At 53.7% G+C, this 138,929-nt stretch overlaps 3 protein-coding genes, 1 long non-coding RNA gene and 15 other non-coding genes across 19 annotated transcripts; 12 read left to right on the forward strand and 7 right to left on the reverse strand.

Moving 5' to 3' along the window:
• The first annotated feature begins 5,596 nt into the window (after positions 1-5,596).
• TRNAA-CGC (transfer RNA alanine (anticodon CGC)) lies at positions 5,597-5,668 on the forward strand. The gene has a single exon. It is a non-coding gene; the product is annotated as a tRNA-Ala (tRNA).
• Positions 5,669-8,598: 2,930 nt separating this feature from the next.
• TRNAF-GAA (transfer RNA phenylalanine (anticodon GAA)) lies at positions 8,599-8,671 on the forward strand. Its single transcript has one exon. It is a non-coding gene; the product is annotated as a tRNA-Phe (tRNA).
• Positions 8,672-9,063: 392 nt separating this feature from the next.
• On the forward strand, positions 9,064-14,774 carry LOC135330509 (uncharacterized). Its single transcript, XR_010392530.1, has 2 exons — positions 9,064-9,443; positions 13,442-14,774. It is a non-coding gene; the product is annotated as an uncharacterized LOC135330509 (long non-coding RNA).
• Positions 14,775-18,202: 3,428 nt separating this feature from the next.
• Positions 18,203-18,274, forward strand: TRNAA-CGC (transfer RNA alanine (anticodon CGC)). The gene has a single exon. It is a non-coding gene; the product is annotated as a tRNA-Ala (tRNA).
• Positions 18,275-21,196: 2,922 nt separating this feature from the next.
• On the forward strand, positions 21,197-21,269 carry TRNAF-GAA (transfer RNA phenylalanine (anticodon GAA)). The gene has a single exon. It is a non-coding gene; the product is annotated as a tRNA-Phe (tRNA).
• A 4,100-nt stretch (positions 21,270-25,369) lies between these two features.
• TRNAF-GAA (transfer RNA phenylalanine (anticodon GAA)) lies at positions 25,370-25,442 on the reverse strand. The gene has a single exon. It is a non-coding gene; the product is annotated as a tRNA-Phe (tRNA).
• Positions 25,443-27,120: 1,678 nt separating this feature from the next.
• On the forward strand, positions 27,121-27,192 carry TRNAA-CGC (transfer RNA alanine (anticodon CGC)). Its single transcript has one exon. It is a non-coding gene; the product is annotated as a tRNA-Ala (tRNA).
• Positions 27,193-30,112: 2,920 nt separating this feature from the next.
• On the forward strand, positions 30,113-30,185 carry TRNAF-GAA (transfer RNA phenylalanine (anticodon GAA)). Its single transcript has one exon. It is a non-coding gene; the product is annotated as a tRNA-Phe (tRNA).
• Positions 30,186-34,285: 4,100 nt separating this feature from the next.
• TRNAF-GAA (transfer RNA phenylalanine (anticodon GAA)) lies at positions 34,286-34,358 on the reverse strand. Its single transcript has one exon. It is a non-coding gene; the product is annotated as a tRNA-Phe (tRNA).
• Positions 34,359-36,044: 1,686 nt separating this feature from the next.
• TRNAA-CGC (transfer RNA alanine (anticodon CGC)) lies at positions 36,045-36,116 on the forward strand. The gene has a single exon. It is a non-coding gene; the product is annotated as a tRNA-Ala (tRNA).
• Positions 36,117-39,036: 2,920 nt separating this feature from the next.
• On the forward strand, positions 39,037-39,109 carry TRNAF-GAA (transfer RNA phenylalanine (anticodon GAA)). The gene has a single exon. It is a non-coding gene; the product is annotated as a tRNA-Phe (tRNA).
• Positions 39,110-43,185: 4,076 nt separating this feature from the next.
• On the reverse strand, positions 43,186-43,258 carry TRNAF-GAA (transfer RNA phenylalanine (anticodon GAA)). The gene has a single exon. It is a non-coding gene; the product is annotated as a tRNA-Phe (tRNA).
• Positions 43,259-45,053: 1,795 nt separating this feature from the next.
• Positions 45,054-45,125, forward strand: TRNAA-UGC (transfer RNA alanine (anticodon UGC)). The gene has a single exon. It is a non-coding gene; the product is annotated as a tRNA-Ala (tRNA).
• Positions 45,126-59,333: 14,208 nt separating this feature from the next.
• Positions 59,334-59,405, reverse strand: TRNAA-CGC (transfer RNA alanine (anticodon CGC)). Its single transcript has one exon. It is a non-coding gene; the product is annotated as a tRNA-Ala (tRNA).
• A 3,529-nt stretch (positions 59,406-62,934) lies between these two features.
• Positions 62,935-63,006, reverse strand: TRNAV-CAC (transfer RNA valine (anticodon CAC)). Its single transcript has one exon. It is a non-coding gene; the product is annotated as a tRNA-Val (tRNA).
• Positions 63,007-73,144: 10,138 nt separating this feature from the next.
• LOC112996206 (olfactory receptor 14A16-like) lies at positions 73,145-74,448 on the forward strand. Its single transcript, XM_064524084.1, has 2 exons — positions 73,145-73,388; positions 73,490-74,448. Exons 1-2 carry the CDS (start codon positions 73,145-73,147, stop codon positions 74,446-74,448), a joined length of 1,203 nt encoding a protein of 400 aa, XP_064380154.1.
• Positions 74,449-89,540: 15,092 nt separating this feature from the next.
• TRNAA-UGC (transfer RNA alanine (anticodon UGC)) lies at positions 89,541-89,612 on the forward strand. Its single transcript has one exon. It is a non-coding gene; the product is annotated as a tRNA-Ala (tRNA).
• A 4,335-nt stretch (positions 89,613-93,947) lies between these two features.
• LOC135330439 (olfactory receptor 14C36-like) lies at positions 93,948-107,803 on the reverse strand (the record flags this gene model as incomplete). Its single annotated transcript, XM_064524085.1, has 2 exons — positions 93,948-94,019; positions 107,162-107,803. Coding segments are annotated over 2 exons (714 nt in total), but the record flags the coding sequence as incomplete, so codon positions are not given.
• Positions 107,804-122,366: 14,563 nt separating this feature from the next.
• LOC135330440 (olfactory receptor 14A16-like) lies at positions 122,367-123,152 on the reverse strand (the record flags this gene model as incomplete). Its single annotated transcript, XM_064524086.1, has 2 exons — positions 122,367-122,460; positions 122,503-123,152. Coding segments are annotated over 2 exons (744 nt in total), but the record flags the coding sequence as incomplete, so codon positions are not given.
• Positions 123,153-138,929: the final 15,777 nt, after the last annotated feature.

Genomic DNA, 138,929 nt, shown 5'->3' on the forward strand with positions numbered 1-138,929 from the left:
TAAAGAGAGGAGGTTTAGAGGCCGGCCTTTTGGAAAATCCTAGGCACATGTGATTCAACCTGCAGACGCCAACAGCTGGAAGGCCTGGCAGCAGCTGCCTCAGGGCATGGTCTTAGTGTTGTCAGCCACAGGAGCCACTGTGTAAGCTTCCAGAGGTTGTGCTTCTGCTGAAGCTGTGTTGAGAAGAGAGAGCCCTTCTTTGCTGGACCTGCTGCTGTTCTGTGCCTGAAGAAGTCCGGCTAGGGCCCTGGCACCGATGCTGTGCGGCAGGGCGGAAGATGGGCCTGCACCCGTGGCCCGGGGCCACGCTCTGGTGCCCAGAACAACTGAGCTCGCCCTCCCCTCCAACACCCCCACCTCCAGCTGCCAGCAGGTCACTGCTGCCCAGCTGCTGGCACTGTGCCCAGCTCTGCCAAGCTCCCCGGCTGCTGGTGGAGCTGCGAGAGAAGCCACTTGCCAATGCCAGCATGTGACTGGACTCCTGCCCTTTCTGCGGTGACAGGGACACCCTGGTGCACAGGGACACAGAGCAAGGAGCCCAGCAGGCTTTGCCGGCCACGCCCAGTGTGCAGCCAGGCAAGGAGAGGACCAGCTGCCCTGGCGTCCTGGGCACAGGGACTGCGCGAGGGCTGGCACCCCAGGGACCTTGTGCCATGCGCTGATGCTGGGCCAGCAGGCAGCTGGCAGGGGAGGCTGCGGCGGGGCCCCGGGGCCCCGATGTCACAGTGCTGTCCCCCGGCAACGCAGTCACAATGCCCCGGGGCAGCAGAAGAGGCGCAGCCTCCCGGGCCCCCTGCCAGAGCACAGAGCTGCCTGCAGCCAAGGGCTCTCGGCAGGCTCTCGGCAGGCTGTCCTTGGGCACGAACACACTCCTGCGAGGCCAGCAGGGCTATCGATGGCTACCGAGCAGGGCATTATCGCAGCACATGCAGGGGCACCAGTGCCTGCACCTCAGCACACTGAACCATGGAAGCACCCAGCAGCTGCACCTCTACTTGGTACGGAGACCTCCTCCTGGCCTTCCTCTGACCATCCTTCCAGCCCTTGCTTTGCACCTTATCTGCCCGGCTTTGGTGCAGAGACCACTCACTGCTCTGCTTCGCGGGCTCGTCGAGTGCCTGTGTCTGCCGCTCCGCTCCCTAACACTGCCTCAACAGGGCCTGAAGAAACCCAAGATGGAGAAGACAGGCATGGTGAGACCCTAGGATGCCTCTTGGCCAAGGAGCGTGAGAGAAGGGGCCTAGCAAAGAGAGGGGCACCACTCTGCAGCCTGCTCAGGCCACGAGGGAGACAGGAGAGCCCCAAAGCACTAGTGATCTCTCTGGCCGCACTGGCCTGCACGTCCCACTGGCAAGAGACTGCAGGCAACCGAGTAGCCTGGTGCTGGCCCAACCACTTTCCCATGCAGTGCAACAAAGCTCTGCCTTCCTCTTGCTCCGCCCCTGCTGCCCTTGCTTCTCCCTTTGTGGTGGCCATTGGTGTTGCATCGGGAGCTTTCTGAGGAGGCTGCATGAGCTTCAGCAGTGCTGAGACAAAGCCCAAGCTGTCCTGTGCTTTTGGGGTGGAGAAAACCCTGCCTTTGTGGAGCTCCCAGGTTGGCTGTGTTCTGCCTTGTGCTGACTCCGGGTGTGCTGCTAGGTGTTTGGAGGTGTCCTCTGAAAGCTTGCCGTGACCTCAGGCATCTGGTGCTTGTCAGGCCCTCAAGGGGCATGGTGGAAATTGTCTTGGGGCTGCTCCATCTTGGGAGCCAGTAATCTGCTGGCTCATTGAAGGACTCAGTGTGGTGGCAGGAGTCAGCAATGGGTATTAGGATGTGTGTTGTGAGGCAGTGTTGTGTGTGTGCTTTCAGTCAAATGACGTAGAGCAGCTCTTGATGCTCGTGGCATGTGGCCACGACCTGGCCTGTGGCAACTGCCCTATGTGCAGCACCTTTGCTGGACTGCTGAGCGCAGTGGCCCTCAGTGCCTGAGCTGTGACAGGAGAGAGGGCTCTTTGAAAGAGCCTCAGGAAATGGCTGCCTGGGATGAGGACTGCTGAGAGCCTGATGTAGAGGGGTAGTCCGAGCTCCCTGGCAAAGCCTCGCAGAGCTGCTGGAAGTGGGAAGCAGGCGGCCCTTCCCCATCACGGCACCAATGTTCCCCCTGAGGACAAGGGACTCTCGGAGGTGCCAGTTCTCCTTGCCTGTGCTTGGCGTCTCGCGTCTGCCTGCACCGGTGGCAGGTTGCAGCAGCACGGGCAGAGAAGAGGTTGCCTGCTGCTTGTGGACCAATAGCCTTCTTTCTTCAGAGGAAGTGCTTGCAGCCTGCTGGGAGAGGGGCCTGTGCCAGGAGGGGCTTTTGTTGGGCAGCAGCTACCTGTTGGGAGAGAGTGCTGCTGCAGTGGCCAGCACCTGCTCTCAGATTGGGCCTTTGGCTTGTCTGAGCCTCAGCAAGACTGCTGATGCTGTTCCTCTTCTGCTGGGACGCCTCCAAAGACGGAGAGAGCAATCCCAAGGCACAGCAATGTTTTCACAGTGTTTTCCCTCTCCGGAAAGCGGAGGGAGGTCAGCATCTGCCAGCTGCAGGTCTCTTGGAAGCCCCGTCAGCTGAGCGGACCCAAGGAGGTCAAGGCAAGCAGGCTTGAAGGCTTTCTTCCTGTCCTCGTGGTGTGCTGCTGGGCACTGCTGGCCTCTGCAGGCCTGCTGTGGGCAATGGAAGGGACACCTCCCACCACTGTCAGCAGCCATTCCTCTGGGAGTGGAGACTGTGCCCAGGCATTTCCTGATGGGAAGGCAACAGGCTGAATCTCACAGCTGATTCAGCCCTTGTGTAGCCATTGGATCGTGGAAGCATTTCCGTCGCAAGAGTTCTCTGCAGGTGCTCTGATCCAAGGCATGCTCCGAGCAGGCTCGGATTCAAAGCTGGATGTAGCTGTTGTCCTGCAGAGACTGGACCAAGCCCTTGCTGGCACGAGAAGACCCCCACACACCTGGAGATGCCCAAGGGCACCAGGCCTTTCCAGCTGCAGATCAGTGGGAAAAGTGAACTCGAGGGCCTGCAAAGAACAAGGACATGCCTTCTCGGCAGCCAAAGACCCCTCCAAAGCTCCCCATGCAGATCTGCTTTGACGCCAGATGCAGCAGCCAGGAAATGCAGGCGATGGGATGTGAGGATGTTCCAGGTGATTCTCCTCAGTGTCATACCTCTCCGCCAACCCTCTGGAGTAGCTGGCGGTTTCCTGCAGGGTGCGGGAAAGATTTCTTTCCCCCCAGCTCTGCCAGGTCTGTGTTTGGTTTTATTTGTTTTAGTTTTTGGGGTTTTTTTTGGCCACTCTCTGGAGCCCCTAAGGTGGCTGCAGGTTGAGAGAGGAAAGGGGTTGGGCAGCGCTGGTGCCTGATGCCCAGGTGGGCGTGAGAAGCCTCGCAGGGCTGGCCGGGAGGCAGGCCTTGCTCACATGCCCAGGGAAGAGCCGATCGCCAGCTTTGGGGTCAGGAAGGAATTTTCCCCCTGGACACATTGGCAGCAGTGCCTGGGGGTTTTTCGCCTTCCTCTGCAGCATTGAGCAGGGCCCATTGCCAAGGCTCCTCTGGGCCCTTGCAGGCCAGTGGCTGCCTGCTCTTGCAGCACCAAGACACCAGCTGCGCCCTGCAGCTCTCAGTCTCTGCCTGCCCTGGGGCAAGTTTGTCGCAGGAGCTCAGGGCCTGCCCTTGCTTCCACGTTCTTGGGGTGTTCTGGCTTGTGCAAGGCAGCATAGTGTGTTTGGAAAGGCTGCAGGCTGGAGGATCCATGAGGAGCTGCCCCTTGCCATCTGTGCCTGCATGCACACAATAAAAGCAAAGTGCTGTTGTCCTCTCCTAGGTGTGCTGGTTGTGTTGCGCGTGTCCTGGCTGTGGCCTGAGAGCTTGCTGCTGCAGCTGCGCTGTCAGGTACCCTGCTGCCCACGGGGCTTGTCCTGCCGCGTGCCCTGGGGAGTTTGGAGGGTTGGCCTTTGCCCCAGCCCTTGCTGGGGGGGCGGTGGGTGTGTCTCAGCAGCCTGTGTCCAAGGCGTCTTCAGTGCCTGCCTCCTGGCTTGGGGTTAGAGTGGGCCAGAGATGAGAGTGGCCGGAGCTCTCCTGTGGCAGGGCTTTCTTGGCCCTCACAGCAGAGGTGGCCCTCACCTCCTGAAACAGATGGTGGTAGATGTGGCCACTGGCCCTGGAACAGACACTCTGTGCCTCACTGTCATCCCCTTCCTTTCCTTGTTAGCCTTTTCTCCAAGTGGCCACCACCTTGAAGCCTCAGCACGGCCACTGCCTCCTTGCCCTCTCCTGCCCATCTCTTCTCGACCTCTACTGCCACCTCCTCCTCTTTCCCACTCCTAATGCCTGCACCTGCCTCCTCAGCCTGCCACAAACACACCTTCCGCTCCGTTGCTGCATCCTCCTCTGGTCTCCACATCTGCCAGACTTCTTACATAACCTCCTCCCCTTTCCTTGGGCATCAGGCACAGGCTGAGGGCCTTGCTGAGAATGGCCTGTGTGCTGGCTGACATCAAAAGAGCAACTCTGAACATGTGTGTCAGGAAAGGGCCCCAGGTGCTGAGAGGCAGCAGAAGAGCCCCTTTGCACCATTCTGTGGGCTCAGCAGAGCTGAGCTGCTGGCCTGCACACAGAGCTGGCCACCCCTGCTTTCTCCTGAGGCGAGTACAAGTCCCACTGTAGGAGCACTAGTCTTTAGTGCCCAAGAGCACTAAAAAGGGCAAGAGCTACAGTTCTCGCATGGCCTGGATGCCTGGCTCTGCAAAAAGGTAAAGGCCACCCCAGTGCCGAAGCCCAGGCTTGAAGCAGGGACCCTTAGATCCTCAGCCTAATGCTCTCCCAGATGAGCTACTTTGGCCCTGCCCTGGGAACCCTTGTCCCCATGACAGCTGTGCAGGAGCAGAGGCCAAGGAGCAGGAGGTCCCTCGGGTCAAGCTATGTCTTGCCTGAGCATTGCTGGACTGCAGCTGAGCCTGGTGACCATCCCCAAACCTGCCCTGCTCCTCTTCTCCAGGCATGGTGGCATGGCACCTCTTGGTGGGCCAGATGCCTCCACCGGTCCCTTTTCTGCCCAGCGTACGACTAAAGCAACTACAACTTTTGCCTCATCCACAAAAATCCATCCCTCCTCCATAACTGGCTTGAAATAGCTCCAGCCACTGGGAATGCCCAAGGACAGCCAACAGAGGCGTCTCCAAAGAGCAGCTTTCTCCCGTAGCTTTGCTGGGGAAGAAATGCCACAAATAGGGGTGTTTCTCCCCTGACGTGAAGAGCTCTGCAAGGACACGGTGATCCCAGCACCCCTCTGAGACACAACATGGGTGTCGTGGTACAAAGTGGGGAGGAATCAGGCAGGAACGGCCTCCCAGGCTTGGCTGGTTGTTGCTGTTCAGAGGGAACTTGAGGGGCTGGAGATGGGCAGAGAGGAATCTCCTGAAGTTCAGCCAAGCAAGAACTTCCCCCACCGCAACCCGCAGCCCAGCAGGAGGGTTCCAGTGCTGTTTTGTGCTGCAGCTCTCGGCACCAGGGCACAGCAGGCCTGTGCTGGGCAAAGGGCACATCAGGGGATGAGAGGACATGCCAGGCCTCAGCAGGCTGCAAGGGGATGTAGCTCAGTGGAAGAGCGCCTGCTTCGCATGCAGGAGGCCCTGGCTTCAATCCCCAGCATCTCCAGGGCTGCTTTTGGCCTGCATCTCCCTCCCCAGAACGGTGTCAGGGCTGGCAACTAGCTGCATTGCTCCTCTACAGAAATGGGGGTCCTGTCCTCTGAGAGGATGGCCTGTGTGGAGGGGAGCTCCCAGGGTGGGAGGTGACCATCCGAAATGACCTCCCTGGGCAAGGGGAGAGGGAGTTAAAACTGACACTGAGGGGACATGGGCTTTTGTGTCACTACCATTGCAACAACCTCACTGGCCAGCAACAGGCAAACAGGCAGGCAGGAGCTGGGAGGTCATCGAGTGCCTCAAAATGTCCTCTTAGGGGAGGTGGGCCAGCCCCCAACCTCCCGCATGGCGGGGAGACATATGCATGTTTTGCTTCGTACTTGGTACAAAAGAGGCTGCAAAACCTCTCTTCTGCATCAAGATTATGCAGCAGGCTGGAAGAAGGATGAACTTTTAATGTTTTCTCCCTAGCAAACGCGCATCTCCAAATTCACTTGAACTTTTCACTTTCTGTCTTGCGGGGAGACTCCCAAATGGGGGTTTTGACCAAGATGGGACCAACCCCTTTTGGCTATTCCCCTAAAAATACATCTAGCAATGCCAAAGGAGCAACTTTCCCAAAGTTCCTTTGCTTCTCTGAAGAGCTTCAAGCAACCCAGGAACTAGCAACTCCCATTTATCGATACTTATATACTCATTTAATCTCTATCCCTTTATAAATGTGAATATATGTATTTATAAGTAAATATCTGAGTACATATTATGCATAGAGTGTCATAAATAGAGGCATTACATCTAATGCTGCATTTTCACATAAATAAATGCAGTATATATTTGTACATATTTCTCCATTCCTCTCTCTCTCTCTCTTTCTATATGTGCATATACTGTCTATATTGTATATAACTTTATATATTTTGATGCTTGAGGACTTCCTGAGGCAAAAAGGCAGAGCAGCCAAGCAAAGGGGATCTGAGAGCACGTGGGAAAAACAGTCTGGGGAAAAAAAAAGCGACCGATCACAGAGCAGTGTGGAAAGACGAGGGGGTTGTGGCATTAAACAAGATGGCAGCCCCCAGGAATAAAATGGTGGCAGGAACAAAATGGCGGCGCATCTAGGGGGAAGACTTCCTGTCTGGAGGTACTTCCAGGGACACCGGAAGGAGGGAGCAGGGGCAGCCGGCCAATCACAGAGCATCTTGTGATCAGGTGATTGGGGGGGCAATGTTACACAAAATGAGGCCATGTTGGGGGGGCACAATGTGACCAGAAAAGAGGCGGGACTTCCTGGTAAGGTAGGACACATGGCTGCCTGCAGGGGGCAGGGCCTCAGCCAGACGTTGGGGGCGGAGCTAATGTCGCCTCTTCTCCTGGGGTCGGGGGGGATGTCCTTTATTCCCCCCTTCCCTTACAAACCCCTCCGCTGTGAACAGGGGACCCAGGTGTCCGGGGGGACCCAGGCACCCCAGTGTCGCTCCACAGCTGAGCCCCCTCCCACTCGTGTAGGAGCGACCCAAGTGTCCAAGGCTCCCGGGTGGCTGGGGGCCCCGATTCTCCAAGGGACCCAGGCGCCCGAGTGCAGCCCCAATAGCTGTCCCCTCTTGCCCCATGCACAGGGGACCCAGGGGTCCAGGCACCCCCCAAGAGCTGATCCACTGCCCTGCCATGTGAGGGATCCAGACGTTCAACCTCCCCCTTGAATCGCACCCACACACACAGAAGGCCCAGGTGTCCGGGCAGGGGAGGGGGCAGCTCTTTAGTGCATGCATGCGATGCGACGTGTGTTACAAGTATGACATGTGTCCACAGCATCGCAAGCCCATCACACACGTCCTAAGCAGGTCCCAAATACCCCCTGGACCCCAAATACCCTCCAGGGTCCCCAGAGTCCACCCATGTCCCAAACTGTTCCCCAGTGGCCCCCCATGTCACCCACACTGGTCCTGAGCATCCCCCACATCCTCACCCTGGTCCCCGCTGTCCCTACATGTCCCCAGTGTCCCCTTCTCCATTCCCAGAGTCCCCATGTGTCCCCTGCACCCCCATGTCCCCTGAGCCCCCCTTTATTCCCCATTGGTCCCCAGTGTCACCCTGTGTCCCCCACATCCCCAGCCTGGTCCCCACGTGTCCCCACAAACTCATTCTGTTCCCAGAGTCCTCACATGTCCCCACTCTGGTCCCAAACGTCCCTCCGTGTCCCCCATATCCTCACCCTGGTCCCCCAATGTGTCTCCCATGTGTCCCCTATGTGTCCCCAATGCCCCCTGATGTCTCCCTCGTCCTTCCCCCAGTCCCCACATGTCCCCAGCGTCCCCACATCCTCATCCCAGTCCTTTGCCACACAAAGCCTTTCCCACCTGCCTCCCTCCCTGGCCATGGCCTCTTTGTATCTCAGCCCCTCATTCTTTGCCTGCCTGGAGCCTCCCTCCATCTTCTCCCCATCACTGGACATGCTGGTGGCTGCTCTGGCTCTTTGGTGCCTCTAGCCATGTATCCCCTCATCCACGGCATGAGGAAGGAGGAGCTCCAGGACGCCCTGAGGAGACTCAGTGGCTGCGACGTCAGAGCAATGGGCTGCCCTGCTGCCCTCACTAAAGACTCCAAATTTCTCTCGTTTCATCCCTGTGTTGAGTTTGTGTCACCTGTGGTGATCACGGTCTTGGACAACTGTTCCAGTTCTTCCCACTGCTCCAGAGATGTGAGCCCCATCGGCCCAACCTTTGGGCCTTCTGCAAATGTGTCACCACTGCGCTAGAGCTGGCCTCCAGAGTAGCACATCCTTAATGAAGGGTGATCTCCTGATTGCAACATCCGAAGATTTGGCATGCCTTGTGCTCAGGACCAGCTCCCTAGGTTGGCACAACTTGTCCTGAGGGACCTCCTGCTCCTTGGCCTCTGCTCCTGCATGGCAGTCATGGGGACAAAAGCTCCCAGGGAGGGGCTGAAGTAGCTCAGCTGGGAGAGCGTTAGACTGAAGATCTAAAGGTCCCTGGTTCAAGCCCGGGCTTCGGCAACGGGATCCTTGTTGGTTCCTCTTGGCTCTTTTGCAGAGCTGCTCTGTCTTCTCCCAGCCTCCACCAACCCTGGCTGCATCCCACCCCACAGCTGGGGGGAGCAGCCAGGACCCAGCTGGCTGGGGCTCACCCTTGCTCTGCCCCTTCCTGTGGAGGACTGGCTTGAGGGCAGAGGTCATGTGAAGATTGAACAACTAAAGGAAGCAGAACTAAGTGCATATCGCACACAGTTGATGTGAGCCAAGTCCCGTACGAGAGTAAAAACAGCTAGAGCCAAGGACACGTTGTCCTTGGCTCCAAGGTGTTATCAATGATTAGTCCTGGGAACTTGCGGGTGATGTAATGCAGAAGGCGTTGGGGTATAGAAAATTGCTGTTACCAATAAGGAGCTCAGCTTTTGCAATATGTATGAGCCTGATTAGTCCTATACTATATAAAGAAAGACCACGCCTAATAAAGTTGAAGTACACTGATCACTCATATTGAGCGTCTGGGTCTTCCCTCCGTCGGCTCCTCCCGTGCAAGTTTCCAACAAATGGCGCCCGAACAGGGACCCTGCCGGTCAGGGACTCGGTGATTAAAAACTCAGGAGTCGACGGAGTACTAGAGACAGCTGGTCCTGCTGTGCTAAAGGCGACGAGACACAAAAGGGGGTCTACGTGCCAGAGTTACAGAGGAGGTGGAGAGGACACAAACAAAGGGGGTCCGTGCCCAGGACGAGACGGGGTCCTGCCAGAAAGTCTCGCCGCAGGTCTTGCAAAGGTTGCAACGGTAAGTGAGTAACCACGGAGCGACAAGCGGCTTATTATTTATTAAGATGCTTTTTAGAAAAGCGAGGTACTCAAGGAATAGAATGTCATAAGGAACTCCCAGGGCTATTAGCTTACGGAGTGGCTAAGGGGTGTTTTGTTAGCCCCGATACCGTGTTCGAACAAACTGAATGGAAAAAATTTGGGGACAAGTTGTTTGATGAAGTAATAAGTGACAACAAGACAGCAAAAAAGCTGATGAAGCCGTGGAGGGCAGTTACTAATGCTCTCGCACCTTAAAAAAAAAAAAAAAAAAAAAAAAAAAAAAAAAAGCTGCCGCCGCCGCGGAGCATTTGGGAAGCCCCGATGGGTTTAAGGAACCCCCGCATGTGGAGGTGTCCCCATACCCATCACCCCCCTCGATCCGAACCTTTACTATTGCCCAAGGAGGGTCTGGGAACACAGGCCTGCCAAAAGGAGCAACATTGACCATGCGGCAGATCCCCCCTCCTCCCTCAGCGCCTCCCCCCCCCCCTCCCCCCCCCTCCCCCCCCCTCTCTCCCCCCCTCTCTCTCTCCCCCCCTCTCTCTCTCCCCTCCTCTCTTTCTCCCCCCCCCTTTTTTCTCCTCTCCTCCTCCTCCTCTTCCTTTGGCCACAGTTATCTGAGGACACCCATCTCAGGCTATCAATGTGAAATAAGTTTTTCTCTATGATATTAATGGTCAGAAACCACTAATAAAAGCAGTTTGAAAAAAAAAAAAATCGGGAATAAAGGGGGAACCAACCCGACAGATGTTGGATTATATTTGGGGGACAAATATATTGTTGCCGGGGGACATACGCAGCATAATGAAGTTAATACTAACACAGCATCAGCAGCTGCTGTTTAACACGCACTGGCACGCAGTATGCCAGGAAGCGGTAGCTGTTATAAGGGCTCCAGGGGACCCGTTGTATGGAGTAACGTTAGATGAGTTGATGGGGATGGGCGCGTATTTCCGCTTAGAAGCGCAGGCCCTGCTGGGACCAGATAAAGCTAAAGAATCAATGAAACTAGCAAGGCGGGCGCTTGATCAATTAAAGGAGCCAGGGGGTATCCCATCTTATATGGGAATAAAGCAGGGCCGGGAAGAGCCTTTCGGCTTATTTATTGACAGAGTAGCCAATGCTATACAAGCAGCAGGGGTACCAGATTATCTGAAAGGGACTATCTTGAAACAATGTGCAATACAGAATAGTAGCCCTTCAACGCGTAGTATTTTAGCCACACTCCCGGGAACATGGACTATTTAGGAGGGGCTAGAAAGAATGGCGCAGGTACCTGTAGGACCGCAAGCTATGCTAGTAGAGGCGGTGAGACAATTAGGAGAGAGCATGAGGGAGCAAGCACAGGCGTTGCGGGATAATATGCAACAGAATCAAAGACAGGTATTCGCTGCCCTTGCTCCTTTGCAAAATCCCGGCGGAAATACCCGCCCTGATCGACGATCGGCACGCTGCTACCGATGCGGCGTTGCGGCACGCTGCTACCGATGCGGCGTTGTTGGTCATCTTCGCAGAGAATGCCAAGCTAGTAGAGTATGGTGTCCCAACTGCAAAAGCAGCAAACATGATGGAGCGGCTTGTTGGAAGGCTGGCTCGGGAAACGCCCGGAGAAGCGGGACGAGCCGCCCCGCGACGACACAAAAGGCGGCCTTCACCACAACAACCCAGCAACCCCCGCAGTTAACACAACCACCTCAGCCGGCGCCCAGCTCCACTCCGAACACCATGAACCCCTTTGTCTTCGACCAGCCACCAGAGGGAGTCTCGGACTGGACTTGGCAACAGCAGTAGACGCTACCTTATTGGATACAAAGCCAACAAAAATCCGGACGAATGTCTACGGACCAGTAATTATTAATCATGAGCCAGTAGGTGCTTTACTGATTGGAAGATCGTCCGCTACAATGAAAGGATTACAAGTTTTGACAGGATTGATCGACAAGGACTATTTCGGGGAAGTACAAATTGTGGTTTCAGCAATGTTTCCACCTATGCACATACCACAAGGATCGAGAATAGCCCAGCTTATTCCGCTTCCCCACCTGACTGTAGGGGTGGCACCAGCGAAAGAGCAACCACGAGGCTATGGTGCTTTTGGTTCCACTGGAAGTGTAGTATTACTGACTGTCGGAATGCATCAAAGGCCCCGACAAACCGTGACTGTAAAGTATAAAGAAGAATCTATACGCACTAATGCCTTATTGGACACTGGAGCGGATGTATCAATAATTAGCACTAAGATCTGGCCCCAGCATTGGCCAACCCGAGAGACCAGCTCTACGGTAGCTGGAGTAGGCGGGGTCACCCTCGCCCGAAAATCATCGACACTACAATGGACTATAGAGAACAAGGTGGTTAATTGCTCCGTTTCCATTTTACCCCTACCTGAAGGAGTGCAAGCATTAATAGGGCGCGATATCCTTGCCCAGATGGGTATGGTGCTTACCTCGGAACACCCTTTATAGCACCGGCCATTGCCTGGACTTTCCCAATCCCACTCAGCTGGAGGACTGATCAGCCTGTGTGGGTACAGCAATGGCCGCTTAAACGGGAAAGTCTCATTCAAGCACATGAACTAGTAAAGGAACAGTACAAACAAGGTCATCTAAGACTATCTACCAGCCCTTGGAATACCCCAATATTTGTGATCAAGAAAAAATCCGGCAAATACAGACTTTTACACGATCTACGTGCTGTAAACAGACAGATGCATGACATGGGTGCTTTACAACCGGGGTTACCCAACCCAGCAATGATCCCAGAAGGCTGGCACCTGCTAATCGTAGATTTAAAGGACTGTTTCTTTACTATAGCCCTCCATGAAGATGATAAACAGCGATTTGCATTTACACTCCCTGCTATCAATAGAGAGGGGCCAGACCAAAGATTTGAATGGACAGTACTACCGCAGGGTATGCGAAACTCACCAACCCTCTGTCAACTCTATGTCGATGCGGCACTTCAACCGTTACGTCAACAGTGGCCAGAGACCATGATATATCACTACATGGACGACATATTGTTGGCACAAAAAACCCCTTTTTCTCCTGAACAAAAATTTGATCTAATCACACAATTAAAGAAAAAGGAACTTGTGGTGGCCCCGGAAAAGGTACAGGAATCCAGCCCCTGGCAGTATCTAGGTTGGCATATTTCGAATGCCACCATCAGACCACAGAAATTGACAATCAGGACTGACATAAGAACACTCAATGATGCTCAAAAACTATTAGGAGACCTCCAATGGATCCGTCCGGTTGTCGGCATTCCTAATGAACTTTTAAATCTGCTACGCCCCTTGCTGAAGGGAACAGACCCAGCGGCTGCCGTCACGCTCACAGAGGAACAGCAACGGGTACTCCAGGAAATTGCATCGCTAATTACTACGCGTGCTACGCACCGACGCCTGGAAAATCAGCCACTTGATCTTACTATTTTATGTGGCCCACAATACCTAATGGGAGCCATTACACAACACAAAATAAAAACGGGGGAAAAAAGGGGGTTGGCGGAACCCATTATACTAGAATGGATAGCACCACTGTTACAACCAAAACGAACTATTCAAGAAAAAGTTTCAATGCTGGCCGAACTCATTAGGAAAGGAAGAAACCGAATATTGCAAATTGAGGGAGCACCACCGAATACCATTTGGCTGCCATTGAAACCCAACGACCTAGAATGGTCAGGCGGTTGTTGAACGAGCAAACAGCACTGTCAAACAATACATAGAAAAGTTTAAGGACATCCTAGACATCAAGGAAAAAATTGATAAGACCCTATTTGTACTAAACTATTTGTGTGTATTCGGGGACGACAAAGAACCACCAGCAATCAAACATCATATAGAAGAAGAAAAGGCTGGTAGCCGGACCTTTAGAGTAAAATACCGGGACATGAAAACGGGAGTATGGATAGGTCCAGCAGAGGTAATATATGTAGGGCGCGGTTATGTGTGTATATCTTCTCCCACAGGACCGGTTTGGGTTCCCAGCAGATTTACGAAACCTGTGATAGACGAAGGAGCGACTGTGGACAAAGACCATGCTCGGAATCGGACAGACAACTCTGCGCAAAATTGTCCTATTGATTATGATAATTGCTGAAGGGTCTACGATGTTGTCTCAGATTGATACTCAACAGAATATGTGGGTTACATGGGCTAACGAAACTAACCAGCGTACCTTTTGTTTGTCTCTAGCCTCAGGAAGCGATCCCTTCCGGACGTGTCTATTTGGGGTGCCTATAGGAGCTCCAAAGGAATTGGTCAAGCTGTTAGGCCCATACTCAACTTCACTCACTCTCTTAAATGGGTCCTTCTCGAGCAACCTCTCAGACGGAGTGGTTGCTGCACTGCAACATCTTAATATATCGTTGCCATGGGATCCACAAGAATTAGATTTGTTAGGGTCAGTAGCAGTAGGAAACACTAGTGATAATTGGACACAAACCTGTTTTATACTAAATAAAGGTAAACAAAATAAGACTCATTGGACGAACATAACGTCTAGAACTTTAGGGTTTAACGCCAATGGTAATTATTGTGGGTGGAATAACTCCAATAATAGTGAGCCACTTGGGGCCTATGGAGTAAATGATCACAACTCAATGTGGCCTATGAGTGCCCCTAAGGCACTGCCTCCTGGTATTTTTCTAATTTGTGGTGACAGAGCATGGCAAGGTGTGCCAGGAAACGCTTACGGGGGACCTTGTTATATAGGACGCCTGACACTCTTTGCCCCTGACTTACATGATCAGCGTTGGTCAAATCCGACTGCAGCAATCAAACATAGAAGAAGTGAAAATCGTCGAGGCAAATGTGAATTGAAAAAACTAGGTTCAGATTGTGCTGATGATGTAGAATTATGGGGGCCTGCGGAAAGGTTTTTCGCCGCAGCTTTAGCTCCTAACGTTGCAGTTGCGCATGCCATGTCTAATCTAAATAAACTTGCTTGTTGGGCTGTTAGGCAATCAAATGTTACTACACAAATTCTCTCTGAAATGTCACAGGATATGGATAGCCTGAGACATGCAGTGTTGCAAAATAGAGCAGCTATAGACTTTCTGCTTTTGGCACAGGGACGCGGGTGTGAGGATTTTGAAGGAATGTGTTGTTTTAATCTTTCTGATCATGGACAGTCAATCCATGAGCAATTGAAATGGCTAAAGGACCACACCCAGAGAATCACCGTACAGTATAATTGGTTTGATGATCTGTTTAGAAAGATGTTTGGTAATGTGAGTACCTGGATTTTGGGCTTGATCAAAGAAGGGCTACGTATTCTATTCATAATTGTATTAATTTTAATTGCTGTAAGAGTGATTTTTGGCTGCTTAACACAAAAGCTTGAACAATTAACTAAAAAGGTCTTTCTCGCACAAAATAAAAACGGGGGAATTGTGGAGGACTGGCTTGAGGGCAGAGGTCATGTGAAGATTGAACAAATAAAGGAAGCAGAACTAAGTGCATATCGCACACAGTTGATGTGAGCCAAGTCCCGTATGAGAGTAAAAACAGCTAGAGCCAAGGACACATTGTCCTTGGCTCCAAGGTGTTATCAATGATTAGTCCTGGGAACTTGCGGGTGATGTAATGCAGAAGGCGTTGGGGTATACAAAATTGCTGTTACCAATAAGGAGCTCAGCTTTTGCAATATGTATGAGCCTGATTAGTCCTATACTATATAAAGAAAGACCACGCCTAATAAAGTTGAAGTACACTGATCACTCATATTGAGCGTCTGGGTCTTCCCTCCGTCGGCTCCTCCCGTGCAAGTTTCCAACACCTTCCCATCCTGCCCTGCTTGATGTGTCTGTGGCCAAGGGAGGAGTTTGGTGTTACCATGGAGGATCTCGAGTAGTGTGAGAGGCATTTGGGTGCTGCACTGGCTCCAGATGGTGGTGGAGATGGTCTGGGGGGTAGTTGCACTCTGCCCTTCTAAGTGCTCCTGGGTATCTCCCTGGCTGCCCTCCTGGGCAATGGCCTCATCCTTACAGATGAAGCCTGCAGCCACTGCCTCCACAACCCCATGCATATCTTCCTCCTCCACCTTGGCTCCATCTCCACCACTGTCCCCAAATCCATGGCCAGGTCCCTGAGGGACACCAGGGCTGTTCCCTGCTTGGGAGCAGCTGCCCAGTGCTTCCTGGGTATCTTCTTGATTACACAAAGCCTTTCCCACCTGCCTTTCTCCCCTGCTTATGGCCTCTTCCTGCCTCAGCACCTTCCTCTTTGCCCACCTGGAGCCCCCCTGCATGGCTTCCCTATCACTGGATATGCTGGTGGCTGCTCTGGCTCTTTGGTGCCTCTAGCTGTGAAGCCTCTCACCCATGGCATGGGGAAGGAGGAGCTCAAGCATGCCCCAAGGAGACTCTTGGAGACCTCAGTTATCCACCATCCGTAAAGCATGCGTCACCCTCTTATGGTCTCCAACTTCTCTACTGGGACTTGCCCCAGGCAGCAGGGCTGACGGTGCACATCCATCCTGGAGGGGACCATGAAGCTTCCAGGACAGCTCAGGAGACCTCCAGGGACCACATGTGGGTCTGGGTGGGCGAGGAGTGGGGCCTCACCAGACCAGAGCCCATCCTGGGTGGAGTCATTCCAAGGCAGGAGGCTGAACCAAGGAGCTCAGAGGCACCGTGGGCTCTGCAGGGTCAGGAGAGGCCAGAAGGCCCCATCTGGCAAAGGGGGATCCCCCAGAGAGGGACTCAGGACCAGCTCCATCACCATCTGGAAGCAGTGCAGCACCCAAATGCCTCTCCCACCATTTGAGGTCCCCCATGGTACCACCAAGCCCCTCCCTTGGGCACAGGGACATGAGGGCAGGCAGGATGGGAGGGGTCAGAGCAAGGGTGAGCCCCATCCAGGTAGGTCCTGGCTGCCTGCTCCCCCCAGCTGTGGGGTGGGATGCAGCCAGGGTTGGTGGAGGCTGGGAGAAGACAGAGCAGCTGTGCAAAAGGCCAAGGGGAACCAACAAGGATCCCATTGACAAGGGCCCCATTGCCGAAGCCCGGCCTTGAAGCAGGGACCTTTAGATCTTCAGTCTAACGCTCTCCCAGCTGAGCTACTTCGGCCCTCCCCTTTGAGCTCTCTTCCCTGCGCCAGCTGTGCCCATACCCAGGCAGATGTGCAGGAGGTTGCTCCTGAAGGTGTTCCCTCTGGGTGGGAGGGGAGCACTGTGCCAGGGGGCAGAAGGCACACACACCCTCTCCTCTTGCAAGAGACGTTGGCCTCCTGTGGGACAACCTTGGCTTGCTAGCTCAGTGACCAGTCCCCATCTCCACAGCTGCTGGGCAGCAGGCCACCACACCTGAAACAACCCTTGTTCCTAACAGCACGCCATGACTTGTCCACACAAACCCATGGAGAAGCCAAGCTAAGCAGCAGACACTTTTTGTGGTGCAGATGCTGCAGCATTTTCTTTACCTGGATTGTAGATTGAGAGTCCAGTCTTTGGATGTTGCAACGAGGAGATCACCTGTCATTAAGGACATGCTGTTCTGGAGGCTAATGTCCCTGAGCTGAGCAGCAGAGCCTGAGGAGCAGAGGGACTGCACAGGAGAGCTGCTCCACACTGTGGCCTTGGCATGGTGATATTGGGAAGGTATCAGCCGTGGGCAGCACTGCGTGGACAAAGCACCACCCCAGGACCCAAGCTCTGGAGGTTGTCATAGGACCCAAACACCAGGAGGGTGCCATAGTGCAGGGGTCTGCAGCTGGCCATGTGGCAGCTGTAGGCCATGACAGTGAGAAGACAAAACTCTGGTGCCATCAAGAAGAGAACCAGGAAGCCCTGGGCAGCACATCCCAAATATGGAACAGCCCTGGTGTCCCTCTGGGAACTGACCTCACTGGATTTGGGGACAGTGGTGGAGATGAAGCCAAGGTGGAGGAGGAAGATGTCCATGGAGGTGTGGAGGCAGTGGTTGCAGGCTTCAGCTGTAAGGATGAGGCCATTGCTCAGGACAGCCAGAGTCATGCCCAGGAGCACTAAAAAGGGCAAGAGCTACAGTTCTCGCATGGCCTGGATGCCTGGCTCTGCAAAAAGGTAAAGGCCACCCCAGTGCCGAAGCCCAGGCTTGAAGCAGGGACCCTTAGATCCTCAGCCTAATGCTCTCCCAGATGAGCTACGTTGGCCCTGCCCTGGGAACCCTTGTCCCCATGACAGCTGTGCAGGAGCAGAGGCCAAGGAGCAGGAGGTCCCTCGGGTCAAGCTATGTCTTGCCTGAGCATTGCTGGACTGCAGCTGAGCCTGGTGACCATCCCCAAACCTGCTCTGCTCCTCTTCTCCAGGCATGGTGGCATGGCACCTCTTGGTGGGCCAGATGCCTCCACCGGTCCCTGTTCTGCCCAGCGTACGACTAAAGCAACTACAACTATTGCCTCATCCACAAAAATCCATCCCTCCTCCATAACTGGCTTGAAATAGCTCCAGCCACTGGGAATGCCCAAGGACAGCTAACAGAGGCGTCTCCAAAGAGCAGCTTTCTCCCGTAGCTTTGCTGGGGAAGAAATGCCACAAATAGGGGTGTTTCTCCCCTGACATGAAGAGCTCTGCAAGGACAAGGTCATTGCAGCACCCCTCTGAGACACAACATGGGTGTCGAGGTACAAACTGGGGAGGAATCAGGCAGTAACGGTCTCCCAGGCTTGGCTGGTTGTTGCTTTTCAGAGGGACCTTGAGGGTCTGGAGATGGGCAGAGAGGAATCTCCTGAAGTTCAGCAGGCTGCAAGGGGATGTAGCTCAGTGGAAGAGCGCCTGCTTCGCATGCAGGAGGCCCTGGGTTCAATCCCCAGCATCTCCAGGGCTGCTTTTGGCTTACATCTCCCTCCCCAGACTGGCGTCAGGGCTGGCAACTAGATGCATTGCTCTTCTGCAAATTTGGGGTCTTGCCCTCTGACAGGATGCCCTGTGGGGAGGGGAGCTCCCAGGGTGGGAGGTGACCATCTGAAATGACATCTCTGGCCAAGGGGAGAGGGAGTTAAAACTGACACTGAGGGGACATGGGCTTTTGTGTCACTACCATTGCAACAACCTCACTGGCCAGCAACAGGCAAACAGGCAGGAGCTGGGAGGTCATCGAGTGCATCAAAATGTCCTCTTAGGGGAGGTGGGCTAGCCCCCAACCTCCCGCATGGCGGGGAGACATATGCATATTTTGCTTCATACTTGGTACAAAACAGGCTGCAAAACCTCTCTTCTGCATCAAGATTATGCAGCAGGCTGGAAGAAGGATGAACTTTTAATGTTTTCTCCCTAGTGAATGCACATCTCCAAATTCACTTGAACTTTTCACTTTCTGTCTTGCGGGGAGACTCCCAAATGGGGGTTTTGACCAAGATGAGACCAACCCCTTTTGGCTATTCCCCTAAAAATACATCTAGCAATGCCAAAGGAGCAACTTTCCCAAAGTTCCTTTGCTTCTCTGAAGAGCTTCAAGCAAACCCAGGAACTAGCAACTCCCATTTATCGATATTTATATACTCATTTAATCTCTCTCCCTTTATAAATGTGAATATATGTATATATAAGTAAATATCTGAATACATATTATGCATATAGTGTCATAAATAGAGGCATTACATCTAATGCTGCATTTTCACATAAATAAATGCAGTATATATTTGTACATATTTCTCCATTCCTCTCTCTCTCTTTCTATATGTGCATATACTGTCTATATTGTATATAAATATATATATTTTGATGCTTGAGGACTTCCTGAGGCAAAAATGCAGAGCAGCCAAGCAAAGGGGATCTGAGAGCATGTGGGAAAAACAGTCTGGGGAAAAAAAAAGCGACCGATCACAGAGCAGTGTGGAAAGACGAGGGGGTTGTGGCATTAAACAAGATGGCAGCCCCCAGGAATAAAATGGTGGCAGGAACAAAATGGTGGCGCCTCTAGGGGGAAGACTTCCTGTCTGGAGGTACTTCCGGGGACACTGGAAGGAGGGAGCAGGAGCAGCCGGCCAATCACAGAGCATCTTGTGATCAGGTGATTGGGGGGGGCAATGTTACACAAAATGAGGCCATGTTGGGGGGGTACAATGTGACCAGAAAAGAGGCGGGACTTCCTGGGAAGGTGGGACACATGGCTGCCTGCAGGGGGTGGGGCTTCAGCCAGATGTTGGGGGCGGAGCTAATGTCAGCGCTTATCCAGAGGTCAGGGGGGATGTCCTTTATTCCCCCGTCCCCATACAAACCCCTCCCCTGTGAACAAGGGACCCAGGTGTCCGGGGGGACCCAGGCACCCCAGTGTCGCTCCACAGCTGAGCCCCCTCCCACTCGTGTAGGAGGGACCCAAGTGTCCAAGGCTCCCGGGTGGCTGGGGGCCCCAATTCTCCAAGGGACCCAGGCGCCCGAGTGCAGCCCCAATAGCTGTCCCCTCTCGCCCCATGCACAGGGGACCCAGGGGTCCAGGCACCCCCCAAGAGCTGATCCACTGCCCTCCTGTATGGGGGATCCAGACGTTCAACTCCCCCCTTGAATCGCACCCACACACACAGAAGGCCCAGGTGTCTGGGCAGGGGAGGGGGCAGCTCTTTAGTGCATGCATGCGATGTCACATGTGTTACAAGTATGACATGTGTCCACAGCATCGCAAGCCCATCACACACGTCCTAAGCAGGTCCTAAATACCCCCTGGACCCCAAATACCCTCCAGGGTCCCCAGAGTCCACCCATGTCCCAAACTGTTCTCCAGTGGCCCCCCATGTCACCCGCACTGGTCCTGAGCATCCCCCACATCCTCACCCTGGTCCCTGCTGTCCCTACATGTCCCCAGTGTCCCTGTCTGCATTCCCAGAGTCCCCATGTGTCCCCTGCACCCCATGTCCCCTGAACCCCCCTTTATTCCCCATTGGTCCCCAGTGTCACCCCGTGTCCCCCACATCCCCAGCCTGGTCCCCACGTGTCCCCACAAACTCATTCTGTTCCCAAAGTCCTCACATGTCCCCACTCTGGTCCCAAACGTCCCTCCGTGTCCCCCATATCCTCACCCTGGTCCCCCAATGTGTCTCCCATGTGTCCCCTATGTGTCCCCAATGTCCCCTCATGTCTCCCTCGTCCTTCCCCCAGTCCCCACATGTCCCCAACATCCCCACATCCTCATCCCAGTCCTTTCCCACACAAAGCCTTTCCCACCTGCCTCCCTCCCTGGCCATGGCCTCTTTGTATCTCAGCCCCTCATTCTTTGCCTGCCTGGAGCCTCCCTCCATCTTCTCCCCATCACTGGACATGCTGGTGGCTGCTCTGGCTCTTTGGTGCCTCTAGCCATGTATCCCCTCATCCACGGCATGAGGAAGGAGGAGCTCCAGGACGCCCTGAGGAGACTCAGTGGCTGCGACGTCAGAGCAATGGGCTGCCCTGCTGCCCTCACTAAAGACTCCAGATTTCTCTCATTTCATCCCTGTGTTGAGTTTGTGTCACCTGTGGTGATCACGGTCTTGGACAACTGTTCCAGTTCTTCCCACTGCTCCAGAGAGGTGAGCCCCATCGGCCCAACCTTTGGGCCTTCTGCAAATGTGTCACCACTGCGCTAGAGCTGGCCTCCAGAATAGCACATCCTTAATGAAGGGTGATCTCCTTACTGCAACATCCGAAGATTTGGCATGCCTTGTGCTCAGGACCAGCTCCCTGGGTTGGCACAACTTGGCGTCAGGGACCTCCTGCTCCTTGGTCTCTGCTCCTGCACGGCTGTTATGGGGACAGAAGCTCCCAGGGCGGGGCCGAAGTAGCTCAGCTTGGAGAGCGTTAGACTGAAGATCTAAAGGTCCCTGGTTCAAGCCCGGGCTTCGGCAACGGGATCCTTGTTGGTTCTTCTTGGCTCTTTTGCAGAGCTGCTCTGTCTTCTCCCAGCCTCCACCAGCCCTGGCTGCATCCCACCCCACAGCTGGGGGGAGCAGCCAGGACCCAGCTGGCTGGGGCTCACCCTTGCTCTGCCCCTTCCCATCCTGCCCTGCTTGATGTGTCTGTGGTCAAGGGAGGAGTTTGGTGTTACCATGGAGGATCTCGAATAGCGTGAGAGGCATTTGGGTGCTGCACTGGCTCCAGATGGTGGTGGAGATGGTCACTGAGCCACTCTTCCGTGGGACCCCCCTTTCGCCTCCTGGGTTCTCCTGGTGCAGGAGAGCCTGCGGTACCACTGAGCTGCTCAGTTCAGCCTCCTCCCTTGAGATGACTCCTCTGCCTGGGATGGGCTCTGCTCTGGTGAGGTGCTGCTCAGTGCCAGTGCCAGCCGCAGAGACTGGAAGGCTCCGAGCAGAGCCCTGCTTGACATGGGAGATTGGACCTGAGACCTCCAGAGCTCCTTCCCCAGTGACATTGAGCAGGGAGGCTGGACTAGAAGATCTTCAGAGTTCCCTACCAATCTCAAAGGTTCTGTGATTTCATCAACAGGAAGATACCAGTTGCAGAGATGGGCTCTACCCCTCCCCCTCATGCCTTTTTGCAGAGCTGCTCTGTCTTCTCTCACCCTGCACCAACCCTGGCTGCATCCTACCCCACAGCTCGGGGGTGGGAGGGGAGCAGCCAGGGCCTAGCTGGATGAGGCTCACCCTTGCTCTGCCCCTTCCCATCCTGCCGTCCCTCATGTGTCTGTGGCCAAGGGAGGGGCTTGGTGGTACCATGGGGGACCTCAAATGGTGGGAGAGGCATTTGGGTGCTGTGCTGGATCCAGCCAAGTGGGGTTTCCAAAAGGATGTCATCAATCACTCTCCAGTCTCACCGCCTTATCATACTGGGTCCTCACGGCCTCTCCTGTTGAACAGGTTGATGAGAGATGTTGGGTTGTGGTGTCTCCATCCATGGAGACCTGCCAACCATCCATGGAGATGTGCCAGACATGACTGGACAAAGCCCTGAGAGACCTGCCCTAGGTGGCCCTGCTCTGAGCAGGGCAGGCTGTGCAGGACAATCCCAAGGTGCCTTCCAACATCAGGGTTTGGGTGAGTGTGCGAAGATGCCATTGGGATCACCTCAGCCAAGTGGACATGGACACACACCCATGGACCTTCCCCAGCAAGGCTACAGGAGGAAGCTGCTCTTTGGAGATGCCTCTGTTGGCTGTCCTTGGGCATTCCCAATGGCTGGAGGTATTTCAAGCCAGTTATGGGGGAGGGATTGGTTGTTGTGGACAAGGGAGGAGCTGTAGATGTTTTAGTCATACGCCGGGCAGAACAGGGCCTGGTGGAGGCATCTGGCCCACCAAGAGGTGCCATCCCACCTGTGCCTGGAGAAGAGGAGCAGAGCAAGTTTGGGAATGGTCAGCAGGGACATGCACAACCCAGCACCGTTCAGGCAAGACACAGTTTGGCCCAAGGGACCTCCTGCTCCTTGGCCTCTGCTCCTGCACAGCTGTCATGGGGACAAAAGCTCCCAGGGTGGGGCCAAAGTAGCTCAGCTGGGAGAGCTGTTAGACTGAAGATCTAAAGGTGCCTGGTTCAAGCCTTGGCTTTGGCAATGGGGGTGCTCTGTGGCCTTTTGCAGAGCCTGGTGTGCAGGCCTTGTTGGAGATGCAGCTCTTGCCCTTTTGGTAATCTTAAGTAAAGAAAAAGCTCCAGCATATGCACTCCTAAAGGTGTCTGCTGCTTTGCTCAGCTTTTCCATGGGCTTGGGGGGATGAGTCACGGTGTGGTGTGTTAGAGAGGAAGAGGTTTGCAGGTTCAGCAGGCTGTTGCCCAGCAGCTGTGGAGATGGTGAATGGTCACTGAGTTACCAACCCAAGGCTGTCCCACACGAGGCAGGGCTGGTGGAGGGCACCCCTCCTTCTGGAGGGGAACATGGAGCCACCAGAGAGCTTAGGCAATCTGCAGGGACACTGAGTGCCTGGGGGTGAGCCAGCAGTGGAGTCTCAGGACGTGGGAGAGCATCTAACGTGGAGTCACCCAACAGGTATAGCACCATGTCCAGGCGGTGAAGCACCAAATAGAGGAGGGTGGCAGCAAGGCAGGAGGGCAGTGATCCACCGACATGAGGAGCCACCCCACTATGCCTGAAGGAGAAGAGCAGAGCAGGTTTGGGGATGGTGACCAGGGCTAGCCACAGCCCAGGGATGGCCAGATGAAACATGTTTGGCCTGAGGGACCTGCTGTCTCTCTGCCTCTGCTCCAGCACAGCTGTCCTAAGGAGAGGGCTTCACAGGACAGGATTGAAGTAGTTCAGCTGGGAGAGTGTTAGACTGAAGATCTAAAGGTCCCTGCTTCAAGCCTGGGCTTTGGCAGCAGCATGGCCCTCACCCTTTTGCAGAGTTGGGCATCCAGGCTACGTGGGAGCTGCAGCTCTTGCCCTTCTGAATCGTCATGGGGCAGGGAGGGTATTAACTCTGGGTTTATTGCAAACAAGTTTATTGAAGAGAGCAATACAGTGGAGTCATAGCAAGCGAATCTTGCTGCACAGTTGTTATTGCCCAAGTCTTGGTTTCTTACCTCTCCAACCGTTTCTTGTGAGAGGTTCTCTTAACTCCTGGAGAGCAACCTTGAGAGGCATCCCTGCTCAAGGGGAGATTCACCGCCCTGCAGCCCACTGCTGGAGCAGGAGAGTTCAATGGGCTTTAGGCTGCAGCGCTATGTATGGGCACGGAGTTTGACTCATGGTCCTACGATATTTGGTGTGGAGATATACCTTGTTGCAGACCTCATGCTGTGTTGGGGAAAATATACCCTTCTTGCTGATCTCATGCCTATTTCTGGCCTCACCAGTTGCAACCAGTATTTCTTTGTTCCCCCTGGTCAGCACTGGGTGCTGTCAGTTAGTTGTGGTCAGCTGGGGCCTAAGATAAGGGGTGGGGGGTAGTTGCGCTCTGCCCTTCTAAGTGCTCCTGGGTATCTGCCTGGCTGCCCTCCTGGGCAGTGGCCTCATCCTTACAGATGAAGCCTGCAGCCACTGCCTCCACAACCCAATGCCCATCCTCCTCCTCCACCTTGGCTCCATCTCCACCACTGTCCCCAAATCCATGGCCAGGTCCCTGAGGGACACCAGGGCTGTTCCCTGCTTGGGAGCAGCTGCCCAGGGCTTCCTGGGTATCTTCTTGATTACACAAAGCCTTTCCCACCTGCCTTTCTCCCCTGCTTATGGCCTCTTCCTGCCTCAGCACCTTCCTCTTTGCCCACCTGGAGCCCCCCTGCATGGCTTCCCTATCACTGGATATGCTGGTGGCTGCTCTGGCTCTTTGGCTCCTCTAGCTGTGAAGCCTCTCACCCACGGCATGAGGAAGGAGGAGCTCAAGGATGCCCCAAGGAGACTCTTGGAGACCCCAGTTATCCACCATCCGTAAAGCATGCGTCACCCTCTTATGGTCTCCAACTTCTCTACTGGGACTTGCCCCAGGCAGCAGGGCTGACGGTGCACACCCATCCTGGAGGGGACCATGAAGCTTCCAGGACAGCTCAGGAGACCTCCAGGGACCACATGCGGGTCTGGGTGGGCGAGGAGTGGGGCCTCACCAGACCAGAGCCCATCCCAGGTGGAGTCATTCCAAGGCAGGAGGCTGAACCAAGGAGCTCAGAGGCACCGTGGGCTCTGCAGGGCCAGGAGAGGCCAGAAGGCCCCATCTGGCAAAGGGGGATCCCCCAGAGAGGGACTCAGGACCAGCTCCACCAGCATCTGGAACCAGTGCAGCACCCAAATGCCTCTCCCACCATTTGAGGTCCCCCATGGTATGAGCAAGCCCCTCCCTTGGGCACAGAGACATGAGGGAAGGCAGGATGGGAAGGGTCAGAGCAAGGGTGAGCCCCATCCAGCTGGGTCCTGGCTGCCTGCTCCCCCCAGCTGTGGGGTGGGACATGGCCATCTGCATCCTGTGTGGGATGCAGCCAGGGTTGGTGGAGGCTGGGAGAAGACAGAGCAGCTGTGCAAAAGAGCCAAGAGGAACCAACAAGGATGCCATTGACAAGGGCCCCATTGCCGAAGCCCGGGCTTGAAGCAGGGACCTTTAGATCTTCAGTCTAATGCTCTGCCAGCTGAGCTACTTCGGCCCTCCCCTTTGAGCCCTCCTCCCTGCGCCAGCTGTGGCCATACCCAGGCAGATGTGCAGGAGGTTGCTCCTGAAGGTGTTCCCTGTGCGTGGGAGGGGAGCACTGTGCCAGGGGGCAGAAGGCACACACACCCTCTCCTCTTGCAAGGGAGCTTGGCCTCATGTGCGACAACCTTGGCTTGCTAGCTCAGTGACCAGTCCCCATCTCCACAGCTGCTGGGCAGCAGGCCACCACACCTGAAACAACCCTTGTCCCTAACAGCACACCATGACTTGTCACCCCAAGCCCATGGAGAAGCCAAGCTAAGCAGCAGACACGCTTTGTGGTGCAGATGCTGCAGCATTTTCTTTACCTAGACTGTAGATTAAGAGTCCAGCCTTTGGATGTTGCAATGAGGAGATCACCTGTCATTAAGGACATGCTATTCTGGAGGCCAGTGTCGCTGAGCTGAGCAGCAGAGCCTGAGGAGCTGGGGGACTGCACAGGAGAGCTACTCCACACTGTGGCCTTGACATGGTGACATTGGGAAGGTATCAGCCGTGGGCAGCACTGTGTGGACAAAGCACCACCCCAGGCCCCAAGCTCTGGAGGTTGCCATAGGACCCAAACACCAGGAGGGTGCCATAGTGCAGGGGTCTGCAGCTGGCCATGTGGCAGCTGTAGGCCATGACAGTGAGAAGACAAAACTCTGGTGCCATCAAGAAGAGAACCAGGAAGCCCTGGGCAGCACATCCCATGGAGGCAAAAGCCCTGGTGTCCCTCCGGGAACTGGCCTCACTGGATTTGGGGACAGTGGTGGAGATGAAGCCAAGGTGGAGGAGGAAGATGTCCATGGAGGTGTGGAGGCAGTGGTTGCAGGCTTCAGCTGTAAGGATGAGGCCATTGCCCAGGAGGACAGCCAGGGAGATGCTCAGGAGCATTGAAAAGGGCAAGAGCTACAGTTCCTGTGTGGCCTGGATGCCTGGCTCTGCAAAAAGGTAAAGGCCACTCCAGTGCTCAGGTCCGGCACTTGATTCAGCCCGGGCTTGAATCAGGGACCCTTAGACCTTCAGCCTAATGCTCTCCCAGATGAGCTACGTTGGCCCTGCCCTGGGAACCCTTGTGCCCATGACAGCTGTGCAGGAGCAGAGGCCAAGGAGCAGGAGATCCCTCGGGTCAAGCTATGTCTTGCCTGAGCATTGCTGGACTGCAGCTGAGCCTGGTGACCATCCCCAAACCTGCTCTGCTCCTCTTCTCCAGGCATGGTGGCATGGCACCTCTTGTTGGGCCAGATCCCTCCACCAGGCCCTGTTCTGCCCAGCGTACGACTAAAGCAACTACAACACCTGCCTCGTCCACAAAAATCCATCCCTCCTCCATAAGTGGCTTGAAATAGCTCCAGCCGCTGGGAATGCCCAAGGACAGCCAACAGAGGCGTCTCCAAAGAGCAGCTTCCTCCCGTAGCTTTGCTGGGGAAGAAATGCTACAAATAGGGGGTTTCTCCCCTGACGTGAAGAGCTCTGCAAGGACAAGGTCATCTCAGCACCCCTCTGAGACACAACATGGGGGTTGTGGTACAAAGTGGGGAGGAATCAGGCAGGAACGGTCTCCCAGGCTTGGCTGGTTGTTGCTGTTCAGAGGGACCTTGAGGGGCTGGAGATGGGCAGAGAGGAATCTCCTGAAGTTCAGCAGGCTGCAAGGGGATGTAGCTCAGTGGAAGAGCGCCTGCTTCGCATGCAGGAGGCCCTGGCTTCAATCCCCAGCATCTCCAGGGCTGCTTTTGGCTTACATCTCCCTCCCCAAACTGGCGTCAGGGCTGGCAACTAGATGCATTGCTCTTCTGCAAATTTGGTGTCTTGCCCTCTGAGAGGATGGCCTGTGGGGAGGGGAGCTCCCAGGGTGGGAGGTGACCATCTGAAATGACATCTCTGGCCAAGGGGAGAGGGAGTTAAAACTGACACTGAGGGGACATGGGCTTTTGTGTCACTACCATTGCAACAACCTCACTGGCCAGCAACAGGCAAACAGGCAGGAGCTGGGAGGTCATCGAGTGCATCAAAATGTCCTCTTAGGGGAGGTGGGCCAGCCCCCAACCTCCCGCATGGCGGGGAGACATATGCATGTTTTGCTTCGTACTTGGTACAAAAGAGGCTGCAAAAACTCTCTTCTGCATCAAGATTATGCAGCAGGCTGGAAGAAGGATGAACTTTTAATGTTTTCTCCCTAGCAAACGCGCATCTCCAAATTCACTTGAACTTTTCACTTTCTGTCTTGCAGGGAAACTCCCAAATGGGGGTTTTGACCAAGATGGGACCAACCCCTTTTGGCTATTCCCCTAAAAATACATCTAGCAATGCCAAAGGAGCAACTTTCCCAAAGTTCCTTTGCTTTTCTGAAGAGCTTCAAGCAAACCCAGGAACCGGCAACTCCCATTTATCGATATTTATATACACAATTAATCTCTCTCCCTTTATAAATGTGAATATATGTATATATAAGTAAATATCTGAACACATATTATGCATAGAGTGTCATAAATAGAGGCATTACAAATAATGCTGCATTTTCACATAAAGAAATGCAGTATATATTTGTACATATTTCTCCATTCCTCTCTCTCTCTCTATTTCTATATGTGCATAAACTGTCTATATTGTATATAACTTTATATATTTTGATGCTTGAGGACTTCCTGAGGCAAAAAGGCAGAGTAGCCAAGCAAAGGGGATCTGAGAGCATGGGGAAAAAAAAGCGACCGATCACAGAGCAGTGTGGAAAGACGAGGGGGTTGTGGCATTAAACAAGATGGCAGCCCCCAGGAATAAAATGGTGGCAGGAACAAAATGGCGGCGCCTCTAGGGGGAAAACTTCCTGTCTGGAGGTACTTCCAGGGACACCGGAAGGAGGGAGCAAGGGCAGCTGGCCAATCACAGAGCATCTTGTGATCAGGTTTTGGGGGTGGGGGGAGGGGAATGTTACACAAAATGAGGCCATGTTGGGGGGGGGGCACAATGTGACCAGAAAAGAGGCGGGACTTCCTGGGAAGGTGGGACACATGGCTGCCTGCAGGGGGTGGGGCTTCAGCCAGATGTTGGGGGCAGAGCTAATGTCAGCGCTTATCCAGAGGTCAGGGGGGATGTCCTTTATTCCCCCCTCCCCATGCAAACCCCTCCCCTGTGAACAGGGGACCCAGGTGTTCGGGGGGGACCCAGGCACCCCAGTGTCGCTCCACAGCTGAGCCCCCTCCCACTCGTGTAGGAGGGACCCAAGTGTCCAAGGCTCCCGGGTGGCTGGGGGCCCCGATTCTCCAAGGGACCCAGGCGCCCGAGTGAGGCCCCAATACCTGTCCCCTGTCACCCCATGCACAGGGGACCCAGGGGTCCAGGCAACCCCCAAGAGCTGATCCACTGCCCTCCTGTATGGGGGATCCAGACGTTCAACCTCCCCCTTGAATCGCACCCACACACACAGAAGGCCCAGGTGTCCGGGCAGGGGAGGGGGCAGCTCTTTAGTGCATGCATGCGATGCGACGTGTGTTACAAGTATTACATGTGTCCACAGCATCGCAAGCCCATCACACACGTCCTAAGCAGGTCCCAAATACCCCCTGGACCCCAAATACCCTCCAGGGTCCCCAGAGTCCGCCCATGTCCCAAACTGTTCCCCAGTGCCCCCCATGTCACCCACACTGGTCCTGAGCATCCCCCACATCCTCACCCTGGTCCCTGCTGTCCCTACATGTCCCCAGTGTCCCCTTCTCCATTCCCAGAGTCCCCATGTGTCCCCTGCACCCCCATGTCCCCTGAGCCCCTCTTTATTCCCCATTGGTCCCCAGTGTCACCCCGTGTCCCCCACATCCCCAGCCTGGTCCCCACGTGTCCCCACAAACTCATTCTGTTCCCAAAGTCCTCACATGTCCCCACTCTGGTCCCAAACGTCCCTCCGTGTCCCCCATATCCTCACCCTAGTCCCCCAATGTGTCTCCCATGTGTCCCCTATGTGTCCCCAATGTCCCCTCATGTCTCCCTCGTCCTTCCCCCAGTCCCCACATGTCCCCAACATCCCCACATCCTCATCCCAGTCCTTTCCCACACAAAGCCTTTCCCACCTGCCTCCCTCCCTGGCCATGGCCTCTTTGTATCTCAGCCCCTCATTCTTTGCCTGCCTGGAGCCTCCCTCCATCTTCTCCCCATCACTGGACATGCTGGTGGCTGCTCTGGCTCTTTGGTGCCTCTAGCCATGTATCCCCTCATCCACGGCATGAGGAAGGAGGAGCTCCAGGACGCCCTGAGGAGACTCAGTGGCTGCGACGTCAGAGCAATGGGCTGCCCTGCTGCCCTCACTAAAGACTCCAGATTTCTCTCATTTCATCCCTGTGTTGAGTTTGTGTCACCTGTGGTGATCACGGTCTTGGACAACTGTTCCAGTTCTTCCCACTGCTCCAGAGAGGTGAGCCCCATCGGCCCAACCTTTGGGCCTTCTGCAAATGTGTCATCACTGCGTTAGAGCTGGCCTCCAGAATAGCACATCCTTAATGAAGGGTGATCTCCTTACTGCAACATCCGAAGATTTGGCATGCCTTGTGCTCAGGACCAGCTCCCTGGGTTGGCACAACTTGGCGTCAGGGACCTCCTGCTCCTTGGCCTCTGCTCCTGCACGGCTGTTATGGGGACAGAAGCTCCCAGGGCGGGGCCGAAGTAGCTCAGCTGGGAGAGCGTTAGACTGAAGATCTAAAGGTCCCTGGTTCAAGCCCGGGCTTCGGCAACGGGATCCTTGTTGGTTCTTCTTGGCTCTTTTGCAGAGCTGCTCTGTCTTCTCCCAGCCTCCACCAGCCCTGGCTGCATCCCACCCCACAGCTGGGGGGAGCAGCCAGGACCCAGCTGGCTGGGGCTCACCCTTGCTCTGCCCCTTCCCATCCTGCCCTGCTTGATGTGTCTGTGGTCAAGGGAGGAGTTTGGTGTTACCATGGAGGATCTCGAATAGCGTGAGAGGCATTTGGGTGCTGCACTGGCTCCAGATGGTGGTGGAGATGGTCACTGAGCCACTCTTCCGTGGGACCCCCCTTTCGCCTCCTGGGTTCTCCTGGTGCAGGAGAGCCTGCGGTACCACTGAGCTGCTCAGTTCAGCCTCCTCCCTTGAGATGACTCCTCTGCCTGGGATGGGCTCTGCTCTGGTGAGGTGCTGCTCAGTGCCAGTGCCAGCCGCAGAGACTGGAAGGCTCCGAGCAGAGCCCTGCTTGACATGGGAGATTGGACCTGAGACCTCCAGAGCTCCTTCCCCAGTGACATTGAGCAGGGAGGCTGGACTAGAAGATCTTCAGAGTTCCCTACCAACCTCAAAGGTTCTGTGATTTCATCAACAGGAAGATACCAGTTGCAGAGATGGGCTCTACCCCTCCCCCTCATGCCTTTTTGCAGAGCTGCTCTGTCTTCTCTCACCCTGCACCAACCCTGGCTGCATCCTACCCCACAGCTCGGGGGTGGGAGGGGAGCAGCCAGGGCCTAGCTGGATGAGGCTCACCCTTGCTCTGCCCCTTCCCATCCTGCCGTCCCTCATGTGTCTGTGGCCAAGGGAGGGGCTTGGTGGTACCATGGGGGACCTCAAATGGTGGGAGAGGCATTTGGGTGCTGTGCTGGATCCAGCCAAGTGGGGTTTCCAAAAGGATGTCATCAATCACTCTCCAGTCTCACCGCCTTATCATGCTGGGTCCTCATGGCCTCTCCTGTTGAACAGGTTGATGAGAGATGTTGGGTTGTGGTGTCTCCATCCATGGAGACCTGCCAACCATCCATGGAGATGTGCCAGACATGGCTGGACAAAGCCCTGAGAGACCTGCCCTAGGTGGCCCTGCTCTGAGCAGGGCAGGCTGTGCAGGACAATCCCAAGGTGCCTTCCAACATCAGGGTTTGGGTGAGTGTGCGAAGATGCCATTGGGATCACCTCAGCCAAGTGGACATGGACACACACCCATGGACCTTCCCCAGCAAGGCTACAGGAGGAAGCTGCTCTTTGGAGATGCCTCTGTTGGCTGTCCTTGGGCATTCCCAATGGCTGGAGGTATTTCAAGCCAGTTATGGGGGAGGGATTGGTTGTTGTGGACAAGGGAGGAGCTGTAGATGTTTTAGTCATACGCCGGGCAGAACAGGGCCTGGTGGAGGCATCTGGCCCACCAAGAGGTGCCATCCCACCTGTGCCTGGAGAAGAGGAGCAGAGCAAGTTTGGGAATGGTCAGCAGGGACATGCACAACCCAGCATCGTTCAGGCAAGACACAGTTTGGCCCAAGGGACCTCCTGCTCCTTGGCCTCTGCTCCTGCACAGCTGTCATGGGGACAAAAGCTCCCAGGGTGGGGCCAAAGTAGCTCAGCTGGGAGAGCTGTTAGACTGAAGATCTAAAGGTGCCTGGTTCAAGCCTTGGCTTTGGCAATGGGGGTGCTCTGTGGCCTTTTGCAGAGCCTGGTGTGCAGGCCTTGTTGGAGATGCAGCTCTTGCCCTTTTGGTAATCTTAAGTAAAGAAAAAGCTCCAGCATATGCACTCCTAAAGGTGTCTGCTGCTTTGCTCAGCTTTTCCATGGGCTTGGGGGGATGAGTCACGGTGTGGTGTGTTAGAGAGGAAGAGGTTTGCAGGTTCAGCAGGCTGTTGCCCAGCAGCTGTGGAGATGGTGAATGGTCACTGAGTTACCAACCCAAGGCTGTCCCACACGAGGCAGGGCTGGTGGAGGGCACCCCTCCTTCTGGAGGGGAACATGGAGCCACCAGAGAGCTTAGGCAATCTGCAGGGACACTGAGTGCCTGGGGGTGAGCCAGCAGTGGAGTCTCAGGACGTGGGAGAGCATCTAACGTGGAGTCACCCAACAGGTATAGCACCATGTCCAGGCGGTGAAGCACCAAATAGAGGAGGGTGGCAGCAAGGCAGGAGGGCAGTGATCCACCGACATGAGGAGCCACCCCACTATGCCTGAAGGAGAAGAGCAGAGCAGGTTTGGGGATGGTGACCAGGGCTAGCCACAGCCCAGGGATGGCCAGATGAAACATGTTTGGCCTGAGGGACCTGCTGTCTCTCTGCCTCTGCTCCAGCACAGCTGTCCTAAGGAGAGGGCTTCACAGGACAGGACTGAAGTAGTTCAGCTGGGAGAGTGTTAGACTGAAGATCTAAAGGTCCCTGCTTCAAGCCTGGGCTTTGGCAGCAGCATGGCCCTCACCCTTTTGCAGAGTTGGGCATCCAGGCTACGTGGGAGCTGCAGCTCTTGCCCTTCTGAATCGTCATGGGGCAGGGAGGGTATTAACTCTGGGTTTATTGCAAACAAGTTTATTGAAGAGAGCAATACAGTGGAGTCATAGCAAGCGAATCTTGCTGCACAGTTGTTATTGCCCAAGTCTTGGTTTCTTACCTCTCCAACCGTTTCTTGTGAGAGGTTCTCTTAACTCCTGGAGAGCAACCTTGAGAGGCATCCCTGCTCAAGGGGAGATTCACCGCCCTGCAGCCCACTGCTGGAGCAGGAGAGCTCGATGGGCTTTAGGCTGCAGCGCTATGTATGGGCATGGAGTTTGACTCATGGTCCTACGATATTTGGTGTGGAGATATACCTTGTTGCAGACCTCATGCTGTGTTGGGGAAAATATACCCTTCTTGCTGATCTCATGCCTATTTCTGGCCTCACCAGTTGCAACCAGTATTTCTTTGTTCCCCCTGGTCAGCACTGGGTGCTGTCAGTTAGTTGTGGTCAGCTGGGGCCTAAGATAAGGGGTGGGGGGTAGTTGCGCTCTGCCCTTCTAAGTGCTCCTGGGTATCTGCCTGGCTGCCCTCCTGGGCAGTGGCCTCATCCTTACAGATGAAGCCTGCAGCCACTGCCTCCACAACCCAATGCCCATCCTCCTCCTCCACCTTGGCTCCATCTCCACCACTGTCCCCAAATCCATGGCCAGGTCCCTGAGGGACACCAGGGCTGTTCCCTGCTTGGGAGCAGCTGCCCAGGGCTTCCTGGGTATCTTCTTGATTACACAAAGCCTTTCCCACCTGCCTTTCTCCCCTGCTTATGGCCTCTTCCTGCCTCAGCACCTTCCTCTTTGCCCACCTGGAGCCCCCCTGCATGGCTTCCCTATCACTGGATATGCTGGTGGCTGCTCTGGCTCTTTGGCTCCTCTAGCTGTGAAGCCTCTCACCCACGGCATGAGGAAGGAGGAGCTCAAGGATGCCCCAAGGAGACTCTTGGAGACCCCAGTTATCCACCATCCGTAAAGCATGCGTCACCCTCTTATGGTCTCCAACTTCTCTACTGGGACTTGCCCCAGGCAGCAGGGCTGACGGTGCACACCCATCCTGGAGGGGACCATGAAGCTTCCAGGACAGCTCAGGAGACCTCCAGGGACCACATGCGGGTCTGGGTGGGCGAGGAGTGGGGCCTCACCAGACCAGAGCCCATCCCAGGTGGAGTCATTCCAAGGCAGGAGGCTGAACCAAGGAGCTCAGAGGCACCGTGGGCTCTGCAGGGCCAGGAGAGGCCAGAAGGCCCCATCTGGCAAAGGGGGATCCCCCAGAGAGGGACTCAGGACCAGCTCCACCAGCATCTGGAACCAGTGCAGCACCCAAATGCCTCTCCCACCATTTGAGGTCCCCCATGGTATGAGCAAGCCCCTCCCTTGGGCACAGAGACATGAGGGAAGGCAGGATGGGAAGGGTCAGAGCAAGGGTGAGCCCCATCCAGCTGGGTCCTGGCTGCCTGCTCCCCCCAGCTGTGGGGTGGGACATGGCCATCTGCATCCTGTGTGGGATGCAGCCAGGGTTGGTGGAGGCTGGGAGAAGACAGAGCAGCTGTGCAAAAGAGCCAAGAGGAACCAACAAGGATGCCATTGACAAGGGCCCCATTGCCGAAGCCCGGGCTTGAAGCAGGGACCTTTAGATCTTCAGTCTAATGCTCTGCCAGCTGAGCTACTTCGGCCCTCCCCTTTGAGCCCTCCTCCCTGCGCCAGCTGTGCCCATACCCAGGCAGATGTGCAGGAGGTTGCTCCTGAAGGTGTTCCCTGTGCGTGGGAGGGGAGCACTGTGCCAGGGGGCTGAAGGGCAGAAGGCACACACACCCTCTCCTCTTGCAAGGGAGCTTGGCCTCATGTGCGACAACCTTGGCTTGCTAGCTCAGTGACCAGTCCCCATCTCCACAGCTGCTGGGCAGCAGGCCACCACACCTGAAACAACCCTTGTCCCTAACAGCACACCATGACTTGTCACCCCAAGCCCATGGAGAAGCCAAGCTAAGCAGCAGACACGCTTTGTGGTGCAGATGCTGCAGCATGTTCTTTACCTAGACTGTAGATTAAGAGTCCAGCCTTTGGATGTTGCAATGAGGAGATCACCTGTCATTAAGGACATGCTATTCTGGAGGCCAGTGTTGCTGAGCTGAGCAGCAGAGCCTGAGGAGCTGGGGGACTGCACAGGAGAGCTACTCCACAGTGTGGCCTTGACATGGTGACATTGGGAAGGTATCAGCCGTGGGCAGCACTGTGTGGACAAAGCACCACCCCAGGCCCCAAGCTCTGGAGGTTGCCATAGGACCCAAACACCAGGAGGGTGCCATAGTGCAGGGGTCTGCAGCTGGCCATGTGGCAGCTGTAGGCCATGACAGTGAGAAGACAAAACTCTGGTGCCATCAAGAAGAGAACCAGGAAGCCCTGCGCAGAACATCCGAGGGAGGCAAAAGCCCTGGTGTCCCTCCGGGAACTGGCCTCACTGGATTTGGGGACAGTGGTGGAGATGGAGCCAAGGTGGAGGAGGAAGATGTCCATGGGGGTGTGGAGGCAGTGGTCGCAGGCTTCAGCTCTAAGGATGAGGCCATTGCCCAGGAGGACAGCTAGGGAGATGCCCAGGAGCATTGAAAAGGGCAAGAGCTACAGTTCCCGTGTGGCCTGGATGCCTGGCTCTGCAAAATGGTAAAGGCCACTCCAGTGCTCAGGCCCGGCACTTGATTCAGCCCGGGCTTGAATCAGGGACCCTTAGACCTTCAGCCTAATGCTCTCCCAGATGAGCTACGTTGGCCCTGCCCTGGGAACCCTTGTGCCCATGACAGCTGTGCAGGAGCAGAGGCCAAGGAGCAGGAGATCCCTCGGGTCAAGCTATGTCTTGCCTGAGCATTGCTGGACTGCAGCTGAGCCTGGTGACCATCCCCAAACCTGCTCTGCTCCTCTTCTCCAGGCATGGTGGCATGGCACCTCTTGTTGGGCCAGATCCCTCCACCAGGCCCTGTTCTGCCCAGCGTACGACTAAAGCAACTACAACACCTGCCTCGTCCACAAAAATCCATCCCTCCTCCATAAGTGGCTTGAAATAGCTCCAGCCGCTGGGAATGCCCAAGGACAGCCAACAGAGGCGTCTCCAAAGAGCAGCTTCCTCCCGTAGCTTTGCTGGGGAAGAAATGCTACAAATAGGGGGTTTCTCCCCTGACGTGAAGAGCTCTGCAAGGACAAGGTCATCTCAGCACCCCTCTGAGACACAACATGGGGGTTGTGGTACAAAGTGGGGAGGAATCAGGCAGGAACGGTCTCCCAGGCTTGGCTGGTTGTTGCTGTTCAGAGGGACCTTGAGGGGCTGGAGATGGGCAGAGAGGAATCTCCTGAAGTTCAGCAGGCTGCAAGGGGATGTAGCTCAGTGGAAGAGCGCCTGCTTCGCATGCAGGAGGCCCTGGCTTCAATCCCCAGCATCTCCAGGGCTGCTTTTGGCTTACATCTCCCTCCCCAAACTGGCGTCAGGGCTGGCAACTAGATGCATTGCTCTTCTGCAAATTTGGTGTCTTGCCCTCTGAGAGGATGGCCTGTGTGGAGGGGAGCTCCCAGGGTGGGAGGTGACCATCTGAAATGACATCTCTGGCCAAGGGGAGAGGGAGTTAAAACTGACACTGAGGGGACATGGGCTTTTGTGTCACTACCATTGCAACAACCTCACTGGCCAGCAACAGGCAAACAGGCAGGAGCTGGGAGGTCATCGAGTGCATCAAAATGTCCTCTTAGGGGAGGTGGGCTAGCCCCCAACCTCCCGCATGGCGGGGAGACATATGCATGTTTTGCTTCGTACTTGGTACAAAAGAGGCTGCAAAAACTCTCTTCTGCATCAAGATTATGCAGCAGGCTGGAAGAAGGATGAACTTTTAATGTTTTCTCCCTAGCAAACGCGCATCTCCAAATTCACTTGAACTTTTCACTTTCTGTCTTGCAGGGAAACTCCCAAATGGGGGTTTTGACCAAGATGGGACCAACCCCTTTTGGCTATTCCCCTAAAAATACATCTAGCAATGCCAAAGGAGCAACTTTCCCAAAGTTCCTTTGCTTTTCTGAAGAGCTTCAAGCAAACCCAGGAACCGGCAACTCCCATTTATCGATATTTATATACACAATTAATCTCTCTCCCTTTATAAATGTGAATATATGTATATATAAGTAAATATCTGAACACATATTATGCATAGAGTGTCATAAATAGAGGCATTACAAATAATGCTGCATTTTCACATAAAGAAATGCAGTATATATTTGTACATATTTCTCCATTCCTCTCTCTCTCTCTATTTCTATATGTGCATAAACTGTCTATATTGTATATAACTTTATATATTTTGATGCTTGAGGACTTCCTGAGGCAAAAAGGCAGAGTAGCCAAGCAAAGGGGATCTGAGAGCATGGGGAAAAAAAAGCGACCGATCACAGAGCAGTGTGGAAAGACGAGGGGGTTGTGGCATTAAACAAGATGGCAGCCCCCAGGAATAAAATGGTGGCAGGAACAAAATGGCGGCGCCTCTAGGGGGAAAACTTCCTGTCTGGAGGTACTTCCAGGGACACCGGAAGGAGGGAGCAAGGGCAGCTGGCCAATCACAGAGCATCTTGTGATCAGGTTTTGGGGGTGGGGGGAGGGGAATGTTACACAAAATGAGGCCATGTTGGGGGGGGGGCACAATGTGACCAGAAAAGAGGCGGGACTTCCTGGGAAGGTGGGACACATGGCTGCCTGCAGGGGGTGGGGCTTCAGCCAGATGTTGGGGGCAGAGCTAATGTCAGCGCTTATCCAGAGGTCAGGGGGGATGTCCTTTATTCCCCCCTCCCCATGCAAACCCCTCCCCTGTGAACAGGGGACCCAGGTGTTCGGGGGGGACCCAGGCACCCCAGTGTCGCTCCACAGCTGAGCCCCCTCCCACTCGTGTAGGAGGGACCCAAGTGTCCAAGGCTCCCGGGTGGCTGGGGGCCCCGATTCTCCAAGGGACCCAGGCGCCCGAGTGAGGCCCCAATACCTGTCCCCTGTCACCCCATGCACAGGGGACCCAGGGGTCCAGGCAACCCCCAAGAGCTGATCCACTGCCCTCCTGTATGGGGGATCCAGACGTTCAACCTCCCCCTTGAATCGCACCCACACACACAGAAGGCCCAGGTGTCCGGGCAGGGGAGGGGGCAGCTCTTCAGTGCATGCATGCGATGTGACGTGTGTTACAAGTATTACATGTGTCCACAGCATCGCAAGCCCATCACACACGTCCTAAGCAGGTCCCAAATACCCCCTGGACCCCAAATACCCTCCAGGGTCCCCAGAGTCCACCCATGTCCCAAACTGTTCCCCAGTGCCCCCCATGTCACCCACACTGGTCCTGAGCATCCCCCACATCCTCACCCTGGTCCCTGCTGTCCCTACATGTCCCCAGTGTCCCCTTCTCCATTCCCAGAGTCCCCATGTGTCCCCTGCACCCTCATGTCCCCTGAGCCCCTCTTTATTCCCCATTGGTCCCCAGTGTCACCCCGTGTCCCCCACATCCCCAGCCTGGTCCCCACGTGTCCCCACAAACTCATTCTGTTCCCAAAGTCCTCACATGTCCCCACTCTGGTCCCAAACGTCCCTCCGTGTCCCCCATATCCTCACCCTGGTCCCCCAATGTGTCTCCCATGTGTCCCCTATGTGTCCCCAATGTCCCCTCATGTCTCCCTCGTCCTTCCCCCAGTCCCCACATGTCCCCAACATCCCCACATCCTCATCCCAGTCCTTTCCCACACAAAGCCTTTCCCACCTGCCTCCCTCCCTGGCCATGGCCTCTTTGTATCTCAGCCCCTCATTCTTTGCCTGCCTGGAGCCTCCCTCCATCTTCTCCCCATCACTGGACATGCTGGTGGCTGCTCTCGCTCTTTGGTGCCTCTAGCCATGTATCCCCTCATCCATGGCATGAGGAAGGAGGAGCTCCAGGACGCCCTGAGGAGACTCAGTGGCTGCGACGTCAGAGCAATGGGCTGCCCTGCTGCCCTCACTAAAGACTCCAGATTTCTCTCATTTCATCCCTGTGTTGAGTTTGTGTCACCTGTGGTGATCACGGTCTTGGACAACTGTTCCAGTTCTTCCCACTGCTCCAGAGAGGTGAGCCCCATCGGCCCAACCTTTGGGCCTTCTGCAAATGTGTCATCACTGCGTTAGAGCTGGCCTCCAGAATAGCACATCCTTAATGAAGGGTGATCTCCTTACTGCAACATCCGAAGATCTGGCATGCCTTGTGCTCAGGACCAGCTCCCTGGGTTGGCACAACTTGGCGTCAGGGACCTCCTGCTCCTTGGCCTCTGCTCCTGCACGGCTGTTATGAGGACAAGAGCTGCCAGGGAGGGGCCGAAGTAGCTCAGCTGGGAGAGCGTTAGACTGAAGATCTAAAGGTCCCTGGTTCAAGCCCGGGCTTCGGCAACGGGATCCTTGTTGGTTCTTCTTGGCTCTTTTGCAGAGCTGCTCTGTCTTCTCCCAGCCTCCACCAGCCCTGGCTGCATCCCACCCCACAGCTGGGGGGAGCAGCCAGGACCCAGCTGGCTGGGGCTCACCCTTGCTCTGCCCCTTCCCATCCTGCCCTGCTTGATGTGTCTGTGGCCAAGGGAGGGGTTTCGTGTTACCATGGAGGATCTCGAATAGCGTGAGAGGCATTTGGGTGCTGCACTGGCTCCAGATGGTGGTGGAGATGGTCACTGAGCCACTCTTCCGTGGGACCCCCCCTTCGCCTCCTGGGTTCTCCTGGTGCAGGAGAGCCTGCGGTACCACTGAGCTGCTCAGTTCAGCCTCCTCCCTTGAGGTGACTCCTCTGCCTGGGATGGGCTCTGCTCTGGTGAGGTGCTGCTCAGTGCCAGTGCCAGCCGCAGAGACTGGAAGGCTCCGAGCAGAGCCCTGCTTGACATGGGAGATTGGACCTGAGACCTCCAGAGCTCCTTCCCCAGTGACATTGAGCAGGGAGGCTGGACTAGAAGATCTTCAGAGTTCCCTACCAATCTCAAAGGTTCTGTGATTTCATCAACAGGAAGATACCAGTTGCAGAGATGGGCTCTACCCCTCCCCCTCATGCCTTTTTGCAGAGCTGCTCTGTCTTCTCTCACCCTGCACCAACCCTGGCTGCATCCTACCCCACAGCTCGGGGGTGGGAGGGGAGCAGCCAGGGCCTAGCTGGATGAGGCTCACCCTTGCTCTGCCCCTTCCCATCCTGCCGTCCCTCATGTGTCTGTGGCCAAGGGAGGGGCTTGGTGGTACCATGGGGGACCTCAAATGGTGGGAGAGGCATTTGGGTGCTGTGCTGGATCCAGCCAAGTGGGGTTTCCAAAAGGATGTCATCAATCACTCTCCAGTCTCACCGCCTTATCATGCTGGGTCCTCACGGCCTCTCCTGTTGAACAGGTTGATGAGAGATGTTGGGTTGTGGTGTCTCCATCCATGGAGACCTGCCAACCATCCATGGAGATGTGCCAGACATGGCTGGACAAAGCCCTGAGAGACCTGCCCTAGGTGGCCCTGCTCTGAGCAGGGCAGGCTGTGCAGGACAATCCCAAGGTGCCTTCCAACATCAGGGTTTGGGTGAGTGTGCGAAGATGCCATTGGGATCACCTCAGCCAAGTGGACATGGACACACACCCATGGACCTTCCCCAGCAAGGCTACAGGAGGAAGCTGCTCTTTGGAGATGCCTCTGTTGGCTGTCCTTGGGCATTCCCAATGGCTGGAGGTATTTCAAGCCAGTTATGGGGGAGGGATTGGTTGTTGTGGACAAGGGAGGAGCTGTAGATGTTTTAGTCATACGCCGGGCAGAACAGGGCCTGGTGGAGGCATCTGGCCCACCAAGAGGTGCCATCCCACCTGTGCCTGGAGAAGAAGAGCAGAGCAAGTTTGGGAATGGTCAGCAGGGACATGCACAACCCAGCATCGTTTAGGCAAGACACAGTTTGGCCCAAAGGACCTCCTGCTCCTTGGCCTCTGCTCCTGCACGGCTGTCATGGGGACAAAAGCTCCCAGGGTGGGGCCAAAGTAGCTCAGCTGGGAGAGCTGTTAGACTGAAGATCTAAAGGTGCCTGGTTCAAGCCTTGGCTTTGGCAGTGGGGGTGCTCTGTGGCCTTTTGCAGAGCCTGGTGTGCAGGCCTTGTTGGAGATGCAGCTCTTGCCCTTTTGGTAATCTGAAGTAAAGAAAAAGCTCCAGCATCTGCACTCCTAAAGGTGTCTGCTGCTTTGCTCAGCTTTTCCATGGGCTTGGGGGGATGAGTCACGGTGTGGTGTGTTAGAGAGGAAGAGGTTTGCAGGTTCAGCAGGCTGTTGCCCAGCAGCTGTGGAGATGGTGAATGGTCACTGAGTTACCAACCCAAGGCTGTCCCACACGAGGCAGGGCTGGTGGAGGGCACCCCTCCTTCTGGAGGGGAACATGGAGCCACCAGAGAGCTTAGGCAATCTGCAGGGACACTGAGTGCCTGGGGGTGAGCCAGCAGTGGAGTCTCAGGACGTGGGAGAGCATCTAATGTGGAGTCACCCAACAGGTATAGCACCATGTCCAGGCGGTGAAGCACCAAATAGAGGAGGGTGGCAGCAAGGCAGGAGGGCAGTGATCCACCGACATGAGGAGCCACCCCACTGTGCCTGAAGGAGAAGAGCAGAGCAGGTTTGGGGATGGTGACCAGGGCTAGCCACAGCCCAGGGATGGCCAGATGAAACATGCTTGGCCTGAGGGACCTGCTGTCTCTCTGCCTCTGCTCCAGCACAGCTGTCCTAAGGAGAGGGCTTCACAGGACAGGATTGAAGTAGTTCAGCTGGGAGAGTGTTAGACTGAAGATCTAAAGGTCCCTGCTTCAAGCCTGGGCTTTGGCAGCAGCATGGTCCTCACCCTTTTGCAGAGTTGGGCATCCAGGCTACGTGGGAGCTGCAGCTCTTGCCCTTCTGAATCGTCATGGGGCAGGGAGGGTATTAACTCTGGGTTTATTGCAAACAAGTTTATTGAAGAGAGCAATACAGTGTAGTCATAGCAAGCGAATCTTGCTGCAAAGTTGTTATTGCCCAAGTCTTGGTTTCTTACCTCTCCAACGGTTTCTTGTCAGAGGTTCTCTTAACTCCTGGAGAGCAACCTTGAGAGGCATCCCTGCTCAAGGGGAGATTCACCGCCCTGCAGCCCACTGCTGGAGCAGGAGAGTTCAATGGGCTTTAGGCTGCAGCGCTATGTATGGGCATGGAGTTTGACTCATGGTCCTACGATATTTGGTGTGGAGATATACCTTGTTGCAGACCTCATGCTGTGTTGGGGAAAATATACCCTTCTTGCTGATCTCATGCCTATTTCTGGCCTCACCAATTGCAACCAGTATTTCTTAGTTCCCCCTGGTCAGCACTGAGTGCTGTCAGTTAGTTGTGGTCAGCTGGGGCCTAAGATAAGGGGTGGGGGGTAGTTGCGCTCTGCCCTTCTAAGTGCTCCTGGGTATCTCCCTGGCTGCCCTCCTGGGCAGTGGCCTCATCCTTACAGATGAAGCCTGCGAGCACTGCCTCCACAACCCAATGCCCATCCTCCTCCTCCACCTTGGCTCCATCTCCACCACTGTCCCCAAATCCATGGCCAGGTCCCTGAGGGACACCAGGGCTGTTCCCTGCTTGGGAGCAGCTGCCCAGGGCTTCCTGGGTATCTTCTTGATTACACAAAGCCTTTCCCACCTGCCTTTCTCCCCTGCTTATGGCCTCTTCCTGTCTCAGCACCTTCCTCTTTGCCCACCTGGAGCCCCCCTGCATGGCTTCCCTATCACTGGATGTACAGCTGGTGGCTGCTCTGGCTCTTTGGCTCCTCTAGCCGTGAAGCCTCTCACCCACGGCATGAGGAAGGAGGAGCTCAAGGATGCCCCAAGGAGACTCTTGGAGACCCCAGTTATCCACCATCCGTAAAGCATGCGTCACCCTCTTATGGTCTCCAACTTCTCTACTGGGACATGCCCCAGGCAGCAGGGCTGACGGTGCACACCCATCCTGGAGGGGACCATGAAGCTTCCAGGACAGCTCAGGAGACCTCCAGGGACCACATGCGGGTCTGGGTGGGCGAGGAGCAGGGCCTCACCAGACCAGAGCCCATCCCAGGTGGAGTCATTCCAAGGCAGGAGGCTGAACCAAGGAGCTCAGAGGCACCGTGGGCTCTGCAGGGCCAGGAGAGGCCAGAAGGCCCCATCTGGCAAAGGGGGATCCCCCAGAGAGGGACTCAGGACCAGCTCCACCAGCATCTGGAAGCAGTGCAGCACCCAAATGCCTCTCCCACCATTTGAGGTCCCCCATGGTACCACCAAGCCCCTCCCTTGGGCACAGGGACATGAGGGAAGGCAGGATGGGAAGGGTCAGAGCAAGGGTGAGCCCCATCCAGCTAGGTCCTGGCTGCCTGCTCCCCCCAGCTGTGGGGTGGGATGCAGCCGGGGTTGGTGGGGGCTGGGAGAAGACAGAGCAGCTGTGAAAAAGGCCAAGGGGAACCAACAAGGATCCCATTGACAAGGGCCCCATTGCCGAAGCCCGGGCTTGAAGCAGGGACCTTTAGATCTTCAGTCTAATGCTCTGCCAGCTGAGCTACTTCGGCCCTCCCCTTTGAGCCCTCCTCCCTGCGCCAGCTGTGCCCATACCCAGGCAGATGTGCAGGAGGTTGCTCCTGAAGGTGTTCCCTGTGCGTGGGAGGGGAGCACTGTGCCAGGGGGCTGAAGGGCAGAAGGCACACACACCCTCTCCTCTTGCAACGGAGCTTGGCCTCATGTGCGACAACCTTGGCTTGCTAGCTCAGTGACCAGTCCCCATCTCCACAGCTGCTGGGCAGCAGGCCACCACACCTGAAACAACCCTTGTCCCTAACAGCACGCCATGACTTGTCACCCCAAGTCCATGGAGAAGCCAAGCTAAGCAGCAGACACGCTTTGTGGTGCAGATGCTGCAGCATTTTCTTTACCTAGATTGTAGATTGAGAGTCCAGTCTTTGGACATTGCAATGAGGAGATCACCAGTCGTTACGGACATGCTATTCTGGAGGCCAACGTCCCTGAGCTGAGCAGCAGAGCCTGAGGAGCTGGGGGACTGCACAGGAGAGCTACTCCACACTGTGGCCTTGACATGGTGGCATTGGGAAGGTATCAGCCGTGGGCAGCACTGTGTGGACAAAGCACCACCCCAGGCCCCAAGCTCTGGAGACCAGGGGGGTGCCATAGTGCAGGGGTCTGCAGCTGGCCATGTGGCAGCTGTAGGCCATGACAGTGAGAAGACAAAACTCTGGTGCCATCAAGAAGAGAACCAGGAAGCCCTGTGCAGCACATCCCAAGTAGGGAACAGCCCTGGTGTCCCTCTGGGAACTGACCTCACTGGATTTGGGGACAGTGGTGGAGATGGAGCCAAGGTGGAGGAGGAAGATGTCCATGGGGGTGTGGAGGCAATGGTCACAGGGTTCAGCTGTAAGGATGAGGCCATTGCTCAGGACAGCCAGAGTCATGCCCAGGAGCACTAAAAAGGGCAAGAGCTACAGTTCTCGCATGGCCTGGATGCCTGGCTCTGCAAAAAGGTAAAGGCCACCCCAGTGCCGAAGCCCAGGCTTGAAGCAGGGACCCTTAGATCCTCAGCCTAATGCTCTCCCAGATGAGCTACGTTGGCCCTGCCCTGGGAACCCTTGTCCCCATGACAGCTGTGCAGGAGCAGAGGCCAAGGAGCAGGAGATCCCTCGGGTCAAGCTATGTCTTGCCTGAGCATTGCTGGACTGCAGCTGAGCCTGGTGACCATCCCCAAACCTGCTCTGCTCCTCTTCTCCAGGCATGGTGGCATGGCACCTCTTGCTGGGCCAGATGCCTCCACCGGTCTCTGTTCTGCCCAGCCTACAAGTGATACAAATACAGCTCCTGCCTCACCCACAAAAATCCATCCCTCCTCCATAAGTGGCTTGAAATAGCTCCAGCCGCTGGGAATGCCCAAGGACAGCCAACAGAGGCGTCTCCAAAGAGCAGCTTTCTCCCGTAGCTTTGCTGGGGAAGAAATGCCACAAATTGGGGGTTTCTCCCCTGACGTGAAGAGCTCTGCAAGGACAAGGTCATGTCAGCACCCCTCTGAGACACAACATGGGTGTCGTGGTACAAAGTGGGGAGGAATCAGGCAGGAACGGCCTCCCAGGCTTGGCTGGTTGTTGCTGTTCAGAGGGACCTTGAGGGTCTGGAGATGGGCAGAGAGGAATCTCCTGAAGTTCAGCCAAGCAAAAACTTCCCCCACCCCAACCCGCAGCCCAGCAGGAGGGTTCCAGTGGTGTTTTGTGCTGCAGCTCTTGGCACCAGGGCACAGCAGGACTGTACTGGGCAAAGGGCACATCAGGGGACGAGAGGACATGCCAGGCCTCAGCAGGCTGCAAGGGGGATGTAGCTCAGTGGAAGAGCACCTGCTTTGCATGCAGGAGGCCCTGGGTTCAATCCCCAGCATCTCCAGGGCTGCTTTTGGCTTATATCTCCCTCCCCAAACTGCCTGAAGGCTGGCAACTAAATGCCTTGCTCCTTCCCAGGAATTGGGGTGTTGCCCTCTGACAGGATGGCCTGTGGGGAGGGGAGGTCCCAGGGTGGGAGGTGACCATCTGAAATGACCTCCCTGGGCAAGGGGAGAGGGAGTTAAAACTGACACTGAGGGGACATGGGCTTTTGTGTCACTACCATTGCAACAACCTGATTGACCAGCAACAGGCAAACAGGCAGGAGCTGGGAGGTCATCGAGTGCATCAAAATGTCCTCTTAGGAAACATCACTACCCTGCGGGACAGGAGGGGGTGGCATGTATGTGGTGGTGACAGGCCTGGATGGTACCTGAGAGGTTCTTTTAGCTGTAGCATCAGGATTGCCCTGGGCAGGCAGGAAGACCCTGTGAGGGCATCAAGTGCATCAGATGCACCGAACCATGGGGCATGAGAGCTCAGCAGGAGGGGAGAGGGGAGGTAGGTGGAGGTGACCACTGGGGTGTTGCTGGTGAATCACTACTGTCCCAGCAGCACCCAACCAGCAGCAGACGAGCAGGAACTGGGGTCACTGCGGGTGGCAGCAGCTGATTCAGCAGCTGGGGAGGTGGGAGCAGGAGCAGGAGAGGCAGGCAAAGCACTAGGGCTGATGTGCTGGTTGGGAGGTCACTTCCAGTACACTTCCATGATTGGCCAGTAGTGGGCAGGCTGGCAGTATGAGGTCATTGATGGCATCACAGAGGCTGCCCAGCAGCAAGGAGAGCTTGGAGAGGAGGTGAGAGAGAGGAACAGGTGAAGGTGACTTAAAGAATAGCAAACTGAAACTGTCTAGAGGCAGCTGCTTAGCACAACTTCTATAAAACTTGCTTAGCATGAGGAGCTAAATTTGCTGAAGCCTTAGGCCGCACTTAGATAAAATAATGAACTTTTACCTAGTTCAGGAAGGAAAGGACCGCAGAGCTGATTCAAGCTGGGAAGATAAGGAAGCTACAAGCAGTCAGCGTTCCTGTGTCTCACACTCCGAAAGGGAGGGTGTCAAGGCTGTGAAATAAGACCAGTGCAGGGTATTAGGACCTTGAGGGACAAAGCCTTAGCTCACTGCTGGGGCGGTGTTAATTGTTATGATTTGGAATCACCTCCTGCTCCTGAGGACCTAGAGAGACAACAGTAAGACACAACAAGAAATGAAGGTACAACCGTCAGCAGAAACCACAACAGTAAAGATAAGGGAGAAAAACAGCCTGCCTGGGAACAATGATGAGACCCAATGAGGAGCAGGAGACCCCAGACCTAAAAATTACTAGTGGTCTGAACCACCGCATGAGGGGTGGGAAACTTTGAAAAAGCTATATTTGCCCAGGGATATCTTTGATCGGGGTCCCTCTTCGGAGGCACCCAGCTCGAGCTGCAATTACTAAACGTGTGCCATTAAAATTTAATTATTTAATTTGCTTTGATTTGGCTCTAAACTTTTCTACAGGAACCTAGGGTTAGGCCCTGTTATGGTGGCTGACAAGCGTAATTTCCATAACACCTTCCCAACGCTGGGTATTCTGATGCATGTTGTGAGGCAGTGTTATGTGTGTGCTTTCAGTCAAATGACCTAGAGCAGTTCTTGATGCTCGTGGCATGTGGCCACGACCTGGCCTGTGGCAACTGCCCTATGTGCAGCACCTTTGCTGGCCTGCTGAGCGCAGTGGCCCTCAGTGCCTGACCTGTGACAGCAGAGAGGGCTCTTTGAAAGAGCCTCAGGAAATGGCTGCCTGGGATGAGGACTGCTGAGAGCCTGATGTAGAGGGGAAGTCCGAGCTCCCTGGCAAAGCCTCGCAGAGCTGCTGGAAGTGGGAAGCAGGCGGCCCTTCCCCATCACGGCACCAATGTTCCCCCTGAGGACAAGGGACTCTCGGAGGTGCCAGTTCTCCTTGCCTGTGCTTGGCGTCTCGCGCCAGTCTGTACCGGTGGCAGGTTGCAGCAGCACGGGCAGAGAAGAGGTTGCCTGCTGCTTGTGGACCAATAGCCTTCTTTCTTCAGAGGAAGTGCTTGCAGCCTGCTGGGACAAGGGCCTGTGCCAGCAAGGGCTTTTGTTGGGCAGCAGCTACCTGTTGGGAGAGAGTGCTGCTGCAGTGGCCAGCACCTGCTCTCAGATTGGGCCGTTGGCTTGTCTGAGCCTCAGCAAGACTGCTGATGCTGTTCCTCTTCTGCCTGGGACGCCTCCAAAGATGGAGAGAGCAATCCCAAGGCACAGCAATGTTTTCACAGTGTTTTCCCTCTCCGGAAAGCGGAGGGAGGTCAGCATCTGCCAGCTGCAGGTCTCTTGGAAGCCCCATCAGCTGAGCGGACCCAAGGAGGCCAAGGCAAGCAGGCTTGAAGGCTTTCTTCCTGTCCTCGTTTTGTGCTGCTGGGCACTGCTGGCCTCTGCAGGCCTGCTGTGGGCAATGGAAGGGACACCTCCCACCACTGTCAGCAGCCATTCCTCTGGGAGTGGAGACTGTGGCCAGGCATTTCCTGATGGGAAGGCAAGGGGCTGAATCTCACAGCTGATTCAGCCCTTGTGTAGCCATTGGATCGTGGAAGCATTTCCGTCGCAAGAGTTCTCTGCAGGTGCTCTGATCCAAGTCATGCTCCGAGCAGGCTCGGATTCCAAGCCGGATGTAGCTGTGGTCCTTCAGAGACTGGACCAAGCCCTTGCTGGCATGAGAAGACCCCCACACACCTGGAGATGCCCAAGGGCACCAGGCCTTTTCAGCTGCAGATCAGTGGGAAAAGTGAACTTGAGGGCCTGCAAAGAACAAAGACATGCCTTCTCGGCAGCCAAAGACCCTTCCAAAGCTCCCCATGCAGATCTGCTTCGGTGCCAGATGCAGCAGCCGGGAAATGCAGGCGATGGGATGTGAGGATGTTCCAGGTGGTTCTCCTCAGTGTCATAGCTCTCCGCCAACCCTCTGGAGCAGCTGGTAGTTTCCTGCAGGGCCCAGGAAAGACGTTTTTCCCCCAGCTCTGTTGGGTCAGTGGGTTGTTTTTTGGTTTTGGGGTTTTTTTTGCTACTCTCTGGAGCCCCTAAGGTGGCTGCAGGTTGAGAGAGGAAAGGGGTTGGGCAGCGGTGGTGTATTATGGCCTGGTGGGCGTGAGAAGCCTCCCAGGGCTGGCCGGGAGGCAGGCCTTGCTCACATGCCCAGGGAAGAGCCGATCGCCAGCTTTGGGGTCAGGAAGGAATTTTCCCCCAGGACACATTGGCAGCAGTGCCTGGGGGTTTTTCGCCTTCCTCTGCAGCATTGAGCAGGGCCCATTGCCAAGGCTCCTCTGGGCCCTTGCAGGCCAGTGGCTGCCTGCTCTTGCAGCACCAAGACACCAGCTGTGCCCTGCAGCTCTCAGTCTCTGCCTGCCCTGGGGCAAGTTTGTCGCAGGAGCTCAGGGCCTGCCCTTGCTTCCACGTTCTTGGGGTGTTCTGGCTTGTGCAAGGCAGCACAGTGTGTTTGGAAAGGCTGCAGGCTGGAGGATCCGTGAGGAGCTGCCCCTTGTCATCTGTGCCTGCATGCACACAATAAAAGCAAAGTGCTGTTGTCCTCTCCTAGGTGTGCTGTTTGTGTTGCGCGTGTCCTGGCTGTGGCCTGAGAGCTTGCTGCTGCAGCTGCGCTGTCAGGACCTGCCGGTACCCTGCTGCCCACGGGGCATGTCCTGCCGCGTGCCCTGGGGAGTTTGGAGGGTTGGCCTTTGCCCCAGCCCTTGCTGGGGGGGCGGTGGGTGTGTCTCAGCAGCCTGTGTCCAAGGCGTCTTCAGTGCCTGCCTCCTGGCTTGGGGTTAGAGTGGGCCAGGGAGGAGAGTGGCCGGAGCTCTCCTGTGGCAGGGCTTTCTCGGCCCTCACAGCAGAGGTGGCCCTCACCTCCTGAAACAGATGGTGGTAGATGTGGCCACTGGCCCTGGAAAAGACACTCTGTCCCTCACTGTCATCCCCTTCCTTTCCTTGTTAGCCTTTTCTCCAAGCGGCCACCACCTGGAAGCCTTACCACGGCCACTGCCTCCTTGCCCTCTCCTGCCCATCTCTTCTCGACCTCTACTGCCACCTCCTCCCCTTTCCCACTCCTAATGCCTGCACCTGCCTCCTCAGCCTGCCACAAACACACCTTCCGCTCCGTTGCTGCATCCTCCTCTGGTCTCCACATCTGCCAGACTTCTTACATAACCTCCTCCCCTTTCCTTGGGCATCAGGCACAGGCTGAGGGCCTGGCTGAGAATGGCCTGTGTGCTGGCTGACATCAAAAGAGCAACTCTGAACATGTGTGTCAGGAGAGGGCCCCAGGTGCTGAGAGGCAGCAGAAGAGCCCCTTTGCACCATTCTGTGGGCTCAGCAGAGCTGAGCTGCTGGCCTGCACACAGAGCTGGCCACCCCTGCTTTCTCCTGAGGCGAGTACAAGTCCCACTGTAGGAGCACTAGTCTTCTGCTGAGCTCCAGCCATGCCTGTGCCTGCTCATGGACACCTGGCCCATGGCCAGACCTCTTGGCTTGACCCGGGACCTACCTGCTGGTCACTGGACTGTGTCTGACCCTAGGCACCCTTGTCAGACCTCATGCTGACCTTGACCCGGGGATTGGTTTCCCGGCTTGACCTCGCACCTGTCTCATCCCCACGAGCACGCCTGAGGATCTGGACTCTTGCTTGAAGCGAGCTGCCATCTCTGGGCCTGCCTCGCTCACCTCATGTGGCTACTGTGGGATGGGGCCCTGGCTGGGGACGTTGCTGCCATGGCAGCCGTGGGACTGTGTTTGGCTCCCAGCTCCCAGCAGCAGCTGAGGGAGCAGCTGGCCCTTGCTGCGGCCTGCCAATGTCAAAGCTCAAGTGAGAAAATGGGCCTGCACCTCTCAAGGTCAGTCTCCTGCCAAGAAACTAGGCATGCCCAAGACGAGGTCTTGTCCAACTCTTGCAGAGTTGTGCAAGTAGCTGCTGAACAAGGTGGCATGCACACAAGAAGGCAGTGGGGTATGTGCAAGGCCTCAGCAAACTCCTGCCGAGCTGCGAGGGGCGCTGAGTGCTAGCTTTAGTAGAGAGGCTGACTGCAGTAAACCAGGCCTATGCCAAGCCTTCCCAGCGCTGCTCAAGACGCTTGCAAATGGCAGCTTTCCTACAGACTCCAACTCCAGAAAGTGCTCCAGCCTTTGCACTTCCAGAGCCTTGCTAACTGCCATTTCCTCTCCTTGCTGCTATCAAGGAAAAAACAAACAAAGAAGCAAACAGACACTGAACTGTTGCTCCCAAAGGCTTTCTCAATTAGCCAGGTGAACCTCCTTGCCTGTGCTTGGCCAGGTTGCTTGAGTCAACAGCTTCTCAATCGCTGGTCACCTGCATTGGCCTCGGAGACTTTCATGGGAATGCTGCCTTGGAGTTGCACCCCACGCAGGCAGCTAAGCCCACAGCTGGCTGTCCCCAAACTTTGTCTTGAAGAAGCCTGCTCCCAGTTTGGCAGTCAGAAATGGCTTGCTTCAGGAGCCCATTAAAGAGAGGAGGTTTAGAGGCCGGCCTTTTGGAAAATCCTAGGCACACATGTGATTCAACCTGCACACGCCAACAGCTGGAAGGCCTGGCAGCAGCTGTCTCAGGGCATGGTCGTAGTGTTGACAGCCACAGGAGCCACTGTGTAAGCTTCCAGAGGTTGTGCTTCTGCTGAAGCCGTGTTGAGAAGAGAGAGCCCTTCTTTGCTGGACCTGCTGCTGTTCTGTGCCTAAAGAAGTCCAGCTAGGGCCCTGGCACCGATGCTGTGCGGCAGGGCGGAAGATGGGCCTGCACCCGTGGCCCGGGGCCACGCTCTGGTGCCCAGAACAACTGAGCTCGCCCTCCCCTCCAACACGCCCACCTCCAGCTGCCAGCAGGTCACTGCTGCCCAGCTGCTGGCACTGTGCCCAGCTCTGCCAAGCTTCCCGGCTGCTGGTGGAGCTGCGAGAGAAGCCACTTGCCAATGCCAGCATGTGACTGGACTCCTGCCCTTTCTGCGGTGACAGGGACACCCTGGTGCACAGGGACACAGAGCAAGGAGCCCAGCAGGCTTTGCCGGCCACGCCCAGTGTGCAGCCAGGCAAGGAGAGGACCAGCTGCCCTGGTGTCCTGGGCACAGGGACTGCGCGAGGGCTGGCACCCCAGGGACCTTGTGCCATGCGCTGATGCTGGGCCAGCAGGCAGCTGGCAGGGGAGGCTGCGGCGGGGCCCCGGGGCCCCGATGTCACAGTGCTGTCCCCCGGCAACGCAGTCACAATGCCCCGGGGCAGCAGAAGAGGCGCAGCCTCCCGGGCCCCCTGCCAGAGCACAGAGCTGCCTGCAGCCAAGGGCTCTCGGCAGGCTCTCGGCAGGCTGTCCTTGGGCACGAACACACCCCTGTGAGGCCAGCAGGGCTATCGATGGCTACCGAGCAGGGCATTATCGCAGCACATGCAGGGGCACCAGTGCCTGCACCTCAGCACACTGAACCATGGAAGCACCCAGCAGCTGCACCTCTACTTGGTACAGAGGTCTCCTCCTGGCCTTCCTCTGACCGTCCTTCCAGCCCTTGCGTTGCACCTTATCTGCCCGGCTTTGGTGCTGAGACCATTCACTGCTCTGCTTCGCGGGCTTGTCGAGTGCCTGTGTCTGCCGCTCCGCTCCCTAACACTGCCTCAACAGGGCCTGAAGAAAGCCAGGATGGAGAAGACAGGCATGGTGAGACCCTAGGATGCCTCTTGGCCAAGGAGAGTGAGAGAAGGGGCCTAGCAAAGAGAGGGGCACCACTCTGCAGCCTCCTCAGGCCACAAGGGAGACAGGAGAGCCCCAAAGCACTAGTGATCTCTCTGGCCGCACTGGCCTGCACGTCCCACTGGCAAGAGACTGCAGGCAACCGAGTAGCCTGGTGCTGGCCCAACCACTTTCCCATGCAGTGCAACAAAGCTCTGCCTGCCTCTTGCTCCGCCCCTGCTGCCCTTGTTTCTCCCTTTGTGGTGGCCATTGGTGTTGCATCGGGAGCTTTCTGAGGAGGCTGCATGAGCTTCAGCAGTGCTGAGACAAAGCCCAAGCTGTCCTGTGCTTTTGGGGTGGAGAAAACCCTGCCTTTGTGGAGCTCCCAGGTTGGCTGTGTTCCACATTGTGCTGGCTCCGGGGGTGCTGCTAGGTGTTTGGAGGTGTCCTCTGAAAGCTTGCCGTGACCTCAGGCATCTGGTGCTTGTCAGGCCCTCAAGGGGCATGGTGGAAATTGTCTTGGGGCTGCTCCATCTTGGGAGCTGTGGCAGCGGCATTTGCAGGAGAGGTCAGCGGGGAGGGCCATGCTGAGGTTGAAGTGTGCGGTGCTGTGTTGTGGTGCTAGTGCAGAGCTTGGAGGCAGTGCACTGCGCAGGGCTGGAGGAAGTCTGCTTGGGCATTTGCAGGAGCTGTGCGGGATTGGACTGTGGAGCGCTCCCTTCCTCCAGCTAACAGGAGGCAGACAAGGCAGCAAATCAGAGAGGCTGCCTGTGCCCGCGTGTCTCTCCAAATCTTGCTCTTGCAGTGTGCTTGCCTGCTGAGTGTCACGCAGGGCTATTGTGCGCTTCCAGCTGCCCAGGGAGAGCTCCCTTCCACTGCTCTTCCCGAGAGGGAAACGCAGCTCTTCCATAGACTCCAAAAAGATAGCCGCCATCTCATTCTTTCTGAAGCCATTTCCTGGCCCTTGTTGCCACCACTGGAATGAAGGTTCCAGTGCCCAGGAATCTGCTGGCTCATTGCAGGACTCAATGTGGTGGCAGGAGTCAGCAATGGGTATTAGGATGCGTGTGGTGAGGCAGTGTTGTGTGTGTGCTTTCAGTCAAATGACCTAGAGCAGTTCTTGATGCTCGTGGCATGTGGCCACGACCTGGCCTGTGGCAACTGCCCTATGTGCAGCACCTTTGCTGGCCTGCTGAGCGCAGTGGCCCTCAGTGCCTGACCTGTGACAGCAGAGAGGGCTCTTTGAAAGAGCCTCAGGAAATGGCTGCCTGGGATGAGGACTGCTGAGAGCCTGATGTAGAGGGGAAGTCCGAGCTCCCTGGCAAAGCCTCGCAGAGCTGCTGGAAGTGGGAAGCAGGCAGCCCTTCCCCATCACGGCACCAATGTTCCCCCTGAGGACAAGGGACTCTCGGAGGTGCCAGTTCTCCTTGCCTGTGCTTGGCATCTCGCGCCAGTCTGCACCGGTGGCAGGTTGCAGCAGCACGGGCAGAGAAGAGGTTGCCTGCTGCTTGTGGACCAATAGCCTTCTTTCTTCAGAGGAAGTGCTTGCAGCCTGCTGGGAGAGGGGCCTGTGCCAGGAGGGGCTTTTGCTGGGCAGCAGCTACCTGGGGGGAGAGAGTGCTGCTGCAGTGGCCAGCACCTGCTCTCAGATTGGGCCTTTGGCTTGTCTGAGCCTCAGCAAGACTGCTGATGCTGTTCCTCTTCTGCCTGGGAGAGTTTGGAGGGTTGGCCTTTGCCCCAGCCCTTGCTGGGGGGGCGATGGGTGTGTCTCAGCAGCCTGTGCCCAGGGCGTCTGTGGCGGACAGATGAGTGTACTTTTGCCTTAAACATTTCTTGGTACATAAGGTGCAAGCAAACCAGTACCCCGACCAAGCCATCTGTTCCCAGCGGAAACAGGACTGAACTCCTGCAACCACCTGGGACACACCGAGCTTGCACCAAACCAGGGCACGATCGGGCAGAGAGTTTGGCACCTGGACTGTAAATTATTGCCACTTAGCACAACTTTTATAAAACTTGCTTAGCATGAGTAGCTAAATTTGCTGAAGCCTTAGGCCGCACTCCCTAGTTCAGTGAGAAAGGGCCCCAGAGCTGGTGCAGACTGGAAAGATAAGGGAGTTACAAGCAGTTTGCATTCCTATGCGTCACACTCCGGGAGGGAGGATGTCAAGGCTTTGAAGTGAGGCCTGCTTGGGCGCCAGGACCCTGGGAAACAAAGCCTCCCCTCACTGCTGAAACAGTGTTAATTAGCGGGGGGTCTGGATTATATCCTCTTCGTCAAGGCTTTGAAGTGAGGCCTGCTTGGGCGCCAGGACCCTGGGAAACAAAGCCTCCCCTCACTGCTGAAACAGTGTTAATTAGCGGGGGGTCTGGATTATATCCTCTTCGTCAGGACCTTGGAAGATAACACCCACTGTCACTGCTGGGGCAGTGCTAATTGCTGGAACAACACCTGTTTGTCAGGGCCTTGAGAAAGAAGGGCAGAACCCGAGGGATCAAAACACATCTGTCAGCAGAAACCACAACAGTAAAGATAAGGGAGAAAAGCAGCCTGCCTGGGAACAACGATGAGACCCAACAGGGAGCAGGAGACCCCAGACCCCAAAATTACTATTGGTCTGAACTACCACGTGAGGGGTGGGAAACTTAATTTGAAAAAGCTATAATTGCCCAGGGCTTTCTTTGTTCGGGGTCCCTCTTCAGAGGCACCCAACTCGAGCTGTAACCACTGCACGCATGTCATTACAATTTATTTATTTAATTTGCCTTGATTTGGCTCCAAACTTTTCAGCGGGAACCTGGGGTCGGACCCTGCTCGAGTTGTAATTACTGCACACGCATGGTTAAAATTTACACCCAGGGTGAAGAGGACCAACAGGACGCCGCTGGATCCACGGGTGGTGATATCTCTTTCTCTCTCCCCCTTTTCTCTCTCTCTCCTTCTCTCTCTCCTCCCCTTTGCCTTTCCTCACCTTTTCTCCCCACTCCATGGAAAATAAAGTTAAAAGGTTGTACGATATATAACTGGTTTTAGCGTCTTAATCTGGTCCTTGGGATCGTAACGAAACCCATCCCCCCACCGAGATATTGGGTCGGGACACTAGGGTGGGTCTCTCAGGGCTTTGTCCAGCCATGTTTGGCAGATCTGCATGGATGGAGACACCACAACCCAACAACTCTCATCAACCTGTTCAACAGGAGAGGCCGTGAGGACCCAGCATGATAAGGCGGTGAGACTGCAGAGTGATTGATGACATCCTTTTGGAAACCCCACTTGGCTGGATCCAGCACAGCACCCAAATGCCTCTCCCACCATTTGAGGTCACCCATGGTACCACCAAAACGCTCCCTTGGCCACAGAGACATGAGGGATGGCAGGATGGGAAGGGTCAGAGCAAGGGTGAGCCCCAGCCAGCTGGGTCCTGGCTGCTTCCTCCCCGAGTTGTGTGGTAGGATACAGCCAGTGTTGGTGGAGGCTGGGAGAAGACAGAGCAGCTGTGCAAAAAGCCATGAGGCACCAAGAAGGACCCTATTGCCAAAGCCCAGGCGTGAAGCAGGGACCTTTAGATCTTCAGTCTAACAGCTCCCCCAGCTGAGCTACTTCTGTGTGGCCCAGGGGCTGCTGATCCCCATGACAGCTGTGCAGGAGCAGAGGCCAAGGAGCAGGAGGTCCCTCAGGCCAAGTTGTGCCAACCCAGGGAGCTGGTCCTGAGCACAAGGCACGCCAAATCTTCAGATGTTGCAGTAAGGAGATCACCCTTCATTAAGGATGTGCTACTCTGGAGGCCAGGTGTAACGCAGTGATGGCACATTTGCAGAAGGCCCAAAGGTTGGGCAGATGGGGCTCACATCTCTGGAGCAGTGGGAAGAACTGGAACAGTTGTCCAAGACCATGATCACCACAGGTGACACAAACTCAACACAGGGATGAAACAAGAGAAATTTGGAGTCTTTAGTGAGGGCAGCAGGGCAGCCCATTGCTCTGACGTTGCAGCCACTGAGTCTCCTCAGGGCGTCCTGGAGCTCCTCCTTCCTCATGCCGTGGATGAGGGGATACATGGCTAGAGGCACCAAAGAGCCAGAGCAGCCACCAGCATGTCCAGTGATGGGGAGAAGATGGAGGGAGGCTCCAGGCAGGCAAAGAATGAGGGGCTGAGATACAAAGAGGCCATGGCCAGGGAGGGAGGCAGGTGGGAAAGGCTTTGTGTGGGAAAGGACTGGGATGAGGATGTGGGGAAGTTGGGGACATGTGCGGACTGGGGGAAGGATGGGGGAGACATGAGGGGACATTGGGGACACATGGGGGACACATGGGAGACACATTGGGGGACCAGGGTGAGGATATGGGGGTCACAGAGGCATGTTCGAGACCAGAGTGGGGACATGTGAGGACTTTGGGAACAGAATGAGTTTGTGGGGGCACGTGGGGACCAGGCTGGGGATGTGGGGGACACGGGGTGACACTGGGGACCAATGGGGAATAAAGGGGGGTTCAGGGGACATGGGGGTGCAGGTGACACATGAGGACTCCGGGGATGGACAGGGGGACACTGGGGACATGTAGGGATAGTGGAGATCAGGGTGAGGATGTGGGGGATGCTCAGGACCAGTGCAGGTGACATGGGGGGCCAACTGGGGAACAGTTTGGGACATGGGTGGACTCTGGGGACCGTGGAGGGTATTTGGGGTCCAGGGGGTATTTGGGACCTGCTTAGGACGTGTGTGATGGGCTTGCGATGCTGTGGACACATGTAATACTTGTAACACACGTGACATCGCATGCATGCACTAAAGAGCTGCCCCCTCCCCTGCCCGGACACCTGGGCCTTCTGTGTGTGTGGGTGCGATTCAAGGGGGAGGTTGAACGTCTGGATCCCCCATACAGGAGGGCAGTGGATCAGCTCTTGGGGGTTGCCTGGACCCCTGGGTCCCCTGTGCATGGGGCGAGGGAGGACAGGTATTGGGGCCACACTCAGGCTCCTGGGTCCCTTGGAGAATCGGGGCCCCCAGCCACCCGGGAGCCTTGGACACTTGGGTCCCTCCTACATGAGTGGGAGGGGGCTCAGCTGTGGAGTGACACTGGGGTGCCTGGGTCCCCCCCGGACACCCGGGTCCCCTGTTCACAGGGGAGGGGTTTGCATGGGGAGGGGGGAATAAAGGACATCTCCCCCGCCCTGAGGATAAGAGGTGACATTAGCTCCGCCCCCAACATCTGGCTGAAGCCCCACCCCCTGCAGGCATGTGGTCCCTCAGGAAGTCCTCAAGCATCAAAATATATAAAGTTATATACAATATAGACAGTATATGAACATACAGAAATATACATATAGAGAGGAATGGAGAAATATGTACAAATATATACTGCATTTATTTATGTGAAAATGCTGCATTATATGTAATGCCTCTATTTATGACACTCTATGCATAATATGTACTCAGATATTTACTTATAGATACATATATTCACATTTATAAAGGGATAGAGATTAAATGTGTATATAAATGTTGATAAATGGGAGTTGCCGGTTCCTGGGTTTGCTTGAAGCTCTTCAGAAAAGTGAAGGAACTTTGGGAAAGTTGCTCCTTTGGCATTGCTAGATGTATTTTTAGGGGAATAACTCAAAGGGGCTGGTCCCATCTTGGTCAAAACCCCCATTTGGGAGTTTCCTTGCAAGACAGAAAGTAAAAAGTTCAAGTGAATTTGGAGATGCGCGTTTGCTAGGGAGAAAACATTAAAAGTTCATCCTTCTTCCAGCCTGCTGCATAATATTGCTGTAGAAGAGAGTTTTTGCTGCCTTTTTTGTACCAAAAATGAAGCAAAATACACATATGTCTGCCCGTCACGCGGGAGGCTGGGGGCTGGCCTGCTCGAGATTGGAACGTCTCCAAGGATGGAACCCCCAGGTCGCAGTGTTTGACCCCTTCTTGGTGCAAACACCCCTACTCGAGGTCGAATTTGGATTTTCCATGCTCTGATGTGCCCCAGAACTGGTAGCTGGGCACCTTCAGGGTGACTGAGGTGAGGTGTCCCAGCAGGCATGGGGTCAGGGTGGGCACTGCAAGATGTCAGGGAACTGCAGGGTACCATGAGGAGGTGAGGAGCCCTTCAAGAAGCAACAAGGGCAACAGGGGAGGCTGTCAGCTAGAAATGCTGGTTATCTTCCTTACCAGTGGCTTGAGGTGCAAATTGCAAATGCAGGTGCAAATTGTAAATCACAAACATAGCTGCAAGCTGCAAATTGCAAATGCAGGTGCTGGGAGCAGCGATCCCTCAGGATCAATCCATCCATGAGAGGATGGATGGGGCCCTCCACAGCCCCTTGGACAGCAGGTCTTGGCAGCACCTCCATATCCTTGCTGGGATGGCATCAGGGGGACAACCAGGCCCGGCTGTCCTGGATGTTCCTGGTGTTCCTAGTGCTCCTGGATAGAGGTGCAGCCCCACTGGTTTGGAGGGCCAAGTAACTTGGCCAGGCCAGGCTTGCAGCAGCAGTTGTTCTGTGCCTTAAACCCAGGCTCACCTTGAGAGGCCCTGTTTTCTATCTGCAAAGATGGGTAAGCTAGAGATTAGATGCAGGGCTGCAATTTGGCAGGAAATAGTGGTCACTGAGGAGAACATGTGTGTCCAGCTGCGTGTACTTTGTAGAGCAGGAGCGCCTTCTGCTTAAGAGACAGCACCATCATGGGGTTCATCAGGCAGATGGGGAAAACGAGGTGGGGACACAGACTGTCAGTAGTGATACTTCTTCCCCAACAGTCTCCTGGGGCATTTGAATGTGAAAAAGGCCCTGACTGGGGGCCAGGGAGGGTTTGCTCCATCTCCCATTTTTCCCTAGTTCCTGCAAGTGTCACTGGAGCCCATCAAGAGGCTCCCCAGCTGCTGAATCAGCTCCTCCTCCCTGCAGTGACCCCAGTTCCTGCTCGTCTGCTGCTGGTTGGGTGCTGCTGGGACAGTAGCAAGTCACCAGTTAATGGCCCCAGTGGTCACCTCCACCTGCCTCCCCTCTCCCCTCCTGCTGAGCTCTCATGCCCCATGGTCAGGTGCATCTGATGCACTTGATGCCCTCACAGGGTCTTCCTGCCTGCCCAGGGCAATCCTGATGCTACAGCTAAAAGAACCTCTCAGGTACCATCCAGGCCTGTCACCACCACATACATGCCACCCCCTCCTGTCCCGCAGGGTAGTGATGTCTCCTGAGAGGACATTTTGATGCACTCGATGACCTCCCAGCTCCTGCCTGTTTGCCTGTTGCTGGTCACTCAGGTTGTTGCAATGGTAGTGACACAAAAGCCCATGTCCCCTCAGTGTCAGTTTTAACTCCCTCTCCCCTTGGCCAGGGAGGTCATTTCAGATGGTCATCTCCCACCCTGGGAGCTCCCCTCTGCACAGGCCATCCTGTCAGAGGGAAAGCCCCCACTTTCTGTAGAGGAGCAATGCATCTAGATACCAGGCTTCACACCAGTGTGGGGAGGGAGATGTAGGCCAAAAGCAGCCCTGGAGATGCTGGGGATTGAAGCCAGGGCCTCCTGCATGCGAAGCAGGCGCTCTTCCACTGAGCTACATCCCCTTTGCCAAGCACATTCCTACTGTGCCCTGGTGCTGAGAGCTGCAGCAGAAAACAGCACTGGAACCATTGTCAGACCCCATGCTGACCTTGACCTGTGCATTGGTTTCCCGGCTTGACCTCGCACCTGTCTCATCCCCACGAGCACGCCTGAGGATCTGGACTCTTGCTTGAAGCGAGCTGCCATCTCTGGGCCTGCCTTGCTCACCTCATGTGGCTACTGTGGGATGGGGCCCTGGCTGGGGACGTTGCTGCCATGGCAGCCGTGGGACTGTGTTTGGCTCCCAGCTCCCAGCAGCAGCTGAGGGAGCAGCTGGCCCTTGCTGCGGCCTGCCAATGTCAAAGCTCGAGTGAGAAAATGGGCCTGCACCTCTCAAGGTCAGTCTCCTGCCAAGAAACTAGGCATGCCCAAGACGAGGTCTTGTCCAACTCTTCCAGAGTTGTGCAAGTAGATGCTGAACAAGGTGGCATGCACACTAGAAGACAGTGGTGTATGTGCAAGGCCTCAGCAAATTCCTGCCGAGCTGTGAGGGGCGCTGAGTGCTAGCTATAGTAGAGAGGCTGACTGCAGTAAAGCAGGCCTATGCCAAGCCTTCCCAGCGCTGCTCAAGATGCTTGGAAATGGCAGCTTTCCTACAGACTCCAACTCCAGAAAGTGCTCCAGCCTTTGCACTTCCACAGCCTTGCTAACTGCCATTTCCTCTCCTTGCTGCTATCAAGGAAAAAACAAACAAACAAACAAAGAGACACCGAACTGTTGCTCCCAAAGGCTTTCTCAATCAGACAGGTGAACCTCCTTGTCTGTGCTTGGCCAGGTTGCTTGAGACAACAGCTTCTCAATCCCTGGTCACCTGCATTGGCCTCGGAGACTTTCATGGGAATGCTGCCTTGCAGTTGCACCCCACGCAGGCAGCTAAGCCCACAGCTGGCTGTCCCCAAACTTTGTCTTGAAGAAGCCTGCTCCCAGTTTGGCAGTCAGAAATGGCTTGCTTCAGGAGCCCATTAAAGAGAGGAGGTTTAGAGGCCGGCCTTTTGGAAAATCCTAGGCACATGTGATTCAACCTGCAGACGCCAACAGCTGGAAGGCCTGGCAGCAGCCATCTCAGGGCATGGTCGTAGTGTTGACAGCCACAGGAGCCACTGTGTAAGCTTCCAGAGGTTGTGCTTCTGCTGAAGCCGTGTTGAGAAGAGAGAGCCCTTCTTTGCTGGACCTGCTGCTGTTTTGTGCCTAAAGAAGTCTGGCTTGGGCCCTGACACTGATGCTGTGCGGCAGGGCGGAAGATGGGCCTGCACCCATGGCCCGGGGCCACGCTCTGGTGCCCAGAACAACTGAGCTCGCCCTCCCCTCCAACACCCCCACCTCCAGCTGCCAGCAGGTCACTGCTGCCCAACTGCTGGCATTGTGCACCACTCTGCAGCCTGCTCAGGCCACGAGGGAGACAGGAGAGCCCCAAAGCACTGGTGATCTCTCTGGCCGCACTGGCCTGCACTTCCCACTGGCAAGAGACTGCAGGCAACCGAGTAGCCTGGTGCTGGCCCAACCACTTTCCCATGCAGTGCCACAAAGCTCTGCCTGCCTCTTGCTCCGCCCCTGCTGCCCTTGTTTCTCCCTTTGTGGTGGCCATTGGTGTTGCATCGGGAGCTTTCTGAGGAGGCTGCATCAGCTTCAGCAGTGCTGAGACAAAAGCGAAGCTGTCCTGTGCTTTTGGGGTGGAGAAAACCCTGCCTTTGTGGAGCTCCCAGGTTGGCTGTGTTCCGCATTGTGCTGGCTCCGGGGGTGCTGCTAGGTGTTTGGAGCTGTCCTCTGAAAGCTTGCTGTGACCTCAGGCATCTGGTGCTTGTCAGGCCCTCAAGGGGCATGGTGGAAATTGTCTTGGGGCTGCTCCATCTTGGGAGCTGTGGCAGCGGCATTTGCAGGAGAGGTCAGCGGGGAGGGCCATGCTGAGGTTGAAGTGTGCGGTGCTGTGTTGTGGTGCTAGTGCAGAGCTTGGAGGCAGTGCACTGCGCAGGGCTGGAGGAAGTCTGCTTGGGCGTTTGCAGGAGCTGTGCGGGATTTGACTGTGGAGCACTTCCTTCCTCCAGCTAACAGGAGGCAGACAAGGCGGCAAATCAGAGAGGCTGCCTGTGCCCGCGTGTCTCTCCAAATCTTGCTCTTGCAGTGAGCTTGCCTGCTGAGTGTCACGCAGGGCTATCATGCGCTTCCAGCTGCCCAGGCAGAGCTCTGGTGCAAATTGTAAATCACAAACATAGGTGCAAGGTGGAAATTGCAAATGCAGGTGCTGGGAGCAGCAATCCCTCAGGATCAATCCATCCATGAGGGGATGGATGGGGCCCTCCACAGCCCCTTGGACAGCAGGTCTTGGCAGCACCTCCACATCCTTGCTGGGATGGCATCAGGGGGACAACCAGGCCTGGTTGTCCTGGATGTTCCTGGTGTTCCTAGTGCTCCTGGATAGAGGTGCAGCCCCACTGGTTTGGAGGGCCAAGTAACTTGGCCAGGCCAGGCTTGCAGCAGCAGTTCTTGTGTGCCTTGGACCCAGGCTCGCCCTGTGAGACCCTTCTTTCTCTCTGCAAAAATGGGTAAGCTAGAGATTAGATGCAGGGCTGCAATTTGGCAGGAAATAGTGGTCATTGAGGAGAACATGTGTGTCCATCTGCCTGGACTCCACAGAGCAGGGGTGCCTTCTGCTTAAGAGCACCGTCATGGGGTTGCTCAGGCCGATGAGGAAAAAGGGGGAGCAGACAGTTGTGGGGAGAAACTTGGGGTTGGGTGGGGACACAGACTGCCAGTAGCGATCCTTCTTCCCCAACAGTCTCCTGTGGCATTTGAATGTGATAAAGGCCCTGACTGGGGGCCAGGGAGGGTTTGCTCCATCTCCCATTTTGCCTTAGTTCCTGCAAGTGTCGCTGGAGCCCATCAAGAGACTCCCCAGCTGCTGAATCAGCTCCTGCCACCTGCAGTGACCCCAGGGCCTGCTCATCTGCTGCTGGTTGGGTGCTGCTGGGACAGTAGCAAGTCACCAGTTAATGGCCCCAGTGGTCACCTCCACCTACCTCCCCTCTCCCCTCCTGCTGAGCTCTCATGCCCCGTGGTTGGGTGCATCTGATGCACTTGATGCCCTCAAAGGGTCTTCCTGCCTGCCCAGGGCAATCCTGATGCTGCAGCTAACAGAACCTCTCAGGTACCATCCAGGCCTGTCACCACCACATACATGCCACCCCCTCCTGTCCCGCAGGGTAGTGATGTTTCCTAAGAGGACATTTTGATGCACTTGATGACCTCCCAGGTCCTGCCTGTTTGCCTGTTGCTGGTCAATGAGGTTGTTGCAATGGTAGTGACACAAAAGCCCATGTCCCCTCAGTGTCAGCTTTAGGGGTGCCATTTCAGATGGTCACCTCCCACCCTGGGAGCTCCCCTCCACACAGGGCATCCTGTCAGAGGGCAAGACCCCCATTTCTGTAAAGGAGCAATGCATCTAGATGTCAGCCTTCAGGCCAGTTTGGGGAGGGAGATGCAGGCCAAAAGCAGCCCTGGAGATGCTGGGGATTGAAGCCAGGGCCTCCTGCATGTGAAGCAGGTGCTCTTCCAGTGAGCTACATCCCCCTGCAGCCTGCTGAGGGCTGGCATGTCTTCTCGTGCCCTGGTGTGCCCTTTGCCAAGCACAGGCCTGCTGTGCCCTGGTGCCGAGAGCTGCAGCAGAAAACAGCACTGGAACCCTCCTGCTGGGCTGCGGGTTGGGGTGGGGGAAGTTGGGATGGTCTCTCAGCTGGGCACTGCTCCTGCAGTGGGGCTGCACCACACAGCACTGCCTCTTCAACGGCTCTGCAGTCAATGGGGGCAGCAGGAGACTCTCACTTCAGGTGCTGCTCCCGTGCTCTGTCCCTCGCAGGGAGGGTGGATGGAGAGGAGCAAATTGCTCCCCTGAGTCCCCTCTGCCACCCCATGCAGCACTCCTGTGTGCATCATATCTGTCCCCAACACCAGCAGCAGTGGTGAAGAAGGTGAGGGAAATGGCCTCCGCGGGGTGAGGTGCCCACAGCCCTGATTGCCCCCTGCATTTACAGTGGAGGGGCCAGAGGATCAGGTAGAGCTGATGGTGTGCAGGGAAGTGCCCACAGCCCCTCATCCAGGCATAAGGCCTCCCCCTGCACTGCTCTGCCCACCAGCACCCAGCAGTGGGTGAAGGGCAGCGTTGCCTTCCTTGGTGCTGGGGACATGGCTGGGCTTGGGGTCATGGCTGGGCTCAGGGACATTCCCATTCCCATTCCCACAGCACTGGGGACTGTCCTGACACTGGCCAGAGCTGCTCCAGGACAGCCCCAGGCTGGGGTCTCTGTGGCACAGCGGGGGAGCATGTTTGGCTGTTAACCTTGCTTGGATGGACAGCCCCTTTTGCCCGCTCCTCTCGTGTGTGTTTGGTCACAACAAAAGTCAAACTTCTCTGGAGCTACATCCCTGGGCAGCTGGCTCTGGGACAGCTGATCTGCTGCTGGATGGGACATGCCCGTTGCTGTGGGACCTCCTTTCTGGACCATGTAAGATGGCTAGAGAAGCTGGAGAGCAGCATGAAGGATGCACGAGCATCCTGTTGAAGCTGAGCTGAAATGGTGGTGCCATGCTCTTCCCTGATGGGAAGGACAGGAGAGGGAAGCGTGTTTGTCCATGCTGGGTGGTTGTGTCTGTACATCTCGTTACTGAATGGGGAGAAGGGCAGGTGCGGTGCCATGGGGCAGTGCCAGAGCCTGGATGAGTCCCTGCTCCAGCCACTGTGTGGGAATGTGGAAGCAATTCAGACATCTGTGTGACATGCAGACAGCTCTGCCAGAGTCCCCCCCCATGGCAGGGTCAGTCCTTCGTCCACCACAGGAACAACCTCCGGGGAGAGCACAGCGCTCTGTGTCCAGTCTGTGCTCAGTCCTTGGTCTGACATGTTGGCTGGAGAGAGGCTGAGACTGGAGACAGAGCAAGATGTCCTGGGCTGCAGCTGCAGCTGAGCTGCCGATGGGAGGGCAGGGTTCAGCAGCAGCAAGAGCTGGCAAGAGGAGCAAAGCAGCTTGTGGGCTTGCAGGAGCAGGCCTTCTGCCTCTGTGCAGGGATGGAGGGCTGCAAGGTGCTGCAGCTGGGCTGGACAGGGCAGCCTGATGGGTGAGTAGCTTTGGGTGAGGCAAGTGGGGAGCATCAAGCTAGTTGTGCTGTGAGCTGCTACAGAGGGGAGAGGGGACACAAAAGCCAAGTCTGTGGGGCATGTTCAGGAAATGCAAAGGAAGGTAAATTTGGAGAGCAAACATGACTGCCCGTTGGTGATCTGGGGCTGCTGTGAATTCGGTCTTACTGTCACTTTTCAACCTCCCTGCTAGACCCCAAGGAATCACTGAATTTCTACCCTGCCTTGTGCTCTGTCAGCAGGACTGAGCTGATGCAGAGGCATGTTCATCAGGGGCTGCAGCCAGGCCCCTCTGTGCTGTTTCTCTCCCTTCTCCTACCAGAGACGAGCATGCTGACACACTGACATTTCATCAAAGTTGGACACTGCCTAGTCTGGCATTGAGTCAGGCTACTACCACTGTGCTGAGCTTTGGGGGACCTTTTTTGACACCCCCAGCCACTGCCTTGAAACATCCACCTCATCCTCATGGGATCTATCTCCCTCCTCTTGCCCAGTGCCTCCTGCAGCCAGTGCTCCTGCTTTGCACCAGGACATGATGGTTCTTTTGGATCCCCAAAGAAAGGAACGAACTCTCTCTCTTAAGAAAGATACTATTTTATTAGCACCCCAGAGAAAGGTTAGAGAAAATTCTTAAAAAAGAAAAGAAAAGAAAAGAAAAACTAATAGAAAAAAAGGAAGTCTCTTCTGAGAAAGGCCTTCTGAATCATCATGGGGCAGGGAGGATATTAGTTATGGGTTTATTGCAAACAAGTTTATTGAAGATAGCAATACAGTTTAGTCATAGCAAGCAACTCTTACTGCATATTTGTTATTGCTCAAGTGTTGGTTTCTTACCTCTCCAACGGTTTCTTGTCAGAGGTTCTCTTAACTCCTGGAGAGCAACCTTGAGAGGCATCCCTGCTCAAGAGGCGATTCACTGCCGGGCAGCCCACTGCCGTGCAGGAGAGCTCAATGGGCTCTAGGCTGCAGTGCTATGTATGGGCATGGCGTTTGACTCATGGTCCTACAATATTTGGTGTGGAGATGTACCTTTTTGCTGATCTCATGCCTGTTTCTGGCCTCACCAGTTGCAACCAGTATCACTTAGTTCCTCCTGGTCAGCACTGGGATCTGCCAGTTAATTGTGGTCAGCTGGGGCCTAAGATAAGGGGTGGGGGGTAGTTGCACTCTGCCCTTCTCAATGCTCCTGGATATTTGCCTGGCTGCCCTCCTTCTGCAATGGCCTCATCCTTAGAGCTAAAGCCTGCAACCACTGCCTCCACAACCCCCATGCACATCTTGCTCCTCCACCTTGGCTCCATCTCCACCACTGTCCCCAAATCCATGGCCAGGTCCCTGAGGGACACCAGGGCTGTTCCCTACTTGGGAGGAGGTGACCAGGGCTTCCTGGGTATCTTCTTGATTTCACAAAGCCTTTCCCACCTGCCTTTCTCCCCTGCTTATGGCCTCTTTGTATCTCAGCACCTTCTTCTTTGCCCACCTGGAGCCCCCCTGCACGGCTTCCCTATCACTGGATAGGCTGGTGGCTGCTCTGGCTCTGGCTCTTTGGCGCCTCTAGCTGTGAAGCCTCTCATCCACGGCATGAAGAAGGAGGAGCTCAAGGATGCCCCAGGGAGACTCTTGGAGACCTCAGTTATCCACCATCCGTAAAGCATGAGTCACCCTCTTATGGTCTCCAACTTCTCTACTGGGACTTGCCCCAGGCAGCAGGGCTGACGGTGCACACCCATCCTGGAGGGGACCATGAAGCTTCCAGGACAGCTCAGGAGACCTCCAGGGACCACATGTGGGTCTGGGTGGGTGAGGAATGGGGCCTCACCAGACCAGAGCCCATCCCAGGTGGAGTCATTCCAAGGGAGGAGGCTGAACCAAGGAGCTCAGAGGCACCGTGGGCTCTGCAGGGCCAGGAGAGGCCAGAAGGCCCCATCAGGCAAAGGGGGATCCCCCAGAGAGGGACTCAGGACCAGCTCCATCACCATCTGGAACCAGTGCAGCACCCAAATGCCTCTCCCACCATTTGAGGTCCCCCATGGTACCACCAAGCCCCTCCCTTGGGCACAGAGACATGAGGGCAGGCAGGATGGGAAGGGTCAGAGCAAGGGTGGGCCCCATCCAGCTAGGTCCTGGCTGCCTGCTCCCCCCAGCTGTGGGGTGCGATACAGCCAGGGTTGGTGGAGGCTGGGAGAAGACAGAGCAGCTCTGCAAAAAGCCATGAGGCACCAAGAACAACCCCCTTGTCGAAGCCCGGGCTTGAAGCAGGGACCTTTAGATCTTCAGTCTAATGCTCTGCCAGCTGAGCTACTTCGGCCCTCCCCCTTGAGCTCTCTTCCCTGCGCCAGCTGTGCCCATACCCAGGCAGATGTGCAGGAGGTTGCTCCTGAAGGTGTTCCCTGTGGGTGGGAGGGGAGCACTGTGCCCGGGGCAGAAGGCACACACACCCTCTCCTCTTGCAACGGAGCTTGGCCTCCTGTGTGACAACCTTGGGTTGCTAGTTCAGTGACCAGTCCCCATCTCCACAGCTGCTGGGCAGCAGGCCACCACACCTGAAACAACCCTTGTCCCTAACATCACGCCATGACTTGTCACCCCAAGTCCATGGAGAAGCCAAGCTAAGCAGCAGACACGTTTTGTGGTGCAGATGCTGCAGCATTTTCTTTACCTAGATTGTAGATTAAGAGTCCAGCCTTTGGACATTGCAATGAGGAGATCACCTGTCATCAAGGACATGCTATTCTGGAGGCCAATGTCGCTGAGCTGAGCAGCAGAGCCTGAGGAGCTGGGGGACTGCACAGGAGAGCTGCTCCACAATGTGGCCTTGACATGGTGGCATTGGGAAGGTATCTACTGTGGGCAGCACTGTGTGGACAAAGCACCACCCCAGGCCCCAAGCTCTGGAGCCCAGGAGGGTGCCATAGTGCAGGGGACTGCAGCTGGCCATGTGGCAGCTGTAGGCCATGACAGTGAGAAGACAAAACTCTGGTGCCATCAAGAAGAGAACCAGGAAGCCCTGGGCAGCACATCCCATGGAGCAACAACCCTGGTGTCCCTCAGGGACAAGATGAACCCTCTGACATTTGGCTCTCCTTTTCCAGACCAGGTAGTCTATCCTTCCTTTGTGCAGTACCGACACCTAGACACCTTGCCCTGAGGGCTGATCCCTGTTCAGTGCAAACTCTCTGTCCACCTGACTCACTCCCCAGCTAATTAGATGTGTATGGGACCGTGTCAGGGGCTTTGGTAGAAGGGGCTTAGGCTTCAGGAATCAGCAGGGGGTTAGGACTTTGCTGTTAGTCTCCAGCTTCTGGCTGCTTGGCTGAGGGCACACAGAGCACCTGCTCATCAGCACCCAAGCGCTGTCCCCCAAAACCTGCCCCTGCCTCTGTGATGCCCCAACCTCTCTGCCCTCCTGGCAGGACCCGCCCTCCCCTGCAGCACCTCACAGTGCCAGCCTGCTGCTCCCCACCAAGCAGCTGCCTGCACCGCAAGTGACCTCACAGCCAAGAGCCCAGCCCTCACCCCTGCACTTGCAGCTCCCCCTCGCCTGCCTCTGCCCTCTGCTCTCAGCTCCATGCGCTTGCCCTCCAAGACTGAACACCAGCCCTGACATGCCATGCCTCTGCCTCTGCCTCCCAGGCCCCAAACGCCCTGGCGCTCGGCTTACAAGTCACCTGGAGGGTTCGAGCCTTTGCGGGAGCAGAATAGGGCTTAGTCTTGAGGCATAAGCGGGGAGTTTGGGCTTTGCAGTTGGTGGGCTTGGGGAAAGCTTTTGCGTGATGGCCGAGTGCAGGGCATCGTGTTTCTGCTGAGGGTTTTGGGAATGGGCTATTTTTGTGGCCTGGGGGTGTGTGTTTGTGTGGGGGTGAGGACTAGAGCCTGCTCTAGCACTTGAAGGCAAGCGCTGAGGGCTAGGTCTTAGCTTCCAACACAGGGTAAAAGAAAAAAAATGAAATAAAAAAGAAACTAAATGAAAGAAATGGTTTTTTACACTCTTCAGCTTTTAACATTTTCTGTTTCTTTCATTTTCCTTATTTTTTTATTTTGTTTTTGTTTTGTTTTTTAGTATGGTGGACTTTTTTGCTGGGGATGTTTTTTGTGTGTGTTTTTTTTAAGGACAGTGATTTTCAGAACTGGGGTGGGATGCAGTTGCAAGGTCACAGAGGTTTGGTGCCATTCTAGGTGCCTTTTTCCCCTCTCTCTATCCTCTTCATGCTGCTCTAAAGGGCTCCAGTCTCCCGCAGGTCCTCTGTGAGAGCTGCCTGTCCCAGGCAGCTATCTCAGATATTCCAGGGCCTCTCCAAGTGCCCCGGATGCTTGTGGTTAGATACCTGAGCGCTGCCTGAAAAGCTGAAGAAATTTTTTAAAAAATTGCAGACAATATTAGCACATTTTTATCAGCTGAAATTATTAATTTTAATGAACTGTCAGTGTTTTCCCTTGATGTAATAATGGAAATTCTGAGGAAGGGTATGAACCTCAGGAGAAGAGGTATTCATCTGCCACTGAACTTGCATTACCACTGCTCTGTCTTACGCTGTGGTTTTCACCTCACTAATCTTTCACATATATCCCCATGCCCTGGTTAAGTTGATTGTTTCCAGAGTCATCTTTGCATCAGACTCTTTGGACATAGGAACTTTCTCTTGTTTCCCATTTTTCCTCCTCCCCTTACTTTTAATTCTCTCAGAAGCCTCTCAGCTCTCCAGTTGCTGCTTTGAGCTTCAAGGAGTCTAACCTTGCCTTGTTTTTCCAGAATCTAATGATCTTATTGGTGAACTCCTTTTAATTGTGTTTTCCTCTATCTTTTTCTATCTATCTGTCAAAAACATTTCAAGCAAGGCTATGCCAAGGAAACCTTGATGTGTTTTCTGGCAGTAGATCTGCCAAGCACTAAGCCCTGGCTCTGGCGATCCTTTCCCTCACGGGAAGCTCAGGGCTGTTCCTGGGGGCAGTGTGAGGGTGGGGGTGTGCAATCCCGAGTGCAGAACAACGATACAGCACCTCCTGGACTCTCTGGGGATGAGGAGGCAACAAGGCCGCAGTAAGGAGCTGCTGTTGGGCATTTGCTTCCTCTGGACTTTGAGGACTGTCAAAGGAGGAAAAGACATATACAAGTTAGGAGACACCTGTCAAGGGGAAAAAAAGTTCCATCTCTCATTAAAAGCACCACATTGCCTCTCTCTTTATTGGGCAGGTATCTTGCTTGAGCTCTTGTTTGTGCTGGTAGAGGGTGTCGTGAGGACAAGGGACCTCTGCCCCTGAGCTCCATAGGAGTTCATCCTGCTGTACAGTAGAGGATACACGGGCATGGGGGTGAAAAGCTCTGACACTCGCTATTTCTGTCAAAAGGATTCACTGTCACTGGTGCAGAGTGAGGAAAGCTAGGCTGCCTATTAGCCTTGGTCCCAGCTGTCCCGTGCTCGCACCCCTTGGAGCTGGAGGATGATGTCACCCTAAAAAGAAACCAGCCACTGCTGAGAGCAGAGGAGTTCAGTTTCAAAGTGCAGATCTCCAGACTTCACACCCTTTCTCAGAGCACCAGAGGGAGGTCTCCACACTCCCCTTCTAGCCAAGGACACACAGGGCTATTTTCAGCTGCCACATACAGCCTCCCACCACCATTTCTGTACTCTTAACATCTCTGCAGCTTCTTCATGCTTCTCTCAGATACCGGAGAGATGCAATGAGACAGTTGTGCCTTTCTGGAGGGCAGTTCAAAGCCTGGCAGGACACCACAGGAAAACATTCAAATGTCCTACAGAGGGTCTCTCCTTAAGGGAGGGATTTCCCAGCCCCCACAGACTGGATTTCCTGGAGCCACACAGGTTTGAAGGGGACTGGGGCAATCTCACTCCTGCACAGGCTCTCTGTTGCACAACTTGCAGCGTTGGTGTGTGAACTGCACCTGAACCCCCACCCCCCACCCCAACACTTGAAAGCCTGAGAGAAGGACAGGAGCAGCATGGACAGCAGGGGAAACAAGGAGCAACATCATGATCCTGGTGCCAAGGGAGGCAAGGAGAGAGAGACAGACAGGCACTCAGGAAAGTTTTCCTTTGTGCTCCCTCATCCTGGGAAATGTTCACTGAAGCAGACTTAGAGAGGGACCATTGGTGATTATTTTAGTCTACTTCAGTGAACATTTCCCAGGACGAGGGAGCACAAGGGACAGCGAAGTTCACGTCTTCAGCTGGGCCTCTGCTCCTGAGCGGGGCCAGGCTCCTGGGATGGTGGGGGAGCTCATGGCAACCTGGCAGCACTGCTGAGAGACAGCTCTGTCCAGGAGCAGCTCCTCTGCAAAGAGCGGCAGGGCTCTGGGCACCGCCTGCTGTTGCCGGCACAAGATGAGACAAGACACAGAGAAGTGAAGGGCAGTCTGGAGTGGGAGGACAGAGCGCACTGTGGGAGAAACCTTCCCAGCCCTTGACACAGTAAGTCTCTGGCTGTATAGCAATACTACTGAGGTTCCTGGAGGGGATCTTCTAAACACATCCATCCCATGACTGTTTGTTAGGTTTTTTTCAGGATGGCTCTTCCAGCTTCTGCAGTGCAGAAGAGGGGGAGATGCTTCAGAGCAGGGATTCCCTGCCACACCATCACTGGGACAGGGCATCCTGCTGCCTTCTCCCAGGGATGCTGCAGGGGTGTGAAGCCAGGGAGTGCACACAGGTCTGCCCAGGGCTGTAATTCAGAGCAGTGTGCCCACACCCCCGAGTGCTGTGTTCCTGGGGCAGTGACCCTGCTGCCTGTGAGGGTCAGCACTCAGCCTGCCCAGGGAACTCCCCAAGGTGCTGTGGGGAGAAGCTCTGAGTGGGAGGATCGATGCCCAGCAGGGCATGCTCCTTCTCCCATTCAGAGGCTGCTGCATGGGCCCGGGCTGCGCTCAGCTCTAGCTCATGCGCAGGACACTTCCAAGGGGTCTTTTCAGAGGCAGGTGAGAAAAAGGCTCCTTGAAAGGGAAGGAGCTTTCCTTCCAGAGTGTGTGCATTAGGTTTCCAAATTTTGACAAGGAGGAGAAAAAAGGAAAGAGTTTTCTGCTTTGGCAAGCACCTGGGACTCCCAGACCTTCACTCTCAGAGATCAGGATGTCTGTGAGAAACCTCAGCAAAGCCCTTCAACCCCACCTCAGCCTACAGACAGCACCTTTATGGCCTTATCAGAGTTTTTCTGACCTGCTTCTTAGGATCCGTGAGCACACAGATGCCCCTGGACAGTGCCCTGACCTGGGCAGTCTCTGTAGTGTAGAACTGAACACACAGAGGGTGGGATGGGGTCTGTGAGCACTGACAGGGAAAAGACGGTGGGACAGAGAAACAGCTCCCTGCAGGGACAGCTCCAGGCAACAGAGATGGGCAGGGAATGAGATGGAACTGCCAGAAGAATTGTCATGGGCAGATGGATTTCGGCAAGTTGTGATCAGCCCCTCTGATGCAGAACCTTCCTCTGAGCAAGCCCCCCATGTCCCCTCTCCTACCCAGCAGAGCCTCTGCCCTGACAGTCACGGAGTCCAGGGCATGAGCCACCTCTTCTGCAGACAGACCTCTGGCAGAGGAGAGGGGCCTCTCTTCTTCCACGGGCCCATTTTGTGCTACTCGACAAAGGGGCTGAGAGTGACTGCCCTGCAGTGTCACCATCTGCAAGGTGGAATGCCCAGCTGGGTAAAGGCAAAGGCTTTCCTGGCAGCAGGGCCATGGTATTGCTCCTTGTTTCCCCTCCTGTCCACGCTGCTCCTGTTCTTGCTCTTGGGTGCCTTTGCAGACACTGAAACTGAGAGTTCTGCAATAGAGGGGTCTGCATGGGAGCAAGGTTCCTCAACCCCCATCTCACTTGTGCGGCTCCAGGAAATGCACCCTGTGGTGCTGGGAAAAGAGCTGACCTTGTCACGTTCTTCATCACTCTCTCTGTAGCTGGTCTGAGAGAGAAGAAATTGTGAAACTTCCCTGTGAAACTAAACTCTTCTGCTCTCAGCTTACCTTAGAGGAACTTGTGAGTGTGACTGTCCTTTAGCTGAGAGAGGTGCAAGCACAGGGCAGTGAGGGGCAAAACTCATCGACAGACCAGGTCCCACGACTCTGCACAAAGTCACAGTGAGCCCATTTTTCCTCCAGGGATGCAGAAGTGCTCATGCTGAGAGCAAGTGAAATGCTAAAGTTTTCTACCCTATCAAAGAATGCTCCCACGGTGTGATAGAGGCACATGAAATTAAATATGTGACCAGACCTCCGCTGCAGATCATTTTCTGTAGAAAATAAGTGTCAAAATGTTGAACCACCCTTCCACATAAGGAGTGGATGTAATCTGCTTCAAAATGCAGCTGTCAGAGCTAGTCCCTTCCCATTCCCACTACAGGGCCTGGAGAAAGAGCACAGATAGTAAACTGGGGTGAGGAGAGGTCTATCTCGTTGGAATGGAGACATGTAGAAAAGGTTATGTTACCCCTTGCCTTCACTTGAGTGCTTCTCTGCCTTGCTAGAGTGGGAGCTAGACTGATTCAGATACAGACCCCTCTGTTCAACAGGGTAATGTTGTGGGAGATAAATCCCTCACAAGGATCTGCTCTTTCAGGGGACAGATGGCATGAGTGTTGTATTTGGGTCCCATTATGGGTCTCCCACTGGGTCATTGGAGCAAGTCCCCTTCCCTCAGCTCACAGTGCCCATCCCCAGATATGCCACCAAATACCTGAGACTTTTTGACACCTCTGTTCACACCCCCAGCAGAGCAGAACTGACTCCTCCAGAGACCATGGGCAGAGGCCCTTGCTCCACATGGCACACTTGCCCAGTGCAAACCAGAACTAAAGGCAGGGAGCTGAATGAAGGTAGAGGGCAGAGGAAAGGTGGGGGTGTCTATGAGAAATGGAATAGGTATGGCTCGGAGAAGCCTGTTCTAACTTGTCAATGTCTTTTTCTCCTTGGACAGTCTTCAAAGTCCAGAGGAAGCAAATGTCCAACAGCAGCTCCCTCAACGAGTTCCTCCTCCTGGTGTTTGCAGACACACGGCAGCTGCAGCTCTTGCACTTCTCACTCTTCCTGGGCATCTACCTGGCTGCTCTCCTGGGCAACATCCTCATTATCACTGCCATAGCCTGTGACCACCGCCTCCACACCCCCATGTACTTCTTCCTCCTCAACCTCTCCCTTGTCGACCTTGGCTCCATCTCCACCACGGTCCCCAAATCCATGGCCAATTCCCTCTGGAACACCAGGGCCATTTCCTACTCAGGATGTGTTGCCCAGGTCTTTCTGTTGGTCTTCCTGATAACAGCAGAGTGTTCTCTTCTCACTGTCATGGCTTATGACCGCTACATTGCCATCTGCAGACCCCTGCACTATGGGACCTTCATGAGCAGCAGAGCTTGTGTCAAAATAGCAGCAGCTGCCTGGGCCAGTGGTTTTCTCAATGCTGTGCTGCACACCGGGAACACATTTTCAGTACCACTTTGCCAAGGCAATGCCGTTGAGCAGTTCTTCTGTGAAATCCCCCAGATCCTCAAGCTCTCCTGCTCAAACTCCTACCTCAGGGAAGCTGGGGTCAGTTTGGTTAGTTCCTCTTTGGGCTTTGGGTGTTTCATTTTCATTGTGGTGTCCTATGTGCAGATCTTCACAGTCGTGCTGAGGATCCACTCTGAGCAGGGCCGGCACAAAACCTTTTGCATGTGCCTCCCTCACCTGGCTGTGGTCTCCCTGTTTGCCAGTACTGTCATGTTTGCCTATCTGAAGCCCCCTTCCAACTCCTCCCCAGCTCTGGACCTGGTGGTGGCTGTTCTGTACGTGGTGGTGCCTCCAGCAGTGAACCCCCTCATCTATAGCATGAGGAACAAGGAGTTCAAGGACGCACTAAGGAAACTGATTCTATTGGTACTATTTCGGCAGCAGTAAGCTTTCCATCTCTCCTCACAAGCGATTCACAGTCTATCTCAGGACTTTCTTGTGCTTTTCGTGTTCCATCTGTGATAAACATATTTGTACACAAATGTTTGAATTGATGCCACTTCTGCAGAGGCACAAAGCCCATCTACATGACCCAGAGGCCTTCCCTACATCTGCCTATCACTGTGTCAGAGCTGGCCTCCCAAATAGCATCTCTGTAATAAAAGAGGATTTTCTCAGTACAGTGCCTGAAGGTTGGGCTCTTCTGCTCAGGCTGGAGGCAAGATTGCTCCAGGGAATTGCACTCAAAAAGGCCCTGTTGCTGTGCTTGGGTATTCCATGGGCTAAGGGGGATATGCTCCTAGGGTTATGTGTTAGGGAATGGGGGCTAGATTCAGCTGTCACTTTTGAGTCTCCAGTGCCCATGGAGAGACTGAGTGTTCAAGTGGTATCTGCCGAGGACTGTGCCACCTATTACAGGGCTGGTGGCAGATGCTTGCCCTTCTGGATGGGCATATGGAGCTATCCAGAGAGCACAGGGGATCTCTGGGAGCCGTGTGTGCCTTGGATGGGCAGTGAGCGAAGACTCACAAAACCAAGTGGAATCACCGAAAAGGCTAAACTGAGGCATGCATCGAATAGGGGATCAGCAGTCTTGGGAGAGGCAGTGGGCTACATCTAATGACGCATCTGAACATATCCTGAGAGACTGGAAATGCCCTGTGACTCGTCCATAGCCACAGACCCTGGGGAAGGGGTTCTCGGGTGCAACGATGCTGGTCCAGCTGGGTTTGCTTTGAGTGCTGACCAGCATGGCTAGTGCAGAGTCACCTCGTGGCCCCACAGCCTGCTCACACCGGGACCCTGCAGGGAGTATAGGGGAGGGGTGCAGGAACAGCTGGACACACTCACCGGGGAAAGGCCCTCTGGGGAGCAGGGTCATCTCTGGATAAAATCAAAGGAGCAACCTTGTGTTTGGTGAGGAGGAATAAATGAAGACCTGCTTCTATGTGTGCCAGCCCAGGGCAGGCTGCTCTTTCTCTGGAGTTGCCTGAGGAGTCCTGGGGCCAGGGAGCTTGTGCTGTCCTGGAGAGGAGGCTGCCATAGAGGCTATGGAGGCAGTCAGGGTTAAGGACCTCCCAGATATGAGAGCAGTGGGAAGAGGGAGTGGATGGCCTCCATCTCCTTGCGCCAGTGCTAGTCCCCAGCCCTGGGGATGGTGGGGGAGGCTGACACCCCTTTCTGCCCCCCAGCAGCTGTCTTCACTTCAGAGGGGCTAAGACTGTGGTGTGAGTGCCCCGAACTCTGCAGCACCCAGTGATGGGCACTGCTGCAGGGCCGACCCCAGCCCGGGCTGTTCTGCTGGGCTGGGCTGGGGAGAGGGTGAGGGGGTGAAGAGAGCTGCGCAGGGGCTGGGCAGGGCTGGAAAGTGCCTGGGAGAGGAAAAATGCCAGCAGGCAGCTACTGTGTGTGAACGGGCAACATGCTTGCAGGGCAAATCCCATTCTCCTGGGCAAGGCAGCAGGACATGGAGGCTGCAGAAGAGAAGAGACCAGGTTGTCCCCTGCATTGCATGGACACACTGGGGAAGTTTTTCCTTCCCCCAAACGTCTGAATTTTGTGCTCACAAGGAAAAACATGTAATGTGCTAGGAAATCAGATGCATGAGGAATATAATGGGCTGGAAACATCATAGATTTCTCAGTGCATTCTGAGATAGACTTCACTTGAATCTTGACATGACTTAGTGTGTTCTTAATCTTGTTTTTGTTATTGCTGTTGAAATGCTTGCAGATGGAAAGTCTACAGTCTAGAGCAGTGTTTCCCCATCTTCCTCCTCTGATGACAATGAGGAACATTTGATGAGATGTAGGAAGCGCAGCCCTGACCGAGCTTTCAGGAGGTGAGCGTGATTAGAGACCAGGCGACGGAGGAAACTACTGAAGAAGAGGAGCAACCACCTGACTGTGAAGTGCTCTCCTCCTTGCTCTTGTACAGAATCTAAATGGTAGCAATGTTTAACCCATTAGCATAAGGTTTAATTTGTTGGCACCGGTGGCTCTAAGCGGGCTCTCTACAGCTGGCCTTTTAGAATCGATTTTCTAAGAGCACTCGGACTTTGTTGGAGGGGCTAGGAGTAAACTCTAAATATTTTAATGTAAAATTCTACTGCTTCTCTGCTTTACAGTAGGCCATTCAGAAAGAAAACTCCCATAACAAAGAATTTATAAATGGAGGAAATGATGGAGTTTCTTTACCTTTATTTAACCTATGACATCTGTTCTGTTGAACTTACCTGTAGGTAAACTGAGGTAGCAATACATCTGTGTGCTGAAAAAAGTTCTGTCGATATTGAGCTTTTGTAGTAGTAATAGAAAGTAATTTCTTAAGAAGGGGTAAAATCCAGAATATATGTAGAATCAAAAAGTAAGGCATATGTGCAGATTCAAAATATAAGCAATGCCTTGTCATAGTTACAGGCTTAGTTTCTTGTGTAATAAAAGGCGAATATACTCAAAAAGTGTCCTGGTTTATAAAGGTGGGGCTTGGGGTTTTCCTGTTTGTGAGTGGTTTATGTACATGTCAATTTGATTAGTTTATAAGCAGGAGAGGTTTACCTCTTGGAAATCAATTGTAATTTGCTGCTTGAACGACCAGCTGTTTCCTTTTATAAGCAGAATAGCTATAGGTTTAAAGACTATCTGTATATATTGTTCATCAGCAAAACTCAGTTGAGTCAGATAAAATGCAACTTTAAATTCTTTCCTTTCAATAATGTTGAAAGTACTTCAAATAATGAAACAAAACCCTTCCAATGTTTTGCTTCTTTATGCACTACAATTCTCTTCTAAGCAACAGTAGGTTAGCTTTTCTGGATTATGTTTAAGTATTATGTGGAAATGCAGAACACTTTTTTTTCTTCCTCCCAGCTTTCAACTTTCTCCTCAGCAATTGCCAACAGATTCTGGGAGACAAAAGCTAAGCAACTGCATCCTTTTAAGGAGGAATGAAAGGCTTTGCTATCGAGTCTTGCCTAGATCGAGAGGTAGTTTGTCTACATGGATGAAGGTTGCCTAGCAGTCTGAGTTTAGTGGCCTGCAGAATATGTGAAAATGAAATGAGAGGAGGCAGATGAACTGGCGGGGGGGAGCAACAGATGTTTGGGGAGAAGCTGAAGAGCTTTCGATAGCAGAACAGCATTAGTCATGATATTTTATGATATCATTTGAAGGACCTGCAAGAATGGTTTCAGGTAGAGCCTCGAAGATGTCGATGTTTGAGGTAGTGCTACTTGGGCTGAAGTGCTTTGTACTCTTCGAGGAGGCCTGTATTAACTATGATCCTAACCTATCCTAAACCTGCTCTTTCTCATCCTCTTTGGAAAGATAAGGTGGAAACTTAGCACCCTGGCAACATGGCTTCCCCAATCCTGAGGAAATGGAGGACTGTTTCCAGGGCCAGCAGTGACCCCTCACCTAGGGAGTTAGCCCTGAGCTACTGGAGTCTTCTGTCAGAAAAGAGACCTGCCTTGATGCCAGGGACTGTTGACATGCTGGAATTTCAGGAGTTTCTTTAGAGGGAATTTAAAGTGTCCAAATTATGCCCTTTCAAAACATTTGATGGTAAACACATCCAGTTAGGATTTTTGTTTCTGTGTGCAGGACTGCTGATTGAAATCGGTGTAGTCGTCTTCCTAAAGTCAGTGGAACACAAGATGGAATTTAGCTTCCTAATTTTTAAAGCTTTGGCCTTCATGAAGAAAGAACTGACACTTTAGTTAAAGCATTGAAATGCTAAGTGGATTTCTATTATGCATACTAACAACTATATTTTGCAATGGCAAACTGTCAGAAGATGTGCTTTTAGTTAACATGTCTTCTTTGCCTTTTATGTTGTGCTTTTACCACACTTTCACAAGTGTACTTGCATGCTGTTGACTCAGGATATAAATAACTGTCTTGAAGTCACTGGAATTACTCTCCTAGGCAAAGTTATACATCTCATAAGCCTGTGTGTGTTGGATAGGGGGGAAGGCTGGGTCCAAGTGAATCTCTTGACTCAGAAAACACTTTGGACAAATGTTCTCGCTATTGTTTTCTGCAAAGCAAATTGTACAAGATTCAGGGGGTGCACCCTAGTGATAGTGGTATCCTTTTGCTTGGGAATGCACAGCATTCAGGTGCTTCAAGGATATATAACAGAAAATGAAACTGGAAAAGGAAAACCACTGATAGAAAGATCTCTTTGGGGAGGTGTCTTTGCCTGACATACATCTGATGTTGCAAGCAAAAAACTGGTGCCTATGCTGGACTGTTCTGTAATGCTGTGGTCAACATAGCTCTCAGTGAGACTCCAACAGCTTCCCACCATACATGGCCATGTGGAATACAATACATGTCCTCTGGGCTTCCTGGATGCTAGTGAAGAGGGAGCTTGTATGAGAACATTGAATCATTTGAAATAGGCTGCTATATAACAAAGCATCTATGCAAACTAACGCATGTAAGCACAGGTAAACAGGATGTAATCTAATAGTGATGTGTCAACCAGATAGTACATAGATGCAAAGTATCAGAACAAGATGACCAAGAAAAAAGCAATTTCTTAATAACAGGGTAAAAGTTCTACTTTAATTAAACTACAGACAGCTTCACAGGCGGGTGCCCTTAATCTCCACCTGACTTCAGAGCTACTGATATGTAGGGTCACTCCTAAGGAGCCTCACTGCTCGGTTTGTGTGGGGGTGTGCTTGAGAAAAGTAGATGAGCCCTTCAGCAAGGTGAGTGAGCCTGGGGGCACTGCTTCACCCCCTGGGACTGCAGAGTTTTCGGTTCAGGATGGGCTTGTGCCCAAGCCAGTCTGGAGCACAAGCAGCAGCACGTAGGCAGAAAAGGTGAGGGCAGGCACTGTCAAAGAAGCCTGGTTACGAATCATAATTCCAAAGTTCATTTTATGGGAGGTGCCCAGCCTTCAACCTGTCTGAAGAGCTCCGCAGCTCACAGCCTACTCTCTCATTTCCAAAGGCTCCTTCGGACCAGAGTTACTTGCTCAGGAAGACCACAAGCCATTGCCTGCAGATGGTGCCTCAAGCACATAAGCAGACAAGCCTCTACCTCATGAACAAAGTACCAGGCATCCTTTCACAGGATGCATTTCTCTGTGCCTCTGATCAGATGATCAACACTCATGCAGTTCTGGTCCCCAGGTGGAACGTGATAGCAGTATATGTGGGCACTGACTAGACATGACTTGTAGGTGACCACAGAGGCAACCATCACATAACCCAAATGGAGATGTTCCTCTTATGTGACAGATGAGCATCCAACCATGTCACATTTCTGTCCATGCTTTCACAGCTCTCAAATCCCTCTACTAAGTCTCCAAATGCTGTAACGCAAGGATGCCAAACAGCAGAATAGGTTTCCTGCCTAAAAGGAAAAAGGAACAAAGCAGTACCAAGTCTACTTAGGCTTTATTTTTCTCATGAAGAAAAAGGCACAGGTGTACAAATAGAAGTGTTCTGAGAGCTGAAATGCTTTTAATGCCTACAATGCAGCACTAGAGGTTGCAGTATTGTCTACATTTGGTAAATGCACCCAACTAAAGAAAATATTTATTTTAACCGAGAAGTGTATTATAATTGTTCCTCTTCAGTGCAATGACAGAAAATAAACACATTTTTTCCCACAAATAAAACCCTTGGTTTCACTCCACTATTGAAAAAAAAGGAGGCTTGAAAAAGCTATGAGCTGCAGTCTGGCTGATGCAGAGCCATCTCCTGGGAGTTACAGAGTCTTAGGAGGTGATGAAAAGCATGGTCTGAATCCCACGGAGATCAGCAGATCTTGCCATGAAACAGGTGTATGGGTAGTGTAATCCAGCTCCCTGAGCTGCTAGCAACATCCTGACTGTTTAATTTGGAATGGAAAATAAGGCCATGCACAACACCATCATTTGATGTCATTCAATCAAAAAGAAACATGGCTATTAAAGCAGAAATATCAGGAAGCACATTAAAACCAGTCCACCTCCTTAACCTCAGATTCCACCTACCTCACTTGAGTCAATTAAGCCTATGAGATAAAAGAAGGAAAAAGACACTGTTCCTGTGTGCATCTTTCTTCAGGTGATGTGGTGCTAACAAACAGAACTGACAGGCCCAGGGTATGAACTGCAAAGTTTTCCAGAGCACATATTCCTGCAGGCTCCTGGGCCTGCTTTGCTGATGCTGTTGCTGTTGCTGGCCTATCCGGGACACAGGCAGAAGTGTCCTCACAGTCTAGGTAAACCTGGTTCTGGCCTGTCCGCAGCAGAGACAGAGGTGACTTTACAAGAAACTAGAGGAACCAAGGGCCTGCTGATGGCCTCCAATCTACAGAGAAGGGAGTGACCTCACAATCAGCATCAGAGCCTTGTCCCCCACTTTGGGCCTATCAGGTCCTCAGGCAGCAGTGACCTCACAATCAACATCCAAGACAGATCCCTGCTCCTGGACTATCAGGTCTTCTGGCAGAAGTGGCATGCATCAGCCCCAGGCATGCATCAGCACCTTCACCTCTTGACCATAGGACCTGTCCCTCCTCTCCCCAGTCCTGTGAGCAGCCAGCTGCTCTCCAACAGGATGATGAAAGCCTGAGGTCTCCTTGCCCCTTGGAGGGCATGGTCCTGAGGGACTCCCATAAGCACTGCTGGTCTCTTGTTCTCAAGCACCTGGCCTGTGAAGTGTTTGCAAGAGGCTGGTCAGTCATCACAGCCACAGGCTGTGACAGAGAAATACTGCAGGTCTCGTTCAGGCCAGATGTTATGGGACCTGCTTCTGCAGGTGTTTCAATGGTGGCTGTGATGTGACCCTGGTCCCTTGTGACCAAGGCAGTTATACAGGCCCATGCACAGCTAATCAGCCCAGGGCTGGGTCTGGCAGGGCTGAGAGCCTGGGCTGAGCAGGTATTGACCCCCAGGGAAAGGTATCTTGGTCTTGATCCTCTGAGAGAATGAAGAGACTCTGGTTTGGGAGAGTCAGGCATTGGAGGCATCTCATAGTCTTCAGCCACCCAGGATTTTAAAGGCCCAGACTGAAATCATTGTTTGAATGCCCAGCAACTCCCTTTTGGCTGGAAGGGGTGTCTACAATCCTGCTGCCCTCCATCCCATGAGGGGTGTCAGGAAAAGACCCACCTTTCCCTGGGTGCAGCTGGTTGTGGAAGAAACAGCCTTGCCAGAAAGGGAGCAAATCCACCTGTATTTGGAGATGTTTACTGGTGGGACTCCTGGCATTCATTCCCTCTCTTTTGATTCATTTCTATTTTCTTCCTCCACATCTCCCACACAAATTGATCTTACTCTGTGAGGTGCATCATGAGTCCATATCATGAGGAATCCGAGGAGGCTGTATCCAGCCCTGTGGCTCAGGGATTGGCACCTCAGGTGAGTCACTGCCACTTGTTTTTTCCAGGCCTTTGTTGTGAGCTTTTGCACACTCTTACTTCTTTGGTGGGCTCTCCAGGTTGTCCACGTTATTGGCATGACATTACCCGAGGTTCAGTTCTTTCACCACAGTTCTGCCCTATTATGCGAGGGAAAAAATAGAGTGTATTGTAGACTGAGGAGTGTCGAGAAGAAGTATTGCTGAAAAGCACAGAAGGCATCAAGTAGTTTATAGTCAACTTCAGGACATTCAGTGCTAATGTTTTCTCTTTCAGACCAAGCTCAGGCTTTGTCATGCAGCCACTGAGGCCAATGAAAAGTATTTTTTTTGGTTACCTCTCCCCATTGGTGGGCTTGGATAATGCTTTAATTAAAAAGGCAGACTTGCAAAAATGTGTTCTATCCCTAAAAAATCATAATCCTGGCCATGCTATTAGAGGCAGAGTAAATAACAAGCCCCTTGGAGCTCTTGCCCTCGAGCAAGTCTGGGTACATCTGGCTTCAGCCACTTGGCAATTGGCAGAAATGCCTATTTTCTGGTTGTTTTAAAATGTTTGCAGTGGCAGAAATGCCTATTTTCTGGTTGTTTTAAAATGTTTGCAGTGGCTGGGCCATTTCTCATGCCTCTCTCTGTAATAGCAGTAGTCTGCCAGTTCTGCCCATTCTTTATTTTGCTTCTCTTTGGTCGAGGCTGCAGGATTATTTCTTCTGTCCCATTACATTCGCTCTGCTGCCTGCGCTCTTGCTAATACAACCAAGATAAGGGTGGTTGTCTTTGCCACAAGAGCACCCTGCTGATTTCTTGTCAGCTTGCTGTCTGCCAGGCCCCCAGGCAGCTGTCCCAGCTCTGGCACTGGCCTGCTGCCCTGGCTCGGGGCAGCTCCAGCTCCCTGTGAGGTGGTAGGAGGGTGGAGGAGCTGGCCAGGGGATTGGGTCATGGGCAGTGACAGCCCTGCCAGACTGGGAGCTGGTGGGGAGAGGCCGGATCCACTGGCTGGCTGGAGCTGGAACCCCAGGATGGGGGAAAGTGGGGAGGGCTGGGGGCTGGGCAGTGGCTGTGGGGCTGTGCCAGCTCTTGCTGCACTGCTGGTCCCTGCAGTGTACGTAGAGGGCATGTGAGATCGGGCAGCGTGGAGGTGGCAGCAGGTTGGCAGGGGCAGGAGCGGGGGACAGTGGGGCCCGCAGCGAGGGGTTGTAACCAGTGTTTCTGCAGCACAGCAGCTGTCATGGTCACCTCTCATGCAAAAGTCCTGCATTGACCTCAGGCAGAAACAGGCCATTTCTCTGGTGCCTGTGCCACCCTCCCAGCAGGATGGGAAGATATGAGGAGGCACTCTGCCTGCCCTGGTGCTTAGGGCAGTTCCCCCAGGCCAGCACAGCTTTGCCCGAGGGACCTCTTGGTCCTTGGTCTCTGCCCTGTCACGGCTGGAGCAGGGACAAGCTTGTGGGGCAGGGCTGGGAGAGCTCTCCTGGGAGTTTCTCTTCTGCAGTGGAGCTGTGAGGAGCATTGTGGTCTGATCTGCACCCCGTCCCTGTGCCTGCCCAGCCCTGCTGCCCCACACACGGCCCCATGTACTGTGCAGGAACTATACAGAGCAGGGTGCATTCAGGCATGGGGAAGCATACCCCCTAGCACAGTCCCCATGACAGCCCTTGGTGCCTCGTTCCCCCACAGCCCTCCTGCTTTGGCAGCCTCCTTTAGCATCTGGCCCCCGCCCAGCCCCAGCCATGTCCCATTCAGGGGTAGCGCACACCTTTCCCAGGGATCTGCCAGGGTCTGGACCAGGAGAAATGGTTGGTCAGGGCTGGCCATTCTCCTTGATACAGGCACTGAGCCCAGCAGCACAGAGCTGGCCACAAAGCAAAATGCACCTAGAAACCTGGGGTGTGCAGCCAGTGCTGGAAACGGCCAAGGTGAGAGGCCAGGCTGTGACTAATGCCGTGGGCACCTTCCCTGTTGGTCCATACACCCAAGGACACAGACAGGCCTCCTCTCTTCTGCACCTGGCATGTCTTGGTTCCCCTCCATGAGACCTGGGTCTGCACTACAGACCCAGCGGTGTGTGTCCTCACCCTGCACGTTCACACAACTTAGCTCTCATTGGTGCTTTGCTCTCCTGGGCCCTTTCCAGCCCAGCCTAGCCGAACCCCTCCCTGGCTCTCCCCACCTCCCCTGCCCTCTCCCCAGCCCATGCAGCAGAGCAGCCCAGTCTGGGGTTGGCCCTACAGCAGTGCCCACCACAGGGGGCTGCAGAGCTCTGGGCACCCACACCACAGCCCGAGCTCCCCTGAAGGGCACAGCAACTGCTGGGAGGCAGGGGTGTGTGTGTCAATCTCCCCATCACCCTCCAAGCTGGGACTGGTCCCAGTGGCCCAAGGAGACAGAGGACAATGACACTCTGTGTCCCTTGGTATTGTGTCCAGGAGATTCTCTACCCCCCAAACTTCTTGCAGCCCCCCAATGCCAGCCCCTCTCTCCAGGACAGCACAAGTATTCCTGCCCTGGGGCTCCTCAGGCAGCTCCTGCTGCTCCAGAAACACAGCAGCCTGCTCTGAGCTGACATACGTAGAAACATCTTTCTCTTTCTCGCTTATTCCTCCTTTCCAGCACACGGTTGCTCCTTTGTTCTTCTCCAGGAACTTCCTGCTCCCAGAAAGCCTTTCCCTAGTGTGTGCGTTGGTGCTGGCCTGTCCAGCTGTGCTTGGACTCTCCCCTATGCTCCCCACGGGGCCCTGAGTTGGCAGTGCTGCTCTGCAGAATGAGTGGGCTGTGGTGGCCTGGGGTCACGGGGTGACTCTGCACTGACCATGGTGGTCAGGGTGGGAAGCAAACCCAGCTGGACGGCCATCATTGCACCTGAAAACCCTCTACCAAGGGATCTGTGGCCATGGATGATGCTCTGAATAATCACAGGGCATTTCAGATGGCTCAGGCTGTGTTCAGGTGTGTCCCGAGATCCAGCCCAGCATTTTTCATTGAAGGTGACATGAACGATGCTCCAGGCTCCCTTCCCTTTGACTGCATGTCCACACTGTGCACATCTGCCACCAGCCTGGTCGTAAGGGAAACAGTCCCAGGCAGATACTGCTTGACCATTCGCCACCTCTAGGAGCACTGGGCACCCACAAGTGAGAGCTGAATGCAGCCCTCATTCTCTAACACATCACCCCAGGAGATCATCGCGTTGGGCCCATGGAAAGCCCCAGAAAAGCAAGAGCACCCTCCAGGGTGAAATTCCTTGAGCACATTCTTGGCTCCAGCTTGAGAAGAAGAGCCCAATCTTCAAGCACTGCACCCAGGAAATGCCCTGTAATTGCAGAAACACCAGCTCTGACACAGGGATTGACACATTTACAGAAGGCCTCTGGGTCAGACAGACTGGGTTTGTGCTGATGGAGAAGTGAGATGAATTCACACATTTCTGCACAGACATGATTACCACAGAGAGACTGTCCAAAGCACAAGAGTTGTCCAAGATAAATTAGAAATCAATTGTGAAGAGGGGTGGGCAGTCTGTCTGAGCCCTGGTGTGTGCAGTAGAGTCCCTGCTTCTTGGAGTAACCCTCCTGCCCTTGGCTGACACAGAATAGCCTGGGGGATAATCAGGGATGGCTGTGATTGGGGCTCGGAGAGGCTTTTGTACCTGATATGCAAGTGCTGCTCCCGTGGTTGCTCTTTGTGGCTTGTGGTTGTGAATTCACTTGTGCCACATTGACTGATAGGCCAGCCCTGCTCACATGCCTGTGAGGTCAGTTGTGCTGCAGGGCCTGATAGAGCAGTGCTTGTAATGTTTTCCCGGTGGGGAAAGTGGGGTGGGATAAGGGGCTGGATGTCTGAAGGGCAGTCAGAGGAGGGGGAGGTAGGGGATTTACAGCCCAGGAGGGGCATGAGCACGGGGAAAACTGCAACACACCGGCCTTGCTGCTTCCAGGGTGGAGCCTGCACTGCCGGGGAAGTGACACGGGCCCCAGAGCCAAGGGAACTGCCCCATGCCTGCTCCCCATGGACACAGGCTATGATGATGCTGAAGAGACATCTCTGTCACATCCCCATGAGGACACCAAGGCTGTGGGACTGGGCCCTGGTGCCAAATGGTCCTTGAGCCCAGGACCAGGAGAGCCCACCCCTGCCACGCAGTTGGGTGCACCTGGGACAGAAGAGAGGTCTGTGCAGCTGGGAGAGCTGTGAGTGCCAGAGACCGCTCTCCCTTCTTCCACTGGTAGCAGAAATAGCTGGATGTTTCCTTTGTTTCTATTCCTCTACTTTTACCCCATACACTACTATTTGTTCTGCCTAAAGCCTTTGGGGGTTTGATGCAGAGCTGGCACTTCTCTCCCCAGGTGTCAGGCTGTCTCTCTGAGGCTGCTCAGGGAACAACAGGCTCTGAAACAGCCTGTGTGCCTGCCAGTGCCCATGGTCCCTAGAGTGCACTAAGAGTGACTAGCCCAGCGGGAGGATATTGCTGCTGGCAGAGCCCTTTCCCTCCTGCAACCCCCACACAGCGTTTCCAGCCAGAATGGGCCTCTCTGCAGGGTGCCGTAATGCCCCTCTGGGCAGGGAGGGCCAGTCTGCTCACCCCAGGAGTGCCCTTGCATGCTCTTTTCCCAGGGGCTCTGCCAGGGCCACTCTGGTCCCAAGGCACCGAGGCCACCACAGAGCTGCAGTGACGTAGTTATCCCTGGGCTGTGGCCCCACAGACATGAGCCCGGGGGTGACAGCAGGGCGCTGGACACCTCAGCCATCCTCAGAGGGATTCATTGCCCAGAGATCACCACCTCACACTGGTTGGCAGGCAGCTCTGCTTCCTGATAGACGCAGCGGGCAGGGGAGTATTATGGTATTCTTGACTCTGGGTTTATTGCAAACAGATTTATTGAAGATGGCTATACAGTGTAGTCATAGCAAGTGAATCTTACCGCACATTTGTTACTGCCCGAGTCTCAGTTTCTTACCTCTCCAACGGTTTCTTGTCAGAAGTTCTCTTAACTCCCGGAGAGTAACCTTGAGAGGCATCACTGCTCCAGGGGAGATTCACCGCCCTGCAGCCCGTTGACGTGCAGGACAGCTCAATGGGCTCTAGGCTGCAGCGCTATGTATGGGCATGGAGTTTGACTCATGGTCCTACGATATTTGGTGTGGAGATATACCTTGTTGCAGACCTCATGCCCTCCTGGAGAAAATATACCTTTTTATTGATCTCATGCCTATTTCTGGCCTCACCAGTTGCAACCAGTATGGCTTAGTTCCCCCTGGTCAGCACTGGGTGCTGTCAGTTAGTTGTGGTCAGCTGGGGCCCAAGATAAGGGGTGGGGGGTAGTTGCACTCTGACCTTCTCAATGCTCCTGTGGAGCCTCTCATCCACAGCATGAGGAAGGAGGAGCTCAAGGATGCCCCAAGGAGACTCTTGGACACCTCAATCATCCACCATCAGTAAAGCATGTGTCACCCTCTTATGGTCTCCACCTTCTCTACTGGGACTTGCCTCATGCAGCAGGGCTGACGGTGCACACCCATCGTGGAGGGGACCATGAAGCTTCCAGGACAGTTCAGGAGACCTCCAGGGACCACATGTGGGTCTGGGTGGGCGAGGAGTGGGGCCTCACCAGACCAGAGCGCATCCTGGGTGGAGTCATTCCAAGGCAGGAGGCTGAACCAAGGAGCTCAGAGGCACCATGGGCTCTGCAGGGCCAGGAGAGGCCAGAAGGCCCCATCAGGCAAAGGGGGATCCCCCAGAGAGGGACTCAGGACCAGCTCCATCACCATCTGGAACCAGTGCAGCACCCAAATGCCTCTCCCACCATTTGAGGTCCCCCATGGTACCACCAAGCTGCTCCCTTGGGCACAGAGACATGAGGGAAGGCAGGATGGGAAGGGTCAGAGCAAGGGTGAGCCCCATCCAGCTAGGTCCTGGCTGCCTGCTCCCCCCAGCTGTGGGGTGGGATGCAGCCAGGGTTGGTGGGGGCTGGGAGAAGACAGAGCAGCTCTGCAAAAAGCCATGAGGCACCAAGAACGACCCCCTTGCCGAAGCCCGGGCTTGAAGCAGGGACCTTTAGATCTTCAGTCTAACGCTCTCCCAGCTGAGCTACTTTGGCCCTCCCCTTTGAGCCCTCCTCCCTGCGCCAGCTGTGCCCATACCCAGGCAGATGTGCAGGAGGTTGCTCCTGAAGGTGATCCCTGTGGGTGGGAGGGGAGCACTGTGTCAGGGGGCAGAAGGCACACACACCCTCTCCTCTTGCAAGGGATGTTGGCCTCATGTGTGACAACCTTGGGTTGCTAGCTCAGTGACCAGTCCCCATCTCCACAGCTGCTGGGCAGCAGGCCACCACACCTGAAACAACCCTTGTTCCTAACATCATGCCATGACTTGTCCCCCCAAGCCCATGGTGACATTGGGAAGGTATCAGCCATGGGCAGCACTGCATGGACAAAGCACCACCCCAGGACCCAAGCTCTGGAGGTTGCCATAGCACCCAAACACCAGGAAGGTGCCATAGTGCAGGAGTCTGCAGCTGGCCATGTGGCAGATGTAGGCCATGACAGTGAGAAGACAAAACTCTGGTGCCATCAAGAAGAGAACCAGGAAGCCCTGGGCAGCACATCCCACGGAGGCAAAAGCCCTGGTGTCCCTCCGGGAACTGGCCTCACTGGATTTAGGGACAGTGGTGGAGATGGAGCCAAGGTGGAGGAGGAAGATGTCCATGGGGGTGTGGAGGCAGTGGTTGCAGGCTTCAGCTGTAAGGATGAGGTCATTGCCCAGGAGGGCAGTCAGGCAGATACCCAGGAGCTTTGAAAAAGGCGAGAGCTACAGTTATCACATGACCTGGATGCGTGGCTCTGCAAAAAGGTAAAGGCCACTCCAGTGCCCCAGCCCGGGCTTGAATCAGGAACCCTTAGACCTTTAGCTTAATGCTCTCCCAGATGAGCTACGTTGGCCCTGCCCTGGGAACCCTTGTCCCCATGACAGCTGTGCAGGAGCAGAGGCCAAGGAGCAGGAGATCCCTCGGGTCAAGCTATGTCTTGCCTGAGTGTTGCTGGACTGCAGCTGAGCCTGGTGACCATCCCCAAACCTGCTCTGCTCCTCTTCTCCAGGCATGGTGGCATGGCACCTCTTGGTGGGCCAGATGCCTCCACCAGGCCCTGTTCTGCCCAGCACATGACTAAAGCAACTACAACTCCTTCCTCATCCACAAAAATCCAACCCTCCTCCATAAGTGGCTTGAAATACCTCCAGCCATTGGGAATGCCCAAGGACAGCCAACAGAGGCGTCTCCAAAGAGCAGCTTTCTCCCGTAGCTTTGCTGGGGAAGAAATGCCACAAATAGGGGGTTTCTCGCCTGACATGAAGAGCTCTGCAAGGACAAGCTCATGGCAGCACCCCCCTGAGACACAACATGGGTGTCGTGGTACAAAGTGGGGAGGAATCAGGCAGTAACGGCCTCCCAGGCTTGGCTGGTTGTTGCTGTTCAGAGGGAACTTGAGGGGCTGGAGATGGGCAGAGAGGAGTCTCCTGAAGTTCAGCCAAGCAAAAACTTCCCCCATGCCAACCCGCAGCCCAGCAGGAGGGTTCCAGTGCTGTTTTGTGCTGCAGCTCTTGGCACCAGGGCACAGCAGGGCTGTGCTTGGCAAAGGGCACATCAGGGCACGAGAGCACATGCCAGCCCTCAGCAGGCTGCAAGGGGATGTAGCTCAGTGGAAGAGCGCCTGCTTCGCATGCAGGAGGCCCTGGCTTCAATCCCCAGCATCTCCAGGGCTGCTTTTGGCCTACAACTCCCTCCCCAAACTGGCGTGAAGGCTGGCAACTAAATGCGTTTCTCCTCTACAGATATGAGGGCTTGCCCTCTGACAGGATGGCCTGTGCGGAGGGGAGCTCCCAGGGTGGGAGGTGACCATCTGAAATGACATCCCTGGGCAAGGGGAGAGGGAGTTCAAACTTGACACTGAGGGGACATGGACTTTTGTGTTACTACCATTGCAACAACCTGATTGGCCAGCAACAGGCAAACAGGCAGGAGCTGGGAGGTCACCAAGTGTATCAAAATGTCCTCGCAGGAGACATCACTACCCTGCGGGACAGGAGGGGGTGGCATGTATGTGGTGCTGACAGGCCTGGATGGTACCTGAGAGGTTCTTTTAGCTGCAGCATCAGGATTGCCCTGGGCAGGCAGGAAGACCCTGTGAGGGCATCAAGTGCATCAGATGCACCTGACCATGGGGCATGAGAGCTCAGCAGGAGGGGAGAGGGGAGGCAGGTGGAGGGGACCACTGGGGCGCCACTGATGAATCACTACTGTCCCAGCAGCACCCAACCAGCAGCACACGGGCAGGCACTGGGTCACTGCAGGCAGGAGGAGCTGATTCAGCAGCTGGAGAGCCTCTTGATGGGCTCCAGTGACACTTGCAGGAACTAGGGCAAAATCAGAGATGGAGCAAACACTCCCTGGCCCTTGGTCAGGGCCTTTTTCACATTCAAATACCCCAGGAGACTGTTGGCGATACTTTCGCTAATGACAGTCTGTGTCCCCACCTCTTTTTCCCCATCTGCCTGATGAACCCCATGATGGTGCTGTGTCTTAAGCAGAAGGCGCTCCTGCTCTACAAAGTACATGCAGCTGGACACACATTTTCTCCTCAATGACCACTATTTCCTGCCAAATTGCAGCCCTGCCTCTAATCTCTAGCTTACCCATCTTTGCAGAGAGAAAGAAGGGCCGCTCAGGGCGAGCCTGGGTTCAAGGCACACAAGAACTGCTGCTGCAAGCCTGGCCTGGCCAAGTTACTTAGCCCTCCAAACCAGTGGGGCTGCACCTGTATCCAGGAGCACTAGGAACACCAGGGACATCCAGGACAGCCGGGCCTGGTTGTCCCCCCAGATGCCATCCCAGCAAGGATATGGAGGTGCTGCCAAGACCTGCTGTCCAAGTAGCTGTGGAGGGCCCCATCCGTCTTCTCATGGATGGATTGATCCTGAGGGATCGCTGCTCCCAGCACCTGCATTTGCAGTTTGCACCTTGCACCTATGTTTGTGATTTACAATTTGCACCTGCATTTGCAATTTGCACCTCAAGCCACTGGTAAGGAGGAAAACCCAGCATTCCTTGCTGACAGCCTCCCCTGTTGCCCTTGTTGCTTCTTCAAGGGCTCCTGAGCTCCTCATGGTACCCTGCAGTTCCCTGACATCTCGCGGTGCCCACCCTGACCCCATGCCTGCTGGGACACCTCACCTCAGTCACCCTGAAGTATGGGTGTTTGCACCAAGAGGGGGGTCAAACACTGCGACCTGGGGGCTCCATCCTCGGAGACGTTCAAATCTCGAGCAGGCCAGCCCCCAGCCTCCCGCCTGACGGGGAGACATATGCATATTTTGCTTCATACTTGGTACAAAAAAAGGCTGCAAAAACTCTCTTCTGCATCAAGATTATGCAGCAGGCTGGAAGAAGGATGAACTTTTAATGTTTTCTCCCTAGCAAACACGCATCTCCAAATTCACTTGAACTTTTCACTTTCAGTCTTGCAGGGAAACTCCCAAACAGGGGTTTTGACCAAGATGGGACCAGCCCCTTTTTGGTTATTCCCCTAAAAATGCATCTAGCAATGCCAAAAGAGCAACTTTCCCAAAGTTCCTTCGCTTTTCTGAAGAGCTTCAAGCAAACCCAGGAACCAGCAACTCCCATTTATCGATATTTATAGACACATTTAATCTCTATCCCTTTATAAATGTGAATATATAAGGAAATATCTGAATATATATTATGCATATAGTGTCATAAGCAGACACAGTACATATAATGCTGCATTTTCATATAAATAAATGCAGTCTACATTTATTTATTTATCTCCATTCCTCTCTCTCTCTATTTCCATATGTGCGTATACTGTATAGATTGTATATAACTTTATATATTTTGATGCTTGAGGACTTCCTGAGGCAAAAAGGCAGAGCAGCCAAGCAAAGCGGATCTGAGAGCATGTGGGAAAAACAGTCTTAAAAAAAAAGGGGACCAGTCTCAGAGCAGTGTGGAAAGACGGGGCGGTTGTGGCATTAAACAAGATGGTAGCCCCCAGGAATAAAATGGTGGTAAGAACAAAATGGTGGCACCTCTAGGGGGAAAACTTCCTGTCTGGAGGTACTTCCAGGGACACTGGAGCAGAGGCAGCTGGCCACTCACAGAGCATCTTGTCACCAGGTGGTGGTGGTGGAGATGTTACACAAAATAAGGCCACGTATTACACATGTATTACATGTGTCCACAGCATCGCAATCCCATCACACATGTCCTAAACTGTGGAAATTGGGGTAAATTTATGGGATGTAGATTTGGATTTTGAGGGCCATGTAATGGCAAATAGAGAAGGTTTAGAAGTGCCCTTTCTAGTGGATACAGGAGCCACCCTTTCCCTTTTAAATTTTGAGCCTAAAGGATGCCAGTCATCAGATAAAATAGTGATGCAAGGAGTGATGGGAAAAGGCGAACGAATGTTATCTAAGCCCTTATTACTCACTATTGGGACTAAAACAGTGTGGGGACGTTTTATAATTTCCACAGACGTGCCCATGTGCCTTTTAGGGAGAAACCTCCTGCAAGCCTTGGATACTCAGATCTGCTTACAACTGGAAGGGATAAAGCTAATAATTATGGGTTCATGTGTTCTGGCCAAGACACCAGAACCAGAGTCAACTAATCTGCAAATTCCAACAGGTTTAGAATCAGTTTCTAAAAAATTATGGAGCTCTTCAGGAATGGATGTTGGACTACTGAAATCAGCTAGTCCAATCTCGATAAAAACAAAGGGGGGATTGCCTCCTGCAGTTAAACAATACCCTATTCCAAAGGAAGCAGAGAAGAGTATCCAAAAACAAATTGATTATTATCTGAAACTGCGTATCCTTAGAGTCTGTGAATCCCTGTACAACACTCCGATTCTGCCAGTTAAAAAGCACAGGCAAGATTCTGATGGTGATCCAGAGTATCACTTTGTACAAGACTTAAGGGCTATAAACCAACATGTAGTTGCTCCACGTCCAGTAGTTCCTGACCCACCAACCATTTTACTACAAATACCTCATTGGGCAACTTATTTTACTATGATTGACCTAACGGCAGCCTTTTTTAGTATACCGATAGCTGAAGATAGCCAAGATCTCTTTGTTTTCACTTAGAAGGGACAACAATTAACTTGGACGAGGCTGCCACAGGGATTTACTGGGTCTCCGACTGTTTTCTCGCATATACTCAAAAATGACCTCTCAGATATCGAACTTCCAGGACATTCTGTATTAATACAATATGTGGATGATTTGTTATTAGCAAGTAAAGATTATGAGACATGTTTAAAAGATACTGTTTCTCTATGTAACGCTCTTGCAGAAAAAGGGCATCGGGCATCTCTGTCTAAACTCCAGCTGTGTCAAAGAGAGGTAAAATATTTGGGTTTTATCTTAAAAGGACGACACAGGTTAGTTGATCCAGAAGGAGTAAAGACAATTCTTGATATGCCTCGTCCTGTAACAAAAAAACAACTTAGGGGATTTTTAGGAGCTGTAGGATTTTGCCAACCGTGGATTCCTGGGTTAGCAGAACTTACTAAGCCTCTAGTACAGGCAACAAAAAAGGAGGAGATAGAGCCTTTGGCCTGGGGCCCAGAAAGGGAGAAAGCTTTTACGTCTGTGAAAAGAGCATTGGCTTCAGCCCCTGCTCTAGGGTTACCAGATTATAGCAAACTATTTGAATTATTTGTCCATGAATGACAGGGAGTAGCAAGTGGGGTACTCACCCAAAAACTAGGCCCTTACCGCAGACCAGTGGCCTATTATTCCATGCAACTAGATGAGGTAGCTAAAGGCACTCCAGGATGCATCAGAGCAATAGCAGCTATGGCAGCTCTTATTGAAGAAACACGACCTGTAATTTTGGGTCACTCATTAACTGTGTATGCGCCACTCGAAGTAGAACTGTTAATGAAACAATACGCGACTCAAGCACTATCCCCACAGAGAGCTCACCGCTATGAACTGATAATACTGCATGCAGATAATGTGACTTTAAAGAGACGCAATATCTTAAATCCAGCAACGCTATTGCCTCTACCGGAGGATGGAGAGCCACATCATTCCTGTGAGCAGGTGGTCGTCAGCTCGAGCAAGCCCCGGGAGGACCTGAAAGATGAACCCTTGGAAAACCCGGACTTAGTTCTGTTTACAGATGGATCATCTTATTATTTGGATGGAAGGCGCCACTCCGGCTATGCTGTCACTAACGTCTTTGAGGTACTTGAGGCCAATCCTTTGTCTTCGTCTGTAAGTGCTCAAGGAGCAGAATTAATAGCATTGACCCAAGCAGCAAAAATAGGTAAGAGCTTGCGGGTAAACATCTATACCGACTCTAAATATGCATTTGGAGTATGTCATGCAACAGGGATGTTATGGAAAGAATGAGGATTCTTTTCGTCATCAGGAAAGAAATTAGCTCATGGAGAAGAAATACGTAATTTGCTGGAAGCAGTTCAACTGCCCAAAGTAATTGCGGTAATACACTGCCCAGCCCATACTAAAGACACTACAGAAACTGGCAGAGCAAATGCTTTAGCCAATGCTGCTGCGAAGGCTGCAGCTCAACAACCTCTGAGAGAATGTATGGGGGCAGTTCCAAGGATGGACCAGAGTGAGTGGCCAAACTTAATAGACCCCAAAACTATGTATGAAAAAGACTGCTCAGTGGAAGAGGAAAAACAATGGGAGCAGTGGGAAGCAAAACAAAGTGATGATGGAATATGGACAATTGGGGGAAAACCAATTCTACCAAAAAAATATTTAATTGCTATAGCTAGGTGGTTTCATGCTAAAGCTCATGGGGGAGCTGAGGCAATAGCTAAGCAGGTACAGAAAGTATGGGCTGCTCCAGGAATTTATGCAGCTGCTAAAAGAATAACAAATAGCTGCCCGACCTGCCAGAAGTTTTCAAATAACAAGCCAAGCTCAGATTTAGGGGGGCGACCATGGGCTTACTTCCCTTTCCAGGAGCTACAAATAGATTATGCGGATATGTCATCTGTCTATGGATACAAACACTTGTTAATGATAGCAGATCAGTTATCAGGCTTGGTAGGAGCTTTCCCAACAAGAAAGGCCGACTCAGGGGGAGTGGTAAAAGCCTTACTGAAGGAAATCATACCCAGGTATGGGGTCCCAGAAGCCATTGATTCAGATAGGGGTGCCCATTTTACAGCAAGCATAATCAATCAGTTATACAAATCATTAGGAATAAAAAGAAACCTACATACCCCTTATCATCCACAATCTTCAGGACAAGTAGAAAGAATGAATAGAACATTAAAAGAGAAAATAGCAAGAATATGCACACATGCTAGCCTAAAATGGCCAGAGGCATTAAACTTTGCTCTATGGGATGTTTGAAATTCCCCACGGCAACCCTTAGGACTAACACCAGCAGAAATGCTTTTGGGGAGACATTTAGAGATACCAGGGACTTATATCCTTGCTAAGACCAGCCTGTTAGACAGAGATGAACGAATGACACAATATGTACTAGCCTTACAGGAACGGTTTAATGCTTTGCAAAATCAGGCTCAGTGGTTTCAGCCGGTGCCATCAGACATTCAGGCACATGATATACAGCCTGGAGATAAAGTGTTGATAAAGGTATTCTCACGAAAAACAAAATTAGAACCAAAATGGGAAGGACCCTATACTGTATTGTTAAGTTCTTACTATGCTGTTAAAATTCTAGAAAAGAGAATTGGATTCACCACTCTCACGTGAAACGAGTGACAGTCCAAGAAGCAAGCACAGCAGAGGTTGCAGCAGAACAATGAAGACAACCACGTAAAGCTCGATGGGATACACCACTTCCCCAGGGTAATCTGTTGGGACTCGCCTCACTAACACAAATCTCTTTTCCTTTACTGCGCCCTGCAGGATGGCAGGCAGAAGTGCCGTGCTCATGCTGCTGTTTCAAACCCTGGCAATGCTACTTTCCCTAACCTGTGGTCAAAGAACCTCAGAGTGGCCGTGGTCCCAGGCCTGTGTTAAATATACTGGAAGTATGGGATTAAATTCTGCTAAAAACTTAAACCTCTTAACCCTGGTCATGCATGGAACTGAAGTATACTCAGAAAATGACTGGAGCTGGGATAATACTAATCAACTTCCCCAACTCCTGGGAAGGACAGGAAAGGAAATAAAGATAGGATGTGGAGTGATCAATGGGTCTACTCATGAGAAGGCAACTCAAATCTCTCTCACTAAAATCAAATCAAATGAAAAAGAAAGTAAAATTTGTGCCACTGAAAGACTGGATTGCTGGTACAATTTTACCTTAGAACAACCTGTTTTTATAGTTTGCCTGTGGGCTCACCATGATGTGGGACTATTAATTAAATTTAAAATAGGCATTATTGAGCTCAGGACAACAATACCTACCCCAACTACAATTTTTTTCACCAATATAGATAGCTCGGTTACCATGAAGAATAAGAAAACCTTATCCCCACAAATCTTTGAAACTGGACCGTATGTGGCCAGAAATACAGGCCAACAATGAGTATTATTTAATCCATCATGGTCTCTCAAACGAGTAGAGCTATTAATGCAAATTAATATCTCTACAATCAAACCGACCTGTTCACCATTCTTAGGTACGTCCTATGTGGGATGGACGGCGTGGTTACATAGACAAACCCTCACCTCTCCAAAACGAACAAGGAGAGATGTGACCGGTATCATAGGAACAGGATTGGGAGTCCTAAACAGTATAGATGCTGAAGTCCTCGTAAATAAACTGAGCACAACAACAAGTGACTTATACAGATTAAAACATCCGTTGAGGTCTTCTCTATTAGCACTGGGAACTAACCAATGGCTTTCATCCGAGATATTACCTCAGTGGGAAAAAATGAATGAAAAAGATCACCACTTGATAGTGGAGGCACTTGGGGAAGCCCAAATTAATATTTCCCTGGCCCTCAGTTGCATCCAAGCTCAACTGTGGATGCAATCTATGGTAGCAGCGATTATAAGGGAAGGGGAAGAAGGCACCTTACACACTGAAATTCGAAAGGTAATTTGGGATAATGCGACCAAATTTGAAAAGGAATTCCAATCCTGGTGGTATCTGGTCAATTTTACTTATGATCCTATCAACACTAAGGCCACAGCCTTTGTTTTAACAATACGTAATGCTTCAACATATACAATATATCCAATCATTGCGTTAGGATTAAATCACAATGGAGCTATACTCTATCCATTGGAACCTAGAGTATGGGCCCAACGAAATGGAAATAAATGGCAAACTGTGGACGTTAGCGCATGTATTGTATGGGAACAGCAAGGGTTTATTTGTGAAAGTAATACTATCAAAGCCCAAGACATTTGTCTTGACCCTGAGCAAATGTTTGTCATTTGGAAATACACCCTGATGAAACAGCTGAAACTATACTGGTATATATTGGGAGAGGGTGCATATGTATGAGAACCTTTTGTAGTCTTATAGTTGTAGATGGCATTGTAGTAGATATGAGTAATCATTCAAATATCTGTATTTGTAACTTTACCAAAATCATGGGATGTGATTTCAATTATTCAGCTCCTCTCGCGTCTTATCAATTGTTACAATCGAATTATACATTAATTCAAAATTTACTACCTACCCCCATTGGGATGAATCTCACCCTGGTAAGGAAACTACTACAACATGATGATTTGCATTGACTGCTAGAACGCATCTGAAACAGTGGACAGAAAACTCTAATCACTGTTCACCATGATGCAAAAGAGATACATCATATCTTAGAAAGGGAAAAAAGGGACGGAGAACATCATGGCTGGGAAACTCTTCTAGGGTGGTCACCAACCGCAACAGCGATTTATAATCATGTATTGCACCCAGTAGTGGTTGTGTTAAGTTTAACTGTGTTATGCCTATTGCTTACAATCATATTCTACATAAGATTATGGAAAGTGATATTACGCCTCGAAAGACTTCGAGAACTCTGTTTAAAATATTAGCAGGGATGCTTCATAAAAACAAAGGGGGGAAACTTAAAGAATAGTGAATTGAAACTGTCTAGAAATAGCTGCCTAGCACAACTTATATAAATCTTGCTCAGCATGAGTGGCTAGATTTGCTGAAGCCTTAGGCCAAGCGTGGGAAAAGTAACGAATTTTTACCTAGTTTAATCAAAAATAGTGCCTCAGAGCTCATTCAGGCTGGGAAAATAAGGGAGCCACACACAGTCTGCACACCTGTGTCTCCGAGTCCGAGAGGGAAGATGCCAAAACAATGGGGAAAAATAAGACCTTGGGAGACAACTGCCAGACCCAACAAAAACAGAGGTACAACTGTCATCAGAGACTGCAAAAAACAAAAATAAGGAGAAAAACAGCTTGCCTCAGAATGACGATGAGACCCAATGAGGAGCAGGAGACCCCAGACCAAAAACTTATTATTGGTCTAACTATCGTGTGAGGGGTGGGAAATGGAAGTCGAAAAGACTATAATTACCCAGAATTTGTTTATGTTAGGGTCCCTCTTCGGAGGCACCCAGGTCGAGCTGTAATTACGGCACATGCGTGATTAAAATTATCTGATTTGTTTTGATTTGGCTCTGAAATTTTCTGCAGGAACCTAGGGTCGAGCCCTCTTATGGTGGCCGACAGGCCTAATTTCCATAACAGCAGCAGGCACCTGGGTGTGGATGTGCCTGTGAGGTCACCTCCATCTGTGTAGCTTAGAGGCCAGCAGCAAGTGTACAGCTTGAATGTTCATCATGCAGTCACTTATAATGCAGCAGCTGATAGGCCAGTAGCAACTACATGGCAGTGAAGGTGATTGGTGACTGTGAAGTCATTGCAGTATCAGCTCTTGATAGGCCATCAGGAGGCACGTGGCTTGGATGTTGATTGTGAAGTCACCTCTTCCATAGCACCCGACTGGATAGCAGTAGGCAAATAGCTGGGTCATGTCCATCAGAGAAGTGGAACAGCCTGCAGAAAGCACCTGGGCTTGACAGATGATTGTGAGGTAACTTCTTTCTGAGCAGCTGACAGGTCAGCCTTTGGTTCATGCCGAAGGTAATTGTTTGTGAAGTCACTTGTCCTGGAGAATGTGATAGGCAAGCAGCAGGCTCACAGCAGGAGGATGTGCTGCTGAGGTCGCTTGTGCCTGAGGACCTGATTAGACAGCAGGCACAGGGCCTGCTGATGCAGAACCTGCAGGCACAGAGCCCTCGTCCTGCTAGCAACACGCTTCGCAGTGCAGCCCAGGAAACCACTGGCTCTTTTTTGACATGAGGACGTGTTACTGCCTCATGCTTCTCCATGTTGTCTACCAGCACCCCCAGGTCCTTCTCTGCAAAGCTGCTTTCCAGCCAGTCAGCACTCAGTGTGTCCTGGTGCATAGGGCTACTCTTTCTCATGTGCATTTCTCTTTGTGGAGCTTCATGAGGTTCCTTTGTGTCCATTTCTCCAGCCTGCCGAGGTCCCTCTGAGTGGCAGTGCAAGCAGCTGTTGTATCATGGCTGTATTTTAGGAGAAGATTGTGTCTCAGAAGCTTGTAGGCCCTTAGGAGGCACATGACCCTGCAGGTGACTACGAGGTCACTTCTGTCTCTGCAGGTGATGGGCCAGGAGCAAGCACAGGAGTCGGAAACTGTCTGTGAGGTCACTTCTGCCTGAGTGCCTGATAGGCCAGCAGCAGGCACATGGGTTGGATTGTGATTGTGAGGTCACTTCTGCCAGAGTGCCTGACTGGATAGCAGCTGGCACATAGCTGGGTCATGTCCCTCTGAGAAGCTGACCTGCCAGCAGCAGGAATGTAGGGTTGGAAGTTGACGATGAGAGTACTGGTTTCTGAGGGGTTGGTAGACTCCAAAGCTCAGAGGCCAATCTGAGGCACATGGCCACAACGGTGATGCTGAGGTCACTTCTGTCTCTGCAAGTGACTGGCAAGGAGCAACAGTCTCTGAGGTGACTTGTGTCTCAGTATCTGGGGTGTGATTTTTCTACCTGTGGGGTTTGCACCTCTAAGTAGATGGAGCCATCCTCTCCAGTCCTTCTTTCCTGAAGCTCAGACATGGACGTTTTGCCATCAGGGGAGCTGAATCCCACCCATGACTGTTAAGTCCATGCCCTGTGTTCATCCAGAGGACAGCAGGGAGGGTTTTCTCCTGTTGGCTTGCTGCCATGCCACATGGGCTCTTCAGCTGGAATTTGTCTCCCCTTGTTTTGGACAACCACTACTGGGAGGTCCATCCACTCTTGCTCGTACAAACTTCTCTTACAGCTGACAGAGGGTCTCAACCCTTATCCAGGGTAATCCATCCTTGCAGCACTATGAACTCACCTGGCTCCTTCATCCTCTTGGCCTCTGGCAGCCTGATCAGCGCAGGCACAGCCTGGCTATTAGCTCACTCCCGGACTCTTCTTTGGAGGTGAACCCCCTCAGAGATGATATCCCAAGCGTGGATCTGAAGCTAATTTGGACAAAGGTCCCCTCTTCGCATTCAGGTGTGGAAAAAATGAGTTTCAATTCTTTCTAGCGTCGTCCAGGGCTGTCCCAGCAGGCCTTGCACAGTTAAACTCACCCACCCATCATCAAACTGTACATTAGAGCACGCAGTGTGACTCCTTCTTGGTATCGCACTATATAAAACCCCCCATAGCTGGTAATAATACATGATGCAAAACCTTGGGCACACTGAGCTGCCACTGAGCTGAACCTTCCAGATAATGCCTGTGCTGTGCCTGAGCTACAGGGGCAGCACACTGGGCCTGGAGGAGATCTAGGCGAGGAGCTGTGCACTGCTTGGTGGCAGGTCCACTGTGGGGGGGGGTGGTCCTGAGCAGGGTGACTGTGAGCCGTGCCTGGCTGCCTTCTGGCCATGGGCTGGTGGGGTGGCCTCAGCAGAGGTGCCCTCACAATCAGCACCCAGACAGGGCCCTTTCACTTGCATCACCTCCTCCCCTCCCCAGGACTGTCATTGCTGCTGGGTGGGCTCTCTGAGGTGCTGGGTGACATTACAAAGCCTGCTGGCCAGCACGTCTCCTGAGGGCCAATCAGGCAGCTACAGTGGAAGTGACCTCACAATCAACACTGCAGCCATGTCCCTTTTGCCTGCCTCTCCCCGTCCTCTGCAGATGCAGATGAAAGGCCGGAGGGGCAGAGGAAGACATAGGAAATACATCTATTTGAATATAGTAGTTCTTCAGAACAAAGTTTCTCCATGCAGAGTGCTGGTAGGAAATGTATCGGGAATGAATAACTGTAAGTATAGATATATGTATATAATAAATATGTACAATAAAAAAAGAAATAGAAAATCCATTCCAATTGATAAAAAAAAAATTGAAGTTGTGGAGATGGGGATTTTTTTCAGCTCTTGCATAGAGTTATTTTTTGGATAGGTTTTACCTTATGACTAGAAGTTGGTGTTCAGGCCTTTATTCATCTGCCCACATATAGAGGCTATTGCTGCCTGAGATGCCCTGGGGTGGCTGTGTTCCCATGTGGAGCTGGGAAATGTGACCCAGGACCTACAGGAACCTTTCTGGAGCATTAAATGGTCACCAGGAGAAGTCTCTCAAGACCTCTCAGTGAGACAACTTATTTCTCTTCCTTGTTTAGAATGGGAAGTCCAGACACTTGTGTTAGACATAGACATGTGCACTAAAATGGCCTGGCATTGGGGGAGATCAGCCTCATCCCTGTTGTCACCTCAAATGGAGTAGCACTTCGTTTACCACGCAGGGAAAGAAACGGGAGTGTGGCTAGACGATTAGGGACTCCTTTCAGACATGACTCTAACACAGCTCTGTTGAGGTTTGTGCAGATGTGGCCATCCAAAGATACAGCATTTCCCTGAAGCTGGTCACCCTGCTTGCCTCTATCAGTCGAGAGAGCCCAGCACCTCAGAGTGTGACTCGCTCCATGCAAAGAGTGAGGAGTGGCCTGGACAGCCCTGGGCAGGAGGTGGTTTTGGTGCAGTGGACTCTGTGTGAGACACAGAAATATCTGTTTTAATGGTGCAGGCCTGATTATAACAAAAATGTCTAGAAAAAGTCAATAAAAAATGAAATGAGGAAGAAATTAAGAAAATGACCCAAAGCGAAGGAATGTTTGGTTACAGTTTCCAGGTTTTAATTGTCTTTGTGTTCTTATGGTCCTTCTTAGCTTTGTGTTTTTTTTTTTTTTTTTTTTTTTTTTTTTTTAATACAGTGGTCTTCTATGGGGATTTTGTGTTTTTTCTTTGTTTTTTTTGTTTTCAGAAGGAAAGTGGTTTTCAGAAGTGGGGTGGGATGCAGTCACAGGGTCATGGATGTCTGTTGCCACTGCAGGTGCCCTGGTCCCCTCTGCCCAGCCTCCCTCTGCAGCTCCGAGGGGCTCTGGTCTCCCGCAGGTCCCCTGTGAGAGGTGCCAGGTCCAGGCAGGTACCTCAGATGCACCGGGGCCATTCCAAGTTTCCCTGGATGCTTGTGGTTAGACAACAGAGCTCTGCCGGAAAAGGTAAGAAGAGCTTTCAAGGTTTAAAAAAATATGAGCACACTAGCATCTTCTAAAATGATTGACTAATCCTAATGCCAATGTTTTCCCATGATGAAAGAGTGCAAATTTTGAGGAAGGGTATTATTCTCTGGATATAGATCTGTCCCTCTCAATTTGTGTTACCACTGCTCTGTCTGTTATGCTGTGGCTGACATCTCAGGAATCTTTCACATATTCCCCCATGTCCCGATTAAACTGATCATTTCTAAAGTCCCCTTTGCATCAGACTATCTGGACATACACACTTTCCATAGTTCTCCAGCCTTCCTCCTTCCCTTTATCTGTTCAGATGCTTCTCAGCTCTCTAGCTCTGCTCCGAGCTTCAGGGAGTCTAAAGCTTGCCTCGTCTTTCAGGAGTCTAATTGTCTCTTTAGCCAACTCCTTAGCTGTGTTTCTATCTAGCTCTATTTCTCCTGCCTAAAATAGTTCAAGGAAGGTTATGTCTTGTGGGAAGCGGAGCTCGTTGGAGGCAGCTTGGACTTAACATACAGTAGAGGAGTGCATTTTATTTTTTTTAATTAAACTATATATATTTTTTTCTTGCAGTTAAGAGAAATCCTGCTGTGTCTGCATCTAGTTCTCTAAGGCAAGCAGGTGGGAATTGGGACATATGAGCTGCAACATTCAGCTACAGACTGGAGTGGAAAAAGGTTAGATGTTAACAAGAGTGATGCAAGTCCTCAGTGGCTGAAGAGAGAAATGGCAGGGTTGGGGAGGTGAAGCAGAAGGTTGTCCATACATGTCTCCTAGCAAAACTACTGCTTTTCCTACATGTCCCCAGACCTCATTAGCAGACACTCTGGATCAATATCAGTTGGAGCATGTGGAGATCACTGATTCTGCAATGTGAAGAATAAAGAAAGCTTGAAAAGCAGACATCTTTCTCTTGCAGGTGCTCACTGAAACCTTGTTCTTGTAAACGTGCTCCTGAAATGTCTCCAATTATCCACACAAGAACTGAAGAACTGAAGAAAATTATGGATGATTATGGAAAATTATGGAAAGAGACATGGCTCCTTAGGGGCTATATGCATTTTAATGATCCCTCTGGTGCATTTGGGTCATAGCCCATGCACTTCACATGTTGAGAGGAAGCTGAACAAACCTCTCAAGAAGTTAAAGTCAGATGAAAATCCCCAAGTTTCTTGGAGCATTAATGGGTCCCACTGAGGGCCATTACCAAAGAAGGCTCCCGGGGGCTGATTAGAGCAGAAAATTGGAGGCACTGATGGTAGCAGGCAAAGGAAGTGTGCAGGTGGCCCTGATGCCAAGTCAACCTTGATGTGTTTTATCAAGCAGAACAGCCAGGCACTGACACCCAGCCCCAGGGAAGGGTGATCCTTTCCCTCAGCTGTTGCTCAGGGCTCTTTCTGGAGGGCAGCGTGAGGGCTGAGGTGTGCAATGCCAAGTGCAGGACAATGATACAGCATCTCCTGGGGTCCCTGGGAACGAGGAAGCGGCAAGGTCACCATGTTTTAAGGAGATGGTGTCTTCTCAGGGGCCTTGGTGGCAGAGGCACCAGCCACAGAGAAAAGGACAAAGACCTCAGCTCTGTTGGGTGCTTTTAGTCCTGGCAGTGCCCTGAGCTGCCTCCACCACAGGCTGTCCTACACTGTCCCATGCCTTTGCCTGTTACCCTGCAGACAGGAGATACCCAACCTGCTTCACCACCTTGCTTTAACCCCAGAATGTCTCCACCTCTACTGCTGTCTCTCTGTCCTCACTTGCTTTTCCTTGAAACACATAGCCAGCGGCTGATGACAGGCTCCCTCTGGGTGACCTGTGGCACCACAGCACCACCCTTCAAGTGACATTTGCTTTTCCTGATGTCACAGCTGAACCCCACAAGCTGCAGTTTGTGGCTGTTTCCCCTTCTCATGCTGTTTCCCACTACCAAGAAAAGCTCCACCATCTCTGAAACCACCCTTCAAGCAGTCACAGGCTCCTACTCTACTGCCCTCAGGCTCGCCTTCACCAGGCTAAAGAAGCCCAGGTCCTTCAGCCTCTCCATAAAAGCCTTGTCCTTTAGACCCCAACCGTATCTTGGCAGACCTCCTCTGGACCCTCTCCAGTTCCTCCCCATTCCTCCAGCACAGGGCAGCCCACACTGGGACATAGTATTCTAGATGTGGCTGCACCAGTACTGAGACAAGGGGGATAATAATTCACCTTGTCTGGGTGGCCGCTTACTTCTTAATGCAGCCCTGTACGCAGCTGGCCTGATTTATGGTGAGCATGCACCACTGGCTCATATGGCATCCCTTGCAATGTCCAGGTTCTTCTCCTCAGGGTCACTCCTCTGCCGCTCAAGTCCCAGCCTGCCCTGATGCACAAGCTGTTCTGCCCCCTGATACAGCACCTGCCATTTCTCCTTGTACAATGTCATGAAGTTTCTGTCGGCCAAATCCCCAAGTCTTTCAAGACCCTTCAGCTTTGTACCACTGTTCTCCACCCTTTGAGCCAGGTGGCCTGCAGCTCATTTCCCACACCCTCCATCGCTTACTTCTCCATCCCACATCTCCCCAGTTTGGCTACAAAGAAGTTATGAAAGACCATGTCCAAGGCCTCCCTACATTCAAGGAGTGCATGCATTGCCCTCCCCTTGTCCACACAGCCAGTCATTCTGTCACAGAAGGCAGTCAGATTGGTCGGGCACAGTTTGTCTTAGATGACTTCGTGCTGGCTGTTCCCAGTCCCTTCATGTGGCTGGAACTAGCTCCAGGAAGACTTGCTTCCCAGAGGCAACGCTGACCAGCCCATCACTCCCCAGATCCTCTTTCCTGAAGATGGATGGATGGATGGATGGATTACATCCTTGAAGATGGATGTAATGTTTGGCAGGCAGGAGGGGAGGGTCAGGGGCTGGGCAGCAGCTGTGGACCAGCATCACTGGTCCCTGCAGTGTCGGAAGAGGGACAAAGGACGAGGCAGCACGGGGGTGGTGGCAGGTTGGCAGGGGCAGGTCGGCAGGGGCAGGGGCCAGTGGGGGCTGCAGTGAGAGGTCATGGCTGGTGTTTCAGCAGCAGTAGCTGTCACATTCACTTCACAGGCCAAACTCCCGCACTGAGCCCAGGCAGAAAGAGACCATTTCCCTGGTGCCCATGCCACCCTCCCAGCAGGATGGGGATGTACAAGGAGCGTACTCTGCCTGTTGTGGTGCACAGGGCAGCTCCCCAAGGAGCACAGCTTTGCCTGAGGGACCTCGTGGTCCTCCAGCACAGCTGGAACAAGAACAAGAGCTGGTGGGCCAGGCCTGGGAGAGCTCCTCTGGGAGTTTCTCTTTTGCAGTGGAGTGGTGAGGAGCATCGCGGCTCACATCTGCACCCCATCCCTGCACCTGTGCAGCCCCACTGCCCTCACCATGCCCCAGTGACCCTGCTGTGCAGGCACCGTACAGGGCAGGGTGCATTCAAGGCCAGGGAAACGTCCCCCTGGCACAGTCCCTGTGACAGCCTTCGGTGTCCCGTCCCCCAAAGCCCTCCTGCTTTGGCAGCCTCCACAGTTTCTGCACCTTGCCCAGCCCTGGCCATGTCCCACACAGAGGTTAGCACACAGCTGTCCCCAGGGCCTGCTGGGGTCTGGGCCAGAGGAGAGGCTGCCTAGGCCTGGCTCTTCCCCTTGATAGCAGCACTGAGCCCAGCAGGAACAAGCTGGCTGCACAGCAAGACTCACCCATAAACCTGGGGTGTGCAGCCAGGGCTGCAAATGGCCTCCACTCTTCTGTGTCCGGCATGTCTTGCTTCCCCTCCACGAGACCTGGCTCTGCCCCAGAAACCCACCGCTGTGTGTCCTGACCCCAGGGAGTGCATCAGTGCTGGCCTGCCTGGCCATTCCTGGAGCCTCCCCTATGCTCCCCACAGCACCCCAAGCGGGTGGTGCTGCTCTGCAGAGTGAGTGGGCTGTGGTGCCCCAGGGCCAATGGGGTGACTCTGCACTGGCTGTGGTGGTCGAGGTGAGAAGCAGACCCGGATGATCAGACATCATTGCACCTGACAACCCCCTACCAAGGGGTCTGTGGGTGTGGATGATGCTCTGAGCAATCACAGGACATTTCAAATGGCTCAGGCTGTATCCAGGTGTGTCCCGAGATCCAGCCCAGGGTTTTTCAATGAAGGTGACATGAACCCCTCTCCAGGCTCCCTTCCCTCTGCCTGCAGGGTCCCCACTGTGGACAACTGTCACCAGCCCTATCATAGGGCAGACAGTCCCAGGCAGATACTCTTTGAGGATTCAGCATCTCCAGGAGCACTGGGCACCCACAAGTGAGAGCTGAATGCAGCCCTCATTCCCTAACATATCACCCCATGAGCTCATTGCCTTGAGCCCATGGAAACCCTCCAGAAAGCAACAGTCCTTTTCAGGGTGAAAGCCCTTGGGTGAATTCTTGTCTCCAGCTTTGGAAGAAGAAACCAGCTTTCAAGCACAGCACTGAGTAAACAGCCTTTTATTAGAACCAGGCCAGCCCTGACACAGTGATAGACACATTTACAGAAGGCCTCTGGCTTAGGCAGACAGGGTTTGTGCCTCTGGAGAAGTGGGATGAATTCAAATAATTCTGTACAAGCATGATTATCACAGGGAGAATGGTCAAAGCACAAGAGTTGTCTGAGATAAATTCAAGTCACTTACAAAGAGGGATGCGCAGCTTACAGCTGCTGATCTGGTACCAGTTGAATCAGTTTCTTCAGTGCCTCCTTGAGCTCCTTGTTCCTCATGCTGTAGATGAGGGGGTTCACTGCTGGAGGCACCACCGAGTACAGAACAGCCACCATCAGATCCACAGCTGGGGAGGAGATGGAGGGGGGCTTCAGGTAGACAAACATGTCAGTGCTGACAAACAGAGAGACCACGGCCAGGTGCGGGAGGCACATGGAAAAGGCTTTGTGCTGGCCCTGCTCAGAAGGGATCCTCAGCACGACTGTGAAGATCTGCACATAGGACACCACAATGAAAACAAAACACCCGAAGACTAAACAAACACTAGCCACAAGAAGGCCAGCTTCCCTGAGGTAGGCATCTGAACAGGAGAGCTTGAGGATCTGGGGAACTTCACAGAAGAACTGCTCCAGGGCATTGCCTTGGCAGAGTGGTATTGAAAATGTGTTCCCAGTGTGCAGGGCAGAATAGAGAAAACCACTGACCCAGACAGCTGCTGCCATTTTGACACAAGCTCTGCTGCCCAGGAGGGTCCCATAGTGCAGGGGTCTGCAGATGGCAATGTAGCAGTCATACGCCATGATGGTAAGAAGCAAATATTCTGCTGAAAGTAAGAAGAGAAACCAAAAGACTTGGGCAGCACATCCTGCGTAGGAAATGGCCCTGGTGTTCCAGAGGGAATTGGCCATGGATTTGGGGACAGTGACAGAGATGGAGCCAAGGTCGAGGATGGAGAGGTTGAGAAGCAAGAAGTACATGGGGGTGTGGAGGCGGTGGTCACAGGCTATGGCTATGATGATGAGGCCATTGCTCAGGAGGGCAGCCAGGTAGATGCCCAGGAAGAGCAAGAAGTGCAAGAGCTGCAGCTCCTGTGTGTCCGCAAACCTCAGGAGAAGGAACTCATTGAGGAAGCTGCTGTTGGACATTTGCTGCCTCTGGGCTTTGGAGGACTGTCCAGGGAGGAAAAGATATTGACAAGTTAGGACTGACTTGGAACAAAACCCGCAGCATTTCTCACAGCAACTCCCCACATGTCCTTTCTCCTTGCCAGCAGGACCTTCCATTGCCTCCTCTACTTCTGCTCTGGTCTGTGCTTTCAGAGTCTACCATAGGGAACAGGGTCCGCTGTCCATGGGCTCCAGAGGAGACAGCCCTGCTTGTTACACAGACACTCAGAATCAAAACCGGATGGTCAGTCATTGTGCAGTGACAAAGTGTCCTTGCAGTGCTATCAGCTGGATTAGGTGAGACTCCTGAACCCCTGTTTGGCTCAGTTCTAATCCAGTTGGCTGGGGACCCATGTGACCACCCAGCACATGCATAATTCATTGCTATTGATACACCTTAACCGCACAGTATCTGACCATTATTGCAGGAACACTTTGTATGGACTATTTACAAATGTCTTAGCTACGCATGAGCTGATCACTTTTGCAGCAAGGACACTTTGGGACACTCCACCCAGGATGTTTATCAACACATTTTGGCATACAAAATGGACTAGACACAGCAGGATTTGCCACGGGGGAATTTCTAGAACCTTCAACAATTCCCACCTGCAGGGCTGCCATAACTCTCAGTCAAATACTTAATTGCCTAGGTCCAGTCAATCACCTAGTTTCAGGGTGGTCCGTTGTCTCATGACAACCTATCCTCTCATCTGTGCAGATGACTGTCAAGGAAATTCTCGGGCCAGGCAAGGAGCTAATGACCAAAGTGCTCTGGGTGTGCACACAAGCATGGCCCTGATACCCAGCCAAACCACAAGCATGACTCCAGAACAAAACTGACTTTTCATATTTGAAACTCATCTGTAACTTCAGTTCCTTAGCCCTCACCATCTGCTCTGCCACACTGGGTACATGGAGAGAGGAAACAGCAACATGTATTTGGGGGCGGGGTGGGAGGGGCACTTTCTGGGAATGGATGCCCTTAGTTGAATGAGGGGATTTCATACAGTGACCCCATGGGAACACTCTCCAAGTCCTGCAGGGACAGATGACATTAGCATCTAGCCCATCAGCCTCCGAAAGAGAAGAACCCTGGGAGGAATTCATCTCCTCCTCTTTCACCCTGCTGAACAGAGGTGTCTGTATCCAAATCAATCACCCCCAGCTCCTTTTCAGCACAAGGGAGGAAAATAGGCACGTGAAGGCAGGGATTACAGGACCCATTCCACTAAGATAGATCCTATCCTCACATCAGTTTACCACCTGCACCACATCTGCAGCCACAATAGGAGTTGCAGGGCAGGGCGTACAGGCAAGCTCTGTGTCCACATCCTCTCTCCGATTAAACCTACTCATAATGGGGAAGAGGTGTGCAACCTCTTCACAACCCATTCTCCAGAAGAAGGGCTGTAGCAGAGGGGCTTACTCACCACACATGGGACACATCTATGAAGGGATAGAAATCCTTGGGTTTTTCCATTCCTAGAGAATCCTGAGTGACAAAAGTGTTTGGGTTAGTGCATTGCCCAAAAGAGGATGCCTCCTTAGGGAGACTTGGCGCATTCCCCAGACCTACAGACTGCATAGCCCAAAGACCCACAGGCTAGAAGGGGCCTTGGACCCCTCACTCCCATGCAAACACCTCCAGATCCAGGGCATGCAGGAAAGCCTGCATCTTATTCAGCTGTGAACATCCCCCGGCAGAGGAGGTTTTGCTCTCAGCCACTCTGTCAGGCAGTGGTAAAATGGGCACATACAGGAGAGACGCACCTCTGCTCTCCTGGCGGCTGGACTGCAAAGGAGGTGGCTCATGCCCTGGATGCTGTGGCCTTGAGGGCAGAGGCTCTGCTAGGTGGCAGAGGAGACACAGGGGCTGGCTCAGGGGAAGGCATCTGCATTGCAGAAACTGTCAGGGAATTGCCCACATTCACCCTCCCACAGCCTTTCCTGTGAGAAGTTTCCTCTCTTTCATGCATCATACCGCTGCTGCCTGGCACTGTCACAGGGGCAGATATCTTCAGGTTTGCAGGTGCTAAGGAGCAGCTAAGACCAACTCTGAGGAGGCTAATAAAGATTATGGTGGTGCTGCGTGGAGGCAGAGGGGTGGCTTAGGGGATTTGCTGAGGTTCCTTGCAGACCTTTTGATCTCTCAGTGAAACAGTTGAGGAGTTGCAGTTACTTGTCTGAACTGAACAACTCTGTTTCCATTCCAGCCCTATCAAAAGATGGGGAGATTAAGCACAGACTGAGGAAGGAAAGCTCTGCCCTGTGCAGGTATGACCAGCATATACCTTCCTCTTGAAAAGTCCCCTTCAGAAAATGTGCTGGGGGTGAGCTGGAGCTGAGAGCAGCCCTGAGCCATGCAGCCACCCTCTCAACAGGAGAATGAACCTCCCCTGATGGGGGTGGCTCCTTTCACCCACGGCTTCTCCCTGCAGCACCGTAGGGAGCTCCCTGGGCAGGCTGAGTGCTGACCCTCGCAGGCAGCAGAGTCACTCCCCCGGGCACAGAGCACCCTGGGGCACAGGGACACTGCTCTGAAATGCAGCTTTGGGCAGATCTGGGTGCACTCCCTGGCTTCACACCCCTGCACCATCCCCTGGAGAATATAGTCATGATGCCCTGTCAATCTGACGGTGTGGGAATCTCACTCTAAAGCAGCAACTGCTCCAAACAGGAGAAGCTGTGAGAGCCACCCTGACAGACCTTATCAGCTGTGGAAGGTGCCAGCTTCAGAAGAAACTGCCAGGAACCACAGCAGCAGTGCCTGCAGCCAGAGACTTACTGTGTCAAGGGCAGTGAAGATTTCTGCTCACAGTGAGCTCTTTGCTGTCCTCCTGTTCCCAACTGTCTTTAACTTCTGAGTCACTCATCTCATCCTGGCACCTGCAGGCAGTGCCCTGACTGCCCGTCTTGCTACTCCTTTAAGAGGAGCTACACCTGGACAGAGCTGTCTCTCTGCAGTGCCTGCCAGGTTGCCATGGGCTCCTGCAGTCCCAGGAGCCAGGCCCAGCTCAGGAGCAGAGGCCCAGCTGAAGATGTGACTTTCTCTGTGCTCTGTGCACCCTCAAGATGATCCCGGGGTGCCAGGACTGACAGTTCCTGAAAGACAGCAGGGTCACCCAAGGGGAATGTCCACTGAAGTAGACTAAAATGGTAACTGGTGGTCCCTCTCTAAACAGTGGAGAGAGATTGATTCCAGCATTGCAGTTTGTCTCATTGGAGGATGGCTATCTAAGGGAGGTAGAAATCCCATCCCATCTGCCATCTCAGAAGAAGACAGGATCCCTAGACAGGGACAAGAACCAAGTTCATTGACTTGTGCTTCAGGGACTGATTCAGAGGAGTTAATCAATATCATCTATGCCCACTGAGAAGCCCCTGAGCTGGAGTGGGATTCAGATCCCTCCCATGCACTCCACAAACTCACAGGAGGTGGGATTCTCCTTGTCCAAGACTTGGGGTACACAAAATGAGTGTCTGCATGCAAGCTCTTTGACTAAGCTCCCACTGGAATCAATGTAGAAGGAGGGTGGGAGTCAGTTGTTCACACAGAAACACCTGATGACATTGGAAGAGACAGAGGTGGTCCAAGACAAATGCAAGTGTCTGCTAGCTCTGATGGAGCAACTAGGAGACCCACATCCTTCTAGAGCATCAGCTGGGGCCCAGGTGGAGAATCTTCTTGGCCCTCTGAAATGACACTAGCTGCCTACTACTGCAAGAGCTCCACTCACTGTGAAGCTGAGATATATGTAGACCCTGATGTTACAAACAGCTCATGTAATTCAGTGCCGACACTTGATTTAATGCAATGATGATAGACCTGCAGGGCCATATCAGATGCATGGGGTGTCCAGCAGAACCACTGTGTTCCCAGGATGCTGCAAAAATGGGAGACATACACGAAGGTCTCCACACGTGTGCCTGCACTTTCAAACCCCACTAGTTCTCCTCTCCCTAAGCCTTTTCTCATCCCCAATGATATGGACAGGGACTGTGCTAATGGTGCAGCCACAGCATGGCTGGATCGCAGGCTCTTCAGGCCCAGGGACCTTCTCAGTGGCACCTTGTCCTTCCTGGACATCCGGTCACCTTCGTCATAGGACCCCTAGGTGCTGCAGAATCATCTGGGGCACTAAACACCTCTCCTGCCATGGCTGCATGGCCCAGCTCTGTTTCTCTCTGGCCTTGGCTACTGCAGGGTTTGCTCTCCTAGTGGGCACCTCATATCATCATTGCACTGCCATCTACTATCTACGCCAGCAGGTCTCTGCTCTGAAGCTGGGCCTTTGCATACATGGTGTCCTTGGCTCTTGGGAGCAGGTATGACTGTGACAAGCCTGTGCTCAGCCCTGGGGCCACAGCTGAGGGAAATTCAGACTGGACATTAGGATGAAGAAATGTCATTTGAAGGATAGTTCTGTGGTGCAATAGGTCACCCAGAGGAAGCCTGTGATCAGCCCATGGTTCTATGTTTCAAGGAACAGCCAGGGAGGACTGAGGGAGATCCCCAAGCGAGAGCAAGTTGGGGAAACATGTTGGATGTCTACAGTCTGCAGGGAGCAGGTGTGGGACAGAGTAGGACAGTCTGTGGTGGAGCTAGCTGGAGTGCTGGCAAGGCTGAAGGACTGGACAGAAATGAGGTCTTTACTCCCTTGGCTGTCGCTGTTGTCTCTGCCACTGAGGCTACCAGGAGACAGGTAGAAAAAGCAGTGTCCCGGAGATCAGATGCTCTATGGACGACCTTCTTCCTCATCTCCCCAACCCTGCCATTGCTCTCATCAGTCACCTGGGACTTGCATCATTCTGGTTAAAAGCTACCCTTATTCCACTGAAGTCTTACAACTGAATGTTGCAGCTCACATGCCCCAGTTCCTACCTGCTTGCCTTAGAGAACTAGCTGCAAATAGACACAGAAGATTTTTCTTTTAATTGCAAACAAACAAAAAATAAAGCACGATATAGGTTCATAAAAAAGAATTGCACTCCTCAACTGTATGCGAAGTCCAAGCTGCATCCAGTGTGGTCCGCTTTCCACAAGGGATAACCTGAGTAGAAATCTTTTGGATAGATAGGACATGCTAGAGAGAAACAGAATTCAGGAGACTTGCCTAAAGGGGCAGACTACTGAAAGACGGAGCAACCTTTAAACTCCCTGAAGTGCAACTCAGCAGCTAGGTTCAGCTTTCTTCATTTGAATGAATGGGCGGTGTCACAATGTTACAATGCCCAGAGAGTGTGCTCTAAAGGGAATGTTAGAAATTGTCAATTTAATCAGGACATGCAGAAACAGAAGAGAAAGCCACATGGCTGCTGGGGGTCCTGGGCTGTGCCAGGGGCTGTGCTGCTCTTGGGGATCCCAGACTGGGCTGTGTTTCTCTACAAAAGTCTGGAAAACACTCTATGCAAGCCCCTAGAGAAGAGGGTTTTTCCTTGGCACTCAAGAGCAACCCAGGCAGGACGCAGGCATGTCAAGGGAAACCCATCCCACCCACACCAAACCTACTGCTCTCTCCGGACACCTTCCTGGAACCTCAGGCCAGGAGCAGGAGGGGGCATGAGGGCATGGCCACGTCCCAGACTAACCTCCATCAGGCTTTCAGCTCCACAACTTGTCACAGCTTCAAGTGAGCTCTCTCAAGCAACACTTCCCATGGCCCTGGTGCATAGAGATGACTCTGCGTAGACACCCAGGAGACAGGGCAGAGAAAGGGCAGAGACCTCAGGGTGCATGGCTGGGCTCACAGAGTCACAGAGGGGGTGCCACAGGCTGAATAAGCAACCCAAAGAAGTGAACGAGCCCGTCCTTTTGCAGTGACTTGGAAAGCCACATCTCTGACAGTATTCAAGGGGGACGGAGTCTCCCTTCTGCAAGAGTCACCCCCGGACTGTGCAGAGACTAGGAAGAGCAGGAAGGCTGGTTGTAGGGACGTTCTCAAGCTTCAGCAGCTGCAGAGGTGGGAGCTGGTCACCTCACAAACTTCTGAATGAGCCCAAATGCAGGTTCTGAGACATTATATTGCCTTATAGGCTCCACACCAGAGCCCGGAGAGCAGCACTGCAGTGTATGGGCATGTCCTGAGAAATCCAGGGTCAAAAAAAGGGGAGATCGAGGGAGCCAGGGCTGCACAGCTCCCAAGAGAGCCAGGGTCCAGAGGGGTCCAGGGTGCCAGGGACTGTACCCAGGCAAGAAGCATTGCTTCAAGGCGACACTGAATAGCCCAAGCACCAAAATATGGATTCGCACAGGCTCAGCCAGAAGGAAAGCTGGGCAAATTTCATGAGAAATGGGAAAATTTCCCCAGATACGCTACCTCACTTGGCTCATGGCTTTGGATCCTGGCACAGAGCAGGGTCCTATATAAAGCCCTCCAGATGATCTGTGTTAAGGGCACGTTTGCTCTTTTCTGGCATATCATACCTATCTTAAGCACCACAGACCGAGAAACCTTGCTGAGGACTTTTTTCTTAAAAGAAGACCCTGCTTTGGTGCCTAAAAGAGGAAGCCTCTGACCTGTCCCATATTGTCCTACATGCTACTTCTCCAAAAAGAGTAACACACAGAAGAAACCAGTTTTGAAGCTTACCAAAGCAGCTCAGCCCACAGCCATGCTTTGTGCTGTTTCATCTCACATGACTTTGATCCCACCTTTGAAAAATGCCAAACCTTAAACCAGCCCTGAAGCCCCAGCTTCCCACACAGGTCTGTTGGTGCCAGGATGCTGAAGTGACCTCTCCAGTGACCCACTGCAGATATTTCACAGCCTTTGGCACCATCTGGAGATATTCCTGAAGGACTTATCAGCAAGCTCTGGAACATAACTGAGGTGAAGGGAGGTGACTGCTTTCCAGGATGTGAGGGGAAATCTCTCTGCTCTTGTCCTGGCTGTGCCATCTCCATGGCAGTGACCTACTGAGCCCCCAGATGACACGAGCTGAGGTCACAGGGAGGTCTCCCTGGTGCCACAGCAGTGCCCTCACTTCCCTGCAAGGCCCAACCGCTGCTGGGCAGTGCCCACATGCTCCCCACTGCTGCCCTTTGGAGCCACTCTGTGGCAAGGAGAGGAGAGGAGAGCTGTGCTGGGGCCTCTCACTGACAGGCAGAGGAGCAGGGACATGTTGGAGAGGAGTTTTGGGTGATGAGATGGGAAGAGTGTCCTTCCTCCCTGGCTGGAGGGGCGAGTCAAGGACAAGGGGGCAACCACCGAGATGGAGGACTGCTGGACCAACATCCCCAAAGGAGGGGGGGGGTTCCAGTTGCCATGGCAATGTCCCGAGGGCGGCCCTCCTATTGGCTGGCAAGGGGAGGAGTGTGGGGCTGGTTAGACTGATGGCTCTGCCAGCCAATTAGAGCCCAGCATGTGGGGTCCTCACAAGGGGTGGGGGGAGGAAGTGGCGGGGGCTGATGTGCAGGAGAGAAGAGAGAGAAGAGGGAGAGGGAGCGAGCAGGAGAGAGAGGGAAGGGAAAAGGAGAGAAAGAGAAGTGAGAGAGGAGCGGGAGCCAAGCAGGGCAGAGGGAGCAGGAGAGAGAGCGGGTGTGAGTGGGGCTGGCGGGGCTGTGGGCGCGTCCCGATGGCGGTGGCTGCCCTCCCGCTGGGGTGGGGGCAGCGGTGCTGCCCCGGGGCTGCTTTCCTCCAGGAGCTGCAGCAGGGGCTGGGGGGGCCATGAGCACGGGACAAAGTGTCCTGGCCCCAGGGGAGCTGCCCTGTGAGCCAGACATGCCAGCCTGTCCCAGAGCAGCTGGTCCGAGGCGGCTGGGGGGCTTTGGGGGCAGGAAGCTTTGCCCCTGCCCTGGGCCTGAGACCCATTTTCAAGGGTTTCCCTGAGCTGCTGCTGCCACCGCAGCCCCCAGGTGCTGCTCAGAGCTGCGTTTGGGAGCTGCTGGGTAAAGTCTGAGCAGGCTGCTGGTGTCCTCACGAGGGGCTCTTCCCAGTGGTCTCTTTTGTTCTGAAAAGGGCATTTCTGAGTGGCTCCGAGAGAGGCTTTCAGAGAAGTTGAGGCACAAGCGAGAGGCAAGAGCTGCCTGATCAGCCCTCTCCAACCTGCCATCACGGTGTCCTGAGAGACCTGGGTGTGGAATGTTGGTGGTGGCCCCAGTGTTTTGTGCTCAGCATGGGAGGAAGTGGCTGGAGAGGGCAGCGCTCTGCTCCCAGAGCCCAGCCTGCCATCACAGAGTCCTTCTGGGAGACCTGGGTGAGGACTCTTGGTGACCGTGTGCCCTCCTTGGAGCATCCTGGTGCGAGACAGGGATGCTCGCAGTATGGTGGTTTCTGTCAGCTGAGGTTCAGGCCTGCAGTTTCTGACAGTCTTGATGCTTCCCTGAGTCTTTGGGATTTTACTGACTCTGCTGGAGAAAGTTCTCTGCTCACTCCTTGAAGGCTTTCTGTTGAAGCTGGACCCTCATTGCATCTTCTCATCTCAGGCCCTAATCCATTCCGATCCACCAGAGAGATGGGTAGTTAATCAAAGCAGTCAGAGGCATTTCTCCACATTGTGCTTCCCCAGACACTTGCAGACAGGGCAGATACCACCTCACAAAAAGTCAGGCCTCTCAGGATGATGGGTGGCTCTGAGACACCTATCCTCGGTCAGTGGTGGAGGCGACATCTCCAAAGCCACTGGTCCCTTTGGCAGGAGTCTCAGAACAGCAGATTCCTTGAGCCTGCAATGGGAGAGGCATCTGGAGGTAGGGATCCAACACCCTGATCAAGGCAGAGGAGGTATCTTGGGGTCTTTTCCAGTGAAGTTTTGATTATCTCCAAGGATGGAGATCTGAGAAGCTCTCTGGATCCCTGTGCCACAGTTTGGCCACCCTCATGGAGGAAAAGGTTTGTTCTTACATCTAAGAAGAATTTCCCATTGTCCAATTTGTCCCTGTTGCCTCTCATGCCCTTTAGTGTGCACCTCCAAGAAAATCCAGCTCCATCTTCTCTGTGCCTTCCATAAGGTAGCTGTGCACAGCATGAAGATGCCCCTTGGCCTTTTCTTGTCTAGGCTGAACAAACCCAGCTCTCCCAGCCTCTCCTTGTGTGTCCCATGCTCATGCTCCAGGCTGGACCGTCTTGGTTACCCTGTGCTGGATTGCCTACTGTGTCTTAGTGCCTTTCTAGAACTGGAGAGCCCAAATGGGAGCCGGTATACAGACATGGTCTCCCCTGTGCCAAAAAGAGGGGCAGGACATCTCAGTGGCATGCTGGCTGTGTTCTCACAAATACAGCCCAGCATAGAGGGGAGACATTTGCCCCGACTGTTGTGACTCTGCAAGGCCAGCAGAACTGACAGTAACACTCTGATATTTTTCTTTCTTTCTAGGTTGCTCCACTCATGTAGGTTCCCAGTGCAGTCCTGGCACCCCTGAGGATGGAGGCAGGATGCCAGCGTGTGTCCCTGTACCTGTCAACATCTCTGCCAACATCATGAGCCTTCTGTGAAAGCAGCTGCAAGTGAATGAAATGAGGTTATGTATGGATGTGAAGACTTCCAAAAGTGTGTGTGGCTTCCATGGGTGACTTGGGGTGTTGGTTCACCTCCTGCTACCTCTGCTGTGCCACTAATTCTGCGTCCTACAAATGCTGGTACTGCCGGCCCGCTCAGCAAATGCCATTGTGTCCCTCCTTTCCCCAGAAGGTTGTGGTGCCATACAGGACGAGTCCAAGACCCTTATAATTAATTGCCAGCATCTCTTGAGTGCCTTTGCCTGAGTGCCCCAAAGCCTCCGTAGCTTGAACTGAGGAAGTCTCACAGCTCTTGGGCTTCTGTTTCTGCAATGGGGAAAGCTGTGCCCAGGGCCAGGTTGCCCGTGGCACCCAGCCCTCAGTGCTCTGTGAATGCGGCTGTGGAGCCTGGACTGCTGCTGCAGAGCCTGTGCAGCCAGGACAGCTGGCATTTCAGCAGACCTCCAGTGTGGGGCTGTCTCCTTGCTTGGGCCTCCTTTCAAAGCCTCTGCACCCTTTTTCCCTTCACGGGGGCTCCTTGTCCAAGGAACTAAAGGAAAGGAACCAAGGTTACTTTGGGCTCAGGAGGCCCTCAGGACTCTTGCATGTTTCTGCACTGTATCTGTAACTTTTATATTACTGAACAAAATCCCCATTCCCCCCATCCCTAGCTGGAGGATCCTGAGGGGATGGGGGTGGAAAGCAGCAGCCTGCTCTACCCAAAGAAAGCAGGCTTCTTCCCTCTGAAAAGAGCAGCATCACCCAAGCAAACTGCTCTGTCCCTGGTCTTGTGCTAATCATTTTGCACCTGCCTTGTGAGCCTGGAGTGCCTTGGCCACATTCTGGTGTTACCGCAGGAGCTTCCATGTGTGTGTGAGTTGAGAAGCCAAGGGAAGGCAGGGAGCAGAGCAGTGCCTGGGGACTGTGCAAGTGGCAAGGGTCCTGCATCCATCTCTGCTTGTTGGCACTTGGTTGTATCCAGCAGAAGAGCCAGCTCTGTGGGGCAGAGACAGTGTGTTTGTAGACTAGCTGCCACAGCTGAGGTCTGATGTCAGGTTGATGCCTGGTGCAGTGCTGAGTTGATGTGACAGTGTCAGGGACCCTTTCCAGTGTAGCTGCTCCCTCGGCTGGTCTCTGTACCGAGGCCCTAGAAATGGCAGTGGCCTCCTGCTGTCATTGTGTAGGTGCTCCAGTGCAAAGGCTCACAGCTCGGACTTGCTGATAATAAAGGAAAAGCAAGACCAATTGTTGCCTTTTGTGATTTGTGTCCAGGGTGACAGAGTGGAGATGTCCCATGACCTGGAGATGATCTGCCAGGAGATGAAAGCCGTTTGCAGAAGACTGTTCTGTATGGAGTGATAACAGCATACTCAAGGGCCATGCGAGTGGCCCAGGTGAGCTTCTCTGTGAAGGTTTGCACTTTTCTGGTTGCTTGTGACTCGGTACCAGCTAGGCCAGCAGCAGGCACGTCGATGCCTTTTGTGCTTGTGAGGTTAGTTGTGCCTCTGAACCTGGTGGGCCAACAGCACGCACATAGCTTTGGTGATGATCGTGAGGTCCCTTGTGTCTCAGTGCCTCACAAATGGGGAGCAGGCCCATTGCTGTTGCTGTGCTTTTGTGGTCAGCTGTGCATCAGTATTTGATTGGTGATGAGCAGGCACAATGCTGCTCTTTGTGCTTGTTTAGGTCAATTGTGCCTCAGTCGCTAACAGGCCAGGAGCAGCTCTATGGCTTCATGGCTGCCTGTGAGGTCACTTCAACCTCAGTACCTGACTGCAGCTCGATGCATATTGCTGATGTTTGTGTTGGTGAAGTCATTCAGCCTCAGGATCTGCTACACCACCAGCAGCCACGTTGCTCCTTTTTATACTTGTGAGGTGACTTTTGCTTCAGTACCTCATTAGACAGCATCAAGCACGTTGCTGCTTTTGTGCTTGTGAGGTCACTTCTGCCTCAGTGCCCAATAGGCCAGCAGCAAGCACAGGGCTTCAATGCAGACTGTGAGGTCGCTTTTGTTTCAGTATTTGAGAGGCCACTGGTAGACACATGGCTGCGGTTTTTGCTTGCGAGGTCACTATTGCCTTACTATCTGATAGGCCAGCAGATGGCACGTGGCTTTGATGAAGACTGTGAAGTCCCTACTTCCTCAGAACGGGATAGCCAAGCACCAAGCAAAATTCCTGTGATACCCATTGTTAGGCCACTGTGCATCTGTAAATGACAGGCAACAAGGAGACATATTATTGCTCTTTGTGAGGTCACTTCTGCCTCAGTTCCCGATAGGCCAATGCTAGGCCTATGGCTTGTGTTTCTGGTCGTGAGGTCACTTCTCTCTGAGCCCCTGATAGGTAAGTGCTGGTCACATGGCTGGTGTTTGCAGTTGTGAGGTCACTTGTGCCTCAGTGCCTGATAGGCCAGTGCTAGGCCCATGGCTATTGTTTGTGGTTGTGAGGTCACTTCTTCCTCAGTGCCTGATAGGCCAGTGCTAGGCCCATGGCTATTGTTTGTGGTTGTGAGGTCACTTCTTCCTCAGTGCCTGATAGGCCAGTGCTAGGCAAATGGCTGCTGTTTGTGGTTTTGAAGTCACTTCTGCCTCTGTGGCTGAAAGGGCAGTGCTGGTCACATGGCTGCTGCCTGTGGCTGTGAGGTCACTTCCACCTCAGTGTCTGATAGGCCAGTGCTGTGGTCATGGTTGCTGTTTCTGGTTGTGAGGTCACTTGTGCCTGAGTGCCTGATAGGCCAGTGCTGGTCGTGGCTGGTGTTTGTGGTCATGAGATCACTTGTGCCTCAGTGCCAGAAAGGGGAGCACTGGGGCCATGGCTGTTGTTTGTGGTTGTGAGATCACTTATACCTTGGTTCCTGATAGGCCCTGTTGTCTGTGCTTGTGAGGTCACTTGTGCCTTAGTGCCTGATAGTCCCTCAATGGGCACATTGCTGCTCTTTGTGGCTGTGAGGTCACTTGTGCCTCTGTACTTGATAGCCCAGCAGCAAGTGCATGGTTTCAATGCAGATGTGAAGTCACTTCTGCCTCAGTGCCTAATAGGTCAGTGGCACATACAGGGCTTTAAAGCTGCCTTGGAAATCATTTGTTCTCTGTGCCTGAGAGGCAGGCTGCAGGAACAGTAGGACCATGGCTTTGGGGCATACTGTGAGGTTGCTTCTTCCTGAGTACCTTAGAGGCCAGCAGCAGGGACATAGCTGCTCTCTGTGCTTGTGAGGTCACGTTTTCCTGAGTGTGTTACAGGTGAGCAGCTAGCTGACGGCTTCAAGACTGATAGCGAGTGCCTTCAAGACTGATCACTTGTGCCTCATTACTGGATAACCAAGCAGGCAGCATATTGCTACCATTTGCACTTGTGAGCTCATTTGTGACTCAGACACTTTTAGGGCAGCTCCAGGCATATGGCTTTGAACTGGACTGTGAGGTAACCACTGCCTCAATACGTGATAGACCAGAAGCTGGAACTGGCTGCTGTTTGTGGTTATGAGGTCACTTGTGCCTCATTGCCTGATAGGCCAGTGCTAGGCACATTGCTGCTGTTCGTATGTGTGAGGTCACTTCTGCCTTAGCAATAGATAGTCCAAGAATAGGCAAATTGCTTCTGTTTGTAGTTGTGAGGTCACTGTGCCTCTGTACCTGGTAGGCCAACAGCAAGCACATAATACAAATGATCTAGCAGCATGCAAAACTGCATGCCAAAATCTAGTTTTAGCAATAAGAACTTCAGGGCAAATGGGCGTTAACTCGGAAAGGGTACTATCTCTAGCAAAAGTCTGAGGAACACCCGAGCAATTTTTGGAATTGCTTAACGATTTGTAATTGTTATAGAAGGTTAGGCTCGCTGGCCACCATAACAGGGTCTGACCCTAGGTTCCCGCTGAAAAGTTTGGAGCCAAATCAAAGCAAATTAAATAAATAAATGTTAATGATGCACGTGCAGTAATTACAGCTCAAGCTGGGTGCCTCCGAAGAGAGACCCCGAACAAAGAAAACCCTTGGCAATTATAACTTTTCAGTCTAAGTTCTCCACCCCTCATGCGGTAGTTCGGCCCAAGAGCAATAGTCAGGTCTGGGGTCTGCTGTTCTTTATTGGGTCTCATCGCTGTCCCTACGCAGGCTGTTTCTTTCCTTATCTTTACTGCTGTGGTTTCTGCTGATGGATGTGCCTTCGTTCCTTGTTGGGTCCCACCTTTGTCTCTTAAGGTCCTGATGAGGAGGAGGTAATTCCAGACCCTAACAATTAACACTGCCCCAGCAATGAGAGGAGGCTTTGTCCCTCAAGGTCCTGATGCCCTGCACAGGCCTTATTTCAAAGTTTTGACATCCTCCCTTTTGGAACGTGAGACACAGGAACACAGACTGCTTGCAGCTCCCTTTTCTTCCCAGCCTGAAACTGCTCTGGGGCCCTTTCTTACCAAACTAGGGGAAAGCTCCTCATCTGAGTGCAGCCTAAGGCTTCAGCAAATTTAGCTCCTCATGCTAAGCAGGTTTTATGGAAGTTGTGCTAAGCGGCTACCTCTAGACAGTTTCAGCTCAATAACTTCCTTAACAATGAGCTTATTGCTCCTGAACCCATGGAGAACCCTGCACAGTATGCCATTCTGGGGCACAGTTCCTTGGGCCTATGCTTGACACCAGCTTTGGAAGAAGAGCCAGCCTTCAAGCACTGCACCAGGAAGAACCTACTTTATTACAGAGATACTGTGAGGGAGTCAGCTCTGACCCAGTGTTAGACACAATGTAATGTGGGCACCAGGTGAGACAGAGCAGTCTCAGTAAAGGTGGAATGAATCCAAACATTTCTGCAGCAACAGGATAACAAATACTACTAATAATAGTAACAATACTCATAATAAAGTGAACAAACAATGCTCAGTCCTGGTATGGGACACAGGGGGAGTCATTTGTGAAGAGCAATGTCAATGTTACCGCTGCTGAAAAATGTCCATGAAATCACTTTCCTCAGGGCATCCTTGAGCTCCTTGTTCCTCATGCTGTAGACGAGAGGGTTCAGAGTTGGAGGCACCACCGCGTACAGAACAGCCACCACCAGATCCTCAGCTGGGGAGGAGATGGAGGGGGGCTTCAGGTAGGCAAACATGACAGTGATGACAGTCAGAGAGACCACGACCAGGTGCGGGAGGCACATGGAAAAGGCTTTGTGCCGGCCCTGCTCAGAGGGGATCCTCAGCACAGCTGCAAAGATCTGCACGTACGACAGCACAATGAAAATGAAACACCCAAACAATAAACAGGCATTAACCAAAATAAGCCCAACTTCCCTGAGGTAGGAGTCTGAGCAGGAGAGCCTGAGGATCTGGGGGATTTCACAGAAGAACTGGTCCACTGTGTTGCCTTGGCAGAGTGGTATTGAAAATGTGTTCACAGTGTGCAGGAGACCATTGAGAAAACCACTGGCCCAGGCAACTGCTGCCATTTTGACACAAGCTCTGCTGCCCATGATGGTCCCGTAGTGCAGGGGTTTGCAGATGGCAACATAGCGATCATAGGCCATGACAGTGAGAAGAGAATACTCTCCTCCAAATAAGAAGAAAATGAGGAAGACCTGGGCAGCACATCCTGCATACGAAATGACCCTGGTGCCCCACAGAGAATTGGCCATGGCTTTGGGGACAGTGGTGGAGATGGAGCCAAGGTCCAGGACAGAGAGGTTGAGGAGGAAGAAGTACATGGGGGTGTGGAGGCGGTGATCATAGGCTATGGCTGTGATGATGAGGCTGTTGCCCAGGAGGGCAGCCAGGTAGATGCCCAGGAAGAATGAGAAGTGCAAGAGCTGCAGCTCCCGCATGTCTGCAAAGCCCAGGAGGAGGAACTCATTGAGGGAGCTGCTGTTGGACATTTTGCTATCTCTGGGCATGGTGGACTGTCCAAAGAAGAAAAGATATTGAGACATTAGGAGAGACTTTTCAAGCAAAAAAAATCCCCCAATTGTTGCAGTTCTCATACAACCCCCCACATTGCCTCCCTTTACTGAGAGGATCTTTGTGCAGCTCCCTTGCTTCAGCTCCACTTTGCACTGGCTGAGTGTGCTGCTGTGAGGAGCAGGGGCCTCTGCCCGTGGGCTCCAGAAGGGTCAGTCATGCTGTACAGCTGTGGGAACAGGGGAATGGGAGTGACCAGCTCTGACATTCACCATTTCTGTCAGGTGAAATACACTCGTCATGTAGAAGGGCTTTCCAGCATCTTCACTCCCAATTCTAAAGAGTGAGGTTTGAGGAACAGAGTTTCAGGGATTTTTTTATATTCTTTGAGAAGTCCTTGTCACCCCTGGGGTGTTCCTCAAAGGTAGAAATCCTTGGTGTTTCTACTGTGGGTCCCGAGAAAAACGGATTCACTGTCCCTTGTTGCAGCGTGAGGACAGCTAGTCTGTCTGTTAGTCTTGTTCCCAGCTGTCTTGTGCTCCCACCTCGTTGAGCTGGTGGATGATTGCACTCATATGTTGCCCTAAAAGGAAACCAGTCACAGCTGAGAGCAGAGGAGTCCAGTTTCAAAGAGCAGCTCTCCAACCTTCTCACCCTTTCTCCAGGCACCAGAGGGAGGTCTCCATACACCCCTTCTAGCCAAGGACACACAGGGCTTAACTTATCAGATGCCCATATACAGCCTCCCACCATCATCTCCATACTCTCAGCATCTCTGGACCATCTTCATGGTCTCTCAGATATCACAGATATGCTATGAGACAGCAATGCCTTTCTGGAGGGCAGCTCGCAGCCTGGCAGGACACCACAGGGAAACAGTCGAAGGACCATCAGGACTGAAGATGGGCTCTCCTTAAGGGAGGATCAGCCCTTTCCCAACCCCACAGACTGCATTTCCTGGAGCTGCACAGGTTAGAAGGGGGCTGCGGACCCCCCCACTTCCATGCAGACCCCTCTGTTGCCCAACTCGCAGTGGTGGTGTCTGAACTGCAGCTGAAAACCCATCCACCCTGGAGAGCCTGAGAGAAGAACAGGAGCAGCATGGCGAGGAGAGGAAACAAGGAGCAACACCATGATCCTGCTGCCAAGGGAGGCAAGGAGAGAGACAGGACACTTGGGGAAAACCTTCACCTTACCCTGCTGGGCATGCCACCTTGCAGATGGCGACGTTGCAGGGCAGTCACTCTCAGGCCCTTTGTTGGGCAGCACTGAACGGGCCCGTGGCAGGAGAGATGCCCCTCTCCTCTGCTGAAGGTCTGGCTGCAGAGGACATGGCTCATGGCCTGGACTCCACGACTGTCAGGGCAGAGGCTCTGCTGAGTAGGAGCAGAGACATGGGGGGGCTTGCTCACTGGAATGTGTTTGCACTGGAGGGACTGACCATGGCTTGCCCAAATCCATCCTCCCATGATGATTCTGTTAGCAGTTCCCTCTCCTTCCCTGCCCAGCTCTGCTGCCTGAAGCAGTCCCTGCTGGAACCTTTCTCTGTCCCAACATCTTTTCCCAATCAGTGCTCACAGACCACATCACACCTTTGTGTGCTCAGATCTGCCCAACAGAAACCTCCTGGGACAGTGCACTGTCCAGAAGTGTCTCTGTGCCTGCAGTTTGTAAGGAGCAGGTAGCATAAACCTGAGGGAGACCACATTGCTGATGCTGATGCTGTCTGTAGGTGGAGGTGGGATTGAAGGGGTTTGCTGAGCTTACAGACCTCCTGATCTCTGAGAGGGAAGGCTTGTGAGTCCCAGTTCCTTGCTAAAAAAGAAAACTCTCCTTTTTTCTCCCTGCTAAAATTAGGGAGAAAACGGAAAGCACAGATGACAGAAGGAACACCCTTTCCCTTTCAAGTAGCCCTTCTCTTGATCGTCCTCTTTCAAAGACCCCTTGGACATGTCATGTGCATGAGCTAGAGCTCTGAGCAGCCTTGACCCACACAGCACCCTCTTGATGGGAGAATGAAGCTGCCTGGCCGGGAGTCGATCCTCTCTCTCAGAGCTTCTCCCCGCAGCACTGAGCTTTGCAGGCAGCAAAGTCACTGTCCTGGGCACACAGCAGCCTGGAGCACAGGGATGCTGCTCCGACTCACAAACTTGGGCAGACCTATGTGCACACTGCAGCTTCACTCCCCTGCAGCCATCCCTGGGAGAAGGTAGCAGGATTCTCTGTCCCTGTGATGGTGTGGCAGGGAATCCCTGCTGTGAAGGATCTCCTCCTCCTGCAATGCCCTGGATAATCCAGGAGAGAGATCTTTAAAAATCCCATCAGCCATGGTATGGGCTGGGTTCAGAAGACCCCTCCAGGAACCTCTGGAGCATTGCCCTGCAGCCAGAGACTTACTGTGCAAAGGGCTGTGAAGATTTCGCCCACAATGAGCTCTCCTCTGTCCTCCCACTCCACACTGCCTTCCACATCTCTCTGTCTGGTCTCATCTCATCTCAGCAGCAGCAGCAGGCAGTGCCCGCAGCCCTGCTGCTCTTTGCAGAGGAGCTGCTCCTACACACAGCTGTCTCTGGGCAGTGCTGTGAGGTTGCCATGAGCTCTCTCCATCCCAGGAGCCTGGCCCCTCTCAGAAGCAGAGGACCAGCTGAAGGCATAAATTTCTCTGTCCCTTGTGCTCCCTCCTCCTGGGAAGTGTTCACTGCAATAAACTAAAATAATCACCAATGGTCCCTCTCTAAACACGGAAGGAAGACTGATTGCAGCATTGCAATTTGTGTCATCAGAGGAGGGTTATTTGTAAGAGGTGGAAGTGTCCCATTCTGGAAGCCCCTATTCCCATCTCTTAACTAGGCAGGACACCTAGAAAGGGCCAAGAAGGGAGACAAAGGGAGGCAGCTCTGAAGGGCAGAATTGCTCAGGGATCTGGACAACAGAAACTTGCTGAAGATGTGCAAGGAGAAGTGGCAAGGTGTGCACAGGGGGCAGAATAACCCCATGCCAAAATAATCACCAATGGTCCCTCTCTAAACAGTGGACAGAGACCCATTCCAGCATTGCCTTTTGTCTCATCAGAGGATGGTTGTCTACGAGAGGTGGAAACGTCCCACTCTGGAAGCCCCTCTTCCCATCTCTTCACTAGGCAGGACACCTAGCTGGGGACAGGAAGGCAGTTCATTGACACATGGTTCAGGTCTTGATTCAGATGAGTCAATCTGGACATCTCATGACAGTTTAGAAGGCGCTGGGCTGCTGTGGGATTCAGATCCTTCCCATGAACTCCACAAATACACATGACCTGCAACTCCCCTTGCCTAAGCTGAACCGTGCACAACAGAGAGATCTGCCCATGAGCTCCTCGTCTAAGCTCCCATTGGAATCACTGGAGATGCAGGGTGGGAGTCAGTTGCCCACATACAAACATCTGGCAACATGTGAAGAGAGAGAGAGAGAGACGGTCCAAGGCATGTGCCAGTGCCTACCTGCTCTGTTGGAGTGACTGCATGACCCCCATCCTTCTAGAGCATGAGGTGGGGGCCAGATGGGGAATTTCCTTGGCCACCTCCAAGGACACTAGATGCCCATTACTATGACCATGAAAATGTGGCGTCCCAGATCCTGAGGAGACTGAGGAAGCACAGTAGCAGAGTACAGACCCTGGACTTCAGAGAAGCAGACTTCCTGGGCTGTTCAGGGCACTGGTGGGGGATGCCATGGGACGCAGCTCTCAAGGGCCCAGGAGCTCAGCAAAGCCAGCAGGTCTTTAAGGACAGACCTGCCAAGCACAAGGATAGGCCATCCCGATACTTGCTAAAACTAGCAGACACCTCAGGGAGCCAACTTGACTAAACAGGGACCTCGCACCTTAGCTGCAGGGTAATAGGGCAGCATACAGCAGGGGGAAGAAGGGAGAGGCAAAGAAGAAATTTAGAAATATTGTCCAGAGTCATAGGCTTGGTGTTAGGGAAGAAAAAGCTCCCCTACAATTGACAGTTGCAGGGGATGTCAAGGGCATGAAGATGAGCTGCTACTGCTCCAGTAAGAATCAAAGAATAAAAAGGAAAATGTGGCCACACTGCTAAATGGGACAGGGAGTCTTGTAGCAGCAGATGCAGGTAGGTCTGAGGAACTCAGCCCCTTGTTAGCTTCCATTTCCACAGGCAAGGTCTCCCAGGTTGTTGTGCCTTGAGTCAGGACTCAGAGAAGAAAAAGAGCCAGTGGTGGATGAGGTTAGTGAGGGATTCCTTGTGAGAACTGAAACTACACAAGTCAGTGGGGCTGGATGGGCTGCATATGAGCATGCAGTGAGAGCTGACTGCTGTCACTGCAAGGCCACTCACTACCATCTTTGCAAGATTGTGGAGATGGGGCGAAGTCCCAATGACTGGAGAAAGGCAAATGTTGCATCCATCTTCAAAAAGGGCCACGAGAACAACCTGGGGAGCTGCAGGCAGTGCAGCCTCACTTTGGTGAGGAGTGGGTCATGCAGCAAATCCTCCCAGATCACATTTCTGGGCACGTGAAGGAGAAGAAGGTGCCTGGGAACACTTAGTGTGGATTTACCCAGGGTAAGCTGTGCCTCACCAACCTAATTGCCTACTATGAATAAAGAACTCCCACAATATTCATGCATTTTAGAACGTTACAGTCTAGAAGAGTAGACAACCGGATGGATAAAAAGCCGCTTGGAAGGTCAGGCTCAGAGGGCAGTGGTGAATGGGTAGTACTCTTCCTGGAGGCCATGGAGAAGTGGAGCACCACTGATCTCTCCAGAAACTTGTCTTGTTTATCATCTGTATTAGTTACAGGCAGGAGGAAACACTCCTCATTGTCGCCTTCTGATGCGACAATCTCCCGTTCGCCTGAGACGGCACGGAGGCTCCCCCTGCCTCCGGGCCAATGAGCACTGACACCAATATGAGGATGCTGCAAATGGCGTTTATTGTACGCATGTATTTGCTTATATACCTACAAGCATACTGCTATCTCTACGTCATATCCTTCCTCTTCCTTCCTCTTTCCGTGCCATCGCGAGATCTTCCGATCGCCGTTCCCTACACCTCATGCTTGTGGATGACCCCAAACTGGAGGTGGAGGGGCCCAGCCATATGCTTGAGGGCTGCCATTCAGAGGTACCTAGACACTCAAGAGGAATGGGCTGTCAGCAACCTCATGAAATTCCACAAGGACAAATGCCAGGTCTTGCACCTGGGAGAAACCCACACCCTACAGTGTTACAGGCTGGAGCCTGAGTGCCTGGGGAGCGGCTCTGTGGAAAAGGACCTGAGGGCCCTGGGGGACAGGGGCAAAACATGAGCCAGCAGCTTTCCCTGGCAGCAAAGAAGGCCAGAAGCATCGTGGGCTGTCTGAGCAGGAGCACAGGCGGGAGGTCGAGGGAAATGATGCTCGCCTTCTAGTCAGTATTCATTAGACCTCGAGGAGAGCACTGCAGCCAGCTTCGGGTTCCCAGGAAAAGAAAGAGGCTGATAACTGGGAGAAAATTTGGCCAAGTAGTTGGGGAGCTGGAGCACTTGCTCTGTGAGGAAATGGGGCTTGTTCTACTTGCAGAAGAGGTGGCATCAGAGGGACATCATAGCAGCCTTCCAATGGCTGTGAGGAGGTTATCAAGAAGATGGAGCCTGGCTCTTCACCAGGGTGCACAGTGGGAGGACAAGAGACAATGGGCATAAGTTGAAAGAAGAGACATTTGTGCAGGACATAAGGAAAACTTCTCCACTATGAGGATGGTCATGCCTTGGAAATGGTTGTTCGGAGAGGCTGTGCAGTCTCCTGCCTTGGAAGTTTCCAAGACCAGACTGGATGAAGCCATGAGCAACCTGGTCTGACTCCTTGCTGCTGTGAGCAAAGAGATTGGGCTATAGACCTCCTGAGGTCCCTTCCTCCACTCTGAAGGAGTCCATGAACCTTCCCACCCTCGATCCTCTCTTGTTGGTGCCTGGGAAAGGACGCAGGTGCCCTGTAACAGTGGAAGCATGCCAGCTTTCCTGTCCTCCTCCAGGCAGAATTATTCAGATGCCGGGCTTCATGGCAGGAATCCCCAAGACAGCCCTGTTCAATCCCTTACTTTGCTTTTAATTTCCCTCTTCTTTTTGTTTTTTTTTTCTTTCTCACCTTCTAAGTTTGTCTCTATTACCATCCTGATCCCTTCCCCTACAGTCAGCCCACTCCTGCTGACCCTTAACTCATTGGTGCTGTTTTGGTTTCTTTCTCTTTGTTTGTTTGTTGTTTTTGTTTTGACACAGGAGGACCTTCAGTCCAGAAGGATCTTGAGTAACTCGGGTGATTCAGACAACAGATAGCTTATGAAGATTTATAAGAGAGAAATACCAAATCCTGCGCATAGGTGGGAATAACCCCATCCATCAGGGGAGGCTGAAGGACCTGAGCTTCTTTAGCCTGCTCAAGGGGAGGCAAATGGCAGTAGAGTAGGAGCCTGTGACTGCTTGAAGGGTGGTTTTAGAGATACTGGAGCTTTTCTTGGTAGTGGGAAACAGCAGGGGAAGGGGAAAAAGCCACAAACTGCATCTGGAGAGATTCAGAGTGGACTTCAAGTAAAAAGAATGTCACTCATAGGGGAGAGCGGTGGTGCTATCGGTCACCCAGAGGGAGTCTGTGATCAGCCCCTGGCTTTGTGTTTCAGAGAAAAGCAAGTGAGGAGAGGAAGACATCAGGAGAGGTCGGGAGATCCTGGGGTGAGTGAGAGCAAGGTGTGGAAGCAGGTTGGGTGTGCACAGTCTGCAGGGAAACAGGCACAGGTCTGGGAAGGCATAGGACAACCTGAGGTGGAGGTGGCCGAGGGCACTGCCAAGGTTGAAAGACTCCAACAGAACTGAGGTCTCTGTCCTCTTGGCTTTCGCTGGTGTCTCTGCCACCGAGGCCCATGAGAGGATGCCATTCTTTAAAGCACTGTGGCCTTGCTGCCTCCTTGTCCCCTGGGAGCCCAGGAGGAGCTGTATCATGGTGCTGCACTCGACATTGCACACCCCCAACTGTGCACTGCCCCAGGAAGAGCCCTGAGCAATGCATGATGGTAAGGATCACCCGCCCCAGGGGCTGGCTGTCAGTGCCTGACTGCTCTGCTTGATAACACACATCAAAGCTGACTTGGCGTCAGTGCTACCTGCACATTGCGTTTGCCTACCTGCAATCAGGCCTTCACCTGCTGAGAGCCTGATGGAGGTGGGAGGTCCGAGCTCCCTGGCAAAGCCTCACAGAGCTGCTGTAACTGGAAGCAGGCGGCCCGTCCCCATTACAGCACCAATGTTCCCCCTGAGGACATGGGACTCTCAGAGGTGCCAGTTCTCCTTGCCTGTGCTTGGCATCTCGCACCAGTCTGCACTGCTGGCAGGTTGCAGCAGCACACAACCTCTGCTGCCACCTCCTCCTCTTTCCCACTCCTAATGCCTGCACCTGCCTCCTCAGCCTGCCACAAACACACCTTCCTCTCCTTTGCTGCATCCTCCTCTGGTCTCCACATCTGCCAGACTTCTTACATAACCTCCTCCCCTTTCCTTGGGCATCATGCACAGGCTGAGGGCCTTGCCGAGAATGGCCTGTGTGCTGGCTGACATCAAAAGAGCAACTCTGAACATGTGTGTTGGGAAAGGGCCCCAGGTGCTGAGAGGCAGCAGAAGAGCCCCTTTGCACCATTCTGTGGGCTCAGCAGAGCTGAGCTGCTGGCCTGCACACAGAGCTGGCCACCCCTGCTTTCTCCTGAGGCGAGTACAAGTCCCACTGTAGGAGCACTAGTCTTCTGCTGAGCTCCAGCCATGCCTGTGCCTGGCCATGGACACCTGGCCCATGGCCAGACCTCTTGGCTTGACCCGGGACCTACCTGCTGATCACTGGACTGTGTCTGACCCTAGGCACCCTCGTCAGACCTCATGCTGACCTTGACCCGGCGACTGGTTTCCCAGCTTGACCTCGCACCTGTCTCATCCCCACGAGCACACCTGAGGATCTGGACTCTTGCTTGAAGCGAGCTGCCATCTCTGGGCCTGCCTCGCTCACCTCATGTGGCTACTGTGGGATGGGGCCCTGGCTGGGGACGTCGCTGCCATGGCAGCCGTGGGACTGTGTTTGGCTCCCAGCTCCCAGCAGCAGCTGAGGGAGCAGCTGGCCCTTGCTGCGGCCTGCCAATGTCAAAGCTCGAGTGAGAAAATGGGCCTGCACCTCTCAAGGTCAGTCTCCTGCCAAGAAACTAGGCATGCCCAGGACGAGGTCTTGTCCAACTCTTGCAGAGTTGTGCAAGTAGCTGCTGAACAAGGTGGCATGCACACAAGAAGGCAGTGGGGTATGTGCAAGGCCTCAGCAAACTCCTGCCGAGCTGCGAGGGGCGCTGAGTGCTAGCTTTAGTAGAGAGGCTGACTGCAGTAAACCAGGCCTATGCCAAGCCTTCCCAGTGCTGCTCAAGACGCTTGGAAATGGCAGCTTTCCTACAGACTCCAACTCCAGAAAGTGCTCCAGCCTTTGCACTTCCACAGCCTTGCTAACTGCCATTTCCTCTCATTGCTGCTATCAAGGAAAAAACAAACAAACAAAGAGACACCGAACTGTTGCTCCCAAAGGCTTTCTCAATCAGACAGGTGAACCTCCTCGTCTGTGCTTGGCCAGGTTGCTTGAGACAACAGCTTCTCAATCGCTGGTCACCTGCATTGGCCTTGGAGACTTTCATGGGAATGCTGCCTTGGAGTTGCACCCCACACAGGCAGCTAAGCCCACAGCTGGCTGTCGCCAAACTTTGTCTTGAAGAAGCCTGCTCCCAGTTTGGCGGTCAGAAATGGCTTGCTTCAGGAGCCTATCAAAGAGAGGAGGTTTAGAGGCCGGCCTTTTGGAAAATCCTAGGCACACATGTGATTCAACCTGCAGACGCCAACAGCTGGAAGGCCTGGCAGCAGCTGTCTCAGGGCATGGTCGTAGTGTTGACAGCCACAGGAGCCACTGTGTAAGCTTCCAGAGGTTGTGCTTCTGCTGAAGCCGTGTTGAGAAGAGAGAGCCCTTCTTTGCTGGACCTGCTGCTGTTCTGTGCCTGAAGAAGTCCGGCTAGGGCCCTGGCACTGATGCTGTGCGGCAGGGCGGAAGATGGGCCTGCAGCCGTGGCCCGGGGCCACGCTCTGGTGCCCAGAACAACTGAGCTCGCCCCTCCCCTCCAACACGCCCACCTCCAGCTGCCAGCAGGTCACTGCTGCCCAGCTGCTGGCACTGTGCCCAGCTCTGCCAAGCTCCCCGGCTGCTGGTGGAGCTGCGAGAGAAGCCACTTGCCAATGCCAGCATGTGACTGGACTCCTGCCCTTTCTGCGGTGACAGGGACACCCTGGTGCACAGGGACACAGAGCAAGGAGCCCAGCAGGCTTTGCCGGCCACGCCCAGTGTGCAGCCAGGCAAGGAGAGGACCAGCTGCCCTGGCGTCCTGGGCACAGGGACTGCGCGAGGGCTGGCACCCCAGGGACCTTGTGCCATGCGCTGATGCTGGGCCAGCAGGCAGCTGGCAGGGGAGGCTGGGGCGGGGCCCCGGGGCCCCGATGTCACAGTGCTGTCCCCCGGCAACGCAGTCACAATGCCCCGCGGCAGCAGAAGAGGCGCAGCCTCCCGGGCCCCCTGCCAGAGCACAGAGCTGCCTGCAGCCAAGGGCTCTCGGCAGGCTCTCGGCAGGCTGTCCTTGGGCACAAACACACTCCTGCGAGGCCAGCAGGGCTATCGATGGCTACCGAGCAGGTCATTGTCGCAGGACATGCAGGAGCACCAGTGCCTGCACCTCAGGACACTGAACGATGGAAGCACCCAGCAGCTGCACCTCTACTTGGTACAGAGACCTCCTCCTGGCCTTCCTCTGACCGTCCTTCCAGCCCTTGCTTTGCACCTTTTCTGCCCGGCTTTGGTGCTGAGACCACTCACTGCTCTGCTTCGCGGGCTCGTCGAGTGCCTGTGTCTGCCGCTCCGCTCCCTAACACTGCCTCAACAGGGCCTGAAGAAACCCAGGATGGAGAAGACAGGCATGGTGAGACCCTAGGATGCCTCTTGGCCAAGGAGAGTGAGAGAAGGGGCCTAGCAAAGAGAGGGGCACCACTCTGCAGCCTGCTCAGGCCACAAGGGAGACATGAGAGCCCCAAAGCACTAGTGATCTCTCTGGCCGCACTGGCCTGCACGTCCCACTGGCAAGAGACTGCAGGCAACTGAGTAGCCTGGTGCTGGCCCAACCACTTTCCCATGCAGTGCAACAAAGCTCTGCCTGCCTCTTGCTCCACCCCTGCTGCCCTTGTTTCTCCCTTTGTGGTGGCCATTGGTGTTGCGTCAGGAGCTTTCTGAGGAGGCTGCATGAGCTTCAGCAGTGCTGAGACAAAGCCCAAGCTGTCCTGTGCTTTTGGGGTGGAGAAAACCCTGCCTTTGTGGAGCTCCCAGGTTGGCTGTGTTCCGCGTTGTGCTGGCTCCGCGGGTGCTGCTAGGTGTTTGGAGGTGTCCTCTGAAAGCTTGCCGTGACCTCAGGCATCTGGTGCTTGTCAGGCCCTCAAGGGGCATGGTGGAAATTGTCTTGGGGCTGCTCCATCTTGGGAGCTGTGGCAGCGGCATTTGCAGGAGAGGTCAGCGGGGAGGGCCATGCTGAGGTTGAAGTGTGCGGTGCTGTGTTGTGGTGCTAGTGCAGAGCTTGGAGGCAGTGCACTGCGCAGGGCTCGAGGAAGTCTGCTTGGGCGTTTGCAGGAGCTGTGCAGGATTTGACTGTGGAGCACTTCCTTCCTCCAGCTAACAGGAGGCAGACAAGGCAGCAAATCAGAGAGGCTGCCTGTGCCCACGTGTCTCTCCAAATCCTGCTCTTGCAGCGTGCTTGCCTGCTGAGTGTCACGCAGGGCTATTGTGCGCTTCCAGCTGCCCAGGCAGAGCTCCCTTCCACTGCTCTTCCCGAGAGGGAAACACAGCTCTTCCATAGACTCCAAAAAGATAGCCGCCATCTCATTCTTTCTGAAGCCATTTCCTGGCCCTTGTTGCCACCACTGGAATGCAGGTTCCAGTGCCCAGGAATCTGCTGGCTCATTGCAGGACTCAGTGTGGTGGCAGGAGTCAGCAATGGGTATTAGGATGCGTGTGGTGAGGCAGTGTTGTGTGTGTGCTTTCAGTCAAATGACCTAGAGCAGTTCTTGATGCTCGTGGCATGTGGCCACGACCTGGCCTGTGGCAACTGCCCTATGTGCAGCACCTTTGCTGGCCTGCTGAGCGCAGTGGCCCTCAGTGCCTGACCTGTGACAGCAGAGAGGGCTCTTTGAAAGAGCCTCAGGAAATGGCTGCCTGGGATGAGGACTGCTGAGAGCCTGATGTAGAGGGGAAGTCCGAGCTCCCTGGCAAAGCCTCGCAGAGCTGCTGGAAGTGGGAAGCAGGCGGCCCTTCCCCATCATGGCACCAATGTTCCCCCTGAGGACAAGGGACTCTCGGAGGTGCCAGTTCTCCTTGCCTGTGCTTGGGGTCTTGCGCCAGTCTGTACCGGTGGCAGGTTGCAGCAGCACGGGCAGAGAAGAGGTTGCCTGCTGCTTGTGGACCAACAGCCTTCTTTCTTCAGAGGAAGTGCTTGCAGCCTGCTGGGAGAGGGGCCTGTGCCAGCAAGGGCTTTTGCTGGGCAGCAGCTACCTGTTGGGAGAGAGTGCTGCTGCAGTGGCCAGCACCTGCTCTCAGATTGGGCCTTTGGCTTGTCTGAGCCTCAGCAAGACTGCTGATGCTGTTCCTCTTCTGCCTGGGACGCCTCCAAAGATGGAGAGAGCAATCCCAAGGCACAGCAATGTTTTCACAGTGTTTTCCCTCTCCGGAAAGCGGAGGGAGGTCAGCATCTGCCAGCTGCAGGTCTCTTGGAAGCCCTGTCAGCTGAGCGGACCCAAGGAGGCCAAGGCAAGCAGGCTTGAAGGCTTTCTTCCTGTCCTCGTGGTGTGCTGCTGGGCACTGCTGGCCTCTGCAGGCCTGCTGTGGGCAATGGAAGGGACACCTCCCACCACTGTCAGCAGCCATTCCTCTGGGAGCGGAGACTGTGGCCAGGCATTTCCTGACGGGAAGGCAAGGGGCTGAATCTCACAGCTGATTCAGCCCTTGTGTAGCCATTGGATCGTGGAAGCATTTCCATCGTAAGAGTTCTCTGCAGGTGCTCTGATCCAAGTCATGCTCTGAGCAGGCTCGGATTCCAAGCCGGATGTAGCTGTGGTCCTTCAGAGACTGGACCAAGCCCTTGCTGGCATGAGAAGACCCCCACACACCTGGAGATGCCCAAGGGCACCAGGCCTTTCCAGCTGCAGATCAGTGGGAAAAGTGAACTTGAGGGCCTGCAAAGAACAAGGACATGCCTTCTCGGCAGCCAAAGACCCTTCCAAAGCTCCCCATGCAGATCTGCTTCGGTGCCAGATGCAGCAGCCGGGAAATGCAGGCGATGGGATGTGAGGATGTTCCAGGTGGTTCTCCTCAGTGTCATACCTCTCCGCCAACCCTCTGGAGCAGCTGGTAGTTTCCTGCAGGGCCCAGGAAAGACGTTTTTCCCCCGGCTCTGTTGGGTCAGTGGGTTGTTTTTTGGTTTTTGGGTTGTTTTTGCTACTCTCTGGAGCCCCTAAGGTGGCTGCAGGTTGAGAGAGGAAAGGGGTTGGGCAGCGCTGGTGTCTTCTGCCCTGGTGGGCGTGAGAAGCCTCGCAGGGCTGGCCGGGAGGCAGGCCTTGCTCACATGCCCAGGGAAGAGCTGATCGCCAGCTTTGGGGTCAGGAAGGAATTTTCCCCCAGGACACATTGGCAGCAGTGCCTGGGGGTTTTTCGCCTTCCTCTGCAGCATTGAGCAGGGCCCATTGCCAAGGCTCCTCTGGGCCCTTGCAGGCCAGTGGCTGCCTGCTCTTGCAGCACCAAGACACCAGCTGTGCCCTGCAGCTCTCAGTCTCTGCCTGCCCTGGGGCAAGTTTGTTGCAGGAGCTCAGGGCCTGCCCTTGCTTCCACGTTCTTGGGGTGTTCTGGCTTGTACAAGACAGCACAGTGTGTTTGGAAAGGCTGCAGGCTGGAGGATCCATGAGGAGCTGCCCCTTGTCATCTGTGCCTGCATGCACACAATAAAAGCAAAGTGCTGTTGTCCTCTCCTAGGTGTGCTGTTTGTGTTGCGCGTGTCCTGGCTGTGGCCTGAGAGCTTGCTGCTGCAGCTGCGCTGTCAGGTACCCTGCTGCCCACGGGGCTTGTCCTGTCGCGTGCCCTGGGGAGTTTGGAGGGTTGGCCTTTGCCCCAGCCCTTGCTGGGGGGCGGTGGGTGTGTCTCAGCAGCCTGTGTCCAAGGCGTCTTCAGTGCCTGCCTCCTGGCTTGGGGTTAGAGTGGGCCAGGGAGGAGAGTGGCCGGAGCTCTCCTGTGGCAGGGCTTTCTCGGCCCTCACAGCAGAGGTGACCCTCACCTCCTGAAACAGATGGTGGCAGATGTGGCCACTGGCCCTGGAACAGACACTCTGTGCCTCACTGTCATCCCCTTCCTTTCCTTGTTAGCCTTTTCTCCAAGCGGCCACCACCTTGAAGCCTCACCACGGCCACTGCCTCCTTGCCCTCTCCTGCCCATCTCTTCTCAACCTCTGCTGCCACCTCCTTCTCTTTCTCACTCCTAATGCCTGCACCTGCCTCCTCAGCCTGCCACAAACACACCTTCTGCTCCGTTGCTGCATCCTCCTCTGGTCTCCACATCTGCCAGACTTCTTACATAACCTCCTCCCCTTTCCTTGGGCATCATGCACACGCTGAGGGCCTTGCTGAGAATGGCCTGTCTGCTGGCTGACATCAAAAGAGCAACTCTGAACATGTGTGTCAGGAATGGGCCCCAGGTGCTGAGAGGCAGCAGAAGAGCCCCTTTGCACCATTCTGTGGGCTCAGCAGAGCTGAGCTGCTGGCCTGCACACAGAGCTGGCCACCCCTGCTTTCTCCTGAGGCGAGTACAAGTCCCACTGTAGGAGCACTAGTCTTCTGCTCAGCTCCAGCCATGCCTGTGCCTGGTCATGGACACCTGGCCCATGGCCAGACCTCTTGGCTTGACCCGGGACCTACCTGCTGATCACTGGACTGTGTCTGACCCTAGGCACCCTCGTCAGACCTCATGCTGACCTTGACCCGGGGATTGGTTTCCCAGCTTGACCTCGCACCTGTCTCATCCCCACGAGCACACCTGAGGATCTGGACTCTTGCTTGAAGCGAGCTGCCATCTCTGGGCCTGCCTCGCTCACCTCATGTGGCTACTGTGGGATGGGGCCCTGGCTGGGGACGTCGCTGCCATGGCAGCCGTGGGACTGTGTTTGGCTCCCAGCTCCCAGCAGCAGCTGAGGGAGCAGCTGGCCCTTGCTGCGGCCTGCCAATGTCAAAGCTGGAGAGAGAAAATGGGCCTGCACCTCTCAAGGTCAGTCTCCTGCCAAGAAACTAGGCATGCCCAAGACGAGGTCTTGTCCAACTCTTGCAGAGTTGTGCAAGTAGCTGCTGAACAAGGTGGCATGCACACAAGAAGGCAGTGGGGTATGTGCAAGGCCTCAGCAAACTCCTGCCGAGCTGCGAGGGGCGCTGAGTGCTAGCTTTAGTAGAGAGGCTGACTGCAGTAAACCAGGCCTATGCCAAGCCTTCCCAGTGCTGCTCAAGACGCTTGGAAATGGCAGCTTTCCTACAGACTCCAACTCCAGAAAGTGCTCCAGCCTTTGCACTTCCACAGCCTTGCTAACTGCCATTTCCTCTCATTGCTGCTATCAAGGAAAAAACAAACAAACAAAGAAAGAGACACCGAACTGTTGCTCCCAAAGGCTTTCTCAATCAGACAGGTGAACCTCCTCGTCTGTGCTTGGCCAGGTTGCTTGAGACAACAGCTTCTCAATCCCTGGTCACCTGCATTGGCCTTGGAGACTTTCATGGCAATGCTGCCTTGGAGTTGCACCCCACACAGGCAGCTAAGCCCACAGCTGGCTGTCGCCAAACTTTGTCTTGAAGAAGCCTGCTCCCAGTTTGGCAGTCAGAAATGGCTTGCTTCAGGAGCCTATCAAAGAGAGGAGGTTTAGAGGCCGGCCTTTTGGAAAATCCTAGGCACATGTGATTCAACCTGCAGACGCCAACAGCTGGAAGGCCTGGCAGCAGCTGTCTCAGGGCATGGTCGTAGTGTTGACAGCCACAGGAGCCACTGTGTAAGCTTCCAGAGGTTGTGCTTCTGCTGAAGCCGTGTTGAGAAGAGAGAGCACTTCTTTGCTGGACCTGCTGCTGTTCTGTGCCTGAATAAGTCCGTCTAGGGCCCTGGCACCGATGCTGTGCGGCAGGGCGGAAGATGGGCCTGCAGCCGTGGCCCGGGGCCACGCTCTGGTGCCCAGAACAACTGAGCTCGCCCTCCCCTCCAACACCCCCACCTCCAGCTGCCAGCAGGTCACTGCTGCCCAGCTGCTGGCACTGTGCCCAGCTCTGCCAAGCTCCCCGGCTGCTGGTGGAGCTGCGAGAGAAGCCACTTGCCAATGCCAGCATGTGACTGGACTGCTGCCCTTTCTGCGGTGACAGGGACACCCTGGTGCACAGGGACACAGAGCAAGGAGCCCAGCAGGCTTTGCCGGCCACGCCCAGTGTGCA

The sequence above is a fragment of the Dromaius novaehollandiae genome, chromosome 21 (genome assembly GCF_036370855.1).
Source record: "Dromaius novaehollandiae isolate bDroNov1 chromosome 21, bDroNov1.hap1, whole genome shotgun sequence".
Lineage (NCBI taxonomy): Eukaryota > Metazoa > Chordata > Aves > Casuariiformes > Dromaiidae > Dromaius > Dromaius novaehollandiae.

Excerpts from the sequence above, each read along its gene's own strand:
- LOC112996206 (XM_064524084.1), top strand. The coding sequence starts at position 73,145 with ATGAGTGTTGTATTTGGGTCCCATTATGGGTCTCCCACTGGGTCATTG. Across the intron at positions 73,389-73,489 it reads AGGCAGGGAGCTGAATGAAG|TCTTCAAAGTCCAGAGGAAG; the intron begins GTAGAGGGCAGA and ends CTCCTTGGACAG.